At 44.8% G+C, this 121896-nt stretch overlaps 2 protein-coding genes and 2 long non-coding RNA genes across 13 annotated transcripts; 2 read left to right on the top strand and 2 right to left on the bottom strand.

The window, feature by feature from the left end:
- Nucleotides 1-12207: 12207 nt before the first annotated feature.
- LOC134483339 (uncharacterized) lies at nucleotides 12208-14458 on the bottom strand. Its single transcript, XR_010060195.1, has 3 exons — nucleotides 14318-14458; nucleotides 13991-14214; nucleotides 12208-12677 (listed from the first exon to the last, which is right to left on the bottom strand). It is a non-coding gene; the product is annotated as an uncharacterized LOC134483339 (long non-coding RNA).
- A 20596-nt stretch (nucleotides 14459-35054) lies between these two features.
- Nucleotides 35055-65305, top strand: Mmaa (metabolism of cobalamin associated A). 8 transcript variants are annotated; one of them, XM_039097580.2, is made up of 8 exons: nucleotides 35118-36581; nucleotides 37265-37327; nucleotides 49205-49682; nucleotides 53292-53414; nucleotides 59044-59214; nucleotides 62348-62433; nucleotides 63991-64170; nucleotides 64992-65305. In XM_039097580.2, the coding sequence occupies exons 3-8, from the start codon at nucleotides 49253-49255 to the stop codon at nucleotides 65277-65279; spliced, it is 1278 nt and encodes a 425-aa protein (XP_038953508.1). In that variant the 5' UTR covers nucleotides 35118-36581; nucleotides 37265-37327; nucleotides 49205-49252; the 3' UTR covers nucleotides 65280-65305. The 8 variants fall into 8 exon arrangements, with proteins under 8 accessions (NP_001376190.1, XP_017456700.1, XP_038953508.1 ...); NM_001389261.1 differs by lacking the exons at nucleotides 35118-36581; nucleotides 37265-37327 and adding an exon at nucleotides 35055-35117 and having other exon boundaries at nucleotides 63991-64140; XM_017601211.3 differs by lacking the exons at nucleotides 35118-36581; nucleotides 37265-37327 and adding an exon at nucleotides 35072-35117.
- Nucleotides 65306-65986: 681 nt separating this feature from the next.
- On the bottom strand, nucleotides 65987-120613 carry LOC102550010 (uncharacterized). 2 transcript variants are annotated; one of them, XR_001842287.3, is made up of 6 exons: nucleotides 120382-120613; nucleotides 116974-117097; nucleotides 104579-104938; nucleotides 77355-77420; nucleotides 76817-77064; nucleotides 65987-74986 (listed from the first exon to the last, which is right to left on the bottom strand). It is a non-coding gene; the product is annotated as an uncharacterized LOC102550010 (long non-coding RNA). The 2 variants fall into 2 exon arrangements; XR_010060196.1 differs by lacking the exon at nucleotides 104579-104938.
- Nucleotides 84970-120499, top strand: C19h4orf51 (similar to human chromosome 4 open reading frame 51). Of its 2 annotated transcripts, NM_001025764.2 has the most exons (6): nucleotides 85033-85357; nucleotides 99514-99590; nucleotides 110545-110606; nucleotides 115938-116010; nucleotides 116813-116886; nucleotides 119573-120499. In NM_001025764.2, the coding sequence occupies exons 1-6, from the start codon at nucleotides 85125-85127 to the stop codon at nucleotides 119678-119680; spliced, it is 627 nt and encodes a 208-aa protein (NP_001020935.1). In that variant the 5' UTR covers nucleotides 85033-85124; the 3' UTR covers nucleotides 119681-120499. The 2 variants fall into 2 exon arrangements, with proteins under 2 accessions (XP_063134258.1, NP_001020935.1); XM_063278188.1 differs by lacking the exons at nucleotides 110545-110606; nucleotides 119573-120499 and having other exon boundaries at nucleotides 84970-85357; nucleotides 116813-116889.
- Nucleotides 120614-121896: the final 1283 nt, after the last annotated feature.

Consider the following 121896-nt stretch of genomic DNA (forward strand, 5'->3'; position numbering starts at 1 on the left):
TATGTGTGTGTATATGTGTGGTGTGTGTATGTACATATGATGTGTGTGCATGTGTGTGCATACATATGTGTATATATGCATGTATGTATGTGTGTGTGTGTATGTGCATACTTGTCTATGCATGGCTGTGTATGTGTGTATGCATCTGTGTAGAGTGGATGCATATATGTACATGAGGGTATACGTGTGTATGTATATGGTATGTGTATATGGTATAGGGTATATGTATATGGTATGTGTGTGCACGTGTGCATGTGTGTTCATACATATCTGTGCATGAATGTGTATGTGTGTATGCATATGTGTGGGGTATGTGCAGGCATGTGTGTACATGAATGTGTATGTGTGTGTGCATTCATGTATGTGTGTGTATGTATTTGTGTGTGTGTGTGTGTGTGTGTGTGTGTGTGTGTGTGTGTGTGTGTAGGCTAGAGACTAACATTACATGCCTTCCTCAGTCACTTCTAGGCTTTTCTTTTCCTTGTGGCAGGGTCTCTTACGCAACCTGGATCTTATTGCTTAAGCAAGATCAATTGGCCACTGAGTCCCAGAGACTTCCTTTCTCATCTCCTGAGGTCTGGGATCGCAGCCTTGCACTGATGTACCTGACTTCTCACATGGGTGCTGAGGACCTGAACTCAGGTCCTCAGGGTGTACAGCAAACACCTTACTGATGGAACCCTCCCCAGCCCTACTTTCTTAACTTTTGAACAACACTGCAGGAGAATAGGAAGCTCTTTCCAGGTTGTGTATCTGCCGACGGTAAAACGGTGCCGTTTTGAAAGCTGGGGAGAGAACAGAAAGTGTGGTCCAGATTAGGATCTCTGCCCAAGAAAGAATTCAAAGACATAGTAAGGATTTGGGAGGAAGCTCTACAACAGAGAGAAAGTGAGATAGTGTTGCTAGGCCGGGAGGGAGAGCCCGAGAAGGGCCATTTGCTGCCAGCTGCATCCCAGCACCATTTGGCCCGCATGAGTATCTACATCGGCCCCCTCAACAAACGGCATGAACCCTGGCTTTAACATCCTTCCTGCTGTAGGCAGCAGGTGCCTCCCATACTGGGACTTCTTGGGGACAATGGAATGTCAACATCCTCTGGCTTGAACAGCTTGGTGGATGAACAGAAAACCCTTTCCAAATGGCTTGGTCAGTGGCCCGAGCACCCTTTTGATGTGGACAGCAGGTGCTTCCCTCGGCCAGACCTTTGGTAAGAAACAGATCCTGTTTTACAACCTATGACCAGCTTAAAGCCAAAATTTGGAAAGAATCACGACACACCTGCAGACATGACAAGAAAACAGGATGAACAAGCCCGTAAGTAAGGTGTGTGCCTATACACTGCCCAAGCCCCTCCCTTGATGCCATTGCATGCAGGTTGCCTGGCAAACCTCAAATTCTGAGTTCTAGCTTAGCATTTCTCCTTCTCCTTGTCTTCAGATACTAGCCAACATCCTGCGCCTGCTTGCCTGAGAGGCTTCCTGGCACATAGGGCATTCCACACTCTGGGAAGGCCCTCCCACCATGCAGTTGGACAGACTTACACTAATGTAGCTGCCAGCTTTGTTGACGTCCATCTCAGAGAGCTAACTTCCTCTTTCCTCTTCTGCTGCCTCTCTCCCCCAGGCAGCCAGTGGAATCTCTAGCTTGCTTGTGCTGCTTGGAATCCATTCTTTAATTTCTCTGAGGCTATGGAACTGCAAAAAAAAAAAAAAAAGTCCCTATATGTGCTGATGGCACATGCTCAAAGCCTGACTGTTGGTATTCTAAGAGAAAGGAACCCTCACCGGAAAATGGAACATTTATGTTATGGACAATCTACTGAGGGGAGGATTAGTTATAAGCTAAGTAAGGTGGGGGCAGGTTGAGGAATTTTGCAAAGAGTCAAGTTTGTCCAGAACAGAATTCATGTCCTTCCTCTGTTCTCCTGTGTGGTTTGTGGATAGTCCTGGCCCCAGATGTATCATGGAAAAGCCTGGTTTTGTAAGACTGACAATATGGAGATGTCATTTATGAAACAAAGAACATTTTGCTGGGAACCATCTTGGTGAGGCAGGTTAGTCCCATCTGCTTGAGGTAGTCCCAATTTTCAGTGTTTGAGTAGTCCTGTTGTGATGCCGGCCTGCCTCTGTTCTACTCACAGCTGGCTAAATTACTTACTTATTGCTCAATACTTGCTCCAATGGGGTGTGTGTGTGTGGAGAGAGAGAGAGAGAGAGAGAGAGAGAGAGAGAGAGAGAGAGAGAGAGAGAACAACTTCTGAAGAGTTCTGTTAATATAAAAGAGCCAAGGAGGGCGGGAGGCGTTTTGGTCACCTTCTCCCAAGCATATGTTCTGTAGAGGAGATCATGAAGAAAGCCAAGCCAGAAGAAAACCGATCTGAGCATTATGCAAATGCATTAAAATAAAACATCAGCATTGTGCATAGAGAAGGACAAATGCATGCAAATTACAGGTGCAGAGGAAAGCAGAGAACCTGACCAAGAGGGACGGATGGCCAAGCAAAACCCCAACCCAGAAGAAACAGGGGAGGGAATAGAAGGGAAGGAAGAGAGGGAGGAAAAGGAGGAGAGGAGGAAGCTTCCAGTTATTACTTGGATGTGCGAGCGTTGCTTTGGTGCACCCGTACTGGGACGCTCTGCCAAGAGGAAAGGTTTCATTTAACATCAGAGCGGGACTGCCAGGAAATTGCAAGGAGGAAGTAAAGCTTGGAAGTCATCCAGCCAGAGTCTTGGTCACCTGCAGTGTGTGGTCACATACAAATAGAGCCAGGGTCCCTGGTAAAAGAGTCTCTTTCTCTCTCGGTTCCTCACACATCTGTCAAGCGGAAGGTAAGTGGCAAAAGGCACACACGGGTCCTGATTAGAGGTCACATGCATCTTTTTAAATTATTGCTTGACCCCTGAATAGCAGCCAGTATCCTTCCCAGGGTAGACCTGCTCTTCTGGTCTCCAAGTACAGCTCCTGGGAGTTCCACTGCGGACATGGGTGATAGGAAGCCGAATGGCCATCCTAAGCTCACTCTGTTAATCGGATGGCCATTCATGTGTTCCTACGCCTTGATTCATCTTTTACACATCACACAAGGCTCTGGTTTTGTTTGGGACTTTTTAGTCTTTTAAATACAATTGTTTAAAACTTTTTTTATTGGAGTGACATGCATTTGACTAAGGAACAACTAAATAATAGTTACAGAAAGATATCATTCTCCTGTTGTAGGCTCCCCTGCCCCTCTCTTTAAATTTTGCTTCCCTGAAGTGAGCTGTTGCCAGCATTTGTTATTCTCTTCTGGGTCGCTATTCCCATAGCTCTAAATAATAAACTTCTCCATCTATTTCTGGCTTATTAACTCCGGGCCTTATTTATTGATTTCCGGCTGTGACAGAGGACTTAGCTAACTTCCACGGCTCCCACATCCCCTTCCTGCCTGTTCCTAGCATAGCAATGTTGTGATTCCCACTTCCTTCCTGGCCTTCATGTCTTCAAACTGTAATGTGCCCTTTCTCACACCACCTACTGCACACAGCCCCTGTGACCGAGCTGGGCCCACTGTGAGGTGGAGATATAAAGCTCACAGCTGACCCTGGTCCTGGAGCTTCTGCATATGTGACGTCAAGGATGATGGTGTTTACTCCACATTCTTTTAATTAAGCCAAGGGTCCTGAGGGAATAAACAGTACTTACGTTATCCTAGCTATGTCAACTGTCCATCTGGGGCCAAGCAGTGAGCTCTATATAACCCTCCTCTCTCCTTCCTGGCTTCAACATCTACCGCTGAGCCCTTGAATAGGGAATGTTTCCAGAGCCAAGTTCAAATGTCTGACTGTTCCCTGTGTTGTCATTTCAGTTTGGTTTGTATTCAGACCATAATGTCTGGACACGTACACACCTATAATCCCAACACTTCAGACGTGGGGAGCAAGAAAGTCAAGAGTTCAAGGTCAGTGAGTTCCACATAGTGAGTTGGAGGACTGCCTGAGCTACCAGACCCTGACTCAACACAGCCTGCTGGTGAGATGGCTCAGTACAGGTGCTTGCCACTAAGCATGACACCTGATTTTAATCCCTAAAGACCCATATAGTAGATGACCCGATAGTCATCCTCTGACCTTACAGGTGTACCGCAGCATGCACTCATGTGCACACGCGTGCACACGTGCACCCATGCATACGCTTGCACACACAGGCACAGAGAATGTAATAAAATTAATAAAGCAGCAATAAACTGTTCCTGGTGAGTCTCAGGTATTCAAACATGAATGGTGTAATCTCCTGTCAACTGGCTCTAAGTAAAGGGAATTAAAGCGTAGGTCTGACTTAGCCCTTAAAAACAAGGTGGTGGTTTCCCTGAGACAAGAGGCCATTGCTTCTGTGAGCAGTCGCTTCTGATCACCCATCACTTCTCACTGGCCATGAGGATGGCAGAGCTGGCCACCGTCACATTAGCTCCTTCATTCGTTGCCTTAAACCTTGTCTCTCAAGCTTTGACTCTGTCTGTCTGTCCGTCCGTCCGTCTGTCTGTCATCTGTCTACCTATCTTCTGGTTTTCTGTCTGCCACCCAAGTCTTTAATCTCCTATTCGTCCTTTTCTTTCTCTGTGAACTACAACCAGCGGTCTTCCTCCTGCCCTGTACACACCCTACCTTTTGCCCGTCTCCTGGCACTTTTGCTCCCTCTGGACCCATTCCAGATCCCTTGAGTCCACTTTCGTTATTTTCTAAAGCAAACAGACAACATCGCACACGAAGGTAATCTTTATAATAACATTTTAAACAAAACTTGCTCTCCTTTTGATTGACAGTTGCCATATTCTGACATAATGTCCCCCTAACTGGGAAAAGCATTGACGGAGCAGTTTCCCTGTCACCTAGGTTTGCAAGAGAGACACCAACTCCAGGTCTGAGACAAGTTAGGTTCATGTGACCTTTTTTCTTTCTGTGCTTTTTTTCTTTTTCTGTTTTGGGGCTTGAAAATACTCTCTTTCTTTTTATTTTTATTTATTTACCTGATTTTAATCCCTAAAGACCTGCATAGCAGAAGAGGGGAACTGTCCCCTGTAATTCCTTACATTCCAGCGGTTGCCCCCCTTCCTCACCATCCCGTCTCTTACGAATAAAACTGCTACGAATGTAGCTGAGCAAGTGGTCCATGGCACAGTGGGGCATCTTTTGGGCATATGCCCAGGAGTGCTATAGCTAGGTCTTGAGGTAGAACTATTCCCAGTTTTCTGAGAAACTGCCAAATTGATTTCCAAAGTGGTTGTTCAAGTTTGCATTTCCACCAGCAATGGAGGAGCGTCCCCCTTGCTCCACATCCTCGCCAGCATCTGCTGTCACTTTGCTTTTGATCTCAGCCATTCTGATGGGTTGTTTTGATGGGTTAGCCATTCAGGGTTGTTTCCATTTGCATTTCCCTGATTGGGTTATTTGGGTTGTCAGTGTCTAACGTCTTGAGCTATTATAAAGTTCGAATAACAGTCTTCTGTCAGATGTAAGGTTGGTGAAGAGCCCTTTCCAATCTATAGGCTGCAGTTTTGTCCTATTGACAGTGTCTTCTGCCTTATAGAAGATTTTCAGCTTCATGGGATCCCAGTTAGCAAGTGTTGATCTTAGAGCCTGAGCCATGGGTGTTCTGTTCAGGAAGTTGTCTCCTGTACCAATGAGTTCAAGGCAGTTCCCCACTTTCTGTTCCGTTAGATGTAGTGTATCCTGTTTTACCTTGAGGTCTTTGATCCACGTGGACTTGAGTTTTGTGCAGGGTGATAGATATGCATCTCTTAGCATTCTTCTGCAGGCAGGTAACTAGTTAGACCAGCACCATTTATTGAAGATATTTTATTTTTCCATTGCCTTCTTTGTCAAAAAACAAGTGTCTAAAGGGTTTATTTCAGGGTCTTCTATTCCATTGATCAACCTGTCTGTTCCTAAACAATGCCATGCAGTTTTTATTCCTACTGAGATCAGGGACGGGGATACCTGCAGACATTATTTTATTGTTTAGGATTATTTTAGCTATCCTGGCTTTTTTGTTTTTCCATATAAAGTTAAGGATTGTGTTGGAATTGTTATGGAAATTCCATTGAATCTTTAAATTGCTTTTGGTAAGATGGCTATTTTTACTATGTTAATCCTGTAGATCTTTGAGCATGGGAGCTCTTTCCTTATGCTCTTCTGAGATCTTCAAAGTCTTTCTTCAGTGGCTTGAACTTCTTGTCATACAGGTCTTTCTCTTGCCTGGTTAGAGTTACATCAAGATGTTTTATATTATTTGTGGTTGTTGTAAACAGTGTTGTTTCCCTAATTTCTTTCTCAGCCTGTTAATCATTTGTATAAAGGAAAGCTATTGATTTATTTGAGTTAATTTTATACCCAGTGACTTTGCTGAAGGTATTTATGAACTGTAGGAGTCTTCTGGCAGAATTTTAAGGGTCACTTATGTAAACTATTATATCATTCACATGTAATGATACTTTGACATCTTCCTTTCCAATTTGTATCTCTTTGATCTCCTTTATTTGTCTTATTGGCTAGAAATTCAAGTACTATAGAAAAAAGCGGGTAGCCTTATCTTGTTCCTGATTTTAGTAGAATTGATTTAAGTTTCTCTCCATTTAGTTTGATGTTGGCTATTTCTTTGCTGTATATTGCTCTGATTACGTTTAGGGAGGCACATTTTATCCTTGATCTCTCTAAGACTTTTTAGCATGAAGAGGTGTTGGAACTTGTTAAAAGCTTTTTCAGCATCTAGTGAGATCATCATGCGATTTTTTTCTTTCAGTTTGCTTATACGGTAGATTATGTTTATATTGAACCATCCCTACACTCTGGGAAGAAGCCTACTTGATCACCGTGGGTAATATCTTTGATGTGTACCTAGGTTCTGTTTGCAAGTATTTTATTGAGTACTTTTTGCAACAATGTTCATAAGAAAAGCTGGTCTGAAATTCTCTTTGTTGAGTCTTTGTGTGGTTTAGGTTAGCAGAATGACTGTGTCCTCATGGAATTAGTTTGGCAGTGTTCCTTCTGTCTATATTTTGTAGAATAGTTTGAGGAGTATTGGTAATAGTTTTTTTTGGGGGGGAATGGGAGACTTTTAATGACTGCTTCTATTTCCTTAGGAGTAATATGGCTGTTTAGATAGTTTGCCTGTTCTTGATTTAACTTTGTTAAGTGGTATCTGTCTAGAAAATTGTCCATTTTGTTAAGATTTTTCAATTTTGTGGAGGACAGGCTTTTGAAGTAAGACCTGTTGTTACATCTCTCTCTTCATTTCTGGTTTTGTCTATTTGGATACTGTCTCTCTGTCTTTTAGTTATTATGGCTCATGGTTTGTCTATCTTGTTGATTTTCTCAAAGAACCACCTCTTGGTTTCATTGATTCTTTGTATTGTTTTCTTTCTTTCTTTATTTCAGCCCTGATTTTGATTATTTCCTGCCTTCTACTTCTCTTCAGTGTGCCTGCTTCTTCTTTTTTTCTAGAGCTTTCGGATGTGCTTTTAAGTTGCCGGTCTGAGAACTTTCTAACTTCTTTACGGAGGCACGTAGTGCTACCAGCTTTCCTCTTAGCACTGTTTTCATTGGGTTCCATAAATTTGGGTACACTGTGCCTTCATTTTCATTGAATTCTAGAAAGTCTTTAACTTCCTTCTTTATTTCTTCCCTGACCTAGAGATCATTGAGTACAGAGTTGCTTAATTTCCATGAGTGTGTAGGCTTTCTTGTGCCTTTGTTATTGTAGAAATCCAACTTTAATACATAGTGGTTTGACAAGATATAAGGTGTTATTTCAACTTTCTTGTATTTGTTGAGGCTTGCTTTGTGACTGACTATATGGTCAGTTTTGGAGAAGGTTCTGTGAGGTGCTGAGAAGAAGGTAAATTCTTCTGTGTTTGGGTGAAATGTTCTACAGATGTGTCTTAGGTCCATTTGAGTCATAATGTCTGTTAGTTTCATTGTTTCTCTGTTTAGTTTTTACCTGAATGACCTGTCAATTGGTGAGAGTGGGGTGTTGAAATCTTCCACTATTAATGTGTAGGGTTCAATGTGCAATTTGAGCTTTAGTAATGCTTCTTTTACAACTGTGGGTGCCCTTTGTTTGTGGTATAGATGTTCAGAATTGAGATATCATCTTGGAAGACTTTTGCTTTGATGAATGTGAAGTGTCCTTCTCTGTCTTTTTTGATTAATTTTGATTGAAAGTATTTTATTCGGTTTTAGAATGGCTACTCCAGTGTGCTTCTTGGGTCTATTTGCTTGGAAAACTTGGTTTCATCTTTTTACTCTGAGGTGATGTCTATCTTTATGGCTCAGGAGTGGTGTTTCTTGTATGCAGCAGAATGATGGATCCTGTTTTCACATTCATTCTGTTAGCCATGTCTTTTTATTGGGGAATTGAATCCATTGATGTTGAGAGATATTAATGACCAGTGATTGTTAATTCCTATTATTTTGATGTTGTTGGTATTAAGGTGTGTGTGTGTGTGTGTGTGTGTGTGTGTGTGTGTGTGTGTGTGTGTGCGCGCGCGCGCACTTATCTTTCTTTTGCTGCTATAGAATTACTTATTTCCTGTGTTTTCTTGGATGCAGTTGTCTTCCTTGGGTTGGAGCTTTCCTTCTAGTATTTTCTGTAGAGCTGGATTTGTGGATGGATATTGTTTAAATTTGGGTTTGTCCTGAAATACCTTTTCTCTCCATCTGTGGTGACTGAGAGTTAGACTGAATATTGTAGCCTAGGTTGGCCTCTGTGGCTTGTTAGAGGTTGTGAAATATCTGTCCAGGCTCTTCTAGGATTTCAATGTCTACTGAGAAGTCAGATGCAATTCTGCCTTTGTATGTTATTTGGCCTTTACCCCTTGACACTTTTAATATATTTTCTTTGTTCTACAGATTTGTGTTTTGATTATTATGTAGTGGGAAAATTTTCTTCTTAGGTCCGATCTAATGGATGTTCTATAAGCTTCTTGTATGTTTATAGGTATCTCTTTCTTTTAGGTTGGGAAAGTTTTCTTCTATGATTCTGTTGAAAATACTTTCTGGGCCTTGGAGGTGGGACTCTTCAACTTCTTCTAGTCCTATTATTCTTGGGTTAGGTCTTTTCATGGTATTTCAGATTTCCTGGATGTTTCGCATAAGGAATTTTTAGATTTAATGTTTGCTTTGACTGATGTATCAGTTTCTTCTATTGTATCTTCTACACCTGAGATTTTTTCTTCCATCTTTTGTATTCTGTTGATGATGCAGGCATCTGTTGTTCCCGTTCTTTTCTCTAGGTTTTTCCATCTCCAGGATTTCCTGTTTGTGTTTTATTTTCCACTTGCAGGTCTTGAACAGTTTTATTTATTTCCTTTACCTGTTTAATTATCTTTTGCTGTATTTCTTTAAGGGATTTACTAATTTCTTCTTTAAAGGCCTCTATCATCTTCATAAGATTGGATTTGAGATCATTTTCTTGTGTTTCGGTTGTCTTAGGATATCCAGGGCTTGCTGTAATAGGCTAAGTGTGCCCTGAGGTTGCCACATTGCTCTGGCTTTTGTTGAATGTGTTCTTTGTGTTCTTTCAAGGGCCTTCATCCATTTGGATGACTTTGGTCTCTGGATGGTCCTGTTGTAAGAAGGTATTTTGAGGGGGGTTAAACTCAACATCCTGGTGTGGCAGGCCTCTGATGGGTATCCTTGGGCTGTATGGTTTGACATCAGCAGGTCTGTATAGTTCCAGATCCAAAGGTCTGATAAAGTAGATGGAGAGGTGGCAGGGGAATGGAGGTCTACTGGGGATAGCAGACTTCTTAGGGCAGCTTAGAGTGCCCCAGAGGACTCAGCAAGCAGGTCAAATGAGTGAGGGAAGGGAATGTAACCTCGTACGGTTCAGGATCCATAAGTCTGATATATGTGACCTATTTTTCTTTTTCTTTTCAATTTTTTTTTAATTTATTATACATACGTACCCTATAGCTATCTTCAGACAGACCAGAAGAGGGAATCAGATACCATTACAGATGGGTGTGAGTCACCATGTGGTTGCTGGGGTTTGAACTCGGGACCCCTCGAAGAGCAGTCAGTGCTATTAACCACTGAGACATCTCTCCAGCCCTCTTTTCTATTTTTGATTCATGTTCTCACACAGCAGCCATGGCTGACTTGGAACTTTCTATGTGTAGACCAGGCTGGCCTAGATCTGCCTGCATCTGCCTCCAAGCATGTAATTAAAGGTGTGCACCACTAAACTCAACAAGTGACCTAGTTTTGAAGATCCACTTATTTGTGGGGAGTGGAGGGTATGTGGGTACAGGTGCCAAAGAGGCCAGAGGCATCAGATCCCCTGGATCCAAAGACAGGCTGTTGTGAGCTACCCGATGTGAGAACTGATAACTGAACTCCAGCCCTCTGCAAGAGCAGTGTGTGCTGTTATAGACGGAGCTGTCTCTCTAGCCCACTTGGCATATTTTTACACTCTGAAAGTTCCTTCTGTTATGTTTCACATACTGAAATCACAATTACAGTTCTGGAAATCTCCATCTCGCCGGCACCTTGTTGGTAAAGAGAGACCTGCAGATGTGACTGATCTAAAGATCTTAAGATGGAGAGAGCATCCAGATGTGTCCACGTAGCCACGTGGCCTTCAAAGGGAACAGAAGGAAGCAGAGGGGAGTCAGAGAAGAACATGTGGTAACAGGGTGGGGCAACAAGCCAAGAGAGGGCAGTGACCCCCTGAGGCTGAATGCACAGAGAGTGGCTCAGATGCAGGGTCTCTCTACTCATTTTCTGTGCCTTTGGGGCGACAGTCTTCTGCCCACAGCTGTCGCCCTCACCTCGAAGGTTCTGGGTACCACTGTCTGCCTCCTTACACATTCCAGAAACTGATGAGTTCTTTGCCATTTTTAAAATGATTGTTACTGCTGGGAGAAGTTTCCTGTCTTAGACTATGGTACTAATGGGATCCTCCCTCTCTACACAGATTAATAATGTCTCCCGGTCCATCATCCCATGGAGTTCAGTGCACTAGATACTAGGTGACATAGACAATAGAAATCCACAAAGCCCAATGTGACCATGCATTAAGGACAGGGCACACTGGCACAGGCAAAAGCACGAAGTCTTCATGATCAGATACAGAGTCATTGTTAGTCCCACCTAGAGTGGGTGTGGCTCAGTGAATGGAATATGAACTCAGCAATTCTGAGGTCGCTGGTTCAAACTCAATACCAAAGAGAGAAAGAGAGACACCCTCACAGAGGAAAACTTGACAGCCTTTATTCAGCTCTTCAGAAACACTCCCAGCCAGGGTGTACTGCCACAGACACTGGCACAGCACAAGTTACCCACATTTCCAATAACATGGGAAAAGGCTGTCAAAGAAGCATGAATGTTTTTCAATTGTGTAAATGATTAGCATCCATTCAATACACACTCAGTTAAATATCTGTTTTGGACCAACTACTGCCTGGGGCTGAAGACACAGTGGTGGGCACGAGTGAAAGAGATCCTCACTGCACCCCCTGGTACAGTCACATGAGCCACTTAAGGATGGCATCGCTGCTGGTCTGTGCTTTGCAGAGCCTCAGGTGAGAGGGAGTGTCGGCCTAGACTCAGGAGGAGAATGCATCTGGACATCTTATGTGTGTGCAAACACGACATTGTTGCAGGAGAGCCTGATCAAGAGCACACCAGAGGCACAGTCAGGGGACCTGGGAGGCGGATGGCCTTTTCCCTTCAGCTCTGAACACCAGGCCTGCACGACCCCACTCAGCTTCTCTGTGTGCGGGTTTGTGTGGAGTGGGGGTGTTCTGCTTTATTTTTGCTTAAAAGAAAGAAGCCAGGTGAATGGTCTGTTGGGTAATTTCCAAATTTAAGCCTACCCCTCAAAATATGAATGTATGTATTAAAGGTCAAGTTTGTACTATATGACAGACACACACATACACACACATACACACACATACACACACACACACACACACACACACACACACTTTCTGCTCTTTCCTTTGAAAAACAATCCAACCATTGCTTAATCAACATACCCTCTCAGTCCCTTGCACACACACGGGAAGAAAGGAAACCACTGAGCATGTACACATAAACTAAGAACCATTTTCGTCTTCACTCGAAATGACTTGACATCGGCAAACACACATTTCTTTACTCTGGGAGTCGGGCTGACTAAAGAACGGCATTTTGACTGGTCTTTAGGCATGAAATACTCCCAGAGGACTTTGATTCCCCGGTTTATTTTCAACTTGAAAATTTCTAAAATGTTAACATAACACTGTTAGCTACTGCTGTTGAAATAGTATTTAAGAGAGCAGATGGACGCGTCTGTTTGTGCACGCTGTTTATGGCAACAAAAGAGTTCTCTGGGAATCATGAGATGATTTTTCTTTTAGTCCTCCGAAATGGTAACTTTCTTAGGTTGTCCAGATGATTTGACAGATTGAAAGGAGGCCGGCAAGTGGTCAACTGGCTGCAGTGAGGGTTGTGTATAGCACTTGCCTCGCCTGCAGAGGGCCCTGAGTTTGAATCCTATGGCTGCAAAGTCAACACCTACAGTCAGTCCACTCTTAGAACTGGGCTAGCTGTGCATCTTGATCTGGGTGATCATTATGGACACTTTGTTCTTCAGTGGCTTTCCCCTTGCCCTTCATTAGTAAGATCCACTGTTTGGAGACTGAAGAAACTAAGTATCTGTTGTTGTAAAAATATATAAAATTAAAAAAAAGTAGGGTTGCCTTTTATCCCCCTAGGTCCAGCACCTCAGTGCCCCAAGATATCTGCTGGCTGTCTTGCCAGAAGCACACATTCCAATTCCGTGGCAGTCCTGACCAGCCACCCCACACTCCATTACACTTAAATCTACACATGAAAGAACACACAACACAATAACCTTTGGCCCAATTGATAAGCTATAATTGCCCACCTAAACATACAAAGCCCAGTACCATCCATCTCTTAAGAACATTAGAAATAACCTGTAAATACACAGAGCAGAATCCATTGTCCTGCCACAGCTTCTTCTCCCTCTGCCTCCTGTCTCTTCTCCTTTCTGTTCCAGTCTCCTCCCCTTCCTTCAAACTTTTCTCCCGCCCATCCTTCCTTCTTGTCCAATGACAGGCCTCCTTCTAACTTGTACCTGCCTCACCTGTGACATCATGCCACAAGTATCCGTGCATTTAAGTAAAGATATACATTCTAGTCTTCTAAGCTATTCTCGAGATATCCTTGACTACATTCATGCCTTTAGTTTCTTTCTTAATATTTTATCTGAGGTGCTGGGGTCACACCTGGGGCCTTTCACACACTAGCACTCTGCTGCAACGTGGTGCTCCTAGCCCCCCACATTCTATTCCTCTCTGGGCCCAACCCCTCTGCTCTTCAGGAGTTTCAGGCTAGTGGCTCACTTGACCGAGGGTTTTAAGTGAATCCATTGTTTCGCCAGCAGGGAGAACTACTGAACAGTCTCCACTCAGGCGTGCCTCAGTCCGGGGAACATGTGAGTCTGCTGAGTCCTCTGAGTAGCCTTGAAGCAGAGAGCAAAGATGAATGCCACTGAGAAGGGGTGGTGGACGAGCCACTGGACAAAGGCAAAGGCTGGATCTGTCTCTTAGGATCCACATCTCTCCCTGCCTGGGAAGCCATGCTCCTCCAGCAGGAGGAGGGCCTCTCTGTCTTTGGATCAACCAGGGTCTTTTGACATGTGAACACAATTGCAGGTGGAGTTGACGTGTGAGAGCTAGTTATTTTTCCCATCAGCCTCAGGCAGCCCCTCCCATTCAGGAGGGAGTGCAGCAATCATGTCTGAGGCAGTTCCTGGAGGTCACTGGGTGCCCTGTCCTCACAGCAGGGCTGTCTCAACCTTATCTAAAGGAATGCACTTCGAGGACCCTGATGCTGCCCTGCTTTGTAGCGACCTAAGAGTCGATTGAGCTCACCAATGCCCCCCTATGCCCAATCTCCATCGCTGCAACCCACCCTTTACGGAATGTATAAAACTACTTTACGGATTGTTTGGGGTCGCCTCTCCTCGTGAGCTTGCTGGAATAATACTGATCCTCTAGCTATTGCTTCGGTCTCTGGTCTCACATCTCATTCACGTGGGTCTCCTAGAAATTAAGACTCAGGTCGAGTCTTACAGAAGTGTACATGAAAGTATTTAGACAGCACCGTCCTTAGAAAATGGTGTTCCCCGCAGGTCTGAGTTCGGAGGCCCAGATCCTTGGCGTGTCTGGGAAAGAGTCAGGTGCAAAAAGCCTGTTACACCCCTGTAGGTGTATGTGTCAGTCACTCTTCTGTTGCTGTGACGAAACACCATGACCAAGACAACTTACAGAAGGAAGGGCTTCTTTGAACTCAGCTCCAGTTGGATGAGTCGGCAAAAGCAGGGAAGTGGGGCAGCAAGAGGCAAGGGTCAGGCGGGAGCAGGAAGCTGAGCGCTTGCGCCTAAAGCACAAACATGGAACAGAGAGAGCGAGCAGGAAATGCCTCCAGGTCTGCGGTGACGCACTTCCTCCAGCAAGGCGCACCACCTTAAACCTCCCCAAACAGTACCACCAACTGGGAACCCAGTGCTTTAATGTCCGAGCCTATGCAGGACATTCTCATTCAAACCGCTATAATGTCTGTGTTTTTCCTCTTGTCTTGACCTTTGCGCGTCAGCTGCTGATTACGTTTACAGTCCGGTGTGTGCTGGGACTGCAACGTGTAAAGCCATATGAACTCTTTGCAGGTGTCTCTCAAATGAGCCTCTTTTAAGTAATTCTGAGAGTCGCTTTGTAAAGCCAAGGCGTGGGGCTGGAGAGATGGCTCACCAGTTAAGAGCACCGGCTGCTCCTCCAGAGGACCTGGTTTCAGTTCCCAGCAGCCATTAGGGTGGCTCGAAAGCACATGCAATCCCAGTTCCAGGGGATCTGATGCTTAGTGCATTTACAAGACCCCGAATTTGATCCCTAGAGTCATCCCCTAGGAGCGTTGATAGAAAGGATTCTGAACCCCTTTCCCAAAAGTTCTGCAGTGAAAAATTGTGTGGTAGCATTTGCTTCACTACAGACCCCATTTTTATGGACCCTAGGAAATGGCATCTTCAGGTGAAGTCCACAGAGACTCTGTTTGCATTCAGTAGCAAAGGCTTAAACAAGGCACCTCTGCCACCCGACTCTCACACCCACAGACTCACGGAGATAACGAGCAATATAAACACACTGCCCCAAACTGCAACAAAGGTGCTTCCACTCCATGGCCCAGCCATGTCTCTCCTCAGTTAGGACGGAGCTAGGACCCCTTGCTTAGCTTCGTCACCGGCTTTTCAAGACAGGAGGGCTCTCCACTGCACAGTGCAGTGTGCGAGGCCATGTGTACGGAAGTACATGTGGGCGCTAGCAGGCGTCTCAAAAGCGAGTCCATAGCCAGTGTCAGGGAGCTTCAGCTTGTACTCCAGGGTCATCCCTCCTCTCCCACCTTCCCTGTCTGCTCTCATGCCCGGCCCTCCATTCTGCAGAAACAATGCTTTCTACTGAGAGTGTTCAGAGCCGGCCTCCACAGAGCAGCGCCTGGTGTCTTGGCACTCCCAGGAGTAAAACTGTAGGATGTATGTAAGCACAGTTTGTTACAATTAAAAGAAATACTAATAAGACAGTCTTACTGAAACATGCATAACAAAGTATATTGTTTTACCCACTCTTAAGAATATACGGGTTGGGGATTTAGCTCAGTGGTAGAGCGCTTGCCTAGAAAGCGCAAGGCCCTGGGTTGGGTCCCCAGCTCCGAAAAAAAGAAAAGAAAAAAAAAAGAATATACTTCAGGGGTATTTAGTTTTATATCGCCATTGCCAGCACCCACATCTATGGTTTTCACATTATTCCAAAAAGACACTGTGGACCTGTCAGCCTTCAGGACTGCCTCCACAGCCTCCTGTAGCTTCTGCTTCACTCTCTCCATGAATTTACTGCTTAAGCACCTCATATAAAACAAATTAGGCACTATGTATTTGTCCTTTTTGTTCTTGGCTTAATTCACGTTTCATAATTTCCCCAGCGTTCCTTTAAAACATAACGTTCTTATTCACAGTATTTGTGATGGATGTAATCATAGTTGTAAGCCATCATAATTGCACACAGGGGAAACATGATCCTATGTGTAATCACAGGGGAAGCATGATCCTGTGTGTAATCATGAGGGAAGCATGATCCTTTGTGCAATCATGAGGGAAGCATGATCCTTTGTGCAATCATGAGGGAAGCATGATCCTTATGTGTAATCACAGGGGAAGCATGATCCTGTGTGTAATCATGAGGGAAGCATGATCCTTTGTGCAATCATGAGGGAAGCATGATCCTTATGTGTAATCACAGGGAAAGCATGATCCTATGTGTAATCATGAGGGAAGCATGAGACTGTGTGTAATCATGAGGGAAGCATGATCATTATGTGTAATCACTGGGGAAGCATGATCCTTGTGTGTAATCATGGGGGAAACGTGATCCTTGTGTTTAATCATGGGGGAAGCAAGATCCTTGTGTGTAATCATGGGGGAAGCATGATCCTATGTTTAATCACAGGGGAAGCTTGATCCTATGTGTAATCATGAGGGAAGTATGATCCTATGTGTAATCACGGGAGAAAGCATGATCCTGTGTGTAATCACGGGGGACACATGATCCTATGTGTAATCATGGGGGAAGCATGATCCTTATGTGTAATCTTCCACCAGAGGTTTTGTAACAGTGTAAACGGTGAAGAGCATGAGGCAGAGACTGGCACTCACGTGGGTCCTTCCTTTTCTGATACTATATCTGATAAAAGAGAAAGTCCTGACCACAATTATTAGTCATCCTGGTTGGAAAGGTTGTCCCCAACCTCTGCTATCTCTAAACACATGATTCCAACATGGCCTCAGAGTCTATGGTAGGATTTTTCTCGCTGTGGGGATACGGAGCAGTTGGAAAGATGGTTCAGCAGTTGAGCGTGCTTGCCAATGACCATGAGAACTCGAGTTTGGATTCCACAGACACCTTATACCCTCAGACCTTAATGAGTTGCCTGATTCATTAAGGGGCTGGAGACTGGAGGATTGCTGGGACTTGCTGCCTTTTAGCCTAACCAAGAGAACAAGAGCCTCAGGCTGAGGAACAGACCCTGGCTCAAAGGAATAAGACAGTGATAGAGAAGGGCACAGGATACTCTCCTCTGGCCCCCATGTGCACACAGGTGTACATACCTGTACATACACATGCGAAGAAATGTGAATGAATCAGAGCACATGCAGTGGTGTGTGTCTCCCTCAGGAGTCCCACTCCACTCTGCTTCCATTCGGCTTTCCACGAGTGTTTCTTCAGATGTGGGATCATCACTGGGTTTCCTTTTCTTTATCTGATTTCTTTGCTTTTTTTTTACTGTGAATATTCCTGCATCTCATCATGTGATTGATTTCTCTGATGAACAGAAAAAGGTAAAAAATGTGGATATCAAATTAGTTAAGACTTATGTCATGGTTTTGTGTTTATTAGAAATTCAGGTAATTGGGGCTGGAGAGATGGCCCAGTGGTTAAGAACACTGGCTGCTCTTCCAAAGGACCCGGGTTCAATCCCCACAACCCACATAGGAGCTTATGACTGTCCGTAACTCCAGTTAGAGCACCCTCACTGAGACAGGCATGCAGGCAAACAGTATCTATGCACATAAAAATGAACAACCCTTTTCTAAAGATTCCAGTAACAACAGTCAGGAATATGACAGAGCTTACACTCTGACATGAAGGCAAGGACGGCACCACTCAACAAATCTGCCTTTCTGAAGGGAGAGAAGGAGGGACAGGGGTGGGGGTGGGGAGGATCAGCATGGTGGTGAAAAGGCTTTGCTCCATTCCTAGCTTCCAAACTGGGAGCCAATGTTTTCTTGTCCCAGTGGGCAGGACTTCTCCTGAGGTGCATTTGCTGCCACTTTCCCTCTGAAAAGCCACCCTAAAGACACAGACCCTGCTGGCGACAGCGCTTTCACATAGCTGTTCTCTGGGGATAAAATCACGGATGGAGGAGCAGCTGTCCATATCTTGCCTTAACGTGAACCCCATCATGGCTCACAAAACCACTGGAATCTACCTGGAAAAGTTCCTCCATGTAGAGCTGGGGCAGAACGCTAGACAATTAGTCACCAAACACTTTTATACATTTCTCTGGTTTTGGGGGTGGTGCACATATGTGAGAGAACCTCAGTTAATCTAAGGTTGATAAGTCCTTTGATAAGAGATCTCACAACTGCTCCCCTGGGCCAGTGTTCTCTTGCACTGACTGGAGAAGTGAAGCCACAAGAGGGAGGAGGCAGGGAGAGGAGTTCAGAAGTGTGGGTTGCCTGGCATCTGTGTCTTTCACTATGCTTTTCGCCTTTCTGCCCGAGGCGATGGAGGTCGCACATCTCTGGTTCTTTCCAGGTGTTCACAAGCACAGTCTTGCACACTGCACTCCGTGCTGTCAGCACTGTCTGTTCACATAGTTGTACATACTGCTGTACACGCAGCAGCCCATTTGGATCATGGAGCTCACATGATCTAATTGGTGTCTTTCCTGAGCATCGCTGGCCACACTGTGACATCTGGACTTGTTGTGGAATGCCTCATATTGAATCATCTTGCTTTAGTTTCTGTGTCCCTCTCCTTTAGATGACAACTTAATCAACTCCCTATTCCAAAGCATTGCTTTGTGATTGTTCTGGAAAAATTCAGCTGGCTTCTCAGAAAGACCTGAGTATTCTGAAACGGAGGAGAGTGTCAGTGGCTTCTTGCTACCTTATAACAAAGTTTCACAAATGCAATAGAAAGCAGCGGTGCACTGCTGGCTCCTCTGATAGGATTCATTTTCTTGTACTCATCAGGAGTTACCCATCGAGGAGCCAGCTGGGTATCCCATCATGCATCTGTGTCCTGCCCACAGTCACAGTCTCTCTATTCACACTGTCCCACCACGGCTTGCAACCTGTCTATTGTTAAGTATCACTTCCATTTCATTTTTCCAAGGCGTTTTTCCTTCTGCCCTTATGAAGCCACCTCTTTACGTGGGCTTTGGGGGGAGGTGGTGGTACAGTGTCAGTAGGTCTAAATTGTGGGGATGTAAACTTTTATTTTCCAAACCCTACTTTTAATATGAGTTCTTAAACACTTTAACCTTCCTTCTGGCCCACCGCCCACCAGAGGCGTGGAAAGGAAAGGATATGGGGGGAGTGGACTTGTTTAGAAATGGTTCTTTAGAATTAGTTCTTTGGAGCAAATTCCATCTGCATTTGTCAGGAAATCAGCAGTTCAGCTCACAGGTCAGCAGTGGCAGCTCGATCCGCTCACAAACACTTCACGGGTTCACCAGCAGTCCAGTTTAGTAGTGTTAGGATAGCAGCAGCAGTGTCAATGACCTAGGAGGGGCAGCCAGGCCTCAGCAGAATTGGCACTGGTCATCAGGAGGGCCTCTCTTGACGAGTTGAAGAACAGCAAAAAACACAAGAAGTGTTGCATTCTCTACAAGCAAGCCTCTCTCTCAGTCTGTTGAGTTCTATTGATACTCCCTCCAAACACCACGTGTCCTCCATGGGTCTTGCCTCACTCCATGTCTTGCCTCAGCACGTAAAAGTCTTAGCAAAACTCTATGTGAGTCTGTATCCACTGCCATCATTCTGCCAATCACCCCGAGTCTGCTGAAGCAACAAGAAGCTGCTAGCACATTGTCAGAAAAATGTTGGTGCGTTTCTCACTATGGAGTCACGACAAATGGAGCTCAACAAGGCATACAAGGTGAACCAATACATGCCTGTCATTAGTGAAGAATGCTTTATCATGTGTCCTTTCATGTGTTTGCCTTTGCAAAACATCCTTTCACCTGTGTCTGCTTCAGGAAAACACTCCTTCACATATTCACCCTGGTAAAACACCATCTGACACAACTGACTTTCTAAAGAACCCTTAAATTTCCACTTCATGACTGTGTTCAGTCCTTCATGTTATTGGTTCCTGATGACCTTGCTATGAATGACACAGCTAACAGTAATGCAGCTCGACATAGAGTTTGGGAAGCACAGAAGCACTGAAGATATTTGCTTCAGATATGTCCCTGACTGTAGAAGCAATGGCTTCTACAAAGTTCTGAATGACAAATGTCTTAATGGCCTTATCCTTGAGCATGCACCAGGCACAGTTCATGCAGTGAATTGTCTGCACATGGCCTTGGCCCTTTTTGGCACACCCATTGTTCCTCCTCCTCCTCCTCCTCCTCCTCCTCTTCCTCTTCCTCCTCCTCCTACCCTTCTTCTTCTTCTTCTTCTTCTTCCTCTTCTTCCTCTTCTTCCTCTTCTTCTTCTTCTTCTTCTTCTTCTTCTTCTTCTTCTTCTTCTTCTTCTTCTTCTTCTTCTTCTTCTTCTTCTTCTTCTTCTTCTTCTTCTTCTTCTTCTTCTTCGTCATCATCTTGGAGCCAAGACCTGAAATCGGCTTGCAAACTTTTAGGTCACTGATTGATTGCTGTGAATTAGCAGTCATAACATACAATGCAAAATGTAAGGTTAGATGTAAAAAGCATTTAAATACATAAAATGTAACAGTCAAGGCAAAGCACATCATTAGCTCTTAGTCTAGTCAATTATCTTTTGGGAGCATAGCTATTAAGCAGGAAGTACCTTCCCACTACACAGAAGTTGGTCTTCTATAACTAGACCCTGAACTGTTAATAACATTTATAAAGAACATCATAGATGGGCTTGGGAAATGGCTATGTGGGCAAAAGTTCTTGCTTTGCAAGCATTAGATCCCGAGTTCAAATCCCCAGCTCACTGGGGTAGGAGAGGCAAAGACAAGAAGACTCCAAAAGGTTGCTGGCCAGCACAAAACACAGCTTTCCTTTCTTTCATTCAGTAAGAGACTCTGCTTTGAGCTAATAAGATAGATGGTAACAGAGGAAGAAACCTGGCGCACCTGGCATACCTCTCAGTCCCTTGCATGTATGCATACACATGTGTATACCAAAATGTATCATATACGTACAACATACAACACTCCCCATTCCTCCATAAACACACATTGTAGTGGGTTGGTCTGCTGCTGCGTGTATTCATCTGCTAAATTCTGTACCCTGAGATCTGGTTGCTCTATGACAAGCAGATCCTAACTTACAGCAGCTTTTGTTATTTAAAACTCCCCTTACCCCAGGTTATCTGTGATTGGTTAATAAAGATGCCAACAGCCTGTAGCTGGACAGAAGAGAGGTGGGCGGGGCTTCAGTTCGCAGGCTCGGGGTCTGAGAGAGGGACAACGAGGAGGGAGAAGAGAAAGGAGGAAGAAACCTCAATTTCACAAGAATAGGGGACAGGACCAGACCTTGAGGGACAGGACTTGAGAGAAATTCAGGAAGAATGGTTGGTGGATCATGAGCGCATGGCCACGAGGGCCGGCCTGGTGGAATAGCAGCGGCCCAGGCAGAACACAGCAAGTGAGATCTCAGGGTTATTGACAGGGAAGAAGACAGTATAGCACAGAGGCTTATTAAAAGTATAAAGGCTTTATGACTTTTATTTGGGAACTAAATAATCTATTGGGATAGAAACCCCAAAATGATATTTACCACGACGACACACAGAACAGTAATGAGGGAGGAGAAGAGGCTCCGTGGCCAAGACCACTTGCTGCTGTTCCGGAGGACTCATGTTTGGACCCAGCTCCCACGGTGGGAGGCTCACGAGCTCCGGGTAATCGGGCTTCCTCTTCTGGCCTCTTTCAGTACTCAGGCACATGTGGCATACATCCACGGACACACACACACACACACACACACACACCCCTCAAATCTTTAGAAAAATAACAGAGATATACCCTTACCCATATCACTTGACTGTTTAATCACACGCCTAAATGTTTATATTCCTGAGAACTTTCAGTGGCAATGTAGAATGGGTTGGTGAGCGGCTGCTACAGATGTGTAACTCCAGCCACTGATGTTGTCTTGTTCTTCTCCTAAGGTTTGGCCTTAGTGGTGACTTGCCTGTAGAGTGACTGAACCGGCTGTGCCGCGGGCTTTCTGACCACACCCACTAGTGTCTGTGATTGGGCCTAGCAGGAATCTTTACTGGAGGTCTTACACTGGAGGTATATCCCTGGGGCCAGGAACTGAGTCTGCCCTGGGGTAGTGCATTTATCCCCAGGCAGCAGTTCCAGCGTCCCCATCTCAGAGGCCAGCTAGCATTCCCCAAGAGACAGGTGGCCTCTTCCCAATCAGCTTTTTGTGTCAACTGACAAGAAGGCTACATTCGGAGATAGTTCACCAGTTGTCCCTAGGGAGGAAGAAATGATTTAAGGTACCAGGTAGGAAACTGGGTATTTCAAGTCTTACAATAAACTGCTTTTGAGAAATTGACTCGTATTCTCAAAAGCTGTCAAGATAGATGAGAAAGACCTGGGACAATGGCATGCACAGCTTTTGATCCATTTATCAGTGCACTTGCTTGGGCACCACGAGGCAGGCAGGCTAGCACAGCCAATGGGGTTCTTTTAATTAAATCAACAAGCATTTCTCATTTATTCCACAAGCCGGAATCATGCCTGAGATCAAAGGCGGAACAGTCAGTGCCCCAGTCCTGTCCCTTTTCCTTGTGAAACTGAAAAGAAACCAAACAAGACATTTGTGTTAGATCTAAAGGGTGCGTGCGGGGAATATTTCCCACAGGCCGTTGAATAATAGACACTGGACACCGAGGCTTCTCTTTCCGAGGTCAGCAGAAACACACAAAGAATTGGATAAATACTGAATTATTCTTCAGGGTAACAGCTCAGACTGTTAATGTAATCTTTTAAAAATGTATTACCCTGTTTGAAATTAGAGCCTATCACTAGATATGATTCTTGTTTGTTTGTCTGTCTGTTTGTTTGTCTGTTTGTCTGTCTGTTTGTTTGCCCTGGCTGTCCTGGAACTCACCATGTAGACCAGGCTGGCTTGAATTCGTAGAGATCCATCTGCCTCCAAGTGCTGGGATTAAAAGCCTGTGCTATCACCATGAGGCTCTCTTTCCTTTCTGACTGGAACTCAGTAAATGTAAGGTGTATGCTCAGCTCCGCGTTACATAAACGCCTTTGTATAGCCTGCTAGTGTCTCTGTGTCCTGACGTGTCCTCTTGTCTGCCTTCAAACGTTGTGATTCTCCTTATGTTGGTGAATCTGAGACTCGTATTTCCATTGCTGTTTTGCATTTCAGGAAGTTTCGTTTAGTTCTTACAGCCATGCTGGATTGATTTTTATTTTTTTAGGTTAGGTTTAGCTGTTTGCCCTTCTCCTAGCTCTCATTCACCGGGATTTGTTCCCCCGTTCCCTGCTTGTTTCTATCGGCTGTTTTTGGGTTTCCCTTTGCAAATTATTTCGGAAAATCCCTGAGGCCCCAAGCAGAGATCAAGCAGAGCTTCTTCTACCTGGGGCAGACACTCCACCATTTCCGAAACACCTGTAGAGGGTCTCAGCCCGCCTTAACTTCCCACGCGCTTGAGCTCCAGATACATTTGTAAGGAAACGGTTTCTCCAAGTTGCCCTTTATTTCCCGGTGCTGCTGTATCTGAAACTGAGGCGACTGTGCCCACAGATGCGGGGCATGGCCACACCCGATTCAACCTCATCCTGAGCAAATCACCCTCATGAGCTTGGCTCTGTGGGAAAGTCTCCTTTTGGGTCTTTACCTTGGACCAGCCTTGGGCTCTAATGTCTGTTGTACACCCTCCACAAGGACTAATGTCAGCGTTCCCCTGGGTTAGCAAATGTCCCTAGAATAACAGCGGTTACTGTGCTCTGCCAACATCTCCGGCATCCCTTCTCCCTTATGCTTTGTTCAGAACTCCTTATGGTCTCACTGGGTCCTTATTGCTTTGAAGAGTATGTGTGATATAAGCCTGTCCATCATCCCCCCAACTCCATGGGAACGACAGTCTGAACAACTTAGCCAGTCTGCCACATTATTAAAATGGTAATATCCTTTATAATTAAAAAATACAATTTTTGTCCCCTTTCTCATTCTTCAAACCTCAGCCCTTTGTGGTAGTTTTGGGTATATTAGGTGGCAATCGGTGGTATTGGGTGTATCTGGTGGTAGTCGGTATTATATTAGGCAGTACTGGGGAAGGGTGGTTCCCCCAGGGTACATTGTATTAGCTTTCCTCCAAAGGCACAGCTCTTAGGTCTACTCGTGAACTAATGGCTTTTATTTACCATTTCTTATGGTTTCATCGTTGTTGTTCTTAGGCACAGCCTGTTATACACATGAGGCTGCCCATGGGCCCATGGCTGAGTGCTGAAATTACAGAAGTGTTGTCACGTCTGGCCTGGATTCTATGACTTTATATTTACTTTTCTCCAATTTGGTGGGTGGTGGGGAGTTTGTTTCTTTTCTGGTAATTTTTTATTTTTTATTTATTTTTTTTTTTCGGAACTGAGGACCGAACCCAGGGCCTTCCGCTTGCTAGGCAAGCGCTCTACCACTGAGCTAAATCCCCAACCCCTCTGGTAATTTTTTAAAGGAAGAAGTTATTTTTCTAATTTTTGAGTTGAATATTTCATTCGATTTCTTTTTTATACAATGGAAACACCTAAATAAACGAGTTGGGTTTTGGTTCAGTGTGCACATTGTTAGTTTTACTGGTTCATACCCTTTGACCCCTGCATTAGCTGCAATTGTACTTTTGATTTTTTTCTGTCCTAAGAAATGGAATAAGACCCCACCCAATGTTTCCAAATGATTGGTTCCTCTCCTCCCACTTAATTATTTTGTATTAATTTTGATCTTGTTTTATTAGAGAATTGAAATGTGGTCTGTTTGGTACATTTTAAAAAATATTTGCTGTTTTCAATTTAGCATGTATCGTGTGTGGGTGCATGTGTACGTGTGTGTGTGTGTCTTAGCATACATGTAGCTGTTGGAGTCAGTTCTGCTCTTGCACCACGTGAGTGCCAGGCTCTCTAATCTTGGAGGCAGGCACTTCCACACACTGCGCCACTCACTGGCCCCAATTCTGAGCTTTCGGTGCCTGATGTCTGAGCAGTTTTACACGTGCGTATCAAAGAGAAGTAATCATGGTCAAAATATGACAGCCAAGCAGACAGGTCGATATTAAACTTTAAACTCTATTCTGAACTTAATAGAGTTGCCTCATTTATTAGTCAGGTTTTTAACAACAAGGGGCAGAGGTGTCTCAGCACTAAAGACACCAAGCCTGACAGCCCAAGTTTGGTTCCCAGGAACCACCTGGTGCAAGAGAGAACCAACTCCCACACATTGTCACCTGACTTTCACTTGAGAGCCCTCATGGGCATGGACACACACACACACACACACAAACACACACACACACACCTAGATAAGCATATCTAAATGTAGAGATGTTTCCCATGACATCACTTTAGCATACTTAATATCTTTAGTAACGTGCTCGAGAGAGTAAAGTGTAGTGTTGCAGTAAGATTTTCGCTCCCTCTCAAATGTTTATTTCTTTTCCCCCTTCCAAGGCTGAATACAGCTTACCTGGTTTTCTGTGTCGGACCCCTCCAAGAAGAATCAAGGTGGCTGTCTGTCTGTCATTACTCTCTCTTATGATCTGTCTAAATGGGACTTTGGAAAAGCTCTTGTTATTTCCAGCCACTGACAAAGAAATCATAAAGTGGGTTGAAATAAATGGAAAGGTGTTATGGATTCCGACACAGAACAGACTGGGAGACAGGTGCAGACTAGTGTTCCAGATGGAGGAAGGAAGCAGGGGGCTTAAAAGAGAAAAGGGGGCACGGAGGTGAAGTGACTTATTTGATCGGTTTATACAATGTATACCAGTTTGGGACACGGTAGCTTCACCCGAGGAGACTGCAGTGGTGCTGAGCTTTGCATGGCTGGCTTCAGGAGACTGTGGGGGAGTATGAGAGGGCAGTGAGTCTCCGTCAGCACATCAGGAGAAGCCCAGGACTGCACGCTGGCCGGTGTAGTTCTCCGAGCACATGCTTCTCACACAGTGTCTACATCTGCAAGTTGATGGCTGAGGGATTTGTCTCAAACAAACTCTCTAGTGCGATTTTGCTTTCTCCTCTCTTGGCCAAACTGGGGCCATTTAAATTTCTCTCTTATTCGTACTCTACTTCCTTTCTTCCTCCTCCCTTAATCATGGTGTTGATAACACTGTTTTAAACTAAAGAACAGATTTAATTCTCACAGAAAACTGGAAGCAGTATCTGTAAGATGGTGAGAGGGATACACATACAAACCCCAAGGGCCCAGGAGCCACTGCTGATACCTTTGCTTGTTTGCCTGTAACATTTTTTCCTATAAATGTTTCAACAAGTGAGCACAAGCTTTTTCTTTGGTGTGTGCATGCACATGCATGCACGCAGATGTGATGCAAGTGTGAGTCTGTAAGGGTGCACGCTCTGAAGGCCAGAGGCTGATGGCCGGTTCTTCTAGCACTCTCTACCTTCATCTTTGAGACAGGATCTCTTCACTCAACAGGGCTCGCCTGCCCGGCTACACTGGCTGAACAGAGAACTCCAGGGATCTACCCGTCTCTGTGCCCTCGGCCCAGGAGTTATAACAGATGCATGTGACTGTGCCTGGCCTTTTAAAAACTATTAGACTTAGCCATTGTAATTTACACGTAGGCGTTTGGCCTGCAGATATGCGTGTGCCTGTGAGTCTAGGTAGTGCCCGCAGAGGTCAGAAGAGGACATCAGATCCTGCGGAACTAGAGTTATGGTTATAAACCACAAAATGGGTGTTGGAAATCAAACCCAGGCATGATGCAAGTGCCTTAACTACTGAGTGATTTCTCCAGTCCCTGCCTGGCTCTTCAGCAGGTTCTGGGGGCTCCAAACTCAGGTCTGCAGGCTGGCACAGTACTGTACTCACGAAGCACACCCACCCCCAGCCAGGAGAATAATTTGATGTTGAGATTTCCCTCTGGTATGCCAGAGACACTTTCCACCATCCAACAAAGGACTCTCAGAGTCACATCTAAATGCATGGATGGTAAACTATCACTTGCTTGTTACTGCTTTAATGCTGGACTATAATTTTCAATGATTTTATGTCACTTATAAAGTGTCATTGAATTTTCTTTTTCTTTCTTTCTTTCTTTCTTTCTTTCTTTTTTTTTTTTTTTTTTTTTTGGGAGCTGGGGATCGAACCCAGGGCCTTGCGCTTGCTAGGCAAGCGCTCTACCACTGAGCTAAATCCCCAACCTTGAATTTTCTTTTTAATAATAGCCCGTGGATCTTGAGCTTTGGGGTGATATTTGCACCATCTGACCTGAGTTTCTGACTCAGTAAGTCTAGGGTGGAACCAAGGAATATGCACGTCTGACACCTTGAGGTAGTGTGGATTCTGCTAATCCAAAAAACGATAATTCAGTTATCTTGCCACCTTGTAATGACACAATGTGTAAGGAGTGGCTTCAGGGGTCTCTAAAAGGCACTCATTCTTCCTTTCTCCAAGGTCTGCGCTCTCTTTGATTTTTCAGGAAAAACATAATGTTTTCCTGGTAAGCACAGGAAATGGGCAAGTCTGTGATGGGCTTCTCTGCTGCCCCTGTGCTCCCTGTGGAATCTTACTGCCTGGCACCACAGAACAGTCAGCTGGCCCTGCTTTGTTTTGAAAGCCACCTGCTGTCACTTAACTCACTTCCTTTGCTGTTTTCCTTCCTGCAGAAACTCTTCGACCTCTGTCCCATACACCTCCTGAATACAGCGGGCTCTTGTCTTACCTCTGTGGTTTTAACCCTTTTTACTCCTTTTGGAGTTGTAATCTTTTTATTCCTTACATTTAAAAAAAAAGTTGCCTTAGCCTGTGCTCTTTTGCAGATCCACATTCTTAAGTTATATTTTAAAAACCTTCGTTAAATTCTATCGACATCTTTAGCCCTATTATGGTATCAATAGCAGCACATGGAAGATTTCTCTGGCACCGTCATGTGGGAATTCTGAGTAACATTGGAAAATTTGCCAGTCAGGTGCTAGTATAGTCCGTGAAGTTGCATGATTAGGGGATTAAAATTATTTCTGTCATACTCTAGTAAACCACTGCCCAATGGGGTGTAGTAAACGTCAAGTACAGGGTAACGGAGTCAGCATGAGCCTGCCTTTGTTAACCACCACACACAAGGGGTCGATGCTGATCCTCTGTGACAGAAGCTTCTGTGTGGAATTTGTGGACTCTCGTAGCATCTACTTCATAGGAATCCTGGGAAGAAGAATCAGTACAGGGAGTACAGGGATACCCTGTGGCAGTCCTCAGCTGGGGAGTTATAAACCAGCTGTCGCCTTTGGCTTCCCCTTCGTGGTGAGACCCACAATGGGAAGACTTTCAGAAAAGAAGACATCTCCAGAGAGTGCAGAAAACTGTAGACAACAGTATAACTGTTCTCAGAACTATCAGAAGTTAGCATAGAGTTAAAACAGTGTAAAACAGAAACAGAAAGACCAGCTCGAGCATGTGTTTTTAGAGGGGAAGGAAACGTGGGGAGCTGCTCAGAACACTATTGGTAAGTTTTAGGGCTGAGGAGATGGCCTAGTGGTTAAAAGTTCTGGCTGCTCTTCTAGAGGATCTTGGTTCAATTCCCACTCTCCATGTAGTACATCACAGCTGTCACAAATCTACTTCCATGGGATCTGGCACCCTCTTCTGGCTTCTGTAGGCTCTAACCACACACACACACACACACACGCACGCACGCACGCACGCACGCACGCACGCACGCACGCACGCACATACATACAATTTTTTAAAGTGAAGTTTGAAACATAATCTTGCTAAATAAAGCACGACTGACAGTCAGAAAAGCAGCAGAGAGGAAAACCTTCAAACCCTTTCAGACTCATGTTCAAAAAGTACTTTCAAAGTACTTCTTAGCATTAAAAATTATTTATCTTCTTAAAATTCTATTAAAGCAAAGCTTGTACCTTCACAAGTCCTTGGAAGAGGTGCGGTCAGCACAAAAGCTGGATGCTGCAATTTTTTTCTTAATGATGAATTTCAAGTATTTTGTTGGAATAATGGGATGAGAGAGGTTTAGTTGGCACAGGAAATCCTAGGGGCTTCCTCCTTGAAACCTTGCCTGTCTCTAAAACAGAATGAGTCATCTTGTCAACCAGAAGCTTAGTTTGCAAGTGGTAGTTTCCCCAGCGTCAGCATTGTGCAAAGAATTTTTGTTACACCATCAGGTGCATGTAATTGATATTTTGTCTACTTATTAAATTCATCAAAACAAACAGATTTTCTGTTTTGTCAACTAAAGTCATCAGGGGGAAGGGAAGCAAGGAAGAAGAGTTTTGTGACTTTTAAATATGCTGTAATTCTACTTCTGGTACAATATTTAGAGGGAAAATAGCCAGCTTTCAGTGTTTCCAGACTACTGTGGCTCAGGGCAGAACCAGGTTAGTGCAATGGTTTGGAAACTGGTTCTAAGAAGCCCACACTCATTTCCCTTGTGTGTTCTCTGGTGGAGGAGAACCACACCCTGGGTGTCAGTCTGAACTTCTGAGGCCAGCAATCTGGAATGTGGCCATTTCTCTGTTATTTAAATGTTTTCATTTATGCAATTTTGTAGTTTCAGAATACAGCTCTTACCTTTCATGAGAAGCATTTTAAAGTATTTTTTGCTACTGTTTAGAAAAACTCATATTAAAGTTGCTGCTTGCTACATGTTGAAATAATTTCGTACAGTTCATACCTATGACCTGGCACTAACTGTGGCAGAATTAGGAGACTGAACCTTCAGCGTACGGGGCAAGTAGCTGTGAAGGCAGATTGGTCCGCATTGAGCTGTGAATACTCTAACTCTCTTCCTTTCTAATGTTTCTCTCTGGAAGACTGTGAGACCCTGGAACAGAGCTCAACAGCCCCACTTCCTTCAGGCCTACGACAGACCCATCCGTAAGCACGCTGGTAGCTCTGGTCACTCACACACCGCATTACGTAGTAAAGCTCCCCCAACCCCAGTTCTACAGTTATTCTCATGATGGGTTAGAAATACAGATCGGGTTCATTGTTGCTGGGGTGTCTCTGTCTTTCTGTCTCTGTCTCTCACTAAGCACCTGACTGGACTTCAACTGGCCTAGGCAGGCTTTGAGTTTGTGATCCTAACTTAGCCTCCTGAGAAGCTTGAATTACAGGCCTCTACCATCAGGCATTTGATTTATTACTTATGTTGCGTGAAAGTTACATTCTGGAATAACCCCCATTTGGCTGTTGTACTTTTCCTTATTTTGCTTCGACAATCTGCTGGTATTTTGTACAAGGATTCTACGTCTGCATCTCTACATGGTACTTGCTGATGACTTCTAACAGATCGGGTTTTCTAAAGTGATGCTGTCATTGCTCCCTCAGTTTTCCAAGTTTATGCATGACTGACATCACATGGTCTTTAAATGTTTACAGATTTCATCGGTGAACCCATCTGGGCCTAGAGGGTCTTTGTAAATTATTTTTAAACTAATTCAAAGTTTCTCTGTCCTCTTCAGTCAGTTTTGGCTTAGAGTGAATGTGTTCATTGATTCTGTTTTCTGACTTTATTGGTCTAAATTAATTTTTAATATTCTTCTCCTACAGTTTCACTGGCATCTTTCAACCTTAGGACCACTGATATTCGTGGTGGGCGAAGATGAAGACCACGTCTGTGTGCTTGGCACAACCCTAGCTGCTTCTCCAGCTTCGCCTACTCCATGAACAGCACCGCCTCTGATCGCCACAACCAAAGATGGCCCCAGGCATCGCCTTCATGCCCGGGCACTGGGTCAACCAAAGTCTTATGCCTGTAGAGAAGTGGTCAATTCCTCCAGATATGGTTGATTTCTCTCTTTATCCTCATTCCTCTAAGAGTTTCTCTAGGCTGGACACTAACTTGTCCCATGCCCCACAGTCCGCTGGCCTCTCTTAGATGCTTTAGTCTTTTCCTGCTACTTTTTAAAATAAAGGCTTAAAATACATCTTTGTCCATAGAATACTTCAGCTGCATTGCCTGTAATCCTAGATAAAGCTGGTAGATATTAATGCATTGATGGTTATGGACAGTGTGTTCATCTACGACAGTACCATGGGACTAGAAGTAGCAACACATGTATGTCAATCTTACAGAAAAGCTTAGATAGCAAGCACAATGATGCTAGTCTTAAGAAAAACTGACGGACATTAGAAAAAGAGTCACAGATCAACATCACTCATAAATACAGATGCAAAAGCTCCACACAAAATGCCTGGACAGAGTTGAAATAAAAAGATAGAATGAGAAAGAACAGTAATTCCAGAATAAATTATGTGATTTAAGTATACTTCCCCAACCAGGCGACGAGCTGATTCACGTTCCCAGGTGGGCAGCTTCCGAATTCTATTCTCCTCCCTGAGAAAGGTCAGCTGGCCACATCCCGCATGTGAACCAGGCCAGGAGATCAGGAAGTCACTGCCCTGTGTGAGCACTCATCTGCTGCCACCTGCTGGGAGGCAGGAATGAGCTTCCAGCATCCTTAAAAGGTTTCACAAGGATGGCCTTGTATGTACATCTTTGCCTATTCCATAAAAACGAAGCTAAAAATATGTCTGGTATGAACTAGCTGCAGATAGGATGTGGCCTAAATATCAAATGGAGGCTGCATTCTTTTCCATCCATAGAAACTAGATGGCATATTTGCACTTCCCACGAAGTGGTTTGCAAGGCAGTTTCGTAAAATGCTGACCTTCAAAAGTACTGGTCAAGTGTTTACTTAAAGGTAAAGAATGGTAATCATTCGACTTGGGCTAGTGGAGAAATGAAGTGGTTCAGACAAACAGATACGTATGGAAACAGGCACACTAAAGCATGTAGTAATGGTTGTTGGAGGCAGACCAATGACACCTTATGACCATCCTCTGTCATCTGAACCAAGGAGAGGTGTAGCCCTGACTTCGAGTGGAGACTGCTGGGTTGGATTTTGAAATGTTTGGGACTGCTGCTTCTCACTCTGGTTTCTCTTTTTCACCATCTTATAATTCTGCCTCTGGTTCCAATGACTGTTTTAGTACTTTGGGTGCACAGAATTTATTTTCTAGTCACTTAGGTCCAGAGGGGAAATAATTTTGCCCTGGATAGAAACCCAGAGTCTCACCTGTATCTAAATTAGAAACTTTGGACAGTTTAATCCTTTGAGACTGAGGTGAGATTCTGAGTGTTCCTCTGGGAACGAGGACTGAATGGATTTTGCATGAGAACATTATGAATCTTTGGGGGCCAGAGGGTGGAGCGTGATAGGGAAAACTTCCTCCTAACAAAGATTTCCACACTCTCATCACCAGAGCCTGTGAATTTATTTCCTTCTAAAATGCAAAGGGGCTTGGGAGATTTGATTAAGGACCTTGCGATGGTAAGACTATTCTTAGTGGGCCCACTTTTGTCACACCAACCCTAAAAACTAAAGAGCCTTTTACTGATGCTACTGGCTTTGAAAGTGGAAGAAAGGGGCTGTAGACCAAGGCACCTCGGTGGCTTCTAAAAGCTCGAAAGAACAAAGTAATACTCTTCTCTAAGATTCTAGAAAGGAATGAAGTCCACTGACAAGCTGACCTCAGCACAAGGGGATTAATTGCACCCTGACCTACAGAAAACAGCCAATTTCTGTTCTTTTAAACTGCTAAGTTTGTACCAACTTTTATAGCAGTGATAAAAAAAAAAAATACGACAACTGCAGTTACTATGTTCACACAGTGCAGCACGAGATTCCCACATGATAATTCACTTGAAGGAAGCAAAGGCCTATCTGATTATTCTGCATACCCCGACACTCTGTTGCCTAGATGATCTGATTCACAATTCTTTGTGGCTTACAGCACCTGCTCTGGTTCCCTAGTCTTGAAAGACGTCAGAGATGGGAACAGGTTGTATACAAGTAAGACGCCATGCTATGAAGGGGAATGAGCATGTTATCAGGAGTTCTAGGAACCTAGGAGTATCTGGCAGCTACTCAAATTTGTTTGAAATGAATATTCAAAAAGTCATAACTGACAGATTACAAAGACTCACAAGTCTTATACCATGGCACACAGCACCTGTCTCCCTCTCTGACATGTGTGAAGACTAGGGAACCAGACCAGGTACTATAAGCCACAGAGAATTGGAAACTATATGCATTACTTTGGCTGAATTCCCAGGCCTTATATGGAGTTAAATGATACTTGTAATAATGAGGTCATTCCTAAACACTTTGCAGAGTTCTTAGACATGGTGCAGCATTTGCTAAGGTCAGATTATAAGAAAACTTATCATGGATTTTGTGTTTCTTTTCTGTGAATGTTTAGTTAAATAATTGCCAGAAAGTTACACTGATTTGTAACTTTCAAAAATATTTTCATGTGTCTGCAAGTATGAATGTGTGCCTGGTGTTCTCAGAGGCCAGAGGACTGCAATGATTTTTTGGAACTGGAGTTAAAGACAGTTGTGAACTACCTTGTGGGTCCTGGGAACCCAATCTGGCTCCTTAAAAAACAGCCAATATGTTCTTATGTTAATATGTTACTCTCTGAGCCATAGCTCTGGCTCCAACAACTTTGTTTTTAAATATTTCAAATTTAAAGCGGAAGAGTTAAAAGAGCACTTGCAGCTGCTGTTTAAACTACCTTTTAAAATATAGTATCCTACTTTTACAGTCTTCACATATTTTCCTTCTGGATTACCTGAAATTTGTAGGTCTCATGACTTCAGACCTACTTGATTATACATGACTAAGAACAAAATGATCCTTCTAAAAGATCATTCCTGAGAAATTTAAGTCGATGTGTTCTTATGTTAAAATTTGAAAATCTTTACTGCTACCTAAGACTGCCCGGCTGCCTTAAATAGAACCATGCTATTTTTTTCAATACTAACAACTATGAAAACCAAATAAAACCAATTTTGAATTTTTCTGCATGGCTCTTAATGAGATTCAGACTAATCACTTCGAGAGGAGGCTGAACATAGGTGGAGCTCTCACAGCCTCAAGGCAGGTTCCAGTCCTGTGTGTCCTGTCGGCCATGTCCCCTCCTTCCCCCAGGACAGGAGCACTTCTGCTTCATGAACGTCTTTAATTCTTCCCAAAGGAGTGATAAGAACAGTTAGGAATACTTGATTTAAAAAAAAAATGCATTAAAGTAAGAGTTTGCAGAATAAACAGCAAGCAAAGGCTAGGGAATCATTTTTTTAGTTAGCAAAGTCCTCATAAACTCCTTCATAAAACTTAACCTGTATCAAGAAAAAAAAAAGTATTATGCAGATCGGCATGGATGTTACCTTGATTAAAATATTACAAAAACTTTCCCCTAAAAATCGTGTACGAGTAGGCAACGGCTTAGTCACCTGTTTTATTATGGTTTTTTTTTTTTTTCTTTTCCTTTTTAAAATTCACTACAGTGTGGCGCGGTGGGGCCCAGCTTTAATCCCAGAATTTGGGTGTCAAAGCCTGGTTTACTTGGGGAGTTCCAGGATCGCCAGAGAGACCTTGTCTCTCCAAGATAATAGTAATAGTAGTAATAATAATAATAATAAATTAGCATTTCGCCCCAGTGCAAAGTAGAACTAAGTCAGATCCTTTCAAGGGAGAGCCTGCCCACGCCAGACGAACCTCCCTGGGCATTGCTGAGGTGGTGAGCAGAGGTCTCTGAATGTGGGGCATGTTAGGAAATACTCTTATGAGTGCATCAGTTTTAAAGTGAAGAATTGTGGGCCCTTGAGCCACTCAAACCCGCCATTGTTCAGACTTGCATTTCGGCTGGGGGTGGAGCGGTTATTCCAACAGGTGGCAACCTGCTTTGCAAAGTTTGTCTAGGTCGTCATCAGTGACCCATCTCAAGCTTCCACGCGCGGAAAGAGAGGGCATGGCACCGCGGTCGCTGGGTCGGGCAGGGCCGAGACAGCCTAAGCCAGGACGCATTCCAGAGAGCAAAAGCCGAGCCCACAGCGGCCTCCACCACCCACTTCCCGCCCAAACAGACCCCCGCTACCCGCGCATGCGCCCGCCGCGAGACAGGCCTTCCTTCAGCGCCTGCGCCTGCGCGGGGGCGTCACGTTACGCCTGCGTGCTGCCGGAGGCGGAAGGGGCGGGCAGGGCGGGAGGAGCGGGCGGAAGGGGCGGTGCTTTACTGCGCGGCCTCGCGAGGGTGAGTGTGGGGCCCGGTGCGCGCGGAGGCCAGGAGTCGGGGCCGGTCCGTCCTCCGCCCCGGGTCAGCCCCGCTGTAGGGGGCGCCCCCTGGAGGCTCGCGGGGGGCAGCCGAGGAGGATGTGGCTGAATTAGGGGCGGGGTGGATGTGGTCGGGCCTGCAGGAAGAACTGGAAGGGACTGCGTGCTTTTTCCTTACATAAGAAAGGCGTCGCAGACACTGCTGTCAGGATCTGTGGGCTGAGTTGTGAGCTCCTCTCGGGCAGCAGGGAAGGAGACGGGGCCAAAGGTTGTTCCATGTTAAGGAGCTCCGCCTATGGAAGGGAGCAGCAGACACCTCAGAGTGGAAGGAATACCCATTTGCAGAGGATTCAAAGCAGGATACAAAATAGGGTTCAGACTAGGAGTCACAAAGGGTTGTCTGGGTTCCAAACACCGTCTCGATAGGGCCTGTAGCGTTCCACAGAAGACATGCCAACTTCAGATATGTTTCTCATTTGAAAAAAATGAAAGATAGCCTAAGAAAAGGGTTTCTTACTGCCGCCATAAGAGCTCCTATGTATATATTTTGGAGAACAAAGAGACTATAAAAAGTGGCTAAACTGGGTAGAAAACCAATTTCCAGGAGAAACAAAACGTTTGGAGGTCATCTACAATGTCTAGAGTGTTCTTTGACAAAGTAAATATATTCAGAGAAATAGTATTTTTACTAGGCTGGTTCTTTTAAGGCTTTGTTTCCTATTAGGAGAGACTATAAACATGGAAAGTTACGTAATCATGAGGAACATAAATGGTGCCTACAAAATTTGAGGGTGTCATAAGAATATATTTGGAATGGATAGAACAAGTGAATGGCTGAAATCCGCTCCAGCAGATTGGTGTCATGTGGGAAAAGCAAACTTCTTCCCGTATGTAAGAAAGGTGTTGAACATTGCTCTAAAATCTTTATTGCCACTGGTCTTTTACAGAGATCTGATTTTTCTGCAATATGGAACAAGTATCTGTATTTTTATGTGATCCTCCCATTGGTTTTAATGTGATAGGTGTTCAGTTGAGTTAACATGCACCCTCTGTGTGCCAGGTACAATTTGTTAGTAGTCTGAGCAGATTTATCACCTAAGTTGGTATTCAGAATAATATGATGAAGAAAAGATTCTCCAAAGCCAGGATCATCAGGAGAGGGTTTAAGAGAGGAATTTAAGCAGAAGAAAAATGTTGTAGAAGAGGGAAGATGTGGCCTGTGGGTCAAATCTGGAAGTTGGGAAAGCAGCAGGTTTGGAAAAGAGACTCCTAGGAGTCTGAGAGGAGAGTGTGAGAAGGTTGTGCAGCAGACACAGACTATCGGACTTTTTTCCTAGGGCATCAGGGTCACACAGAAGACTTAGGACACAAGCAGTTGTGCTCCACTCCCACAGTCTCTGATTCAGAACCCTTGGAGTAGGCCTGAGATTTTCCCTCTCGTCAGGTACTCCTGGTCTGGTTTGGGGAATTGCTGTAATAGGATGTGAAAGAATTTGAACAAAAAAGTTCCAAGGTGGATCTTGCTGAGCAGTCCAAGGGCTCTGGAGAAGGGGTGGAGAAAAGAGCAGTGTTCCTCAATGCTTGGCGCCAGGTCCTGCCTGTGTGCACAGCCATTCACACTTACTGTCTCCCTTGCCTGTGGGCCTGTTTACACTTGCACAGGAAGAACCTGAGATGTAAGATAGCTCAGTTCCTTGTGCAAGTCTCACTAGCACTGCACATTTTGACCAGAACAGCAATGAATAACATTTAACGGTGAGAGGCTCCCAGCACAAATTGACCTCACAGTAGAAATTTGGACATGTGACTCTTCTGAAAATAGTGAAAGGTAACCTCAGAGAAGCCCTCCCCAGGCAGTGAATGTGTTCTGTGTTTCTCTCACTTATCAGTGACTGGCTTAACTACTCTGCAAAACCATTTAAAACCATTTGAAAGGGTGAGGAGAAGCTTCCAGCAGGGGTGATGATGATAAGCACATTAGTGGCTTCTGACAGCTTAGCTCCCAAATCAAAGTCAGTTACACACGGGGAATTGTGCTACATCATAGACACTGGTCTACTGTATTGAGTTCGAAATGCCTCTTCTTGTCATGGTAATTACTGAAATTAAGAATATTCACTTGATTAGTTCCAAGACGAATATCCCAAGTCAGACCCTGCTGTTGAGCAAACTCCTAATGCAGAAAAATGGGTATGTATCAGATTTTTAAAAGAAAAATATATATTTAAAAGTATTCTGTTTTCAAAATATCAGTTAGCTGTCAGTGTAATGGAGTTATGGACTAATGTAAAATTATTGCTATATTCTTTGATTCTGTAAACGGTGAGCTATGGATACAGAGCAGCCATGGTCTACAGAAGACTGCCATGTTAAAAGTTAGCCCTCTACATCTTTATGAGGGCTGTCAGAGAGGCAGGAGTAACCAAACTATGAAGAAAGCAACCATTGACTCTGTAGAGGACACACTTGGGCTGATTCTTGAAAGCTGAAGAGGATTCTGGGAGATGGTGAGAAAGAGTACATCCCACATAGAATATGGTGACAACCACTCTAGAAAATTGTGTAGTCATCTCTGGATCTGCATACACACCAGAATGCCGACAGCAGCAAAGGAAAGGTTGAAAAGGGGATAGCGAGAATTCACAGAGGAGTGTGAGATATTTATACACGATATTATGACTGCTTGCCTGGATTGTAAACTTCAGCGCCCTGCATATAGTAGCTTCTGCACGAGTATTTATTGAATTAATGGACATTCATAGAATAAGACATTTGCATCTTTTTAGGTAAGACAAGGTGAGCTTTGAATGTTTGAAGGAGAGTGTATGAGCATGAGATGTCTGACAGTATGGAGGATGAATAGAGCATGTGAGAGAGGTGGCTGTGGTAGACTGTGGCTGCACTAGGAAACCAGAGGAGACAGTGCTGGAGAGTGTTATCTGTAAAAGGGCTACACAATATCAATATCATTCGTGTTACATGAGTGTGTGCATGTGTATTGTAAATATATGTCTTATGGCATACAGAGCTTGAAACCCACTACGTGAGAGAGAAGTGAAGGGTTGAGAAGAAAGAATAAACAAGTCAACTTTGAGGAAATAGATGTGAACTTAAAATTTTATTATTTGTGTAAATTCTCTAAGGGGAAGTATGATTAAGTTTTTTCCTGAAACAAAGCAAATGTTTATTTTGGTTCAGTTTGGAGACTTTGATTCATGACCAACTGTCCCTGTGGGCCCTATGGTGGCACAGTGGTTATGGTGGCGCAGTGTTATGGTGACACAGTGGTTATGATGGCACAGTGTTATGGTGGCGCAGTGGTTATGGTGGCACAGTGGTTATGGTGGCACAGTGTTATGGTGGGGTGGGTGGCAGAGGAGCTACCTGCCTCAGGGAGCCAGGAGTGGAGCTAAGAAGGGCTAGGATTCCAATATCCTTTTAGGGTACCCCCATGGCACAGCTTTTGTGAGGACACATTTCCTTAAGTCTCTGCCGCCCCTAATAGTACCAAGGGCTTAGCACCAAGCCTTGGACCTTTAGTACTTTTAAGTTCCAAGCCATAGCAAGAAGTGATGACTTGGGGCTGGGGATTTAGCTCAGTGGTAGAGTGCTTACCTAGGAAGCACAAGGCCCTGGGTTCGGTCCCCAGCTCTGAAAAAAAGAACCAAAAAAAAAAAAAAAAAAAAAGAAGTGATGACTTAGCCTATTGCAGTATTTATGTCTACTTAGGACTTTTCGTTGTATATTAAAACCCTGGCATCCTGGTTTGTTAGGTGTACTTTGTAGTAAGCGACTGAATGTTGTAAATGCTACAGAATTCTATGTTTTAATAGTGCTTAGTTTACAGATTATAAGATGAAGCCTTGCTGTCAAAAATCATGACAATTAACTGAACAGTTTGGTATGATTAATGGCTACATTCTTTGGTGTCTGTCCTTCAGGCAAAGGTGCTTAGTCACACGAGCAGGCGAGAGGCCCTTCTTCCGACTTAGACCATTTAGTCAGTGTAATGGATAGAGTCTGCTAGAGTGTTAATAAAATTACAACCTTATTTTTCTGTCCTGCCTGTGACATGTATATAAAGATAAAGGAAGTCGTTCATTAGGCCAAGTTATGTTCGCTTTTAAGCAATATAGTGTCCTCTTTAAAATCTGTTTGATTAAATAATGGGGTTATGTGGATTTATTGGGTGTGACTTTCCTGCGAAGTGAACATTTTAAAATGTTTAAAATTTAGTCTCTTCTGTACCTAACTCATTGGGAAATCCTGCTGACTTTCTAAATTTGACAAAAGTAAAAAAATAAATAAATAAAAAATAAACAGTGACAGCTGTTTAACTCTCTATGAGATCTCAGCACACACTTCTGTGTTTAAAAAATCCCACCACTAGTGAGGCCAGGGCAATCCATAGTGCTGAGCTTCCTCACTGTACAACAGGGTTCCTTTGTTGTAGGGTTATTGCATGGATTAGTTAGGAAAGTACCCAGAACCTCATACATACTACACATGAAGTGAAGAACCTCGTATACACTGCACATGAAGTGAAGCAGAGCTGTTGATGGCTGCCGTTCATGTAGTCCCAAGAGATGGGGTGCGTGAGGGCAGGGTGAGGGGGTCAGCCCTCAGACAGTCTGGAAGGTGTCAGTAGAATCTGGATAATCCTGTTAGTTTATTGGGGGAAGGTAAAAATGATACCTTTATTCTCTTAGTTCTTGTGTCTCACTTAAAGGATTTTTAGGACCTATATGGGTGTGAAAGAACTGCCTGCAGAACAAACTTAACTTGGTCAGATATTAGCACAGGTTTTCCTGAGAGAGACTGCTATTACTGTTGTAGGCCATGGTATGCATGACGTTCTCAGTGAAGAAAAATACTATCTTAAAATTCTCTTAGGGAACGTCTCTCTTTATGTTAAGGGAAGCTATACTATTTTTATTAGGCAGTTTTTAAACCATTTTGTTTAGAGATTTGCTCGTTTTGTGAATAGACATACTTTCATCTGGAAGAGTTCTTGTTGTGAGTTTGGTTCCTTCCCTTTTTATATATTTCTTCTCTGGAAGTTGGTTAGATGTCGGAGATGTCTCGATGGACAGCAGGCACTTGAAAGAGCAGAGTGTGTTTTGTAAAGTTCTCTGCTCGCACAGGTTTTATTGTCAGTCAAGCTCTTTCCCATAGGCTGAGTTCTATTAATGAGTCTAACGAACAGTTCTGAAAGTTGGCCATGAGCCAGGCCCTGCTCTAGAGCCTGAGGAGGTAAAGACTGCATACAGGAGTGATGTGAGCTGGTTAATAGATTCCAAGACAAAGCCACAAATACTATGTCACAGGTGTGAACAGAAAGTTGTGGGAGCGCTGAGGAGCATGGCTGAGGAGCATGGTAACTGCCTGCGAGGGTCTGAGGGAATGTGTCTCAGAGGGGTGCTGTTTGCCAGTCAAAAAATTCTGGTATTGGCCCATTGAGTAACACACATTTCAGGGCGTGGTTGCACGTCCAATCTGTCTGATTTTGATAAAAATCATAGCTAAAACATTGGCCACCTTTTTCACATTGCATGTAACTCTTTTTACTAATTTCTTTTTTGGAAGATATGCTAATATTATGTCTAATTTGGAAGTTGACATGCACACATATTGAATGTAACACTGAAGGTTACAATAAATAGTAAAAGACTCATCAAGTTGATTCCTGGGTTAGGAAGAGATCTAAATGAGGAATGAAGGGTCATAGGTTCTGGCAAAGATAATTAAATCATGAGTGGTTATTAGACATTTCTCATTTTAAAAAATATCTAAATTCTAATCTTTAAAAAAGATTTAGTGGAAAAAAGATTTAGTGGTTGCTATAGCAACTGTATTAGTTTACCATTGGTGGTGTTAGTGTATAGCAAATTATCATACACTTAGTTCCATAAGACAACACATTTATATTATTAATAATTAACTGATTTGTGGGGGAGGGCACACATGCCAAATTAGGTATGTGGAGGTCAGAGAGCAAATTAGTGGAGATGGCTCTCTCCATCCACTGTTCCTTAGGTTCTGGGAACCAAAGGCAGGTGACGAGGCTTGCCTGCTGAACGCCTTATCTGCTGACCTATCTGGCTGGCCCAGCTCATTTGTTGTCTTAGAGTTTGGATGGTCATGCCTGACACACATTGACATGGCTAAAATCAAGGTGTCGGTGGTCATTATTCTGCCCTCTTTTCAGTGAATCCTGTTTCTGGTTTTCTCAGCCTCTCCAGTCAGTCAGCCTTCACAGATTTACTTAGTCCATTTACTCCAGCCTCAGAGCCAACAACAGTGGACTGAGCCTCCTGGTGTCTAGGTGTTCTTTTTCTGCCTTGCTCCTCATTTTAAAGGGCCTGCTGATACTCTGGAGTCAGCTCAGATTCAGTAGATGAATCTTTCTATTCACTAGCACCACCAGTTCTATTAGCACAGTTCAGTTCTCCTTTGTAAAGGAATAGAATATGTTGTGAGAGTTGGGGAAGTCAGACATATGAACACCGTCAGAGATACCATTATTATACACTAAAACACTGGGCTGCTTTTTAACAATATGGTCTGCTAAAACCAGCTTAGGAGCGCCATGGTAATCCTAATGTACATGAAGTTTTATTGTGAAAAATGCTCTCACCCTCTTGTATCTCCTATGAGCTTTAAAACACACTTGTATCTCATGGGTTTAAACAACATCTAACATTGGTGATGTCCAAATTCTGCCTCAGCTCTGCTTTCAGCACAGCCTGAGACGGAAGTGCAACCGCCCGCCCAGGTGGGTATCCATGAGCCTTCAAAATTGCATCTGGGGTGGAATGTGGCTTAGTAGATAAAGCATTTGTCATCCAAGTGTGAGGACTAGAGTTCAGATCCTCAGTTCCCACATAAACACCTGTCAGGCATGGTGACAAACATGCATTCTCAGCACTCTAAGGCTGATAGAGGGATCGCCAAAGTGAGTTTGCTGACCTGACTAACCAAATTGGTGAACAAAGTTCAAATTAGAGAACTTACCTCAGTCTAAAGGTGGAGAGCAATCAAGGACAATATCTGACAACCCCCAGCCTCCACACACATGACATATATATGCCTGGCCATACCCATGCACACAAACATGTCCCCCAACATACAAAGTAAAAAAAAAATAAAAATTGAAGTTATTTTTATCTATTGTATCTACCTATCTATCTGTCTACCTGTCTGTCTGTCTATCTTCTGGTCATACCTCAAACCTCACCTCCCAGTCTTCAGCTTTCTGTAGCTCAAGGTAGACCTTTACCTGAGCCTTAATATCTTGTATCCCCATCTTGTATGAAAACAGCTCCTTCAGAATTCAAACGGAGTTTGTCTGAGCATCACTGTACTTGGTCCACCCATCATCTCCTTGACAGTTACAATGGTTCCCTCACTGTTTTCTTACCTCGTTCTACATCTCACTCCCTGATATCTACTTTGGAATTTTACATGAAGTAGCCAGAAATCCTAAAAAACAAAACAAAACAAAAAAAAAAACAAAACAAAACCAAAAAACAAACAGTAATGGGCTGGATGGAGAGGTGGCTCAGCAGTTAAGAACACTGGCTGCTCTTCCAGAGGCCCTGCATTCAATTTCACATACCCGTGTGGTGGCTCACAACCATCTGTCATGGAATCTGATTCCCTCTTCTGGTGTGCATGAAAACAAAGCACTCATATACATAGGATGGATAGATAGATAGATAGATAGATAGATAGATAGATAGATAGATAGATAGATAGATAAGCATGGTAAGTTCTTTGTCCTGGCTTCTCATCTCATGCATTTAGTATACTCATCTGTCTGTAAAGTCCGTGTTCATCCTGTCTTTAACTGTACTTTCCTTGTGGCTCATCCAGATCCAGCCACAGTGACTGACTGACTGACTGACTGACTGACTGACTGACTGACAGTATGTTGGTTTTCTCCTAAGACCAGAAACTTTACAATGGCAGCAACACTTTGTTGTTACTGTCATATTCTCCGAGCTGGACCGGTGCATGGCACATAGCAAATGCTCAAACATTTATTGGATGAATGCTTCATAATCTACTTGGTTTGGGTTCTCCTCTCCCCTCAATGTTACTTTGGGTTTGTTTGGTAACCATGGTAAGATCTTTTAATACAAAATGACATATTTTAAATAGTTGTAATTTGCTTTTAGACAGCATGTGACAGTATCTTGGATGGTAGGACTACACTTGATAATGAGATCGTTCTGTGGTGTGAAGGTGTTTTCCTCTGCTCACTGGCCTCTCCATTTCACCTTAATATTCTCACACACTCTGGAAGATAGGCAGTTACAAATCTCTATTTCTCTTTTAGCCACACGACAGCTCTTTTGAAGTAACATACTTTGTTAAGAAGTAGTGTCAGAGCCAAAAGTCTTGGATTTTAGTTCTGCCTCTGTGACTACAGACACTAAATGAATTGATTTCTCCTTTGGTTAAATGAGACCAACAACTGTCATTCTACTGTCTTCATGGAACTGGAGAATAATAGAAAGTGTTTGAAGATGGTTTATAAACTCTAAAGTGCTAGAAAAGTGGAGAAGTAAGTTCAGATCAGCTATATCTTTTCTCTGTGGTTGATTATTTTTAAGTAACAACAGCATACCAGATGTGTCAGCTTTGTGGAGTCTGATGGGCAGGAAGCTCTTTAATCTGGTTCTGTTTTCCATCCCTTAATGCCATACCCAAGTCTGTGTTCTCCACTTTGTTTCCTTGCTAGGGACCCTGACTCAGGTTTCTTACTCTGGGCTCTGCTGCTAGAGTCTCTCACCACTCCTCAGTTCTCACGGCGCTTCTGCGTGTATAGACTGCTGTATACTGCTGCTGCTAAGACTGCTGTATACTGCTGCTGCTAAGACTGCTGTATACTGCTGCTGCTAAGACTGCTGTATACTGCTGCTGCTAAGACTGCTGTATACTGCTGCTGCTAAGACTGCTATTAACTGCTGTTCCTGCTGCTGCTCCTGCTCCTGCTGCTGCTGCTCAGATTGTACCACCTCTGTAAGAGTCTCTGTCATTTGCCCATGACAGCAGACAAAAGGGTATTTTGGGCCTTGGTTTTTGTCCTGGTTTAAACCTCATATCTTGTCACTAGTTCTGTATATTCAAGTCTCCTGCCTTCACTGGCTTTCCCAATCTAATATGGCAAGAACTAGACCAAGTACCTACACTGAATTTACACATTTAAGGCCTCAGCCTGGAAAACCTGCCCCATCCTTTAGCGGTTTTTTATTCTTTCAGACTTAGTCCTGGCATTGTCACCCCAGGGACTTGAATTCCTCAGTGAGAGTTGCTCCTGTGATGTTGACTTTTCCCTTAGCACTTTGTGCTTTGGGCTGTTTGCTGTTTTGTTTGGACACAGAGCGTCTTATTCTGTGAGCTCTTGACGTACTAAGGCTACACCACTGAAGAAAACGAAGCGTTTTTTCTTAGGAAGGTGCAGTGGATTGAATAGGAATCTCCACAGGATATGTCTACATCCCAAACCCTAAACCTGGAAATGTGACCCTACTTGGAAGAGCAGTCTTTTTGTTGGAATTTAGCAATTACTTCCAACATTACAATAATTTGTTAGAACTGCTTGAGGAACTAAGTAGAAGATCAAAACTGATGGCTGTGTGTCTGTCACTGTTCTCGTCACTAACCGAATGCCTGAAACAATTGGTGTATGGGAGGAAAGCCTTATTTTGCCTCATTGTCCCAGGTGGTTTCAGCACGTTATGGTGAGGAAGACACAGTGACTGGAACAGATGGTGGGCTCCTCATGTCACTCAGACATGCCAAAGGTCAGAGCTTGGGGCCAGAAGCAAAGAGAACCAACCGTCAAAGCTTCTCCCATAGCAAGCCACTGTTGTCTTAAAGGTTCTACAACTTCTTAAAATCGTCAGCAGTTGGGGACCAAGTGATTCCACACAGGAGCCAAAAGGACCAGGTCAGGGTTAGGCTGGAGCAGCGGGAACACCTGGCACTATTTCTGTCACCATCCATGTTATTCCAATGACCTGGGGACAACATGTTCTCAGGAAAGAGTGGCTTAATAAAAACAGATTCTTAGACTCAAGGAAAGGTCATCCACAGACAGCCCTACCCAAGGATCCATCCCATATACTGTCACCAAACCCAGACAATATTGTGGATGCTAAAAAGTATATGCCGACAGGAGCCTGATATAGCCATCTCCTGAGAGAATCTTCCAGAGACTGACAAATACAGAGGCAGATACTCACAGCCAACCATTGAACTGAGAACGGGGTCCCTAATGGAGAAGTTAGAGAAAGGACTGAAGGAGCTGAAGGGGTTTTCAACCCCATATCAACCAACCAGACCCCCCAGAGCCCCCAGAGACTAAACCACCAACCAAAGAGTACACATGGAGGGATTCATGGCTCCATCCACATATGTAGCAGAGGATGGCCTTGTCGGGCATCAGTGAGAGGAGAGGCCCTTGGGCCTATGAAGGCTCAATTCCCCCATGTAGGGGAAAGCCAGGGTGGGGAGATGGGAGGGAATGGGTGGGGGCACACTCTCATAGAGGTAGGGGGCTGGGGGGAAGGGATAGGAGGACTCCAGAGGAGAAATTGGGAAAGGGAATAACATTTGAAATGTAAAGAAAATATCCAATTTTTTTTTTAAATGCATGGTTCTTACCAGTGAATTCTTCATCTGGTTGTACTGGTAGTAGTGTTGATTAGATTGTACTTACAGGTATACTGAAAGAAGCCTTAGAAGACAGATTCCCCTTATTTATTCAAAAGATTTATTTAAAAAATATATGAGTCTGGTGTGCTGGTGCCCACATTTAATCCCAGCACTTTTGAAAGGCAGAGGCAGATGGGTCTCTGAGTGAGACCAACCTTGTCTACAGTGTGAGTTTCAGGGTAGCTAGGGCTGCACAGAGAACTCCTGCCCCAAAAATATACAAACAAAAATATTTTATTAGCATGGGTGTTTTGCTGGCATGAATGCCTGTGTACTTGTATGCAGGGCTCTCAGAGGTTAGAAGAGGGTGCCTGAACCTGGAACAGGGGTTCAGACACTTGTGGTCTGCCATGTGGGTGCAATCCAGGTCATCTGGAAGAGCAGCCAGTGCTCTTAACTGCCGAGCCACCTCTCTAACTCCTAAAATATTTTTTATTTTTTAATTCCATATTGTGTGTGTATGTGTAAGTGACTGCAGGTGCCCATAGAGACCAGAAGAGGGCATCAGAATCCCGGTAGCTGGAAGTCGAGTAGTAGTGAGTGCCTGGCATGGGTGCTAGGAATGAAACTTGGGTCCTCTGTACGAGCTTATGTGCCCTTAAGCACAGAGTCATTGTTCTGGCTCCTACCTTCTTGTTGTTTGAAGTATGTGCAGGGTAGTAATGAATGTTTAATATTTTTTTACACACTTTTAAAAATTGTCCTTTTATCACAGTATTTTCTGTGAGACTGTCTCCTAGAAGACTCAGAAGTTACACACATAGTCTCACCAACAAGACTGCCTAAACATGAGCTGAGCAAGGACAGTAAGAGACACCCTGAAGTGGACAGCCAAGTCCACACGGCCTCAACCCTATGGAAAGAATTGCACAATTAAGGAAGGCTGAGAGAGGGAGAAATAGCCTTCCCCAGGGAAGAGGACACCAATCAGTTATCCAAAACCAAATGGTCTACCCTCAAAACATACACACAAATAACATAATAGACTGAGCAGGTTATATTTAGGAATATATATGTATATACATATATGCATGTAACAATTAATGGAAAGATGCCATGGACTTAAAAGAGAGCAAGGAGGAATATATGCAACAGTTTGAAATGAGGAAAGGGAAGAGGGAAATGATGTAATTATCTAAAAAATAATTGTCCTTTTAGAAAAGGTTAATGTTATATAAACAGAAGTTATAATATCTTTGTATTAGATTTCTTTAGAGTAATAGAACTTATGAAATGAATAGAATGACTCTGTCTTTATATATGTATATATGTAGGTATATCTATGCCTATATGTGCCTAAATCATATATATGGTTTGTTAGAATGGCCTACAGGCTGTAGTTCAGGTAATCCAGCAGTCCATGAGGCTGGATGTCTTAGCTGGTCTTGAGTCCACACTGGACTCAGTAGAGGTAGGCTCTAACACCAGTGCAGGAATGGGGCTGCAGCAGCTGTAGTCAAATAGACAACCAAGGACAGGCGTCACAACCTTCTTCAAAACAGAAAAAAGATTGGAAGATCAGAGCAGGTCTAAGCCTACAAGTGAAAAGCTAACCCATTTCTTTACTCCTAATAGAATGTTATTACTAACGAAAATCATTTAGAGAAAGTGTCTTGGAGCAATAAAGTAACTTAGTGTGCCACAAAGTATAGGGAAACCAATATTTAGCTGGGCAGGCTCTGTATACCTGTAAATGCCAGCTCACCCCTAAAAATTGTGTGTGTGATCGAGCATCAGTGTCTGACAAGCTGATAAATCTAATGCTGTCTACCACGGGCTTCCTGCAGGAATCAAGTTATCTAATCCTCACAAGCACCCTGCTTTATCTGTTCTTTTTACTCCTCCAGAGAACATTGCAGCACAGAATGCTTAAGTAACTTGCCCAGAGTCATGACACCAAAAGCGAGGGCCTATGGCTGGTAACTTTTGTCCCATTCTGACTTAACATATTTAATACAGTGGGAATTTGTGTGAGTAAATCTGAAAGGGCTCTCTACCAGTTCTGTGGTAGTTCAGACCTGAGTGTACTTACCTACAGAGGCTGCTGTGGGGCTGGGAAGAGGCATCTGAATAAACACGGGTGCTTCTGAACATCTCTGATACACTGGTCTGGTCACTCCCCGGCCTACGCGATTTACTTCACATTAAGGCTTATTGTTGTTGATTGTGTGCTTATGTCAGAGTATTCAGGGCGCCTCTCTGAGTGCATGCATGTACCTAAACCTGCCCCTCAAGTGCTGCACTGCTAATCACACTTCTTATGCAGAGAATGAATAAGAGACCAGGGGCAGAGGGAAGCTTCTGAAAGAGTCTTTTGTGCATGCCTCAGAGTCGGGTATGTTGACCTGAAGAAATCCTTAAGATGAATGCAAGAAAAAACATGGCAGGAAATATCTACTCTAATGAGGTTTTGTATATTATTTTTTACATTTGCTATTTATTCTTATGCGTGTGTGGACACACACACTCACTCACACACTCATGAGCATCCCACAGGTGGATAACTATTGGAAGTCAGTTCTTTCTGGTGTGGGTCCTAGGAATGGAATTCTGGTTGTTAGGCATATGTAGCAACACTTTTTAAAAAGACCTTGTGTTGGTTTTGTTTACAGGGCAGTTTTGATGTAAATTCTGTCTTACAATGAAGTAGTTTCGCGTTCTTAGTGCTCGCTGTGGCTAAGGGAGTCCTCTCTACAGTTTAGTGTCTTGAGTTAGGCTTCTGTTGCTGAGATAAAGCACCACATGGAGCTCAGGAGGGAAAGCTTTATTACGATTACGAGTCAGAAAGTCCATCAAGGGCAGTCAGGGCAGGACCTAAAGCCAGTAGCCTGAAGTGAAGCTGAGACCATGGAGGAATGCTGGTTTCTGGTTTTCTCAGTCTTCCAGTTGGAGTCCTGGAGGATTCCTGGAGAGCTGCTGGTCTTCAGTCTACATTCAAACCCTGAAGAAGTTGGCTCTAATATTGACCATTCTAGCACAGTAGCAGGGTAGATGAACTTGTCAGTGGGAATGAGGGCAAGCAGGCAAAACACAAAGTTTTCTTTTTCCGTGTCTGTGTGGGCTGCCACCAGAAAGTGTGGCCCAGGTTTAGGGTGGGTCTTCCTCTTCAGAGAAACTGATTAGGAAATCTCTCCCAGTAGTGCTCAGCAGCTCAGGTTCTAGTTGTTTCCAGATGGAGTCACGCTGACAACCGAAATTAGTCATCATGTATATTATCACGAACCCTGATTATTCATGTCTTAGAATGCAGGAAAAAGTGTGCAGTGATGCTGTGGTCTCTCAGTTTTACTACTTCAGTGTTTTAATTGTCTGTTGATCTCAAAAATATTTCCTTCCTTCTAGGCCATTCATAAATCACACTAAGTCAGAAAGGATCCAGTTACAGACAAAATGACTATTCCCACGCTGCTGCTTTCTCCTTACCGGCGTTTACTAACCCGCCTCTCGAGAGTACCTTCCCCACAGCTCCTTCATTCAAGTCTTCCTACACTGCACCCCCGAGATGCTCTGCCGAACTCTTTTGGACACCATTGTAGTAAGAGGGTGCTACTGTCTGACGGCTTCAGGAGAACATTATGTATCCGGGCAACCTTGAAGGACCACACAGAAGGACTTTCTGATAAAGAACAAAGATTTGTGGATAGACTTTATATGGGTTTAGTTCAAGGGCAGAGAGCTTGCCTAGCAGAGGCCATAACTCTCGTGGAATCGACTCACACCAGGAAGAAGGAGCTGGCTCAGGTGCTTCTCCAGAGAGTCTTAGCCCACCAGCGAGAACGGGAGCTGCAGAACCACGGAAAGCCCTTCACATTTCGAGTAGGTCGGTTTTCTCTTTCTGCTGTGCAGGAAATGGTTTTCTAAATTCTTCTTTTAAAATACATCCAAGAGGTATGAGATAAAATTGAGATTTCTTTCCTTGATATTTGGATGAAATATAAATGCTGTTTTTTATATCATAAAAATTAACATGACCATTTGAAGCAAGCCTGTGTACTCAGGAAGAGTAAGAATCTTGCTGTGGATTCCAGAACCCAACTATACTGGATGACTGTTGATCAGGGCACTCTCTTTTGACCGTCTTCTGGTTTGCACCCTAACCATGCCTAGTTACCTTCGTCACGTTGGAAGTCTGTGTCTTGGCTGCTTCGTTGGCCTTTTGGTACTCAGGTCTTCCTTCTCTATGTTTTCTTTAGTCTTGCTATCTCACACAGGCCAACTTTACTGTCCATCCTCCTGCCTCAGCCTCTTGAATTCGAGGATTCCAAGCATTTCCTATGATTCTAGCCTCTTACTTCACTGAGATATTTTTTATATTTTTATTTATTCTTTGTGAGTTTCACATCATACACCCCAGTCCCTCTCATCACCTGTCTCCTCATTTCCCCCAAAATAAAACACACACACACACACACACACACACACACACACACACACACACACACACGTGTCCCACAGTGTATCCCTCTGTCCACACATCTTCACTTGCAATGAGTCACTGGTCTGGTTCAAGATTTCTAGCTTCTGTGACACCATCAATACTGGATCCTCCTCAGGACTCCTGCTGGTTATCCTGTTGTTGCCCCGTGCCATGGAGTTCCTGCAGCCTTGGATCAGCAGGCCTGGCCCTTTCATGTGCCCCAACCATTCACAATGATATGGGGTAGGCCGATCACAGCCCTGAACCTGGGCCTGGGTGGTAGCTAATTTTGTCAGCCCACTGGCTCTCCTCTATCTGCACCACCAGGGCAAGGTCTCCAGTACGTCTCCAGCTGGCCACCCAAGGCCACCTTTGACTGGAGGCAGAGTCAACTCTTGCTCTCATGCACTCAGGGCCAGTTCACCCATACCCACGCCTCCACAGCCTGCTTCACTGTACTACCCAGTCAAGGTGACAGGCCTACTCTCCCCAGTGCTGTAACCTGTGGTGGATTGGCTTGCCTGTATTTTTGCCATCAGGAGCAGATCCATGCCGTTGCACAATTGCACAGGCAAAGTGCAGGGCCTGCTCTCTTGAGCTCTTGACCCTGTGGACAGCTTTCCTGATGACTTGAAGTGGCAGGGAGGGTGGGGGCATCACGTCTACACCAGTGCCACCCTATGGCAGATGATTGGTAGGGTCAGCTTTCCCAACACTCACTCCCTTGGGGCCACCTTACCCCCACCCACACACCCCCACCAGGGCCAGCTCCACTGTGCTGCCTGGGTAAGGTGCAGGGCCCTCCTTCCCGGGTGCTGCCTCAGGTGAGAAATGGGATCAGCTCTGTAGGTAGCAGGTCTTCCTCCTCCCAAGCTGTGCTGCCTGGCTTTGATTGGATTTGGTTTTTAGAAGTCCTAGGCATCAAACAGCGTTGGCCACCAAGCCAGGCACCAAGCTAGGATTCACAAAGGACTGCCATCTACTCTACCCACTGCTATTAGAGCAACACCACTAATAAGTTGTCTCTGCTCATTGGCTGGGGATGGGAGAGGTACTTGTTATTAAGTTTCTAGGGGTAGCTCTCAGCCCAGCCATCTCCATTCTGTGAGTTTAAAGGAGAGACACCATTTCCTCTCTGTACTTAAATGTTCATTTGACTTGGTGGATGGTTTGGCTTTGTGCTGAGATTGTCAGTAAACTTACTCTATTTTTGAAACCATACAATGTTGAGTAATTTAGATATATTTTTGAGCAGCAGGAGTTAAGGTTTGGGTAGACAGAGTGTCCCGTGACAGTGAAACAGGTGCTTTGAACCAACTCTCCTGCTGAAATCAGCTTGAGATGGTGGAATAGTGGGGGAACTTTGTGGTTACTGAGTAGATATGTATAAACATTGACATTATACTGGACTTTGTAGCATAGTGTATTGATAACACAGAGACTCAAACCTCCTAGGCATGGATATGAATGCTTTAAAGATGGTTTTCACAAATCGGTCTCCAACCAATCTCTGTAGTTGTCCATGCATTTCACAGCCCTCCTCCACCCAAAAGGAGGGATTCCGATCTTGAGAGTAGTACACTGGGTCTAGTGTTTTTATGTGTTGTAGAGAAAACCAGCATGACAGATTGTCTACTTATGCTTGGCGTTAGAGAAGCCTTGAAGAGACAAGAATCCCAGGGTATGTGTTTGCTTAGCAGCTCACACATACCTTCTCAGGGCTTTCTGGGTAGTCTACCCTGATCTTAGGCCAGATTAACTCTTATTTTCAGTTATTTTATTATCATAAATAAGAGTAACACAGGTACATTCAGCATCTGTAAAGGTGCCTGAGATGGATCCTGCCGTGAGTAGTAAGGACCTAGGCCTGCCATACACCACATATACCCTTGAAGATTGCTAAAAGCCTGCTTTTGATATCCTTTATTCACCAGGAACAGCTCTCGTGCCCTGCAGTGTATGTGACACACTGTACTAAACATAATCTCATCTGACTCTTAAAACAGCCTGCAGAGATCCATACAGTTGCAGTAGCTGCTGTCCTGAGGAGACACTAGGCTGAGGCACCAGGGCAGGGGAGGCGCACAGGACACACCACAGATCCAAGATGTGTAAGGGTCTCACAGGATGAGGTGCCCTGATAGCCAGGGCTTGCCCTTACCTGGCATGATGGACGACTCTCTAATAGATGCTTCTCTGCCATTCTGAACACAGTGGGTTTTGTTTTTTGTTTTTTTTTTTTTTCAGATTTTCTTTTATTAGATATTTTCTTAAGTTTTGAGTAAGAAGAAAAATATCTGTACAGAAAATTACTTTCTCAGTCACTGGCAATTTCTGGAGTAAAGGATTGTTTTTCCAGTAGGCAGAAGCAGAAGTGGGGTGGGTGGAATAATTACCTACCATGATGAGAGGAGGACAGATGTAGAAACTGCACAGTCTGCCACACAAGCAATAACGTATGTTCCCAAAGACCTGCACCACGGGGAAAGGGCAAGCCACATGAACGCACAGAGCTTTGGAACCTTTCCTCTGTCTCACTGTTACTCAGGAATTAGATAGAGGTAAGATTTTTCACTTACACTTTAAGGCATGTTAAAATATGTCAGTTATGATTTTCATAGACTAGATGAAACTACTCATGGTGCTGATTTTATTTATGGGAGACCTGTAAGTCACTGAAGGTACGGCAGCTAGGCCCCACTCCACAGACTTCCAAACAGCCATTCCCAGCCCCTCGAAGCACGGCAGTGTCTAGGCTGTACCTTACAAGAACCAAAGCCGAAGATCAGGCCACATAACCCCTCAATCCCAGGCCACCCCAAGGAAACCCTATAAAAAGCCTGCCTCCTGTTCAGTTCTTTGCTCCCTGCCCAATCAGAGATCCTGTTTTCCCTCTTAATGAATCTCTTGTGCGAGGTTCATTGTGTGGTATGACTCTGTGGTAGTCCTTGGCTCCCAAATGCCAGGATGCCTTTTCATCTAAGCGGTCACACGGATCTCTTTCTGCTATAGGATTGTCTGGACCGCCTGGTGCAGGAAAATCAACCTTCATAGAATGTTTTGGGAAAATGCTGACTGAACGAGGGCACAGATTATCTGTGCTAGCCGTGGACCCGTCTTCCTGCACCAGTGGTGGTAAGTATAGCTGGCCTTTGTTAACTGGACCGCTAATGGGGGCTTGGTTACAGGTTAGTGGGAAATGCTAGGTGGGTGGCCTCTAACTGCCAGCTGAGTTTGTTCATGAAAGGTGTCATCTCTGTTCTGCAGAGTGGCCTAGAGACTCTGAGACTTGCTTAGGAAGTGCTGTACTCCACAGAGGAGGTCAGCTTCTGAGTAGCTCAGTGGTTACTCAGGCAGGGTGAGAGGGACCAGAAGATGAGGCAGACCAAAGGGAGTGTGTTAGCCTTTTGGTGATCATGCAGACTTTGTTTCTGCAGTGGTCTCTACTTCTCTACATTATCTTCATGGTGTTGTAGCATCTCTTCAGTTAATCCTGAGGGAAAAGAACAAGTGTTTATAGCTTGTCATCTGTCTATGTCCAGTGACAAAGCTCTTGAAGGGCTCTGCAACCTACTGCTGTTCCCCACAGCACTCAAGAGCAAGCACACAGTGCACTACAGTGCTCAGCACTTACTTGCTGGTGTGAGGTCATGCATTCACTCCACACTTAATTTGCAGCTCATCAGAGATAAAGTGAATGTCAACTCAGCTCCCTCAGGACCATTTTAAAGCATACAAAGCCTGTGCTGTAACTACTCTCCTTGAGGTAAGCTGCTCAGATTACTGCTCTGCATTGGCTGGCACTGGGTGCCTGCCGTAGGTGAGGCACCAGCACAGGGCCTGTGCTTTAGGGTGACTGACACATTGCTCCCAGTCCGGCCCGGTTCATGTCCTCCGAGGGAAACAGGCAGCTTTAGCAGTCACACTTCCATCTGGCCTCTGAGGGCTACCTACTTGGTATTTAGTGAAAGTGTTTGGTTTTCATGCTGTGGTGTTCTTCAGAAAGTAATCATACTTGAAAGACCTAAGGTCGGGAGAGAAGCAGATGACAATTTTTAATTACCCTTTACTGAGAAATATAGCTCAAAGCAGTCAAAGGATTTGGTTCACTGTAATAGAAAGTTTAACTGTAAATGAAATTATACTCAAGTTCTGAGATTAAATCCTGGTCACTCTGTTGTCTAGGTTATTTACTGTTTAAGAACTTGGCTAAGTGAGCCTGGCACTCGCCTTTAGTCCCAGCACTCAGCAGGCAGAAGCAGGTGATCTCTGAGTTTGAGGCCCACTTGGTCCACAGAGCAAGTTCCAGGACAGCCAGACTACACAGAGAAACCGTGTCTTGAGAAACCAAACCAACCAACCAAACAAACAAAGGAACTTTGCTAAATGGAAATTAATGAAGGGTTTTCATAAATGATTCTAATTTTCATACATGCAAGAAGGCCACTTCTTCATGGTCTAGAGTATTTTCATAGAAAAACAGAACAGTGCCTTGAAATAGTAATTAATTACAGAACTGATGTTACATCCTGTGATTAAAGCTGCATAGCACATAGCTAGGTGGCTCCTAACCCTTCTTTTCTGTGTGTATGTGTATGCATGAATGTGTGTAAGGGACACATGTGAGTGATGGTCAGAGGTCAGCCTCAGTGTCATTCCTTGGGTGATGCCCATCTTGTTTTTGAGACAGAATCTGTCTTGGCACCCACCAAGTAGGCTCTGGTGACTGGTAGTGAGCTCCAAGAGTCCACATCTTTGCCTTCCGAGTGCTAGGATTACAAACCTGTACCACCAGGCCTGGTTTCTTTTTTTTTTTTTTTTTTTTTATTAACTTGAGTATTTCTTATATACATTTCAAGTGTTATTCCCTTTCCCAGTTTCCGGGCAAACATCCCCCTCCCCCCTCCCCTTCCTTATGGGTGTTCCCCTCCCAACCCTCCCCCCATTGCCGCCCTCCCCCCATAGTCTAGTTCACTGGGGGTTCAGTCTTAGCAGGACCCAGGGCTTCCCCTTCCACTGGTGCTCTTACTAGGATATTCATTGCTACCTATGGGGTCAGAGTCCAGGGTCAGTCTTTAGGTAGTGGCTTAGTTTCTTATATGACTGCTGGGGTCACACTCATTTCCTTGTGCTTGAAAGACAGCACTTTACTGACTAAGTTGTGGTTTCTAACCTTTTCAAACTGAACGCAAAGGGTCCTATTCTTAGGGTTCTAAAAAAGTATCTGTAATTCAAGAGAAAAAAAATGCAGATAAATAGAATGTTATAAATGTGAATCCCTAGTCTGTGTAAATATTAATTCATCTATTCATTTATTGGTCTGCCCTTGTACTTTAGAGTCATAAGCATTCCTGTGATATAGCATCAAGACCACCCTGGGCCCACAGCTAACATTTGGGGTTCACTGAAAGGACAGTTATATGGGAGAATAAGTTGCTAATGCTGTGTTAAGTTTGCTGTCTTGCAAGCACAAGGAAATGAGTTTGACCATAGCACTCGTAAGAAAACCAGGCCTGGTGGCACACACTTGTAATCCATAGGGTAATACATAGATAGAATAGATTTTGCACTTCTGCAGGGATGATTTCTACAGAAAATTCTTTAGGAAAGGTTTTATGTGAAATTAATAAGGAAGTTGAAGTATATGGTAGGCATCTGCCCTAGAATTAGTACCTGCTAGAAGGTTCTAATGTGGAATAATAAAGGAAAAGGGTATACCTTTAAGGAACTCAGTCTTCACCATCTCGTGGTAGGGAAAAGCCCTTAGGTGAATGTAACTGTTCAGGTAAGACTGTCCCCATTCCTTGTATGTAATGATATGGCAGAAGGTAATTAGTAGGATGGAGAGATAGTTCCGTGGTTAAGAGCACTGACTGTTCCCACAGAGGACCCAGTTCAGTTCTCAGCATCTACACTGAGTAGCTTACAATCACCTAGAACACTAGTTCCAGGAAGTTATAAGGCCAGCATCGCCAACTTCTAAGGGCACCTGCACTTAGGCTCACACACACACACACACACACACACACACACACACTTAAAAATAATAAAAGCAGGGGCTGGGGATTTAGCTCAGTGGTAGAGCGCTTACCTAGGAAGCGCAAGGCCCTGGGTTCAGTCCCCAGCTCCGAAAAAAAAGAACCAAAAAAAAAAAATAAATAAATAAAAGCAAATATATTTTTAATTACAAAAAAGAAGAAGGTAATAGTGGTTCAAGGGCTTAATTCTTTGAGAATTTCAAATATTACTGTTTGCTCAAATACTACAATTAATTAATTAATTAGTCCACTGCGTATCAGTGCAGCTTCTGCGATAACCACTTTGTTTAGCATTCAGTGTACAGCGTCTTTAGGAGGAGGTCATAGGCAGGGGACGTGAGCTGTTGCTAGAGCACATTTTCTCAGCTGTGGCATTGCTGACGTTTGCTGACACTGTTGGCGGGTCTTTGTTGGTGGGCCTGGTTCGTGGATGTGGTCACTGTCCTATGAATTAAGGTTTGCTTAGCTGAATCCCACCCACTTCCCGGTGGTGCAGTAGCATCCTGCCCCATTTGTGACAAGTAAAGATGTCTCAAGATACAGCAGACTCCTGTGGGGTTGGAGAGGGAACTGACCCTGGTTGGAAACCATCAGGTGAAGGAACTTAAACAAGCACTGTGAACTGGAGACGTGTTGTAGGGAAAGTCTCCATCTTCTCACTGTGCGCTCTGCTCAGTGTAGACTAAGTCCGGGTGAGGGGTGAGACGTAACAGATTGGCATAAGGCTGAGGAAAAGCCTCTGTCCAGAGAAGGCAGTGGGAGGGGAGACTGTTCTTGGTAATGAGGGAAAGGAGAGGGTCGTCAAAGTTTTCTCACATCCTACAGGGTGCCGGCAAATTGTGGAACAGTTGCTGTGTACCATACAGACTTCAGCAAAGGCTGTGTCATGAGAAAGTTCCAGAAAGACTCAGAAGGAAAAGACTTTAGTGTGTCTAAGATAGATATGGTCTGTTTTGATACCAGGTTTGAAGCACACATTAGATTCCTGCATAATGGCATTTGAACGTCATCACTACTTATTCCATTTATGTAGGAGAGGAGGGGTTCAGGAAGGTAAATGAAGTAGCCAGGACCCTGATTTGACATCTTGTGAATTAGTGACAAGAGGACATACCAGGTGTCCTGGCAGGACACCAGCAAATACACAGGCACACCAATGTGGGGAGAGCCATGAAGAGGCACAGTTCTGGGCCAGAGGGTTCGTTTAGGACTGCAAGGCTGACACTGGTCAAGGAAGGTAAGGTAGGGTTGTTGCCTGGGGCTTGGGGGGCTTAGATTTGAACCCCCAGTCAATTCAAGGAGGCCATGTTGGCATCCCGGAGCTTGGACTGCTCCCATGGTTACTGCAGTGTGAGCACAGACAGTGATCTAGAGAACTCAGCATCCCATGGCTACTGTAGTATAAGGACAGACAGTGATCTAGAGAACTCAGCATCCCATGGCTACTGTAGTATAAGGACAGACAGTGATCTAGAGAACTCAGCATCCCATGGCTATTGTAGTATAAGGACAGACAGTGATCTAGAGAACTCAGCATCCCATGGCTACTACAGTATAAGGACAGACAGTGATCTAGAGAACTCAGCATCCCATGGCTACTGTAGTATAAGGACAGACAGTGATCTAGAGAACTCAGCATCCCATGGCTACTACAGTATAAGGACAGACAGTGATCTAGAGAACTCAGCATCCCATGGCTACTGTAGTATAAGGACAGACAGTGATCTAGAGAACTCAGCATCCCATGGCTACTGTAGTATAAGGACAGACAGTGATCTAGAGAACTCAGCATCCCATGGCTACTGTAGTATAAGGACAGACAGTGATCTAGAGAACTCAGCATCCCATGGCTACTACAGTATAAGGACAGACAGTGATCTAGAGAACTCAGCATCCCATGGCTACTACAGTATAAGGACAGACAGTGATCTAGAGAACTCAGCATCCCATGGCTACTGTAGTATAAGGACAGACAGTGATCTAGAGAACTCAGCATCCCATGGCTACTGTAGTATAAGGACAGACAGTGATCTAGAGAACTCAGCATCCCATGGCTACTACAGTATAAGGACAGACAGTGATCTAGAGAACTCAGCATCCCATGGCTACTGTAGTATAAGGACAGACAGTGATCTAGAGAACTCAGCATCCCATGGCTACTGTAGTATAAGGACAGACAGTGATCTAGAGAACTCAGCATCCCATGGCTACTGTAGTATAAGGACAGACAGTGATCTAGAGAACTCAGCATCCCATGGCTACTGTAGTATAAGGACAGACAGTGATCTAGAGAACTCAGCATCCCATGGCTACTGTAGTATAAGGACAGACAGTGATCTAGAGAACTCAGCATCCCATGGCTACTGTAGTATAAGGACAGACAGTGATCTAGAGAACTCATCATCCCATGGCTACTACAGTATAAGGACAGACAGTGATCTAGAGAACTCATCATCCCATGGCTACTGTAGTATAAGGACAGACAGTGATCTAGAGAACTCAGCATCCCATGGCTACTGTAGTATAAGGACAGACAGTGATCTAGAGAACTCAGCATCCCATGGTTGCTGCAGTGTGAGCACAGGCAGTGATCTAGAGAACTCAGCAATATTCAGTGCATCTGAGGCCCAGGAAGAAATGCTGTGCACCAGATCATTTTGCAATTTGCTGATTGGTAAGTAGCCCACACAACTGTTCATGACTACAATATAACTGTGTGTTTTTAGGGTCCCTCTTAGGTGATAAAACACGGATGACTGAACTGTCAAGAGACATGAATGCATACATCAGGCCATCTCCTACCAGTGGGACTCTAGGAGGGGTGACAAGGACCACAAATGAAGCCATTGTGCTGTGTGAAGGAGGAGGCTATGACATCATTCTTATTGAAACTGTAGGTGAGTGTAAGACTATTTCATAAGAATAGTGTACTTTTATAATGAATGCTATTTATAGATGAATAACAGCTGACTTCACTTAGTTCATCCAGCAGATATGAAGTATAATTACGTACAAGATATTGCCCATAGACAATGTGAGTACACGGGTTTTGCTCCCTACCCACGATAAAAAAGGTGGCAGCGAGCTCTGTGTCTGCACAGCTGATATCTGAGCTGACATGTTCTCTGTGCCCGAGGAGAGTAAGCCCTTGGACGACCTTGGGAAGCAAATCCCAGCCTCACAGCACACATGGGATCATGGTGCTGGCTATTTCCTCTGTAGCACATAGTTATGTGCAGTGAGAACATCACAGGAAGCCTCAGCACTTCACGCTCTTGTGGAGAGAGAACCTCTTGGTTTACTTTGTGATGAATGTATATGACAGAACCCAAACCAGTGTTTGGGGGAATCAGCGAAGACTTCCTGGAGGAGGGAGGCTGGGATTTAATGGTGGGGATAACACGTGACTCATTCAAGAGACGTGCAGCTTGCTCAGGCCACTCAGAGCACTGTGAGCAAAGAGGGGCTTGGAGCAGTGGCTGGGGTCAGGTCTTCCTTATGTGCCTGCCAAAGAGTTTTCATCTTCTCTGAAAGGAGTGGGAAGCTAGAACAAGGGAAGCCACAGATGCATTTGGAGGGAACCCGCAGCAGAATGTAGAATGGTCAGAAGATTCAGAGTGAAGGTAGAAGGCAGTTAGACTATGGTGTCAATCAGGTAAGGCAGGACCAGTGAGGAGGAGATGATTTCAAAAGCGTCGACAGTAAGTTGGCGGGACTTACGTAAGAAAGGAAGGAGGAAGCATGCAGAGCTATAGAGAACACTGTGGGAGACGGCAGCAAGGAGAAGGCAAAATACTACTACGAGTTCAGTCAGCAGCACGTTACTGTGACGTGCTTCTTAGGGGTCCAAGTGACATTTTTGTAGGAGACTGCAATAAATACAGATCTAACGTTTATCAACATGGCTTAGTTCTGCACTGAGTTACATTACGTGAAGGAAAGTGGTGGTAAATGGAAGGTGGCCATATTGGTTTCTAGTTTTGTTGTCCTAAATGGGGCTGAGTGGCTCAGACCGCTATGTATGTGTGCCTCCTTATACCTCTGGGGGCTGACGGTCTAGCACCAGCACGGCTGTTTGCTGAGCTCTCCTCCCTCGTTTGCAGATGGCTGCATTCTCGCCGTGCCCTCACATGGGCACTCTCAGGCGTATGCAATGCACCCCGCTGTCTTTTCTCCCTGCATGGGCATCAGTGCCATTGGCTTAGCACCCCATCAGTTACAGACCCTCATGTAACTCTGAAGAGCCCCATCTCAGTCAACATTCACACTGAGGACCTGAAGACAGGCCTAACAGCCTCAGGAAGTCCACCACTTAAGAGTGAGTGGAGGAGAGTCAGAGGAGAGGGCAGTGAAAAGCCAGGCACGTTACCTCAAAGTTGTGTGATGCTGCTTGTCCTAGAGACTCAGAGGACCAGTGACCCAGGTAAGAGGGGATTGCTGCCTTGAAAGTGAAGAAGCCCCAGGGCAGGTGCTTGAGGATGTGTATAGTTCTACACCTTCAGTCCCCAGGATGCCTCAGGCATCTCTCCATCCTTCACACTCGTCTACCTCAAGGTTGCTCATGAGTGGAGGTTGGCTGATGAAACTCTGACTGTCCCACTGGGTTTCAGGTAGAAGGAAGGAGGGGGAATAGGAAGCATAAGTGGGACACAGAAGAGGCACAGCTGCTGACATCGTCCTCCTCAGAGGACTCGCCTGCAAGCCCCATCTGCCCACCTTTACTATCACTCTCCGCTCAGCCGCCTGACAGACCACCCTGAAATGTCTGCCTGACTGGGTACACTGAAGCTCTAGGTGAGAAGAGGAAAGGAATAGATAGAAACAGGCACCGGACGTATCTGTAACAAATAGGAAGTTTCCAGGTGAGAGTTTGCGCTGGGGATGGAGATCGACACAGACACAGAGCATCAAGTAAGGTTTTCCAGAAAATTGACCACAGAGAGAAAGTGAGAAATACGGTGGTGGCTAAGTGAGGCTTCAGTGGATGGAAGGGAGCTTTCCACTTCAGTACAGCTGCTCGCAGGAAACTGCAAGTGTGTGGCCTGGCGAAGGCTGGATTGACATCTGTCCGAGAAGGGAAGTCCTCTGTGATGTGGGTGCCATGGTGACAGTACATGAAAGAAACTGAAGACACTTAGGAGATGCCCCTCTCTCTCTCTCTCTCTCTCTCTCTCTCTGTGTGTGTGTGTGTGTGTGTGTGTGTGTGTGTGTGTGTGTGTGTGTGTGTGTGTAACTTTTGCCTGCATGTGTATCTGTGTATTCCTGTCCCCTCCAGAGACCAGAAGAGGATGTTGAATCCCCTGGAACTAGAGTTGTGAGCTGACACTAACTAGGTGGTGTTCAGAGCAGAGCTGGCTCTGCCAAGCCAGCAGGTGCTCTCCACCACTGTGCTTTCCCTCAGGCTCCCTGCGGGATAGCTTCTATGAGACCCTTCAGTGGTGCTTGTCTGCAGTTAAGAGGTCTCTCCAAGAATGTTTAAAGAGGAGAGGAATGGGGGTTTGCAGCTTGGAATAAAGGTGAAAAGGCGTAGAGATGAAAATAGTGGCAGATGAGGTTTGAGATTAGAGTCCGTGTTTAAGCTCCTTCCAGATGATAGTCAAGAGAAAGCTTTAAGGTAGAAGGTCTCCATCCACAGCATTGGCCCAGTGAGAAATGGAAGGGTGTGTTGGCAAAGTAATCAAAGTTTATGCTAATAGCATTAGGAGGTGGAACCTTTGGGGAGGAATCAGGATTGGATAAGGTGATGACATGGGCCTCCATGATGGCATTGGTGACATTTTAAGACACAGCAGAGACACAGCATGCTCGCTCTGTCTTCCCACATGACGCTGTCTGTCTGCGTAGATGCACTTTCCTTTGCCACTGCAGATCCCCGAGCAAAGGAGCGCTCATTCTTTATCAAGTCTTGGGTGCTAAGGTATAGCACGGGGCTTTAAAGGGGCTAATGTATGACCATGAAGATGAGGAATTAAGTGAGGTAGAACAAAGTAGAAAGAACGTTGTAAATAAAGTTGTGGCTTAACTTTCCAGGTGTGGGGCAGTCGGAGTTTGCTGTTGCTGACATGGTCGATATGTTTGTTTTATTGCTGCCACCGGCAGGAGGGGATGAACTGCAGGTAAGACTGTGGGCCCTGGCCCTCCGGTAAGTATGTCTGAAAGGACAAATGTGCAGTGTGGTGTTGAAACTAGGCTGAAGGCAGTGTATGAGCAGCACCACTGCCATTGGCCAAGTACACGAGGCCCACAGGCAGCGTCTCTGAACATGTGCTTTGTTTTTTCTCAACTCACAGTGATAGAAGCCGGGACTCTGAGCTACTTATCAGACGTAAACCTTTCCCTATAAGCAGAGAAGAGGCTGGAGTAAATGGGGGGCTTTGGTCCAGAGAGAACACAGCATCATGGGTGCTTGTATAACACTTGACTCAGAAGTGATACCATTGGGTAGCATCCACACTTACACGTGCAGCACTCTCCTCCTCTGTCATTCCGTCGTTAGCCAGCCCAAGTCCTCCGCAGGGTCCCTTCACCACAGACACCAGCTGGGTTTCCAGGCCATGGCTACCGCCGAGCTACAAAGCTGAAGGGTCCCACTTCCTCTCAGGTGCAAAAAGTTACGAGAATAACTCAAAATTCAGGAAAATTCTATAACCGTAGATTTATGATAAATGCTAGCCCAGTGAAGAAGAGACACACAGGAGGTGTGTGTGTGTGTGTGTGTGTGTGTGTGTGTGTGTGTGTATGATACTTGAACACACCACACACAGAAGTCTGTGTAAAGGTCTGGGGACTCACACCCATGATTATATGAAAAGTTTTTTGGTGGGTTTTGTGTGTGTGTGTGTGTGTGTGTGTGTGTGTGTGTGTGTGTGTGTGTGTGTTAGAGCCTTTCTTGGCTCTGGTGGGCTTAACCCAGGGGACTAAGGTGTTAAATAATCAATAGCCACCAGAGAGACTCAAAGCCAATGACTATGGAGTTAATAGAATAAGGACTGGGTAAGGGGTGAGCAAGTGAAAGTTGATTTTATCGAAGAAAAAGGACTCTGGAGTGGAGGGGTTGTCCCAAGAGACAGGGACCACCATGTTTAATTGTGGGACTTAAGTTGGGAAGTGGATGGAACTTGAGGTACTCTTTACTGAGACCTGTCATTCTTTGGGCACATCATGAACCAGTCAGTGAAGGCCCCACACACTTTTGTGTGTCCCCTTGGCTCAGATGGAGTCATGCTTTGTTCATCCGGTCTAAGCAAGGTGTCTCCGTTACCCTCTTTACTTTTTAACTTGCCTTACTTACTTGGTGGGCTGCTGATCAAGTCGCCTGGCTTCCTTGCGTTCAGCCTACATGACTAGCTTGTAAGCTACCATTCAGGGCTGAGCTGGGCGACTGACTCTTGTCTCCGAGAGATGTTGTGAGCTGCCTCCTGCCACCATCAGGTTTTGCCTTGATCTCTGTCTACTCAACATCTGGATAGAGCTCAACAAGTCAGTCTAAAGAGATTTTACAGATGACTTCCATAGTTCCAAGGGCTGCTGCAGTGAGGCAAGTCTTGTCAGTCATTATTCCTGGCACATGAACTCAGGAAGACAGAACAAATGACAGTCTGACTGAAGTCATGGTGACTGCTGTTGCCCTATTCTCATGCTTCTGATAAGTGTGCTTCTTCTGTTCTCTCTAGGGCATCAAACGGGGCATAATTGAGATGGCAGATTTGGTTGTTATAACTAAATCTGATGGGGACTTGGTCGTGCCAGCCCGAAGGATCCAAGCAGAGTATGTGAGCGCACTCAAGTTGCTTCGCAGGCGCTCTGAAGTCTGGAGGCCAAAGGTCGGCTTGCACTCCTTTCTGTGCTCTGCAGTGAGTGGCCTGTGCACCTTAGAGGACATAGGTCTCAGGCTGGATGTAAAGACTACACTTTGAAAAAATATGACGAAGACAGATTTGTAGCACTGATTTTAAATAGACTCAGCCACAGAACGTCAAAAACTGGAGTGAGATGGCAGCCAGTGTAAACCATTTGGAAGTAATGGAGGTCGCTCTGAAGGAACTGTCCTTAAGGGATTGAACACTAATTGAGTGTGTTAGGATGTGGGGAGCAGAGCAAAGGTTTGCGACGTGTGACTTTCAGTCATGTTATTTTCAGTAAGTTAAGAAAATAGAGAAAAATACTGTGGGAGCAGTGCAGTCACATTGACGCTGGCGGCTTATCTGCATCTCGAGAGCAGCAAGCCCTTTGCTCCTGCTGGCTTCCCATGACTCCTGTGTTGGGGTGGCTGCTTGTCCGAGTAGGTGCTGGGCACTTGCTCAGCCTCGCCCTGATAGGACAGGGAAGGGAGCTCGTCCTTAGCATGGCTTCATCTCTGGCCCCTAGGCCTCAGGGAACCCTCCCTCTTTCCCATTGCCTCTGCTCATGCCTTGAGGCTCAAAAGTTCTCTGGGATTCCCTTGGTCATCCATCTGAGACATCCTAAGGTAAAGACTTGGGCCTTAGATTGGTGTCTTTTCTCTGCCATGCTATTATTAACCCAAGGCACACACCGAGTGTACACTAGCGTGCTGCTCCAACAGAACAATGGCGTCCCGTGTTGGTCTTTCCTCTTGTTTCCATAAATGCTAAGAATTCATTGGCAAATCACAGAATTCCGGTGACATTAACAGTTATGGTTCTGCCTTCTCCAGGTGATTCGAATTTCTGCCAGAAGTGGAGAGGGCATTACTGAGATGTGGGACATAATGAGGGAGTTTCAGCACCGAATGCTGGCCAGTGGGGAGCTGGCCGCCAAGAGACAGACACAGCACAAAGTCTGGATGTGGAATCTCATTCAGGAAAACGTCTTAGAACACTTCAAGACCCATCCCAGCATCCGAGAACAGATTCCTCTGATGGAGCGAGAGGTTCTCAGTGGAGCCCTCTCCCCAGGACGAGCAGCAGACTTATTGTTGAAAGCTTTTAAAAGCAGGCACTAATAAATTTATCCTGTGTGGTCACTTTATAGACTTTCCCTGAGTGCTGAGTATCTAAAATATCATATGCGTGTTTATACCATTACGCCTGTATCATGCCCCACTGGGAACTGCTCGTAACCTTGAAGCTGAGGGCGGTGTGGTTAGACACATAGCAGCTAGAAAATTGCTGTGTGGGACTGACTACACTGTATCCTTTCCTAGGCCCTGACATGCTGCCCTGATAAGCAATTTCTTCTCAAGACTCAAAAGTGGAGGAGCTCAGGAGAAAGAAGACCTTACTTTGAAATGGTTACATCAATTCTCTGTTCTGTGAATTGCAGGAGAAAATATAAGCCAGAATGGCCACATTTCTGAAAACTTATTTGAGGCCAGAACAACACACACCAGGTTTCTTAGAATTGAAAGTTGTGATTGGCATCTGGTGTACCAGACCTTTCTAAGAATTTCTGAAGTGGCCATTTCTACTTGTAACAAAACAGCTGGAATGATGTGAATCCAATGTTTAGACTCTACTTGGCAGGACTTAGAAGGGTTCCTCTCCATGATAGTGGAAATCGAGAATCAGCTACAGACAAGGGCCCCAAGGTCCCTAGAGACTCAAGTAGGATTAGGACAGTTCAGGGTCACTCAGTTTGAAAATTATGAAATGTTTCTGTTTCTACTTGCCTTTCCTTGGCCAATTTACTTCACATTAGATCTGTGTGTGTGTGTGTGTGTGTGTGTGTGTGTGTGTGTGTGTGTGTGTGTGTGTGTGATCATTGAGTATGCAGTGTGTATTCTACTGCTGTCTACTTTTTTTTTTTTTTTCTGAGACAGTGTCTTACTATGTGGCCCTAAGTGGCCTCGAACTCATGCTGTAGAGCGGGCCAGTCTTGAACTCAGAGATCCACCTGGCTCTGACTCCAGTACTGGGATTAAAAGTGTGCACCGCTGTGCCTGGCTTATCCACCTTTCTTTTTAAAAGACATTGTCTCAGAATTTGAAACTCAGCAATTCAGCTAGCCCTAGGGTCCCACCCTCTCTGCCCCTACGGCATTACAGTGGTGGATTATGGGTACAGACATGATGCCCAGCTTTGGTGTGGGTCCTGAGCATTATAAACTTGGACTTAGGCTTGCACAGAAAGCACTTTACAAACTGAGCTGGGTCCCCAGCTACTAGGTGTACATTTTCTTGATGCTGAAGAACAAATCAGGTCCTACAGAGGAAGCACACTACAGGGACTGGATGTTCAGGTCCTACAGAGGAAGCACACTACAGGGACTGGATGTTCAGGTCCTACAGAGGAAGCACACTGCAGGGACTGGATGTTCAGGTCCTACAGAGGAAGCACACTGCAGGGACTGGATGTTCAGGTCCTACAGAGGAAGCACACTGCAGGGACTGGATGTTCAGGTTAGGCTTTGTGGTTAAACCAGGCCCAACCCAACTACTGTAAGCCTGAACGTGTAGCCTAATGTGTAGGCTTCAGTTTCCTGCCTGGGTTTGGCAGGTAACCTGTGGAGTTGGTAAGGATTAAATTATTGAGGAAAATGATTTCATTATCGTGGTGTCATATAGAAAATATTGCTAAAGTTGTGGATCCCTAGAGCTACATAAACCTTATTTATAATTTAAATTTCTCCATGATCTTACTACTACCATCATGCTTCGATGATATTTTATGATTGTCTTTAAAACCCCAGCTCTGCTTAATTCTTTGAATGACTTAAACTATTTGATGATAGTTACAGCTATATACATTTGCTTAAAATTATTTCTAGCTATAAAATTTCTCCCAAATAAAACACCCTTTCCGCAGTTTTATTCATACCGCATCCTGGACTCTTCAGGACATTTTACACCGTGCATCTGGCATTTCTGTTTCCAACGCTATTGGTTCCTACCTAAAACCCAGTTTCTTGAGTGCTGACAAGCACTCATTGATATTTGGTAAGATCTGTGGGTCAGCATGCCCACATTATATATGTAGGTTATGAGATGGTCAGGGAGGTTAGCCAGAGGACTTTCTTGACTTGAGAAAGGACTACCATTAAACCTATCAGATGAAAGCTGGATGTTCAGAAACTTCCAGAGTCGGCATCTCATAATTTCCCTTAAATAAGCTATTGCGGGGAGTGACAAACCTGCCACGTGTGGTGGTGTTGGTAGTGATGGGGCACCATTGCATTGTAAAGAAAGCTAGAAGGGGTGGGCAGCAATAAATATAGCAAGGTGGTCTCATATCCTTTGAAATGACACATGTAGTTATAAAACTATGAGATTAGCCCTGCCCACTCCTGTGGCTCTTGTGCCATGGGCTAGGATCAGTCTCAAGATTTTTCACTCGTATTTCTTCGGTTTGCTGTACTAAAGTAGTATTTGTAGTTTTTCTCATCAAATCTGCTCCATTTTAATAAGCTCAATAATCCTTTCCTTTCTCTTTGTCCCCAACAGTGGTTCTACAGTACTGGGCATCTCGCCTGGTCCAAAGCAGCAGTTGGCTTGGCTGTGTGTCCATGTAACTGTCAGCTCTATCATGGACCAGACAAATGAGTTAGGAAAATTTGTCCTCCATGTTTACCAATTCACTTATCTGTAATCATAATAGCTACTTTAGACATCGCTCAGAGAATTAAATGAGAAACTGACATGGTTAGTACTCGATAATGGGCGGGCAGTGGTAAAAATATTACACATAGACATTTCTCATAGCACTACCCACTACACACCTTCATTTCCTTTCAGAGGGACCAGACTACTTAATCAGTTTTTCCATGGTTAAATGAAAATGCCAGTCCTATGATGTTTATACTAATTGTCAGTTTGATGACTTTTTAGTCACCTAGAGACACATCTCTGGCCATGTACTTGAAGGCATTTCCAGAGAACTTGGCTGAAGCTCATACTAAATGTGAATGCTATCATCCCATGGGCTGGATCTGGAACTGAATAATAAAGAGAAAGCCAGCTGTTTGGCCAGCCAGCTGTGCTCTGCCCACTACACTTCCAGCAACTCTCACAGTACTAATACTGTGCCATCAACATGAGCCATACACGGAGTACCTGGACACTAAGTATTGGAGGGTGGACAGTAGTTACCTCTTAGGAAGCTTAAGGGTCAGATGGGTACAGTCTTCCTCCATCTTAAAACGATATTTCTTTCTAGAAAAAACATCTTACAGGTTAGCTGCATTAGTTAAAAATACAGTTATCAGGGCAGGAGAGATGCCTCAGTAGTTAAGAACAATTGGTGCTCTTGCAGAGAACTCGGTTCAGTTCCCAGCACCCATGTGGTGGTTTACAAACATCTGTAAGTTGGGATCCAATGCTTTTTTCTGACCTATTCAGACATCTGGCATGCACGTACACACACACACACACACACACACACACACACACACACACATACACACACACACACAGGCAAAACACACAGACATACGTTTTCTAAATACAATAAAGTAAATGGGGAAAATCTAGGTGTAGTAGTTCCTACCTTTAATCCTAGGACTTGGGGCAAAGGCAGGGGGATGGTAAGACAGGATAGAATATTGAAAAGCCATGGGGAAAGATCAAACATACAAGTTATGGATTCCAAGGAGAAGAGAAGGAGAGGAAATCCAGTTCTGAAATTCTTGTTAGAATTGAATTATTTTTGGTTTGGGAGACAAGGGCTCTGTAGGCTGGCCTGGCTTCAAACATTTTTTTTTTTTTTTTTTTTTTGGAGACAGGATTTCTCTATGTAGGTGCTTACTAATTCAGGACAGAACAAGATTATGAGCAACATGAACACTTACTAAACACAACTGAAAAAGTGTTGTTCCTTTGGTAAGACAAAAAATGGTGGACAAGTTGAAATCATCCTTGTTAACAACAACCAGGATGTTTCTAAGCTATTTTAATTTTTACTTTTTTCCCTCAGCTAATTACTAAACAATGTTTTTCTTTTTTTAAATCCTACTTGGAGTGAACCCTGAATGATAGTTGCTGTTCTATGAAGCTCAAATAAAGTTTTGGCTGATTTATTTGCTTCTCACTTATGGTATGTTTATAAAATATAAATAGCATAAAAATAAGTGGACTGAATATGATAAGAATTATTTGTGAGACTGGAGAGATGGCTCAGCAGTTAAGAACACTGACTGCTCTCCCAGAGGTCCTGAGTTCAAGTCCCAGCAATTATATGGTGGCTCACAACCATCTGTAATGGGATCTGATACCCTCTTCTGGTGTGCATGAAGACAGCTACAGTGTGCTCATATACATAAAATAAAATCTTTTTTAAAAAAGGAAAGAGCTGTTTGTGAGTATAAAATGTGGATGACATGGGTTAAAGTACATTAATATTTATACCCAATGTGTGATAAGGTATAAACTAACAGTATAAAGGTAACCTTAGGACAGTTGATCAGGTTGGCCACTTTAGTGTCCTGAAGGAATGAAGTGAAGGTGTGTTTAAGCACAAAAATTCTTCTACTCTTAGCAAGATTAAGTGTTTAAACTAATGTTATTTTTAACTAACACAGAAGAAATCCTATGATGTCATCATCAAAAGTGTGGAGAAAATTCTATAGAGAACTAGCTAGAAGAATAATATAGTCACTTCTCAGCCCTATCTTGTATCTTGTTCTATATGGATGCAATTGTTTTAGCAATCAACTCCCTTAAGGATAAAGTCATCTCAGCAGGTGTGGTGGTTTGAATGAGAACAGCTCTCATGGACTCATTTGTTTGAATGCTGAGTCACCAGGGAGTGGAACTGTTTGGGAAAGCTTAGGAGGTGTGGCCTTGTAGGGGGAGGTGTGTCACTGGGAGTCTCAGTCTCCCTCTGCCTGATGCCTGTGGATCAGGATGTAAAGTCCTCAGTTACTTCTCCAGCACCATGCCTGCCTGCCTGCTGCTCTATTCCTACCAGGACAGTCATGGCCAGCTCTCTGGAACTGTAAGCAAGCCTCCCAAATTAAATGTTTTCTTTTATAGGAGTTGCTTTGGTCATGGTACCTCTTCACAGAAATAGAACAGTAACTAAGTAGACATAACCAAGTTTTGCTCTTCAGTATTTCTACATGCAGGAACCCCTCTCCTTTCTGCAGAAAACTTTCCTCACAAAACCACGAATGCAAGTTAACTCTCACAAATAATGCTCAATGGCTGGCAGTTGTTAATTTTCTGATAGGATCACCTCAGGTTGAATCAGGAGCTCCACCAAAACAACCACACCCCCATTTTTCAAAAGAAGAAATTGAACATCAGTGATGTTAGAAAATAAATCTCAAGGCACTGTTCCTAAAAGTGATGCATGACCCATTCTTGATTCAAATAGTGCTATCTTAGAAGTTGTAAGCTCCTCATGAACTCTATTTAATCTTTCTATAAGTCAGTTCTGTGACAGATATCTGCATTTATAGACAGTTTCATGGTACAGAGCAGATGATGCTCTGCACATAATTCAGCCAAGAAGGCCTATGGTATTTTCATTTTTAAGTCCCTTCTTTAACTTACTGTTGTCTTTGGTATTTTGGAGAAGAGTACCTTGAGGTATTTCTCTGTTGACTTTCTGAATGTGCTGGAAGGTAACACTTTAGAAGTTAACAATCAACCTCAAACAGAAGTCTGTTCTATCAACTTCTGCATTGCACAGGCTAACAATGACACGTAATAATCTGGGCAGAAAGAACTGCTCATCTAACCACACAGCCAGCCCCAAGAGCACAGATTCTGTGAGGATTCTCCTCTTCCTCTCCATTCTGTGCATTCTGATTCCACTTTCCTGGGTTCCTCCACATAGCTCGACATGAGGCAACCTGCAGGACTTAGCAGAGGAAGGATGTCTCCTGTCTCCACACATTTGAGTCGGAAAGATTCAAGGAAGCAGTCAGACTAACTTACCTGACAGTTTCAGGTTTCTATAAGGGGGGGGAGTTCTTTGAGTAACGGGGAACACTTGAGGCTGCGGACAGACCAGTCTCCACAATGAGTGCATTGGTATTTGCAGGGGAAAGCGGGATGCCAGGCAGACAGAACAAAGGTAGAGCAGACGCTTTAATTCTGCTTTGACCTTAGAAATAGATGGTTTGGGCTGTCTTAGAGTAAAAGATCAGGGAGCTAGGGATTTAGTTCAATTATGGCACTGGCCTACCAAGTACGGGCTTCTGCATGGGAAAGCAATATATTCATAATGGATGATTGATAGCACAGCAGCAAACTAGAGTTTATACATTTGGCTGCCATGAGTTCTGGTGTGGTCACAGCATTCTTAGCTGCTTGGAAAGGGTCTTCTCTGACACAGTTTTAAAGGCTATTCATTTTTCTTTTTCCTTCTTACTAATAACCATTGACCTTTCCTTATAGCAAAGATAGATCTGAAAATTCGGAAGGATCGATAACCTAAAGTGAAGTAGTTCAAGAAATCATGCTACCTTTGGAGCGCTATTTGCTATCTCCAGCAAGTAGATAGATTTTAACATTATTTTACCCCAGTCTCCTCCACATAATTGAGGGAGCTGTGACTCGGGAAGGCAATGAACTTCATTCACAGGTCTCTTGACTGCATGGCTGACCTGTTCAAGAGAACTAAAGAAAAGATGGGTTTATTTGTAATATGGAGGCTCTCACACAAACAAAAAGACAAAAATGAAAGCTCAGTTTTAAACCATGACCCATAAAGCCCCTGAGAAGGCCGGCTCCCCTTCTTAAGGAAAAGCTGTGGTTTGCATCAAAAATGCTTCCTGAGGGTTCGCACGCCGATTGTTTGGGTTATGCTGGGAGATGTGGATGTTTTTAGAGCAGCAGTTGTCAACCTGTGGATCTTGACCTTTTAAGAGTCAAACGACCCTTTCAGAAGGGTCACGTAAGACTATCAGAAAACATAGATATTTATATTATGATTCATTCACAGCAGCAGCAAAATTACAGTCATAAAGTAGTGATGAAATTAATTTTATGCCTGGGGATCAGCACAACATGAGCAACTGTATTAAAGGGTTGCAGCATTAGGAAGGTTGAGACCACTGCCTTAGAGCATGGGGCACCTTTCACATGTGAAGAGTATGTTGGGACCCCCACCCTGATTTTCTCTCCTTCCCTCTCCATTTCTCTTTCTATCAATCTCTCAGTCTCTCATAACCTGCTCTCTCCTTCTCTCTCCCCATCTCTGTCACTGTCCTTTGATAGACAGTGAGTGACTTTGTGCAAATACACTTTTTTTTTTAACTATTACAATCTGCTTCTCCTCAGGTCTAAAAACCACAAGGCCAAGTGAGCTTTACCCATAAATATGTTCAGATTTCACCCCCTAGCCATAAATATCCTGAAAGGCAAGAGAAAACCAGTGTGACCAGACCCAGTAGCCACAACCGGATTCGGACATAATAAGGCAAGCGGAAAGATCAAGTTTGAAATGGTTGTGACTAAGATGTTAAAGAATCTCACAAGCAAGCAAACGGCTCATAAGCAGAGACGCACCATGAAGCACCCGAGAGGAAATGCTGCAAATAGAAAACAGTAGCAAAACCTGAAGACCGCCTTGGACGGATTCATCACAGGCTAACATGGCTGGAGCTGGAAAGTACCCGGGAGATAATAAGTCACTCGGAACCTTTATAAATTAAAATGGAACACCAAAACAGATGACGAGGTAGAACAGAACATTCCAGAACCGTGGAAAATATCGAAATATCCTACACACAAGTTGTGGATTCGTAAAAAAAAAAAATAAAAGGATTTTTAAAAATTGAACTAATAATGTTTTAGAATGAGCCACAATCGACGACCAAACAGCAAGCCACAGATCCAGGAGTTGAACAAGATGAGCTTAGGAGACTAAACAAGAGACAAGTCGAATAGAAACAAAAACCCCAAATTCCTGCCTGCAGTCATACCATGTTCAAACTGCAGAAACCCTCTCCCAAAGGAACAGAGTCAGTGTTTGCATGGAAATCACACAGCCTCTGCCAGGGCTTGCGTGGAAACCATGTGGCCTCCACCAGGCCGTCCATCTCTTCTCTGTAACTTTCAGGACTCGAATCAGTCATAATTGATTTTCATGTAGATTGTCAAAAACCCAGCAAGCTGCAATTTAACACTTTGGATTTTTGGTTCCAGATGTTAAATTCTTAACAGAAATCTGACTGGCTTGCTCAACTCTGGGAGGCGACAGAGTTACTGAGGAAGAGACAGGCTCTCAAAGCCCACCCTGACAGTGACACACTCCTTCACACAGGCCACACCTGTAACAGTACCACTGTAAGAGTACATGTGATGCCCTTCAACTTACAGTCAGATTATATCCAAATAAAATCATTGTAAGTTGAAAGTATTGTTAAGTGCTCTAGTAAACTACGAGTCGCTGGAACAAAATACCTGCTGTAACTAACAGAAGAAAATAGGTGTATTTAGCTTCCAGTTTTGGAGGTTCAGAGGCATGGTGCCCATATCTGCTTGGTGTTGGCAAAGTCAGTCGATGACAGTCTTGGAAGCACATGTTGGAGCAGTCAAAATTTCAAGTCAGGGAGCAAAGTGAAAACTGGGTTGCACATCATTTATCAAGGGTATGGCCCAGTGACCTAAGGTGTCACCTCTCAAATTATCCACAGCATTTCCCAATACCACCACCCTGGGCGTCCAGCTGTATCAGGACCTTCGGGGGATACTCATCCAAACCACAGCAGGACGTTAGATGCATTTGATATAACTAAACCACCAAGAATCACGGCTTAGCCTGGCCTAACGTTTATGTGCTCAGGATTAACACTATTAACAGGGCCACCCCACATCTACACACTGCTTACAACAGCCACGGCTCACAACCAGCATGGGAGGTGTGCACAGTGTGGATTTACTGAGCCGTAAATAAAAAGCATCTTTTTCAGTAAAATAGAAGGACCTGTGTGTCTTCGAGTTGAGCCAGTCTCACAAACACGAGGACACACATCTCTCACTTGTGGGAATTTGAGGTGGGGAAAAAGATGGAGTAAAGGGGGGGCTGTTAGAGAAGGGGAAAGGGGGGTGGGTGGGGCATAGAGAAGGCGGTGGGCGTGTGTGAGTGTGCCCAAGTGCACTGAATGCACATAAGACACTGTTATGACAACCCCATTGCTTTACACGAGCAACATGTGGTGATACAAAAGAGAAAAGACAGTGACACTGAATCCCAATGTGTGAACCACTGACTTGGAGGAACTGTGGATCAGCTCCACAGCCTGCTAGATGTTGAGCATCCCTGTGAAAGTGAACTCACCACGAGTGTAGCCCCCGCTACATCACTTTCCTCATAGACACAAAGCTGGGCTTTGATCCCAGCCCTGCAATGTTCAATGAATGAATGAATGAATGAATGAATGAATTGAACATTTTGATGTGAATGTTCAATCTGTAAGGATCCTAAAGGAACTCATGATCATTCTTTGCTCGTTTTTCAAGTCCACATTCTCAGGGTCTGGTGTATGGCATCGATTTGCTTGGTCTGACTTCTGTATTGCAGAGTCTTCACTAAGAACTTCCTTTAGGGGCTGGCGATATGGCTCAGCAGGTTAAGGGGCTTGCTGTGCAAACCTGGTGACCTGAGCTCCATCCCCAGGACCCATCAAACGCAAAGCCCGTTCTCTAACAAGGTATTTTAAAGTCCTAGTTTGTTGAACACAGAACCTGAAGAGCAGAGTGGTGGTGTGGGGTCTTACGCACCATCCTGAAGTCAGAAACTTGTAAGTCAAGTCATCGCGGATCATCTGCAGGGAGGTGAAATATTTTAAGGTTATCAGGCTGTGTGGGCTCTGGCTTATTACACCAATAGGTTCCATAGAATGGTCAGTGTGGCCCTGCCCTTCACTGGGTGCAGCACTCGGGAGAGCTGGCCCTGCTCTTCACTTGGGCAGCACAGTAGATGTGTCCCTGATTGTGAAGGCTCGAGCAAGCTGTCTCTGAGGGTACGACTGTCCTTGACACTCATCTGCAGTGTGGTGGCATTGGTGAGGGAGAGATGTGCCCCCTTGTCACAGCTGGCAGGCTGGAGAGCTGTCCCCAGGGTCATGAGAGAAGGAGAGCTGGCCCTGTGTCTTGCTGGCTATGGGACTGGGTGAGCTGTCTGGAGCAGTGATGATGTGGGTGCAGGAGGGTTAGAGGGCTGACCAATTCAGCTACCATCCAGGCCCAGACGCAGGGCTTTGAGTCGGTCCACCTCAACATCTACCTCATCTGTAACTGCTGGACTGTGTAAAGGGCTGGTCCTGCAGATCCAAAGCCGCAGAATCTATAGGACACAGGGAAGCAACAGGCTATCTGAGAGGAATCCCTGTGAGGACACGGTACTGATAATGTATCAGAGGCAGAGGCCGGGAACCAGACCAGTGACTCACTGCAATGAGCGTTTGAAGATGTGTGAACAAAAGGGTGTACTGTGGGACCCAGGGACACACTGCAGCTTCCACAGCACGGTGTTTGTGTTTGATTTTGTTTATTTATTTATTTATGTTTATTTTCCCTTGGCTATTATGAACAGTGCTGAGATGGAGAATTCATGTGGGGCGTACACGTCTTCTGTGCAGTCCTATTTTCAGTTACTTTGGCTTCATTCCCAGAAGCGGGATTGTTGGATTGTTTGGTGGGTTCAACTTCAAATTCTTTTGAGAAACCTCTGCGCCTGTACTATGTAGCAAACACACAATTTTAACTGTCCCTAACGGGACCCGCGGGCTCCAATGTACACATTGCAGATAGACCATTACTTTCTGTTTTCCAGATGGCTCTTCTACAAGGTGCTGTCTCACTACGAGTTTTTGGTTGTTGTTTTCAGACAGGGTCTCTCTATGTTATCCTGGCTCTCCTGGAACTCACTATGTAGAGCAGGCTGGTCTTGAACTCACAGAGATCCACCTGCCTCTACCTCCCAAATGCTAGGATTAAAGGTGTGCACCACCACCCGGGACTCACTAGAGTTTTGATTGATACTTCCCTGACAATTAGTGAGTTCTCTCATGTTTATTGCCGTCTGAGCACCTTTAGAAATGTGTGGGTTCAAGCCCTAACCATTGGGCTACTGTTTTCTTGTTAAAGAGTTGTGTGGTTTCTTTATTATCCAGACGCCGACCCAGACTGGCAGACAGCGTGAGCAGGAGCTTGCACATTGTTCATGGTCTTCTTCATAAAGCCACCAGCCTCCTTCTTTCTAGAAATGGCATGTCTGGTTAGAGATATGCCAGACATGTGACATCTCCACACCAAGAATCCAAGAGAGCACCGCCTTTCAGAAAAAGGTGCATGGGAGACTGGGGAGGTGCGGTTTAAAATACCTGCTGCTCTTGCAGAGGACCTGGGTTTGGGTCTAAGCACCCACTTCGAGGGAGGCTTGCAACTACCTATTACACCAGCTTCAGATCCAGCAACTTTCCTGGCCTCCACAGGCACCCCCAACACACGCACACTCACATGCATGCACACACACACGTGCACACACACATTTACACACATGCTCGCGCACACGCACGCACTCACACACACACATACACACAGGCACACATACGCGCACACGCACAGGCATGCCCACACACGGTTGTACCCACCTGGGGTCAGAGGTTAACATCAAGGCTTTTCCTCATTCATGCTCCACCTTTTTCAGTCTCTGGCTGAAGCCGGGCTGGTCAGTTTGGCTGGGCTACTGCCCAGCACGCCTCAGGCATCCTTCCTCCTCTGATTCCGAGCTGGGATTAGAGATATATGCTGCCACGTGCAACTTTTCATGCGGCTGCTAGGGGCGTAAACTCTGGTCTTCATGCTTGCATCAACAAAGCCAGCTCTTCAGCTCCTAATCCTTGAATAAAAAAAATGAATATAAAAACCATGTGTGTCTCCCGCTCAGCAACAAGTATTCACTTATATCTAGCTTTTCCTCCCAAGCATAAATATGCACATATACTTTTTTAAACAACAGAATCATAACTTATGTACCATATATAAACAGTTTCATTTTTTAAAGCAGTAAACATAACTAAGAATTAAGTTTAATAAAGCAAAGTAAAGAAGAAAGAAAAAGTCTCCCTTTCTTGTTTCTCACTAATTCTTTCAATCACCCCTCCCCCTGCCCCTTCCCTTGCAGTTTACCTTCTTTATTTCCGTTCACTCCTGTGGCACACAGCTCCACGCCTCCCACCACACAGGCTTCAAGAGCTTTGAAAACAAAATATCCAAAGCACACAGTCGGTAGGCATGAAGACATTAGTCCCATGAGGAGTTCCATTATTATGACTGAAAGCCTCAGACAGCTACTGTCACAATATGTGTGATAATTTAGACATGAGCCACTCTCAGCCAGCTGTTCCTGGGGAAGAGACAGATTTGGGCCGAGATCTTCACGTGGGATCCCAGGACATTTCGTCTTCCTGGACTCCCTTACCTGAGCTCTTCCTGACTTCATCTTCCAACAACATCAGCGAGTACCATCTCAGAGCATAGCTTGACACACTCAGTCTGTGAGGGTAGACCCAAAGAGTGACCACCAGGTAATATAGTGTGCAGTGCATGGATTGGTTTATGGGAAAGGGTCTTCCAGAATACTGGGTTTGGGCTAAGGATGTTGCGTGTAATTTTAAGAACACGCTTACTTTTTCTTGGGAGCTCTCCCCAGCTCCCGGCTGTGCTCTGAGAACAGCCGCTGCCATGCTGTCAGCTGGCGCTTTCCCGAGAATGTCCCCGTTCCTCCTGCTGGCTTTGCCAAGCCAGCAACAACCACCCTTCCCGAAAATGCTGGACGCTGCTGCTTGCGCACTACCTGTTAACCAGCCCGGCTGCCCACTCTCTTCTCCTGCCCCCTTCAGCCCCGTGGAAGGAAAACACTAGAGACTTTATTATTTTAAAACTGACCAGATAACTAAATAGCTGGGCGAAGAATCTACAGCCCTAACTCACCAGCTATGCTATGTTAGAATTCTGCAGGTGGCAGAGGCTGCCACCAGTTCTAATGGTCCCCAGGCCTTACATGGTGTCCGTGCTCCTCTCACCTTTATCTTTTTTTCCTCCTTTTCCTCTGAGGACCCGGAAATCCTGCCTCTTTACCTTCGCCCAACGACTGGTTTCTGCCATCTTTATTGATATAATAAAGAGACAATTGAGGAACCAGATTGTAGGATCAGCCTCTCCCCCTCCACAAAGATGCATGGGTAACCATATAAGGGTGTTTAATTTACTGTTTTTGCTCTGGTTTTTGCCGTTACTGTTATGGTTTGTTTTGTGGGTTTGCTTGTTTGTTTGCTTCAGCTTCACCCTTATGCCAGGCTCTGGTGATCATTCTACTCGAGATCTAGCTCACTCTAGAGTCTAAGCCTTAACTATTGTCTCTGCTGTAGACTCCTGGAATCTTTTCAGTTCTTGACCATTCTGGAGACAGCCGATCCAAGAGATGCCTTCCCATACAAGGAGGCTTGCAGTCAAGTCGGCTCGCAAAAGACACCATAATCTTGTACCCTTTCAAAGATGCACAGTGAACATTGAAATATCAAAAGTTCAGGGAAGTTCTCCAGCTAAGAACATGCCCAATTCAGGCTAAACTTCCCTCGCCATGGAACCTTTTAGGTTAATGCCTAGCAACACATCTTTAAACTGACCAATCACATTCAGAAAAGCCTGTTCAAACACCCCCCCACCCCCCACCCACCACACCCCCCGCCAATGGCGCCCTTACTTGAGATGGTTAGCACGCTTCTTGCTGGCTGGCTAGCGTAGTGCAAGCGTTACATAAGGTATTTCACCCTCTTAAAAACCCATGTTCAGGCAGAGAGACCAGTGGACCAGAATTGAAGACCCAGAAATGAACCCACACACCTATAGTCACTTGATCTTTGACAAAGGAGCTAAAACCATCCAATGGAAGAAAGATAGCATTTTCAACAAATGGTGCTGGTTCAACTGGAGGTCAGCATGTAGAAGAATGCAAATTGACCCATTCTTATCACCTTGTACAAATCTTAAGTCCAAGTGGAGCAAGGACTCCCACATCAAACCAGATACACTCAAACTAATAGAAGAAAAAGTAGGGAAAAGTCTCGAACACATGGGCACTGGGGAAAATTTCCTGAACAAAACACCAATGACTCATGCTCTAAGATCAAGAATCGACAAATGGAACCTCACAAAACGACAAAGCTTTTGTAAAGCAAAAGACACGGTCATTAGGACAAAACAGCAACCAACAGATTAAGAAAAGATTCTTTACCAATCCTACATCTGATAGAAGGCTAATATCCAAAATATACAAAGAACTCAAGGTGTTAGACTCCAGAGAATCAAATAACCCTATTAAAAATGGGGTACAGAGCTAAACAAAACATTCTCAGCTGAGGAATATCAAATGGCCAAAAAGCACCTACAGAAATGTTCAACATCCTTAGTCATCAGGGAAATGCAAATCAAAACAACCCTGAGATTCCACCTCACACCAGTCAGAATAGCTAAGATAAAAAACTCGGGTGACAGCAGATGCTAGTGAGGATGTGGAGAAAGAGGAACACTCCTCCATTGTTGGTGGGATTGCAGACTGGTACAACCATTCTGGAAATTTTCTGAGGTTCCTGAGGACTACCTAAGGACCCAGCTATACCTCTCCTGGGCATATATCCAAAAGATGCTCCAACATACAACAAAGACACATGCTCCACTATGTTCATAGCAGCCTTATTTATAATAACCAGAAGCTGGAAAGAACCCAGATGCTCTTCAACAGTGGAATGGATACAGAAAATGTGGTACATCTACACAATGGAGTACTACTCAGCTATCAAAAACAATGACTTCATGAAATTCATAGGCAAATGGAATGAACTAGAAGATATCATTCTGAGTGAGGTTACTCAATCACAGAAAAACACACTTGGTGTGCACTCATTGATAAGTGGATATTAGCCAAAAAGCTTGAATTAACCAAGATGCAACCCACAGACCACAGGAAGCTCAAGAAGAAGGATGACCAAAATGTGGATGCTCCCACCCCTTCTTAAAAGGGGGAAAGTTTCCATAGGAGGAGGTGTGGAAGCAAAATTTAGAGCAGTGATTCAAGGAATGGCCATTCAGAGCCTGACACACATGTGGCCCATATATATACAGCCACCAAAACTAGATAAGATTGATGAAGCTAAAAAATGCATTCGGAAAGGGACCAGATATAGATCTCTCCTGAGAGACACATCCAGAGCACGTCCAATACAGAGGTCAATGCTAGCAGCAAACCACTGAGCTGAGAACAGGACCCCCTTGGGGGAGAATTAGAGGAAGGATTGAAAGAGTTGAAGGAGCTTGCAACCCCATAGAAAAAAAACAATGCCAACCAACCAGAGCTTCCAGGGACTAAACCACTATGGAAAGACTATACATGGACTGACCCAGGGCTCCAACTGCATATGTAGCAGAGAATAGCCTTGTTGGGGCACCAGGGGAAGGGGAAGCCCTTGGTCCTGCCAAGGTTGAACCCTCAGTGCAGGGGAATATGGGGGGGAGGTCAATAAGGGGAATGTATGGGGGGAATATCCATATGGGGGAGGGGGAGTGGGAGGGGAGGGAATGGGAACTTATGGATAAGAAACCGGGAAGGGGAGTAATGTTTGAAATGTAAGTAAAGAAATATATCTAATAAAAAATTTAAAAAAGAGAGACTGGGAGGTATAAAGAAACACCATAGGATTCTAAGGGCTCCCTAAAGGTACCAAGCCTTCTGTGCACCTGTTAAAAACAACAACAACAACAAAACATGTTCATATACTCGTGATTAGATGTTTGATTGTTTAACATACTGTGATAAAAAAAATCACAGCTCGCTGAAATCTGGTTACAAAAAAAGTGTTTTTTTATTTTCAAAAATGTATTTGTTTAAATTTGTGTGTGTGTGTGTGTGTGTGTGTGTGTGTGTGTGTGTGTGTGTGTGTGTGTATTTATGTGGGGAAGGTACACAGTCCACAGAGTGTGTATGGAGGAGGTTAAAAGACAGCTTTGTGAAGTCAATTCCCTTCCTATATCATTATATGGGTTCTGGGAATCAAACTCAGGTCACCAGGTTTGCACAGCAAGTCCCTTAACCTGCTGAGCCACATTGCCAGCCCCTAAAGGAAGTTCTTAATGAAGACTCTGCGATACAGAAGTCAGACCAAGCAAAGCGATGCCATACACCAGGCCCTGAGAATATGAACTTGAAAAACGAGCAAAGAATGATCATGAGTTCCTTTAGGATCCTTACAGATTGAACATTCACATCAAAATGTTCAATTCATTCATTCATTCATTCATTCATTCATTCATTGAACATTGCAGGGCTGGGATCAAAGCCCAGCTTTGTGTCTATGAGGAAAGTGATGTAGCGGGGGCTACACTCGTGGTGAGTTCACTTTCACAGGGATGCTCAACATCTAGCAGGCTGTGGAGCTGATCCACAGTTCCTCCAAGTCAGTGGTTCACACATTGGGATTCAGTGTCACTGTCTTTTCTCTTTTGTATCACCACATGTTGCTTGTGTAAAGCAATGGGGTTGTCATAACAGTGTCTTATGTGCATTCAGTGCACTTGGGCACACTCACACACGCCCACCGCCTTCTCTATGCCCCACCCACCCCCCTTTCCCCTTCTCTAACAGCCCCCCCTTTACTCCATCTTTTTCCCCACCTCAAATTCCCACAAGTGAGAGATGTGTGTCCTCGTGTTTGTGAGACTGGCTCAACTCGAAGACACACAGGTCCTTCTATTTTACTGAAAAAGATGCTTTTTATTTACGGCTCAGTAAATCCACAGTGTGCACACCTCACATGCTGGTTGTGAGCTGTGGCTGTTGTAAGCAGTGTGTAGATGTGGGGTGGCTTTGATTCCTTTGGGTGTACAGCTGGACTAGTAGGTCTTGTTCTTTTGTTTGTTTTTTGATTTTTGAGAAACCTCAGTACTGACTTCCATACAATTTGTACAACTTGAAACTCTCCCCAACAGTGTGTAAGCCCCCTCTCCTCATCCTTGCCAACATTTTATTTTCTTGTCAGTAGTCAACTAAGATAAGATACAATCCCAGTCTTTCTTAACCTGCATTTCCCTAAAGACTAAAAACACCAAACATTTTTTCTATTGGCTTTTTGTATTTCATTTGTATGTTTGTTCACTCAGTGATCTGCTCCTCTAGTGATTTAATTTTGTGAGTTCTTTGTGTTCTCTGTCTACCCAGCCCCCTTGGCTGGGAAGCTGATAGAATTTCCTCTCTTCTGTGGGCTCTCAGCTCTGCTAACTGCTCTTATGCTGCACTGGGGTGTTCTGGTTTGATACAATCAAACCATTTCCTCAACAACAGGGATCCTGTTCCAGTGGCTTCGAGGATGTCTGTGTCTTGGGGTGAGTGCTGCCACCAGGATCTCTCATTTCAGACTCTCAGGTCCTACACTGAGGCCTTTGGTCCATTTTTAGTGAGACCCAGTCTCGTTTTGTCTATGCATGGATGCCCAGTCCCCAGCAGTCCTTGTAAGAGGCTGTCCTTTTTCCAGTGTGTGTTGTTCTTCTCTTTTCAAAAACCAGATGGCCAGAGCTGTAAGAGTTTATTTCTGAGTCTCTCAAGCCATATCTCCAACCTGTGTCACCACTTTGGGTGATTATAGTTGCTAAAATGATATGATCATTTCTAGGAAGAAAAAAAGTATAGAGAACAAGCTAGAGACAATAAAGTGACTTATAGGGTGACTTATTTGGAAGGATCTTAGTTTACTCCATATTTGTTTATAGACCACCTTGTAATTTGAGAGGAAAATCTGAAAGCATTCTCTACAAATCTCCTTTTACAGTCTTGTTTACTATCCTGTTTCCGAACAATGAAGATGGCTAGCAGAATTTTCTGGGCTAAACCACCATTTTTGCTTGAATAAACAGAGGCTCAGGACACACACAGCTGGCTGCTCCTTGACCCCACATGGACTGACAAGAGCTGGGCAACCCATTCCTCTCTCTTGCCTTTCCTGTCATCTCTCTGTCATCTTGTCTCCTCTGGATTTCTCCAGGAGGAACACCAGCTTGGGCTGCAGTCTCTCGACTTCCCTGGAGCAAAGGTCCTGATGTTCTAGATTTCAACCTTTTAAGAAATTCCTGGGTTGGGGATTTAGCTCAGTTGGTAGAGCGCTTGCCTAGGAAGCGCAAGGCCCTGGGTTCGGTCCCCAACTCCGAAAAAAAGAACCAAAAAAAAAAAAAAAAAGAAAAAAAAGAAAAAGAAATCCCTGAAAGTCACATATGCAGTATTTGCCAATAACTTCGGAGAAACACATCAGGCAGTGTGGCAGCCTCAGGACTTTCAAAAGTTCTAAAATTCTGTCCTCAGAACATCACTTCATTGTTGGGTAAGAGAACAAAGCGCTTTTGGACAGGACCTAAGTTTGGTTCGAGCACTTGTTTCCTAACCACAATGGTTAGGAAGCTCACAATCCCTTCTACCTCAGCTCCCAGGGCTCCAGTGCCTTCTTCTGGCCTCAGTGAGAAACTGCACACACGTGGGTTACACATATGTGCACACACAAACATTTAAACTACGTTACAAAAATATTTCTTTTGGTTCTTTTTTTTCGGAGCTGGGGACCGAACCCAGGGCCTTGCACTTCCTAGGCAAGCGCTCTACCACTGAGCTAAATCCTCAACCCCAACAAAAATATTTTTAAAATGCATATCCTAGGCTTGCCCTGGGCTTAGTTTCTGTAGTCAGGGACGGCAGTGTTTCCTGTTGAATGAAGCATCTTAGCACTGGTGTGATCACCTGAGGCAGGGCTGTGAGGAACTGCACTGGTGACTTGGCCAAACACTGAGAGAAGAGCAGTGCCACTCCAGGGGTTGACAAAATAAAGGACAAACATAAAAATTCAGTGTCATTTTGATTTGCCAAGGAATTGTTGGTGAATGTACTGACTGGTTTTGTGTGTCAACTTGACACCACTAGAGTTAGAGTGGAGAAAACCTCAGTTCAGGAAATTCATGAGATCCATCTGTAAGGCATTTTCTCAGTGATCAATGTGGGAGGGCCCATTGTGGGTGGAGCCATCCTTGGGATGGTGGTCTTAGTTTCCATAAGAGAGCAAGCTGAGCATGCTATGCGGAACAAGCCAGCAAGCAGCACCCTCTATGGCCTCTGCATCGAGTCTTGCTTTCAGGCTCCTGCTCTGACTTCCTTTGTTGATATACAGTGATGTGGAAGTGTCCTGGTTTGAATATACTTGGCCTAGGGAATGGTACTATTAGGAGGTGTTGGAATAGATATGACACTGTGGGCCTGGACTTTAAGACCCTCGTCCTAGCTGCCTGGAAGTCAGTATTCTGCTGGCAGCCTTCAGATGAAGATGTAGAACTCTCAGCTCCTCCTGCACCATGCCTGCCTGGATGCTGCCATGTTCCCACCTTGATGATACTGGACTGAAACTCTGAACCTGTAAGCCAGCCCCAATTAAATGTTGTCCTTATAAGAGTTGTCTTGGTCTTGAGCCTAGGTCCTCAGGGAGCGTCTTCCATTTCTGACTCCTCTCGCCTAAGCCACCATCCTTCCGATAGACCATATTATGTCAGTACGAATAGGCAAATAATTTTGCCTAGTGCCTTCTTGCCATAACTACGAAGTATCATTTTTCTTAGATCAATGGTTCGAACTTTTATAGTTTACAAATTAGTGAAAATCTGTGTGGTTGGAACGGACATAGGCTTTGTGGAACTTTGTGACCCGTTGCCTGGTAACTGGACTTAAAACTGCCCGGCTTCCCTCTGTGAGCTGTCAAGCTTCAGAAGCTTGGTCAGCCCAGCCAGTAGCTTCCTGCTACTAGAAGGGAATGAACTCTTCGCCCTGCCCAGGGCTTGAACCGCTGTTGCCTACAGCTTCCCTGTCCGCCCATAGCCATGTCGCACTTCTTGTACTTAGCCCCGGAAATCCAGCTTCCCTTTAGCCCTCTCACTTCTACAGAGTTCGAGCTGATCAGACGCAAGGCCCGAGAACTGTGGCAGAATGAGGCGCGATGGTCTACTTCTTCAGTGACAACCTACTCAGGGAGTTACCGGGAAAAGCAACTGGATGAGGCCTCCTGCCACCGGCTGGCCCAGAGATTTGGCCAGCCTCACTTTGAATACAAACCGTAAGATTCCTTTGTAGCTATTCAGACAGGCGCTGTTAGAAAAGGGTAACTTATTACTGGAAGATGTGAACAGAGTGTTTATCGCTTCTCCGCCTGTGGCTAAGATCAGGTGTGAAGAATGCGACCGTTTGACTAATGTAGATATTTTTTGTTTGTGAACTTGTTTGTTATTACATTGGTTTCTTGTGTGTGGGTTTGGTCACATGGGAAGGTCAGAGGACAGCTAACAGGATCAGTTCTCTGATGAGTTCTGGGACCCAAACTCGCATCTTCGGACTTTTTCTCCTCACAGCTGTCTTACTGTGCCCTTCCCCCTCTAGACAGGGTGCCCTGTTAACTGGGACCGGCCTGAAGCTCATTCTGAAGCTCAGGGTGACTGAAAACTGGATCTTCCTCTCCCACCGCCTTAGTACAGGACACACAGACACGAGCTGTCTAGTCTAGCTTCTGTGTGTGGTTCTGGGATCGAGCCCAGAGCTTCCTTAATGCCAGGCAAGCATCTACCTGGGTCTATAATGTTGTTTCCTGTAGTCTTTCTCTCTGGGGAAATCTGGCAAACCAGCCATCACTGCATACCAGGACTTATTGGTGCCTACAAGGGTTGAGGCCCAAAGATATTCCAAGGGTTTACTGGGAAGCCAGGCCATTTGATAGGCCCACAATCAAAAATTAATTCTAATTCAGTCCCACAACTACAGCTGTAAACACTCAGCTCATGGGAAGGAGGTTTTCTCAGCAGGTCCTGGAATAAGGGGTTTGGTATAGTAAGACTTTCTAGAAAGATCCTAGGAAAGCAAGCTTCCCCCATGGTAGGGAATGGGAAAACACAACCCCCCGGAAGAATGTACCTGGGCAAAGACATGTGGAACCACCGCCCTCACCAGAAGGTGACAGGTAGCTCAGGCATATGAGAGGAAAACATAAGTCAGGACTCTGGAAAACTCCAGGACTGATGATGAACTCTCTCTCCCTTTGGGTGTTATTCAGAAAATACCCAAGCTCTGGAAGCGCCTTTGAAAATAGTTTGGATTATTGGCTCCAATTCCTAATGTAGGAGCAACCCATGTAGGTTCTAATAAACAGAAACTAGGGGGTTGGAGAGATGGTGTAGCTGTTAGGAACACTGGCTGCTCTCCCAGAGAACCAGAGTGCAGTTCCCAGCACTCATGTAGGGTGCCTCACCAGTACCCACAACTCTGGCCTCAGGAGACAGGATGCCTTTTGGACTTTGTAGGCACCCACATGCATGTGGGCATCTCTCCTTCTCTCACTCTCCTCAAATAAAACTAAAATCATAAACAAGTGTATCAGTAACTTCACTTCCATGTCTTTCCAAACGGTGAAAATCTAGAGCATTCTCTAGTTTCCCCGACACTCTTTGGAAGAGCTCTCAAAGCATGCCATCCCTTTGGTCAGCTTTGGGGGTTCATTTGATAGGCTGAGGCTGTTGGGGATCCCCTCGGCCAGGTAAAAGGGTCATTATACATTACTGGGGTCTGCTCTGAAAACACTTGGATCCACACAGACATGCAGCCAAGTTGCTCTTGGTTTTGACTGTTTGTTTTTTAAAAAAATATATTGAATAGTCTTTTACATGCAGACCTGTGGCACATGATGAAAACGCACATACGCTGCCTTGTTTCTTGTGCTCATGAAGTTATTATCTGGATGTTTTGGGGGAACCTCAGACACATGAATACATCCATTGTGCAACTGCTGTTCTGTCAGGCAGAAGCTGCGGTGAGAGGGAGAGGCGGACCGAGTTCAGTTGCAGAGGACCGAATGCATGCTGTATTACTTTAATTTTTGATCTTTTTCTTTACTAATTTTAGTACAGAGGAGAAATGCCTCCTTAGAGTCACAAGCGAAAGCTGTTTAATTAAAAATCTTGTGAAGTTGTAGGGAGGCCCCTCTAAGTTCATCCGTGTAAAGGTTCTACATACAGGTGCAGATACTCAGCACTTCAACACATTAGGGCAGGAAAATGCTGGCTTACGTAGAACACAATGGTTGTCACTTGTGTTGTTTGTCCTGTATCGGCAGTGGCACCCTGAGCCACGCAACACGTGTTCTGAGCCTAGATTGCTAGCTTTGCCACTGTTAACTGTCAATTGACGGGGAGGCCTCAACTGAGGAAACCCTAGGTCAGATGGTGGGCATGTGTGCAAGGAATTGCCTTGGTTATTAATTGACGTGGGGATGCTCAGTCCACTGTGAACACTACGGTCCCTGAGTGCGCCGTCCTGGGCTTGTCAAGAAGGCTGACTAAACATGACCCCATGCGTGAGGCTGAGTGAGCCAGCAGGTGACGGACAGTCCTCCAACAATCGTGCTCCGGGGCCCTATTTTGAGTCCCAGCCCTGACTTTCCTTAATGATGAATGGACTGTGACTGGCAGTCAGTGTAAGGTGGGAAAACCCTTTCCTCTTGAAGCTGCTTTGGGCAGAGTATTTCATTGCAGCAAGAGAATGAAATTAGCATCCCACACGAGATAAAGTTTGGGGGAGCCTCAATCATTCCTTTCTGAAGCAGCTTTAATTCATAAAACTCGTAATGTACACAAAAACCCCACCTGTGCTGGGGGGGACGGAGATGTGTGGTAAGGAACTTGCGCTAATCCCAATTGTCTGCCAAGACAAGGAGGGGAGCATGGCATTTTGGAGCCATCAAGACAGGCCTGTAGTGTCGTTATAACTTGCTGTTGTTTCTCAGTGGTGCCATTAAAACCTTGCTCTCACTAGATAGGTGCTGATCTGCAGCCCCAGCCCCTTGATGTGCACTTTAAAGCCTTGAAGCCGTACTCATTCACTAATCAAATATTTATTTAGGTCCTACTATGTTTAAGGTCTTAAATTAGACACAGTGAATCTAAAAACATATGGCCCTGCAGAGAGTCATTAGATGAGGGAAGAGCCTCATGAAGCATTCGTGTGTTGAAGGGAACTAATAAGGACTGATCCTCTAAGCAAAGCCGGTGACAGTGTCTCGCAAAACAAGTTTTATTCTATCATTCCCAAACCACATTCTTAGGTATTTCCTTAGGAGCATAAAAACTTAATATACATCCATGCAAAACCAACACAGACCTTTTCTTCATAACTGACATAAACTGGAAGAAACCGATAGGGAAATAGACAAACTCTGCTACATCCATACAATGGAATGTTATTCAATGATTGAAGAAGGGGAGGAGGAGGAGGAGGAGGAGGAGGAGGAGGAGGAGGAGGAGGAGGAGAAGAAGAAGAAGGAGAAGGAGGAGAAGGAGAAGAAGAAGGAGAAGAAGAAGAAGAAGAAGAAGAAGAAGAAGAAGAAGAAGAAGAAGAAGAAGAAGAAAGAAGGAGAAGAAGAAGAAGAAGAAGAAGAAGAAGAAGAAGAAGAAGAAGAAGAAAGAAGGAGAAGGAGAAGGAGAAGGAGAAGAAGAGAAGAGGAGAATGAGGTATCAGGCTATGAAAAGCGATGGCTGAGTCTTAGATCCGTATGTCTAACCTAAAGAAGTATGAAGTTCCATGCTGTATCCTGCAAACACACAACTCGTAAACAGCAGATGCATACAGTACATAGATCAGTGTCTCTAGAGGAGGAGCACGAGTTAAACAGATGAAACCCGCTGACGTCTCAGGTCTGTGAACCTGTTGTGTGAAATGCCATAACGGTGAACACTAGCCATTAAATATTTGTCAAAACACATAGCACTTCATAGCATAATGAGTAAACTTTATGCAAATTAAGGAGTTTGAGGAAGCTAAGAATAGAACAAAGAATCTGAAAAGAAATCTGAATGTACTGAGGATATTTGAAATGAGCTCACAGGGCATGTGATTGAAGACTGGGCTCAGTAACTCTGGAAGCTGGCAGGGACAGTGGAGGCGAAAGAGTCGTGTGTTAACCCAGCTTTATCGCTGACAGAGTTGTTTCCCACTGGGTTTGAGCAGCGATTCTGAAGCCACCACACATACAAGCCAGAATCGAACGGTTCAGAAGTGGGTGACTTTCCCTGGAATGGGAAGGAAACAATATCAAGTAAGGTCTGCAAATGACCTCCGTCACGATGATCAAAATCAGACCCATGCCTAGTGTAGCGCTCTTAGAGCTCATACGTACAGATAGCTATGTGTGTGTATCTGTACACAGGCGAGTGGACATTTCCTTTTTCCTTTGGAAGAAGGTAGACTCTGCTCAGCTCACGTCAGTGTAGGGCTTCACACAAAGAGGCCTTGAAGCAATGCTTTGGGAGAGGAGGCACCTTAAGCGCCTTGAGTTTGGTTCCTGCTAAGTTTTCTCCAGTACAAAAGAATGAGTTACACAGAGACATGCGGATTCTCAGACACAGCCAGGTGGAGGACACGATGGTCGTGGAGCATATAGTACCAGAAACTGTTAAAACGCCAAGAAGTGAAGGGGGGGACAAAGGAAACTTCCAGATGGAACTTATCGAGGAAAGCTGGAAGATCCTGAGGAAAAATAAACCCAGCGTAGCAACTAAATATCCACAAGTCTACACTCGAATAAACGAATGACTGAATAAATTCATTAGTGGGGAAAGGACCCAGTTCCCACGCAGAAGAGTGTCTCACTATTTGTGTGGCTGTTCTCTAAGAAGATGAGGGTGACTCACTATTCAAGTGTGAGATGAGTGGATATGGAAAATGGGAAGAGAAACTTTACAAAGAGGAAACCCGGCAAGCATGATCTCATTGTTTTGAACCAGCTGACCAAGGTTAATGTCAACAATGACAAGCTACATTGTAATCTGCGTCACTGCTATGGGGTGCCAGAGGCTGGCAGCCCACTTCTATGTTCTTCGTACCCAAAACACATCGCCTTCCTGAAACTGTGAAGAGAAGATGTCATTCAAGGACATCCCATCGATCAGCTGGACAACAATTCTCCCTGTGGTCAAGGTCATGAGAAAGGAGGAGCCTAAGAAACTGCCATTGTTACGACACACGCAGAGATACAGCTGTGGAATGCAGTGAGGCATTCTGAAGGGGACCCTGAAACAGAGGAGTGGCATCAAGGAAAATTCAGGAAATCCAAATGAGATAGAGATGCTAGGCAATTGTGTGTCAGCATCGGCTCATCGATAAACTACATGGGCATAAATCATGAGCATATGGTGTGGGGATATGGTTCTCCTGTGTTAATTACAGTATCCTCGCTAATCTAAAGGTTATCTAATGCTGGCCATAGTGCAGTGGAGGAGTAATCCTAGCACTGGGGAGGCACAGGCTAGCCTGGGCTACATAGCAGTGCAAAGTCAACCTAGATTCGAAGCAGCAAGTAAATAAATGCATGCATGCATAAAAACATGTTCTAAAGTTAACTTTTAAAAAGTAAGCAGAGACAAGTGGGTTGTCAAGTGACAGACAGAGCTTCGTTTGCAGAGTATACAATAACCAGGGGGGGAATCAGACACCAACAGCCAAGCTCCTGGAAGTGAAAGAGAACAGGAGATGGCGGTCATAGGCCGAGCAAGTGGCCTCTGACACAGCAGTTGCTACTGTAGTCGCTTCTCTCTGTCCGAGCAGGGAGACTGATACTGAATTGAAAAGTTTAATACCACTTAGGTTAGCAGCCCCCTAAAATTAAAATTCTGAATAAATTTTTTCACAATACTTACAAGACCCACATAAGGGAAACTAAAATTTTGATGCAGGAAATCATAGTATAACTAATCAAATACGTTGTGCTTATAGTTACAAAGAACTAATAACATCAACTCAATAAGGGTCTTGGTTTTTTCCTGATCCTGTGATAAAATGTTCGGACAAAAGGAACACAGGAGAAATGGCTCATGAGTCCACGTTAAGGCTCACCACTATGGGAAAGTCAAGGCAGGAGGAATTCAAAGCAGCTCAGCACATCCACAGTTCAGAGCAGAGAGAATAAAGGCACCATTGCTTCCTAGTTCAGTCTTCTCTCTGTATTTACACAGTCCAGAATCCCAAGCCTAGGGAGTGGTACTGCCTACAGTGGGTACAGCTAGCACAGTGAAGGTAATTCCCACAGCCCACCTATGGGCCAAGCTGATTTAGACAGCGCCCATTAAAGTTCTCTTCCAGATGATTCTAGATTATATCACATCAACAAAACTAACCAGCACAATGTGTGAGGTCAATGCAACCCCAGTTAAAATTCCAGCAATTTACTTTGTGAGCACCCAAAAACAGAGTCCAGAGTTTATAGGGAGAGGCAAAACAGCAAGAACAACTAACATATCGTAGAGGAATATATCAGAGGACTAATCTGTATTCCTCGTCTGCAAGATCTACTATAACAGCACATGCATAGTACATGGTGCAGGGGAAAGCCCAGAAATAAATGCACATAAAGTATTATTTGTTAATTTTTGGTTAAGAAGCAAAGATATTATTTTAAAGAATGTTAGAACAGATGCACAACTATGTGTGAGGGCAGGGGATCTTGACATAGACAAAAATGAACTCAAAATGGACAATGCTCTGAGTGTAAAATGCGAAACTATAAAAGTTTCCAGGAGATTAAAGCCAAGGTGGCCTTGTGATTTGGAGGGAACAAAATATGAAATAGCTAGTGAAATTGGACTTCATTAAAATTTTTAAATTGAGGTTGGGGATTTAGCTCAGTGGTAGAGCGCTTACCTAGGAAGCGCAAGGCCCTGGGTTCGGTCCCCAGCTCCGAAAAAAAGAACCAAAAAAAATTTTTTTTAATTACTTTTTAATTTTTGGAGATTATAATACAGTTTCTGCCCTCTGAAGCCTCCCATATATTCCCTCCTTGCTCTTTTTCAAGTTCATAACCTCTTTTTTATCAGTTGTTTTACACACACACACACACACACACACACACACACACACACACTCCTTAAACTCTTACACACTATCTGCTTTACATATATTCAGTGCTGACCATTTGCTATAGGATGACTGGTCGCTGCGCTCTTCCCTGGGGAAGATTCTCCCTCCCACTCTCAGCGTTCCTGAGGTGTGGGTAGTTCTTTGTATAGAACTGAGGCATCCGGGCTTCTCCCCTGATCTCCCTCCTCTGGTTGAGATTAACATATCTACTGTCCTTGTTCAGCCCCTGCTCTTAAACCACTTTGGTGAGACATTATGAATGTGGCTCCTGACCTTCCTAGGGGACACAATCCAGCCGCAAATCCATTTCTCTGGCCCGTACCGTCTTCTGTCCTCTCATCTTGAGCCTTAGGTGTGGGGGTTGTATTGTAGATCTATCCATGGAGATATTGTAAATGTATCCATCCAGACTGGGCTCCACCGCTCTGCATTTGATTGGTTGTACTTTTCTGTAATGCAGAGAGACCTTTCCTTGATGTGGGCGAGGACTATACTTATCTGTTGATATAAGGACCATCAGTGTAGTTAGAGATTATGTCTCTAGTAAAGCGCTGGGTGTAGGTTCTCCTCCAAGATCATGACTTCACCGGTCCTGAGAAGTTGGCTAGGATTCCAGTAACAGGCATGACTTATCTCTTTTCCAGTGAGTCTCAGGTCCAATTAGAGAGCTGCTGGTTACTGACAAGGCATTCGTGACAGTAACCCTTAGGTTATTGTGCCAGGCTAGTTCTTGGTCATTAAAAACTAAAAATTCTCTAAAGAACACAGTATCAAGAGAATGGGAAAAGAAGCCACAAACAGGGAGAAATAGTTGAAAAAGATCTTTTGTGGTAGGTCTTCTGGTTGATATATCCAAGAGTTAGGAAAAAAAACATCTTAAAGTATAATGACAATAGTTGATTTTAAAGTGCACCAAAGGCTAACAGATACCTCATCAAAGAAGATACACACACAGTAAATAAGAACGAATATGTGCTTTGTTTCTATGTTATCAAGGAAATACAATTAAAATGACAATGAAATTCCACTATACACTCTTAGAATGATCAACACCTGGGCTAGAGAAATGGCTCACATTAATAGCAGTTGGGGTACAATCATGAGAACTAGAGTTCCAATCCTAGAACCTATGCAGCAACTGTATGTATGTATGTATGCATGTATGTGTGTATGTATGTATGTATGTATGTGTGTGTGCATGCATGCATGTGTGTATGCATGCATGCATGCATGTATGTGTGTGCATGCATGCATGTATGTGTGTGTATGCATGCATGCATGTAAGTATGTTTCCAAGGCAGGTGGAGATGGGAGGATCTCTGAGGTTTGCTGGATCTAGCCTAGCTGAGAAAGTGCGGGCCCTAGGTTCAGAGAGAGAGCCTGTCTCAAGGAAATAGGAGAGAGATAGAAAAGGAAGTCCTCTTCTGGCTCCAGTGTGCACACAGAGGCATGAGCACTCATGCACACAAGCTCATATCTAACACTGATGGGGAGAGCACAGAGCTGCTGGAACTCTCTTTCATGAGAATACAACGCAGCATGACCACCTGGAAGATGGTTTGGCAATCCCTCGGAAAACCAAACTATATTGCTTCTGTGGCATTTAGCAGTTATACCTTTGGGTATTAATCCAAAGGAATTGGAAACATATGTCCATACAAACACCCACACAAATTCTTTATTTACAACCACCCAACCGGAGGGGAACTACGTTGTCTTTGTACAGGTCGGTAGTAAACTGGAGTGCACACGTATAACATAACATTACTCAGCGGTGAAGAGCAGTGATCAAGTCATGAGAAGACACAAAGAAATGTATACATATTATTAACTGAAGGCAATCTGAGAAGGCCAGGCACTCTGTATGCATGACTAATTGATATTTGGAAAACAAAAACAAGGGGTCAGCAGCTGTATCAGTGGATCCCACAGGTGGTTAAAAGGGAGGATGGGGGTTGGGGATTTGGCTCAGTGGTAGAGCGCTTGCCTAGGAGGCGCAAGGCCCTGGGTTCGGTCCCCAGCTCCAAAAAAAAAAGAAAAGAAAAGAAAAGGAAAAAAAAAGGGAGGATAGATGGGGTTGGAGCACAAAGGCAAAGGCTATTTTAGGATGGTGAAATATTATATGTGATAGTATTAGGAAGGCTACAAACATTGTACAGTAGACCAAACCGGTGGAGTCTTCCCACCCCATGGACTGTGGCTATCTCCCAGGCACCAGTTTTAACAAATACGTGACTCTAGTGAGGAATGTGGGTTATTGCAGAAATTGTGTATGTGCCATAGAGCCGTTGCCTTGGTGTCATTTCCTGGTGCTCTGCTTAAATGCTCTGACTAAGGCAACTTAAGAGAGAAAGGGTTTACTTGAGATCACAGTTATGGTGAGAAAGTCAGGCCAGCTGGTCACACAGCATTCACGACCCATAAGCAGAAAGGAGTAAATGCATACTGGTGCTCAGTTCCTGCTCTCCAGTATTTATCTAGTTCAAGATCCCAACCAGGGAATGGTGCCACCCATGGTGGGTACTCAGTTCCTGCTCTCCAGTGTTTATCTAGTTCAAGATCCCAACCAGGGAATGGTGCTGTCCATGGTGGGTAGGTCATTCCACCTCAGTTCATGTAATAAGACACCCCCAACATTTCCAGAGGCCTGTCTCCAAAGTGCTTTTAGATTCTGTCAAGTTGACAGTCAACACTGGTCACCACAGGAGCCATAAGGGAAATCTATGCTCCATTTCCTCTCAACTGTGAACCTGAGAGTGTTTCCTTAAAAAAAGCCAAGTCTTGAGAGAGGTGGGAGAAGAGGACATCCCTCTCTCATCATTCACACACACAGCCAACCTCTGTTCATTCTCGTCCACTCTCAGCCACTCCTATGTCTCCTGTTACTCCCACCCACCCCAACACTCCCACCCACCCCAACACTCCCACCCACCCCAACACTCCCACCCACACCCATCACCTCACCCACTTTATTTACCCCAGTCCAGTCCTGTTCAGAAAACTATATACTACTGATGGAAAACACACAACTTCTCAGAAGATGGAGAGATAAACCATTTTTATAGATTGGGAGATTGAATATCTTAAAACTGTCATTTTCCCCTAATTTATAGATCCCGTGCAATAGCTTCTTTTTCTTAGAACTTGACATGGTGATTCTAATGTTTATATGAAAACAAAAAGTGTTGTGATACAACTAAGATACTCTTAGCAAAGAATCGGATATGAGGGCCTATGCTACAGACAGAGAACTTCATTGTAGCTTAGGAAGACTACAATTGAACACAGTAAATATGCCAGGATAGTAGCGTGACACAAAGATCAACAAAGATCAACAGGCCAATGGAGTGGAGGGAAACGGGAGCAGCGATGGCTCAGCAGCTCAGCGTGCACTGCTCTTGGGGAGACCTTCAGTTCCTGGCACTTGAACTGAACCTCCAGGGAATGCCATAGTGTCTCCTGTCTGCCCCAGCACTGCCTGTCCGCATGCAGACCCACACAGGGTCATGCATGCACATAACTACAATAAGGTAGACCTCTGCAAAGGAGTGGAGAATAAAGAACAGCGATGCCTATGACATGCGCTCCATTTATAGAGGAGGTGTCAGAGAAAGGCTGTGCTCCCAGCTCTAGTGAGTGAGCGAAAGACGTGTTAGCCACGAAACATTTGGTGTTAACATGGGGGCTACCTTTATGGCAAAGAGAGATCTTTATTTTCATTGTTATTAGTGTGTGTGTGTGTGTGTGTGTGTGTGTGCGCTCGCTCGCGTGCACGCACACGTGTGCGTGCATGATGGCCCAGGAGTGAGCCATGTGTGTGGAGGTCAGAAGACAACTTGGTGCAGTCAGATATTTCTTTCATGTTTACACAGATTCCAGAAACCTCCTCAGCTCCTGATGGGCCACACGCCCTGGAATCCATTACTTACACAGACACAAAGAGCACTGACCCCGAGGAGAAAGTTAGACAAACTGGATACTTTAAAATTATGCTCTGTCCAGCCAACAGACCAGTGAGTACATACAAGACAGGCTAGCAAAAGCATGACATTTTAAACTCAGAGCCCCACGAAGGGCTCATAACAATTTTATACACAATATGGAGAGTAAGGCCATAATTCACTTCCTCACCAAGCCTTGAAATGTTACAACTTAAAAGAACAGCCTTGTGAAATACAGGTAAGGGTGTGCACAGTGGGACTGCCCATAAACACCCGGTAGGAAAGCACAGTGGTGCAGGTCCTTGAAAACACATGTGGTCTCATCTGGCATTGATGCACTGATGCTGTTCTATGACCTAGCAATTCCCCTCCCATGTATCTGCTATCTGAAATGTATTTCCACTGTACAGCTATTCCTAGCAGCATTGTATAAACATAGTCCTAGCAACATTGTTCATAACAGTCAAAAAAGAAAGAAAACCACCCCTCAATCCCTGAACAAGGAAAAATACAGAATAAATTCCAATTCCATAGCTGCCTCTGTCTCCTCAGACTGTTTCTAGGTGTCCAAACCTGAGGATGCCCAAATTCCTCCTCCTATCTAGCTAGTGTTCTATTGTTGTGAAGAGACACCATGACCTCGGAAATTCTTATAAAGAAAAGCGTTTAATTGCTTACAGAATTTTAGTCCATTATCAGCATGGTGACAGGCAGCCAGACATGGTGCTGGAGGACCTGAGTGTTCTACCTTTAGATCCACAGGCAGCAGGAAGAAGAGAGAGCTACTAGGCCTGGCTTGGGCATTTTAAAACCTTAAAGCCCACCCCCAGTGACACATTTCCTCTAACAAGGGCACGTCCCTAGCAACCAAATCTTCAAATCTAGGAGCCTACAAAGAGCATTCCTATTCAAACCACCGCATTCCACTCCCTGTCCCCATGGGCTCGTAGCCATATCATAATGCAAATATGCATTCAGTCCAATTTCAAAAGTTTCCGTAGTCTGGAGCAGTCTCAACACTGTTTAGAAGACCCAAGTCTCTTCTGAGACTCATGGTAATCTCTCGCTGTAGCCCCTGGAAAGTCAAAACGAAGACCAGATCACATACTTCTAACATGCAATGGCACAGGATATACATGACCATGCCAAAGAGGAGGAAGGGATGCACAGGTAGGAAATGCTGGACCGAAAATCAGCTGGGCAAATTCTGGCTCAGTATCTCCATGTCACAGCTCTCTCCAGGTCTTCAACTCCTCTCCGATTCATTGCCTACCTTGCTTCTCTCTCTCGGACTGTTTGCAGCTCTCCTCAGCAGGTATCCCACAGCTCGGGTGTCTCCAACATCTTGAGGTCTCCAAGGCAATCCAGGCTTCACCTTCATTGCTTCAGGCAAAGACCTCTCCAGGCTTCCATTCGGGGACCCCCCTGATATTTGCCTGGCCTCGGTGGCTTTGCTTAGCCGCAGAGGGGGATTCCACAGCTCCTTTCTTCTATCCTTGTCTGGAAAGCCAGAACTATGTTCCTGAAGGTGCCAAGTTCCGCTGCTTGCCGGGGCTGGAACATGGGGCTTCGCTCAGTTACGCCTTCAAGGTGAGCTTCCTGTCTTCCCTGGTTTCCTTCACTGCTGAGCTGTTCTTCTGTTCCTGTTCACAAGTCGGAAGCGTGGCTGGATGGGTCCTGTACTGAGGGCACCACTCCCTTTATTCCATTTAGCATCAGGCTTTCCCCAGTCTGCTCATGTCCTGGAGCACAGGACTTGGCCCCATTACGCTCCCTGGCGCCCCCTTTCTCCTCAAACTGTGCATTTTGTGTTTTCCCTGCTCAGCTTGCTCCTCCTCATTCTAGATATGCAGGAAAAAAAGGCATAGTCTATAATTCCAATGACATAATTTAAAATTTCTCATGTGTATGAGTGTTTTGTCCTCACACATGTGTGTGTGTTTTACCTGTGTGCCCAGTATATGCAGAGGTCATCAGAGGACACTGATTCACCTGGGACTGGAGTGATGGTGAGCTGTCATGTGGGTGATGGGAATCGAACCGGGGTCCCCTGGAAGAACAGGCAGTGCTTCTAACCACTGAGCCATCTCTCTGTCCCAATATAATATTTTAAAACTAACCAAACCACAATATTTGGTGATTTTTTTCTTTCTTTCTTTTTTTTTTTTCAGAGCTGGGGACCGAACCCAGGGCCTTGCAGTTGCTAGGCAAGCGCTCTACCACTGAGCTAAATCCCCAACCCCAGGTGATGTTTTAAAAATACATAAAGAGGGCTGGAGAGATGGCTCAGTGGTTAAGAGCTCCGACTGCTCTTCCAGAAGTCCTCAGTTCAATTCCCAGCAACCACATGGTGGCTCACAACCATCTGTAAAGAGATCTGATGCCCTCTTCTGGTGTTGTCTGATGACAGCTACGGTGTACTTACATATAATAAATGAATAAATCTTTTAAAAAACACATAAAGAAGAGGTGGTATAGTATAAAAAGGGGTGATTGCTACAGAGGCCAGGATACTGGCTCCCTCTCTGTCTGTGTCAGAATCATAAACCCCAAACCTACTGAGAGAAAAATCAGTAGGTGCTGAGCTTAGAGAGCGCATTTGAAGAATCAGTGGCTTGTGATGATTCTGTTGCTCTCAAGGGGGTAGGAGAAAGATGTAGGGTGGGCTCCTAGCGTTGGCTGCACCCTGTGACACAAATACACGCACAGTAGGAGCATTTCAGGACTATGCTGATTTCAGTTCCACCTGTCTTCCTCACCTTAGCTCCAAGGGCCCAGGGTTCTAAGCCCCTCCTTCCTTAATCAAAGGACCTTCAGTTAGTTCCTGTGAAATTGTGCAGGCTGGAAGTCGGTCCTTCCATTCCAGGCAGAATGCCCCGTCTCTCCTAAAAAGCCACAGCTTGCTGATAAGGAATGTCATATCTGAGTTCAGGGAAACTGAGTTACAGATGCGTTTCAAAGGATAGGCACAACATCTGTGAGTCCCCACGTCACCCCACTGCCATTAAATTTTATTTGGAAACCAATGTAATTACTGTAATCTTTCTTACTCCACGCATAGCACTTATCTTATTTTGAAAGCAACTCCCTGGAGAAACAGTCGTAAATCCTGCTGAAGTAATTATGAACTTAATGTTTGAGCTTTGCAGGCAGAGATGAAAATGTTACCCTTTTATGACAAATCAGAGCACAAACAAATCCCTAAAGACTGTGAAATTTCAGCTTGGGTTGATTTAATGGAACTATGGGGTGAGGGCGAGAGCATGGAAGAGAGAAGTAGCAGAACCTTGAAAACCCAAAGGAAGATTAAATCTTTAGGCTGTGCGTGGTTGACCAGCCTACAGGTGTGTGACTTGTCTCTCCCTCCACCTTTCTTTAGAGCACCATTGCCAGGCGGCTCTGCCTACAACGCTCTACCCGGCCAGGCTGGTTCCCAGGAGGCTGCAGATGGCAAAGGTCAGTCAGTGATCAGTTCCTCCACGGGCAGCCCTTTCAGGCCCTTCTCCTCTACTTAACTGGGACAGACTGGCGTGTGCACACGGTTAAGCAACAGGATGCTCCAAGAAGTCGTCACATTACAAAGTGATTATTATGATATGTTAATCAGCTGTTTCATATAACTATGTGCGTGTGTGCATGCGTGCATGCGTGCATGTGTGTGAGTGTGTGTGTGCGCATGTGTGTGTGTGTGTGCGTGCACGCGTGCGCATGCTTGTTGGTTATGTGTGTTAGGTGTGTGTATGCTGGGTATGTGTCCACATGTATGTGTATGTGTGGTATTTATGTGTGTATGGTGTGTGTGTTCGTGTGTGAATTTGTGTGTGGTATACGCATATGTATTTGATTGCATATGTGCACGCACATGTGTATGGTATTTGTATGTGCATATGTGTATGGTGTCTGTGTGTTTGGCATGTGCACAGCCGGCATGTATGCAGAACCCTGGCATCTCCTCTGCCGATGCATTTTATGTCTGTGGGGCACCCACAAGGGCTAGCTATGAGGAATGGTGAGTATGGGGAATTCTTTGGTACCTGTGGATCAGTTGAGGTGCTCTGCAAGTGGCAAATCCCCAAATTCTCCCTACGAGAGAAACTCCTGAAGCAGGAATCAGGAGCCGGGATTCTTTGCTGAGCTCTAGGCTCGGGCTGGTTTGTGTTCTTGTCTCTGACCTCCCTCAGCACCAAGATTCTGACCACCCCAGAATTCTGAGTAGATTCGGGAATAATTAAGACTTTTGGGTGACCATCTAGCAGGGTAGGAGAAGCCAGAGGCTCACTCATTGCTTTCTCCTACCCCATGAGAAAACGCTTGGCTGAGATCTTTCTTGGCACCGGGTCTTCAATGTGTCAGCTGTTGATTTCAGTCGTGTTCTGGAAGTTTCCCCCTGGGTGTCTAGGCTCCCACAAAGATGTTATCATCTGTGGTTGGCATCTTGCTTTTACATCAAGCTCTGCTCAAATGTAATGAGAGAAGAATCCCATTCTACCATCTTCCCACATCTTTCCCCTCTATTTCCAGGCTCTAGGGTGTGCCCATGTGGTCTCCACTTGCCTGAAAAGGCACAGTCCCTCTCATAAGGGAGCAACCATGTTCTACTCAAGATATATTGGTCATAAAAGAAGCAGTTACTCTGAGGTGTTTTCCCTTCCTCCATATTAGTTCTAGACTGTGCCTGGTGCAGTCGATAAAATTCTGAGCTCTGAGGGTTTGCAGCACTAGGACAAGACACCAAGGAATCATCTGCTACTCAACCCTGGTTGCTATTCTCTCCCACTCTATTTTAGCCACTTGAAGGTAACGTTAGATGTTTTATAATACATTAAATAGTTACATCAAATATAATATATTACACATTAATACATTGAGTAGTTTGATAATACATTAAACACCCACCTTCAGCTTTTCTACACAACTGAAGAATGACTTTCTTTCTATAAAGGCCAAAATGATGTTGTGTGGACTGGCTGCCCACATGGTGTTTCCCTTGGCCTCCTAGAGCCTTTCATGTCTACCTAGAGTGAGGGATAAGGAAGTCACGCCCATTCTCATTCCTTGATCCTGGAAGAGACAGTCCTTCCTCACACTCAGTGTGAGATCAGAGCTCGGACATGGATTTTCTGGCTGCTCAGTTAGATCCTGGCAACAGCTGTCCCCTGGAGAAGGGGACAGCTGCCCATCCTGCCACCAAGTCTGACTTAGAGGAAGAAACAAAGAGATTGTCCTGCATAATGGCCTCTCTCAGAGCTGAGTCTCTGAAGGATTAATAGAATGACTCTCATCACAGATGATACTTGAGCACACCTAACACGTCTGCTATTCTGCCCATCCGATGAGCTTTTTAAAATGGTGATATGCTAATGGGGTGGTAGGGAGAGGGTCGCTGGGCAGCCTCATACCGAGTGTTTGCTCACTGATAAAGACTTCCAATGTTTTCATTGGGTGGTGCTGCTGCTCTCTTTTCCTAATAAAACTTGAATTTATGAGAAGAGTTTGAGATGGAGTTTCAGTGTTCCTCTACGGTTTGTTGATACATGATGATAGGAAAGATGGCCATTTACATTGTGGTTAAAATCAGGCAAGATTTGGTTCTCTTTGCACACTATGCAGCTTAAAGACAGGTCCAGACTCACGTCACTGAGTTAGGGCGTTCGCTCACATTGTTTATAGCAGTGGTTCTCTGCCCTTTCACTGGGGCTGCCTAAGACCATCTACATATCAGATATTTTCATTAGGATTCATAACAGTAGCAAATTTACAGTTATAAAGTAGCAACAAAGGTAATTGTATGGTGGGGATCATCACAACACGAGGAACTGTATTAAACTGTATTAAAGGGTCACAATGTTAGGAAGGTTGAGACCCACTTTATAGGACGGCAAGTTGCCAGTGCCTCTGGCCTGAGTACCACAAATCCCACTCCATTCACATGGCTGTTTGTGGCCTTTAGAACACCAGTTAACCCCAGTGATGACCTGTGGTCCAATGGCTGTTGCACAGGTCCATGAGTAGCTGGGTAGGGGACCAAGAGGAGCTAACGTGAGCAGCGATAATCAACCAGTACCAGTGTGTAGTTTTCCTATCTCTCTCCTATCTCTTTCTCAAGATCTTATTTAGGCCAAATTGGCCTCCAACTATGTAATTAAAATCCTCCTGCCCCTACTTCAGGTGTGCTGGGATTATAGGAGGGCACCATTATATCAGCTTCACGCAGTGTTGGGGATTCCACCCAGGGATCTGTGCATGCTAGGCAAGCACTCTCCCAAATGAACCTACATTGCCAGCCCAGAGTAACTGCAGGCTTTCTCTCTGTTTCTGTCTCTCACTGACTCTGTCTTTTTTGTCTCTGTCTCTCCGTGTCTCTGTTTTTCTTTGTCTCTGTCTCTTTGTCTCTCAGTCTCTTTGTCTCTGTCTCTCTGTGTCTCTGTCTCTCTTTGTCTCTCTGTCTCTTTCTCTCTCTCTCTCTCTGTGTATGTATCTGATATGTGTATGTCTAGATGGTGTGTACAAATGTACACATGTGTGCATGTACATGTGGAACCCGTAGGTTAATATTAGGTATTCTTTTCAGTCACTTTATTTTGAGACAGGATCTCTCACTGTATTTAAAGCTCACTGACTGAGCAAGGCTGGCTGGCCAGTCTGCCCCAGCGGCAGCATTACAAGCATGTACTACTGAGCCAAACTAATTTTTTTTTAGATTTCATACTTACTTCACACATAACAGTTTTGCATGTATCTGTGTATAGATATTTGTAAACCACCATGTGGGTGCTGGGAATTGAACCTGGGTCCTCTAGAAGACCAGTCAATGCCCCTAACCACTGAGCCATCACTCTAGCCCCCTAGACCAGAAGTCTGTGGATTAAGGAGAGCTACATTTGTATCGTGTGTTTACTCAGCAGGCACTTTATCAGTTGTCATGTGAGTAGCCTCTGGGATATACCATTCTTAATGCCATTCGTAATTACCGTAGGAGAGGCTCTCAGATTCTTTCATCACAGCCTGTCAAGACTTCAGTCCTTTTCATTCTATCTACACTGAGGTGTTCCCCCTCTTACATTAATATTAATTTTCTTCCCAATACTTGATTCGGGTATGGCTTTCCTGACTTGGATCCCAGGATAGAGCTTATGGTATCTCATACTTCATAACTTGTGATTCTAAGAACAACATAGTAGCCAATAAAAAAAAATGTTTTCTGAAACCCAGTAAACAACCAATCACCTTTCTACCTAGTCTCTGCTAGAATGGATTACATTAGGTTATGTCTTACTAGTGTCTGTCCAACTGTCTGTCCGTCCATGACAACTCTGTAGTAGGATGCATAAACAAGGCAGACTAGTGTCTCTATCTCAAGCTCATTGTTTCAGATGTAACGCGCACCAGGAGGGATCTTATGTATGAACACAGCAAACTCAGGCGTTATGGTATAGATAAGACGTGCTGGGACTGTTCCTCAGCGTAGAACACAGTCCCAAGGCTCCGAATCAGCTACCTAGACTCCTCTTACAGTAACGTCTTTTCACAAGGATAAGGATATCTAGGACCCTGCTGGGCTACATGCCCCAGAGTGGAGTGGTACACGGGGGGAGGGGGGTTCTCCTTCTCTGAGGATAAGGGGTGGGGGCTCTGGGTAGGGAATTGTAAGGGTGGGACTTGGAAGAGGGGGTGCTGTGATTGGGATGTAAAGTGAATTTAAAAAATAAATATTGAAAAAAATGGCTAGGAGAATATTGACACAAGTCAAACAATAGGTAGGAGAGATGGCCTAGCAGTTAAAAGAACTGGCTGCTCTCCTGGAAGACCTGGGTTTGATTCCTGGCACCTACTTGGTGACTCAGAACCAACCAATTCCCTTCATCTAAAACCCAATTCTGGTCCCCCTGGACGTGCAAGGGTTACACATACGCAGAGAAAATGCCTATAGACAGAGAATTTAGAAATGAAGAAAGGATCAATAATGTTTGAGGGGGAGAGATGCATGTTACGCTGTGTGATTTCAACAACGTGTAGGCCATTTGTAGTAACCTTCATTTCTTCTGCTCTTAGAATCCCATTTTATTCCTTCTGCGACACATTCTTCCTGCTAAAAACAACCTCAGAAAGCAGCAAAAACTAACAACAGCGTCTTGTGAGTCATGGCTCACCAGCCCAGTCCATTTTCCACACAGGAAGATACTAGTGCACAAACAAGATGACACTGCTTCTCTGTTTCCTGTCAGACTTGGGTTAAAGTGTACCTCCTTACCAAAGCCTGCAGGGCCATGTGAATGTGGCCCTAGTGTCAGCCCATATCTCCTCTCATTTTATCCAATGTCTTCCAGATATACGGTCTTCACTTGAAAATGTGCAAACACCAAGCGGGCTTTTGCCTCAGGACCCTCACCCACTTTCAGGAACACAGTTATCCAAGCTCTGCCTTCTCTTATCTGTCTGCTTACCTTTGTCTCTCTAAGACATAAGCTTCCTGCGGCCAACGAGGTGTACTCTTCGTCATGAATCTGTGACCGTCTGTCTTGCCTGTCAATTTGATTGGATTCACAGGTGCCTAGGAGACCAGGCGAGAATGCTGCTTGGTGTAGTTGTGAAGACTTCTCCAGCCAGAGCTTAGATGAGGCACAAGTGCCTTCTCTGAATTTAGTCAGCATCACATTCAAGCTGAGGGCTTGGAGGAGTAAAACGGGAAAGCCCTTGGGCTGAGATTTTCTCTCATTTTGCTTCCTGACTGCCACATGGTGACCAGCTTCTTGCTGCGTGCTCTTCTGTCCCAGTAATGACAGAAACCACCATGAAATGGAATGCTGAAATAGAAGCCAAAATAAACCTTCCCCTGAGTTGATTTTCTCAGAACCTTAGTCTTACAACAAACCGTACAACTGTCCACCAGTGGTTACTGTTGGCTCTTAAACTTCCCTCAATGATCCCCTCCCCTCTGTCTCTCTGTCTCTGTCTCTCTCTGTCTCTCTCTCTCAATTTCTTGTTTGTCTTATTTATCCATTTTAAATTTATTATTTTTTTCGTATGTTACATCCAGAAGGCAGTTTCCCCTCCCTCCTCCCCTCCGAGTCCCTTCCCCCTTCTCATCCACTCCTCCTCCATTTCTCTTCAGAAAATTTCTCTCCATGGATGTTGTGCAAACATGTCATATCAAATTGCAATAAAGCTAGGCACCGCCTTTCATATTAATGCTGGGCGAGGCAACACAATGATACTTTCTTATAAAGCCAATCTTTATTTGTAATTTCCTTCCGGAAGGAAATTCATAAATTTCATTTTAAAAATTAGAATATATTTGATAGAGGCAAATATATTCTACAGCTATGTGCTTCAGATGACAGCCTTTACCACCTGTGTAGTGGCCACTAGAGGGGCAACACTGTAAATGCAACGACTGAGCAGCACATCCCACAGTACTTACCCAGTTTTGGTTCTAGGTTCTTAGTGGACTGAAGCTGGGCACAGCCCAGATATGCAACATATGTACATATGGTTTGAATAAAGAGTTGGTACTAAAACTGGGTTGTTGCTCTGAAGAATTTGACACTATTTTGTTGTTGTTGTTGTTGTTGTTGTTGTTTGAGAAATGTGGAAGACTTTGGAACCTGGGACTGGAAAATCTGTGGAATGCTGTAAGCAGCATCCAATGGGCCATACAGTGGGGTGCTGAAGAGCGGTACTGAGAGCAGTGTGGGTAGGAAGGCCCCACACGGAGCCTCAGAGGGGAACAAGAACTCTATTAACAGCGCTATACATAGATGCAATTATCTGGCAACAAAGTCAACTGCATTCTGCCCGTGTTCTAAGAACTTGCCTGAAGCTAAAAGAAGAGCTAGCAGACTTTGGTGAAAGAAGCTTCCGGACAGCATAACTAAGTCTGTGGAACTGCAGTTACTGACTCCTCTCCTAGAGGTCTGGCAGGAAGAGATGAAAATGTGCGCTTTGGAGAGGAAAGAACACTCCAGAACCATGATGACTCCAGCAAAGTCAGGTGCAAAAGAAGAGGCTATGGTTGTTGAGGAGAGCAGCACTTCAAGAAAAGCCTTCAGCCTTGCCTTAGAATGACAGGAAAAGTGTCCTCAGGACAAAATTCTGTGCAGTTAAAACTCCAGTTACTGAAAGGACAAGTCAAACTATGTGTGCTGGGGACAGTCCTAGGAAGCAAACGCACACAGTACTGTTCACATGGAGAAGAGCCCGTTCCCAGCTGGCAGCTGAAGGGAAGAGCCTTCCACGTGGTATTGGTTTGGAGAGACAAGAAGATGAAAGATTGAAGAGGTTATGGATTCTTTCTGTATAGTTTTAGAGAGACCCTAAAGTGAGGCAACATGTGCCAGGGTCAGAGTGGCTCAGAGGGAAGGAGGCCCTAAGGGGCCACAGTGTGAGGCTGTGAAAGAGAAGCCTGGGTGGTGGGGGATATGCCAAGACGCTTGAGACGCCAGATCCACGAGATGTCTGCCAAGAAGTACTGCACAGAGGGAGTAGAACGAGAGAGAGAGAGAGAGAGAGAGAGAGAGAGAGAGAGAGAGAGAGGAGATGTGTCACAACTAGAGAAGCTAGCAAGCTAGAAGGGAGAAGGAACCTAAGCCCTTTGAAACTGATGTCCCATATAACAAACACAGAGCTTTGGGACTCAGCGTCTGTCCTGCTGGGTTGGTTATTTATTTATTTATTTATTTATTTATTATTTATTTATTTATTTATTTATTTATTTATTTATTTTTCGGTCTTGCCAATGAGCACATGGGGACGACAGCCCAGTATGATGGTTTGAATGAGAAATTTTTCCCATAGGCTTGCGTATCAGGATACTTGGTCCATCCACAGTTGGTAGCACCTGTAGGAGGTGCAGCCTGACTGGACCAAGTATATCACTGGAGGGTGAAAGGCCTCACTGCACTGCCTACCTCATGTCTCTGTTTCCTGTGTATGTGTAACAATGTAACCAGCCAAGTCCTGCCCTCCTAGAAGACCACCCACCCCTCCCCTGCTATTAAGGGCTCGTCCCTCTTGAACTGCAAACCAAAATGAGCTTTCTTCCTTCCGTTGCTTGGGATATAGTATTTTTATTACAGCAACAGAAAAGTAATGAATTCACCAGACAGAAGAACGTGAAACATTCACATTTCTAGGAGAAAAGTGATGGTGTGATCTGGCCTGAGGAGGAAAGGGAGAGGTAGATTGCTGGCTCTGTGAGGGCTGGTGGGGCCCAAGGTGTAGGAAAGACCTTTCATTTCTCACCAAGGTGGGCGTCTCATGGCTCCCGAGAGCTATTGCTTTTACTGTCAATAAGCCTTGGTATGTTTGCTTGTACTGTTACCAGCCATTTCCAGAGCTTTTGCTCCTAAGGTTGGGGCACCTAGGTAAAGGCTGCAGCCAATGAATCAGGGCATCCTCAGAGAGAGAGGCTTTGGACCAAGTTTTCTAACTGGGTCTCCCTCCCAGACATCCTTCTTACCCTGCACAGGTATCTGGGTTTCTATTCAAGGTCTCCTTCTGCCCTGACATCTGAAATGGGCTGAGAGGAAGGCTCTCACAACCCTAGGCTCTACCCAGGGACAGCACTGGAAGAGATCTGAGGTCTACCCATCGATCCTACAAAGGAGACCTGGCTCTTCTCCACGATTGCACACAGCAGTCTACCCATCAGCCTTCAACGTGTTATTTCTGCCCACGGGCCACTCTTCACTCACTCTATACCCACTGAGAGTGGGCCTGCCCTTCCTCCAACAGTCTTCCCTGAAACCTTATCTGGCAGGGTCAGAGTTCGGCACTTCCCATCTGATACAAGCCCCTACAGGTCTGTCAGGGAGAGGGGAGAAAGAGTTTCCCACTGAGCTTTTCAGGGGAGCCTGCACTGTTTCTCCCGGGGCCGTCCTTGTTTGCTTGTCAGTACTCACAGGACAAGCTGTATTGTGGGGTTGGCAAACAGGCTGAGGTGCTCCCAGCCCTCTCTTCTCCTAACACTCCCTCACCCTCCGGTCTCATCCCACTGTGAACCTGACTACCCAGGATGTGCAAGGCACAGAACAAATGACTTGAACTGGCCTCGGGGCTTCCACGTTGACTTGGGTGTGATCTAGCAGACCACAGTGAGTTTCTAGCACTAGGAATTCATTGTTTTCTGACTAATTTGCATGCGTTATTGTGAGAAAAGCCTACATTTCTTTTAAACTACAGGGAAAGAGAAAAAAAATAGCACTGGTCAACAATAAATCTGGGCAGAGTGATAGGATCTTGGCCCAGAACTGAGGTCCCCACCGTGCTGATGATGACAGCTAGGGCAGACCCTTGCCAGCAGGCCCTGAAGAATACCAGGGTGGGCCTCCTGACTGACAAACAGCTGTGTCCCTTCCAGGTGTTTGGAATTCTGTGTTTCTGTTTCTATTTCCCTGGTCCAAATTAGGAAACAGACTATTGAATAGTTAAATGTGTTTGCCGGAAAACATTCAAGTGTATGACAACGGTTTCCAAATCCCCACAGAGCCTGGACACAAGAGAGTCTGGCAGCCAAGCCTGTTATTAAGAAGGTCACAAGATGCCATCTGTGACTGTGTACACTTTCCAGTTGAAGCACACATAGCCTAGGGGTGGCTGCCATCGATTCTGCCGTGAGTGTAAAGCACTCTCTTGTGGACGCAGCAGTGACTTGGTGGGCTGTGTGAGCCGACCAGAGGTCTGCCCCAGATAAGGGCTGGAGACAAGAAAGATAACGCACTGCTCTTGGGTCTGTCTTTAATTATAGCTCAAAAACATTTTGGGAATGTTCATGCCTGGCTCTCCTAAATTTTTTTGTGGCTGACGTTAGCACCTTTAAAACATGGCAATAGTTCTCTTGTCATTATTAAGGCAGATAAATGAATCTTTTATTCACAACATAATAAAGAGTTGAGAGAAGGGGCTGGGGATTTAGCTCAGTGGTAGAGCGCTTACCTAGGAAGCGCAAGGCCCTGGGTTCGGTCCCCAGCTCCGAAAAAAAGAACCAAAAAAAAAAAAAAAAGAGTTGAGAGAAGATGACAATCAATTCTAGAACTCTCCGATGAATTTTATAACTGTTTACATTCTGCTTTTCCAGAATTTCTAAAATCTGTATTTTAATTACACTTTACATATTGGGAGGAACATGTGCTTTCGTGTGTAATCATGGTATTATCATACCCCAAAACTTTACCAACCATAGAACAGTGTGTACCTCAAATACACACTACTGAATGCCCAACTCTCAGAAATCTGCCATCTACCCTGATGGCTAACAAATGTCTAAGTCTAAGACAGTGATGCCTAGTGGTTTTGAGACACTTTGAAAAACCTGATGAAAACTCTGGTCTACAGAAAAACCTTCAGAAGGACTTTTAACTCCCTAATGGCAACCATTTTGTGTCCTTACAGGGTGTTCATGGAGAACAGGTTGAATATTAACGCATTGTTGATGTTCCATTTATATTTCCCTCCTCCGGGAACATACACTATACACAGTACTCCCAAATGGACAGACAGCACTTTTGGGTAGGGGGGTAATGAACAACCTGCCTAGTGGAAACTGACAGACATCAAATGGCACTCGTATCATGTCAGACCCCAGTAGGTAGACTAAATGACTAGCATAGATGACTCAGAAAATCCTTCCAAACTGGAGATTCTCCAACACAGCCATGCCAGAGGCTTATGAGTCTACACCCGCCTTCTTGACAATCTGCAGTGTGTGTGATGTTGAGGGTGGCACAGGAGCTAAGGACCCAGCTTTGGAAGGTAGAGTGTGTTGGAGGCTATGGAGGTAGTCTCATCAACAGCACATCTCCCACTTACACCTAGGAAGCACGGAGGTGGGCAGAGGGTAGTAATTAGGGTAACAGTAAACATCTTTAATTAAAAAGCTAAGGTCAAGATGCACTCTTTTGTCAACTGTGAACTTGCAAGGAAAAATGAGAAGCCAAGCATATTTCAGAAGATGAGCGCCCACGGTTCCCTTCACAGCGTCTGAAGAAAACAAGGCATTCTGTGAATTATAACCATGGTTGATGGCTGTATAATTCAGGATGCTTGCTGAAAACCACTCAACTGTATGGTAAAGCGGGTCAGTGCAGAGTGTGGAAACTGTAAGATACAGCCGAACATCTCGGAAGGTTCAGGGACAGTGCTATCTTGACATATAGGCATAGTCCCATGGTCCTTCTGATTCTGTGAGGAGGAAATGTCGATGCAGTGCCCCAGAAGACTGCCCCAGACATGAAAGTACCTGTCCCTCCTCAAAGCTCCTGAATTGCTGTCAGTTTAATGCCAGCCACAATTTTGCCTCTTATTAATCTGTTGGTCAAGGGTTGATGGGAAACAAAGGCTGCTTGTGTAGGGTGGGAGTAGTTATATAACTTAAAAGATTTCCATCCTGATCCCCCTTTTCTTCTGCACACAGGCAGACTCCCTGATATAACAAGCCCCTCCCAGGACAGCACACTGAACATCAAGCACAAAGTGGTATGTTTTAATTCTTCCTAAGGATCTTTGAATAGTGCACGTTATTCATAACAAGGCAAACAAAGGGGAAGAGCTCTGAAAATGAATATTTGCCAGCCATTTCTGTGTATTATGTGTGTATCTTCCTGTCAGCAGATACACAGGTAGCCAAGGTCACCAACTGTGAGCAACTGGCCAGGCTGAGACTTTAATCACTAACCTCACTTCGTCTCTTTTCCATGGATGGCAATAATCACACATAAACTTGTCTCTGATTATAAATTCCCAAACAGTGAAGAGACTGTGAACTTTGGACTTTTGTGCAGGTTTAAGATTGTTTGAGACTATGGGAGCTTTTGAACTTGGACTGAGCGAGCCTATGGGAGACAAGGGATGGACTGTGGTGGTTTGAATAGGTTTGGCCCCCATAGACTCATGTGTTTTGAATGCTTGGCCTATAGGGAGTTGCACTATTAGGAGGTGTGGCCTTGTTGGAGTAAGTGTGGCCATGGAGGAGGTATGGTTTTGTTGGAAGAAGTGTGTCACTGTTGGGGAGGGCTTTGAGACACTCTCCTAACTGCCTGGAAACCAGTCTAAAGCAGAACTCTCAGCTCCTCCTTCAGTACCATGTCTGTCTGGATGCTGCCATGCTTCCGCCTTGATGATAATGGACTGAACCTCTGAACCTGTGAGCCAGCCCCAAATAAATGTTTGCCTGACTTGCCTTGGTCATGGTGTCATAGCAATGGAAACCTAACGAAGGCAGAAGTTGGTATCAGGGACTGGGGTATTGCTGTGATAGGCCTGACAATCTGTGTGACTGAACGGGCCATCCTAGTAGGAATATGGAAGAGATCGGTGCTGAGGGTGAGTTGAACTCTGGAGCTCGTTCTTAAGATGTTTGGGTGAAGAATGTGGGTGCTTTTTGTCCTTGTCCAAAGAGTCTTCCTGAAGCTAAGATAAAAATATTAACTGCATTGATACGGTCTCAAAAAAAGTCCAGCATAGACTTTGTCCTCCAGATTACTCTCGCGAAGAACATTTTTATCAGGCAGAGTAAGCTTAGAAAGGAAAAATACAAAATGTACGGCTCAGAGAATAGAGGGGCACTTGGAAGTGGAATGAAGCTAAATCCCATGTTCAAGGATATTAAATGGAACTAAGAGAATGGTGACCTTAGGGCAAGTGTCCAAGCTAAACTTAAGCATTTGTAGTTGTGTGAAGAGCTGGTATCATGTTAGGCATATTGTGACCTGGTTGTGGTTTTCATTTGGACGTAAGGAGATATGATTACGTGTCAAATTGACAAGGGATGGATTGTGATGGGTACTCTGTTTTCAATTTGATTAAGAACTGTAGTGAGAAGCATAGGTCCAGGCATGGTGCTACTCACCTTTAGTCCCAGGAGACAGAGACAAACAGATCTCTGAGTTCCAGGCCAGTCTTATACGGAGCAAGTTCCAGGTAAAGTAAGAAGTAAGTTCAGGCCTGGGGGTACACATCTCTAATCCCAGCATTCAGGAGACTGAGCCAGGCAGATCTATGAGCTCAAGGTCAATCTATAGAGCAAGTCTCGGGATTTAGTCAGTGATGGAGTTGGAAAAGAGAAAGCTGATGATAATGTAATAGAACAAGGGAGCCATGTCCCACGCCAGCAAGCAACGGAACTCAGCAGCTTCAGCCATGTGGCTCTGGCTTTAGAGTCAAAAATAGAAGGGACTACTGGGACAATTGACGCTGAGAGCTGGAGGTAAGAAATTAGTGGTGATTAAGAAGAGAACAGCGTCACTGAGGTAAAATCTCCTGGAAAGTGTTTTCTGAAAGCACAAAGAAGCTGTGTTCCGGAGATAGCCAAGATATACCTTGTGGTACAGTTGAACTTGGTTATGTGTAAGAGTAACAAAGGTGGTACTGGTTTTGAAGGCATGAAAGGGTCATGGAGAACAGCTGAAGATTGGCACTGTGGGAGGCCATGGAAAGCCATTGATGAAGGTACAACCTCAGTTGCAGTCAATGGCCCAGGACTGAAGGGATCATGCAAAGAAGTTGAGGCTTGGCACCATGAAGAGAGCCTATGAGAGGCTATTGGTGAAGCCCAGTTGCAGTGGAAAACTCCAGCAAATTAAAAATGACAATGCCATGAGATGATCACCAAGAACGGCAGCAGTGGAGTGGAGTCAACTAGACCCTGGAGAGCAACAGAGGGCAGAACTGGAGAAGTGAACCAAGCCCTTTGGAGGAACCCAGAAGATCGTGTGTGTATCCCAGACATTGGAACAAAAGGCTATAACATTGAAGTTGCCTTGGAAACCCCAAGATGTGTGAGATGTCAGAGCTGTGGGATGCTTGGGAGGAAAACTGCTAACAGGGAGTGGAACCAGTCAAAGAGCTTTGTGCTGCAGTCAACACAGATGAAAAGAGTTGGAGATCTGAAGAGTGCCTTGACCTCAGACATGGAGTTTGCAGTTTGGCCAGTTGGTTTTTGGACTTGCTTTGGTCCAGCATTTCTCACTATGACATTTTGGAATGTTAATATGAATCCCGGTGATATTGGAGGTGTGTGACCTGACTTGTGGCAGTTAAGTGACCGGATGAATCTCAGCAGCGACTTTAAAGTTTGGAATTCTAACACTGTTGAGACTGCTATATACTACGGGGACTTTTAAAGTTGAACTAAATGTATCTTTGCATTATGCCATAGCTAGGTATGGCCCCATAAACTCATGTGTTTGAACAAACCTATGGGAGCCTGGGAGTGGAATGTGGTGGTTTGAATTTGCTTGGCTCAGGGAGTGGCGCTATTAGGAGGCATGGCCTTGTTGGAGGAAGTGTGTCACTGTGGGGGTGAGCTTTGAAACCCTCCTGCTAGCTGCCTGGAAGCCAGAGTTTTCTGGTTGCCTTCAGATCAAGATGCAGAACTCTCAGCTCTTTCTCCAGCACCATGTCTGCTTGCGTGCTGCCGTGCTTCCTGCTTGATGATTATGGACTGAACCTGTGAGCCAGCCTCAATTAAATATTTGCCTTTATAAGAGTTGTCTCTTCACAGCAAAGGAAACCCTAAGACAATGGGAAATTCTTTGTCTTTCTCTGAGGTAGCCAAAAATACTTTTTAGTTACACTTCTTCCGAAAATCAGTATGTTTGTACATACATGTGTGCCTAGTATGTTGACCAGATTATACTGGATCTTAACCTCTTTAATCTGTCTTTACATATCAATATTTTTATGGGCACCTTTCATGGTTAACAAACATAATGTTACTTTGGGTAATGGACACATCCCTCTGACTGGTTATATCACAATTTTAAAATATTCCATATCTGCAGGCATGTAGCATTTTTTCATTTTTTTCTTATGGTTTTTACTTGGTAGATATTTAAGGGGTTTATATTTATAATTATTATAAACTTTTATGAAAACTAAAAGTTGAAAATGCATTTATGCAACAGTAAATTTACCTTAGTGCATTCTCAGAAGTGAAATTCTTGGGTTGGAAATTAAGCTTAATTTTTTCACAGCTAAATTCCTTCCCTGGAATTATCCTCAGTGTTTCTTTTCCTGTGTTCTCAGACCTGCTTCAAACCAGGCTTAGTGGCACATGCTATGATCCCAGCACTCAAGGGATTCTAAGTCAGGAGGGTCACAAGTTCAAGGCTAGCCTGGGGTACATAATGTTTTATAACCTTAATGTTTTCCAATATGATAGCTGGAGGTACTTGTACTCTCTTTAATTTTCTTTGATATTTTTCCTCATGCTTGTTAGTTTTGTGGATGTTTTATTAAGAGTTGTTGATTCTCATCTGTACCCGCCAGTTTTAAAGCAGAGTTGAATGGACAGCAAATCAAACCATTGCTCCTGCGGGAGAGGTAAAGTGTGGGTTCTCTAGTCACAATGCTTTTGTCAACTTATCAACCTGTAACTTTTTATATTTGTTTTTATTTTAAAAAATAAGATGTATTATAAAACACTTGCAAAGAAAATATCAGAAATATCAGCACAGTAGTGTTTACGCGTGTGCTTCTGTCCCAAGGCTCTCTCTCTAACACGTGTAGACTCACTAGCATTGAACTTGAGCCAGTGGCACTGGCGGAGAGCTTAGCGCAGCTCTCCTCCCTGTGAGGCACACCATTGTCTGCGTGTGCTTATGGACCTACACTGCACTTCAGCATGATGGGCAGGACTACGTTAAACAGCAAAATCTCTAAGGAAAAAACATTAAAAAACAGAAAATGGAGTTCTCAGGAGACCACCAAAGGGACAGTTAATTACCCACGAGAGAACACACAAGGCCATGCTTGCTGTGCTCGACCCCGGCACGAGTGCACATGACAGGCGATTCCCCTTCTCCCCATTCTGTGCGTGCTGCTCAGTGACCTCAAAAGGGCTGTATTAACCTCGGGGCTGCACACAGATTCGTCACGTAGGTGAAGTCATAAATATCCATGAGTGTGACTGTGCCTCTGCTCATGTTTCCGTTGGGATAGATCTTTTAGGATTTTTATAAACTATTTACGTTTGGGATTGGACTTCTTTGCTTAACTTCAATATAAGCACTTCCCTAGTTTTGTCTTTTCATTTTACTATTATTGCCTGGTAGAGTGGGTTTTGATCGCAGTATCGAAATGTCATTCGAATAAGGATAAGAAAACAAGTGATAAAGGAATTTTGTTACTTGTTTGTTCTTGTGAGACAGTTTTGTTGTTGTTGAATGTGTGTATGGTGAAGTGTGTGTACAGAGGGCATACATGCATAGTAGTACAAGTGCACATGTATGTCTGGTATGGGAGTTACAGGTGCACATGCGTGTATGGTATAGGAGTGTGTACAGGTGCACATGCGTGTATGGAATGGGAGTGTGTACAGGTGCACATGCGTGTATGGTATGGGAGTGTGTACAGGTGCACATGTGTGTGTAGAGGCCAGAGACTGACATTGCCATCTTTTCTATTCTTCTTCACTTTACTGTTGCTCACCTAACTCAGAGCTCACTGATTGGCTAGACTGGTTGGCTCATGAACTCTGTCTGTTCTCCTCCCCCACTCTCTGCCCCATCCCCAGCACCACGATTATAGACAGCCCTCTGTGTTTTTGTTGTTGATGATGGTGGTGGTGGCATTTTGTGTTTTACAGTTTCCATGTGGCTGCTGTAGCCAGAGCACTTCACACAGAGACCCATCTTCTCAGCCAGTTCTGGGTTCTGTTGTTTGTTCTGAGACATAGCATTGCTATGTAGCTCAGGCTGGTCTCAAATTCAGGATCTTCCTCTCTCAGCCTTCCCAGCGCTGCAATCTTAGCTATGCACCCTTGGACCTGGCTTGCTTGGTATTAATTCCTAATTCTCTCTTCTCCAGGCACATCAGAGTTGGAGTTCTGGAACCTCTCGTCCAACATGTCTAGCTTATAGACCACGCCACCTGTCCCCCAGTAGGTTGCTGCTCTTATCCACTTGCAGTTTTTATTTTGACGGTTCCCTCCTCCTCCTGCTTTCGTGCTTTCCAGGGTCAGAGGCCATTTAATGACTCCCTCTGCTGACACCCGCATTGCCACTTCATTTTATGAGTCTTAGCAGAGAAAGTAGGATTGCTCATGACAGGGTTAGAACAGGCAGCTAACACACTTGCCTTCCAGCTGCTCTGGGAATAAGCATTGTGGGGACGGCTACTGCTGCAGTTGCGGGGAGACTGAGGGAGTTTGGAACTCCTGATTTGAAAAGTGCTTCAGGATGTCAGTGAATTTTAAGTGAAGCCTTGGCCCACCTTTAATCGTAGCACTCAGGAGGCAGAAGCTAGCCAATCTCTGTGAGTTTAAGGCCAGGCTGGTCTATGTAATCAGTTCCAGGCCAGGAGGGCTACACAGTAAGAAACTATCTCAAAGAGAGACACAGGGGATGGGTGGGGAGGGGTGGGGAGGGGAGGGGAAGAAGAGGAGAGAGGTGCATAGAGTGTGGCTAATACCTGTAACCCTGGCTCTTGGGAGACTGAGGCAAGGGGAATCAGGACAGAAGTTCAAGGCTATTTGAAACCCTGTCTCAAAAAAATAAAAATCAGACCACCATCAAAACTAGAAAGAAAGAAGTTTAGAGTTTTGGGGATGTAGCTCATGTGCAAGACTTCGGGTTCAGCCCTCGGTAGAGAAAATCAAACGGCGGTTGGGTCCATTCCTATGCGTGCAGACTTGGCTCTATCTACAGCTCTCAGCACTGAATGTGTCATCTTCTTCACTCTAGGTTCAAAGCCCAAAAGGCCAGGCTTTGAGCTCCTCATGAGTTACAGGAACAGAGGGAGGAAACTACTGAGACAAGTAAGAAACTTGTTCCGTTTGCCCTTTGGTACTGGCTGGGCTCGGGGATATCTGCAGGGTGCACGTACTGAGGTGTAGGGTGCTTACCTCTGCATAAAAATGCCTCTTCCTTCATAATCTGCTGAAAGGCGGGCTGTTCTGATTCGAGGCCTCTGGACACTTCAGGTACAGACCTGCCCTGTCACAGGGTCAGGGAGCTCTTGGGATCGGCCTGTTGTGATAGATGATACATTAAGTTCTCAGATTATCCTGCATTGCTGGGGACTCACCCTGAGTGCTGAGTGTCCCAGTGTCTATTGTCCCCACTCTCCCTGATATGGCCTCCCCTGACCAGGACTCTTACTGGCCTGGTCAGATCTTCTCAAATCCCAGTACTTTTAAACAGGATGTTAGAACAGGTCTCCTTTATGCCTTAGAGCTCTATCAGGAGGGGCCTTGTCTTGGAAGCACCAGCAACCTGAGGTCAACCCCCAGACAAAAGCTGTCTGTGGCAGGACCAGCTCAGGATTCCGTGTGCTGAGGAAGCAGAGGCAGGCACAGGGATCCCTGAGACTCACTGGCCACCCAACCTCACTCACCTACTGTACAAACACCAGGCTGGTGAGGGACCTTGTCTTAAGGAATGAGGTGGATGGCAACTGACAGTCAAGAGTTGAGGTTGTTTTCTGATCTCTACAAGCACATGCATACATATTCACACACTCAAGGCACATACACACATAGGCATGCAAACTCTCAGAGGCAGGCACACACACAGGCATGCGCACACACATGTGCACAGAGGCACACACAGGAGCAAATGTTAACCCACACAAACACACATGAATACACAATCATACACAAACATGTATGAGCACACACACATGACCATGCACATACACATGAACATGCACATATAAGAACACATGCAGACACACACACACACACACACACACACACACACACACACACACACAGAGGCTCTCACTCAAAAATTTTCTCTGGCAGGGAGTCTTGGAGTAGAAGTTAAAAAGAAATGAAACAGTTTCTTCTATGTGCCCTACTAACTTCATTTATTATAAAATAAAACAATAGGTTTTTTTTTTGCTATCCCACAGTTTTTATTAGAGCCTCTCTTTAAGTTGAATTTAAACAGCTCAGCTTTATGCTTAGTAATTGAATGTGTGATGTCATGAGTTTGGTATGTTAGTTACATGCGTTAGGGAGAGAAAAATAACGAGGTCAGTAAATTTATTTTTTAATGTCATTCAAGTAGCACCTGGGATTGTCATGAGAATACCAATTATACACACATGTCCCCTTGAAAAGGCTGGTCTAGGGCACCAACGGAACCTGGCAAACTTAGCTAGCAGGGCAGGGTTGGACGGCTTTCCTTGGGCCCCAGACAGCTAGGCCTATTTTAAGGATCGCCTCCCAGAATGAAACATCTGCATTAGCATCTAGGGAATGCCCCTGCCCTGAAAGGCAGTGCTTCAGGGAGATGCTGGGGACCTAGAAGCTGGGGTTAGGGGAGTCTACTGAAAGTTCTGTGCATTCAGTCAGGGACCTGCTTCCCCGGGGTGGGGTGTGTGTGCTCACTTCTGGGAAAGGAAGGATGAATTCCTGAAAGAGTGTTGGTCACAGCTTCCTCCTGGGAGTTGTCTGAGGGAATGATTAACTACAATTAAATAATTCGCTCTTGCCGTGCAGAGCTGCACTGGTGCCAAGCAATTTCATTGCCAATCAGTGTGAGAGCTGTGCTGAGGGACATGTCCTCTCCTGACCCCTCCCCTAAATCCATTTTCATATATTTCTTTGGTGATGTACTAACAGTCCCAAGCCATTCCCCCATCCCCCTCCCCTTTCCCTGTCACATTCAATATATATGGGGGAGTTATCTGAGTAATGTTGAGGCATCATCCTGTCCAAAACCAAACCATGGCTTTTATGAGTAAAGCAAAGTTTAATATTTTCATTTTCTATATGTGTATGTATGTTTGTGCACTGCGTGTGTACCCGATGCCCTCCCAGGCAGAAGGCTCCAGTCCCCTGGAACTGTAGTTACAGATGGATATGAGTCACTGTGTGGGTGCTGGGAATTGAACCTGGGCCCTCTGGAGGAGCAGCTGTGCCCCCATCCCCACATTTAAAACATTTTAAAACAGGTACTGAAATTTTAGGGGAAGATGGGAAAGCTCCCAGATTCAGAATTGTCCATTTGGCCAGCTTGCCAAAATGTTTCCATTTAAAAACATTTGCGTGGTGACTAGCTCCATTGGGAACTCTCCTTGAATTCTTGGGACCTGACTTGAAGAAGGTCATGATGTAGGACTTGAAAAGCAGAGAATTCACACCCAGGACTGCCTGACTGGTTAGACGTGGGGAATGAGCAGCAACAGCTCTTACTAGTGAAGGATGAGGAAAGGGCGGTAGGCAAGAGACCAAGTCTTCAGTGATTCTTAGAATTCCTGCCTTTTTAAATCCGTCTTGCTTATTGATCTGTCCTTCCTGACTGAGGTGCAATTCAGGCAACAGAAAGGCATTATTTTTACTTTATGTAAGCTGGAAGAAAATGCAGAAGTGATGCCAGCCCCTGCTCGTGAATGATGTCTGGTTTGAAAGACACAATTTAATTCCCATTTTTGTGGGAACGGTGACCTTTGTGGATGAGCGAGTGTTGACAATCGGACCATTTTTCCCCCTCCAGCTTCAGCGACAATGGGATTATGAAAACAAGTTAGGCTCCTCAGATGATTCAGACACGGATCGATTCTCCTCCGTTACCAGTGGAAGCTCCAGGCGGAAATTCAAGTAATTTCGAGAAAGAAGTCACAAACCGAGGGCCCTAACTTCTGTGTTAACCCATTGAGACAGGAGTTCCAAGGAGGCCTTGGTATGGTATGCACATAGGGAACACCTTGCTTCAAACTTCCCCGGGCTTCATCCCTCCTTGTGTCTCTGTGCGCTGTGCATGTGCGTGGCGTGTACGTTGATGGGGAAGGGAATTTGTCACAAACATGATTAATGTTCCTTTACAATAAGTGCCCAGGCTCACATTCTGCTGTAAGAACCTCACAAATTACGGTGGGCTCCAGAGTTATACAGCCTGTCCTTTACCCCAGAGAAAGACTTTTCTGTTTCTCCCTGAGCTATGGCCCAGAATAGAAAGCCCTCCTCAGCAGGCAGGGTTTCCCTCCACTCAGGGAAAACTGGCTTCGCTGGCGGCTCCTCCTCCCATGGACCTGCGCCTCCTTCTTCCCACTGTGTCTGCCCCAGCGGGGTCCCCACGCGGCCCTGTGGTTGCCCTGCCGGAAAGCCGCCAAGGGACCTGGCAGAGAAGGAGCAAGCTACGGAATAATAGTGCCCTTCTCCTGCTGGCAGTCATTCCTCTGCCACCCGGAGCTTCGGTGCCCCTGATCCAGCCTGTACCCCAACCCACGGCTCCCCTTGAACAGAGTACAAAAGTCGCACCCTAGTCCCCTAGCCGCCCCCTCCCCCCACGACCCAGCACTTAACTATGTTTTTCCGTTAGCTCCAGGTTGGGCTAAATACATTCGCTGGGAGCCATCTGGTCTGCTTCCCGGGAACTCTTCATGTGGTTTCCATTAAAGTCGCCAGAATCATGCATTGAAAATGCAGCCCTGGGCCACTCCGGGAGCCTCCAACAGTCGGCCCTGCGCAAGCAGAGTGAAGGGACCTTTGGGCAAACTCCCAGGCTGGCACTCAAGGGCCATACCCTAGTGACTGCGCATGGCCACTCCTAAGAATGCACTTACCCACGGCAAGGGGCTTCTAGTGCCCCAGTGTTCCGCTTTTGTCGCATGCAAGCCAAAGTTTGTTAGAATTCCGTTTCCATTCTAAAACTCAATGTCAACAGCTTTACAGACAAAATTTACAGAAATAACCTGGCCACAGAAACTCAGTGTGACCAGCCACATCGGGAGGGCTGAGTCTGCCTTCTTCCCTGACTCCCCCACCCCCATGGGGGTGGGGGGGACAACAGGAAAAAACGTTAGCTTATGGACAGATACTGACTCACACAGTGAATTAGGGTTTATAGCACAAGATAAAGGAGACAGGCCGATTTGAGGAATCACCATGTGCTGTACTTGGAAAGCCCCTTAGGGTTTATCAAAGATCAGTCTGTTTACTGAGGAGACTGGACAAACAAGGGTCTTGGGAAGGGGTGGCAGGGGACCAGCCACCGGCACTTGTAGGTATCGAAGGGACTCTGGTCAAAAGGAATTAACGTGTGGAGTCCTGTTTTCCCCAGGGTCTTCCTTTCCTCTGTCTTCACCTCCAGCCTAGGTTTCCCTCTCCCCTTTTCCTTTGCTTTCTTTCCGTTCTCTTCCCATCCCCACCCCAGCCGGGGGATTTTATTTGGGATTTTAAAATGAAACCAGGTGCTCCGTAAAACAAAGGCAAAGTAGTAACAAGGAAAGACGACCCAAGGCCTAAGGAATGTGCTGAGTTTTATGACTCAGGCTGTCCTGGCAAAAAAGTAGGAGTGACATGAGAGGTGGGTGGCACCGAACACAGACCATACATGGCAGCCTTGGCCTCCCCTGATAGGGTGGTCAAGGCAGCCTGTGACTCACTTTGTAAAATGGGTCACTGCGGAAAAAGGCTTCCCAGGCTGGAGCCAAAGGATCAGCAACTTTTCCCTGAGGGGTAGATCCACGTGATGGGGCCAGGGCTACCCTGAGGTTTGGAGAACACATCCTAGGCTAAATGCCACCTTTTCTCCAGGAAGAGGCAGGCTCGGCAGACTGCGCACTGGTGCCTTTAGGAGATGAACAACCTGTGGGCTTTAAAGTGTCAAGAACTCTGTGTTTGGGGGGTGAGCTGAGGGGGTGACCTGGGAGTTCTAAGTCTCTAAGTTGGTGGAAGCGCCTTGAATGGAAGGGGGCGAGGTGTAAAGTGGCTCCCGGGAGCAGAAAGTGGAAAAGCTTGCCATGATGAAAGGGGGTGGGGGAGTCTGGGTGCCATTCCTAAGCGGTCAGGGGGCAACTAGCTCAGGGGATGGGTGGG

This window comes from Rattus norvegicus, chromosome 19 (assembly GCF_036323735.1).
Source record: "Rattus norvegicus strain BN/NHsdMcwi chromosome 19, GRCr8, whole genome shotgun sequence".
NCBI classification, from domain to species: domain Eukaryota; kingdom Metazoa; phylum Chordata; class Mammalia; order Rodentia; family Muridae; genus Rattus; species Rattus norvegicus.

Excerpts from the sequence above, each read along its gene's own strand:
- Mmaa (XM_017601211.3), top strand. The coding sequence starts at position 49,253 with ATGACTATTCCCACGCTGCTGCTTTCTCCTTACCGGCGTTTACTAACC. Across the intron at positions 59,215-62,347 it reads CATTCTTATTGAAACTGTAG|GTGTGGGGCAGTCGGAGTTT; the intron begins GTGAGTGTAAGA and ends TTAACTTTCCAG. Across the intron at positions 62,434-63,990 it reads CAGGAGGGGATGAACTGCAG|GGCATCAAACGGGGCATAAT; the intron begins GTAAGACTGTGG and ends TGTTCTCTCTAG.
- C19h4orf51 (NM_001025764.2), top strand. The coding sequence starts at position 85,125 with ATGTCGCACTTCTTGTACTTAGCCCCGGAAATCCAGCTTCCCTTTAGC. Across the intron at positions 110,607-115,937 it reads TGAACATCAAGCACAAAGTG|GCACATCAGAGTTGGAGTTC; the intron begins GTATGTTTTAAT and ends TCTCTTCTCCAG. Across the intron at positions 116,887-119,572 it reads GGAGGAAACTACTGAGACAA|CTTCAGCGACAATGGGATTA; the intron begins GTAAGAAACTTG and ends TTCCCCCTCCAG.